At 47.2% G+C, this 144,179-nt stretch overlaps 3 protein-coding genes across 7 annotated transcripts; 2 read left to right on the top strand and 1 right to left on the bottom strand.

Annotated features, from left to right (window-relative positions):
• Positions 1–22,546: 22,546 nt before the first annotated feature.
• LOC142582200 (uncharacterized) lies at positions 22,547–31,916 on the top strand. Its single transcript, XM_075691618.1, has 4 exons — positions 22,547–22,985; positions 27,498–27,777; positions 28,594–28,972; positions 29,530–31,916. Exons 1-4 carry the CDS (start codon positions 22,632–22,634, stop codon positions 29,654–29,656), a joined length of 1,140 nt encoding a protein of 379 aa, XP_075547733.1. The 5' UTR covers positions 22,547–22,631; the 3' UTR covers positions 29,657–31,916.
• A 708-nt stretch (positions 31,917–32,624) lies between these two features.
• On the top strand, positions 32,625–136,821 carry TTLL1B (Tubulin tyrosine ligase-like 1B). 5 transcript variants are annotated; one of them, XM_075691613.1, is made up of 10 exons: positions 116,449–116,695; positions 117,220–117,285; positions 123,388–123,623; positions 124,002–124,062; positions 127,158–127,292; positions 131,310–131,453; positions 132,273–132,354; positions 132,584–132,624; positions 133,733–133,885; positions 136,580–136,795. In XM_075691613.1, exons 1-10 carry the CDS (start codon positions 116,595–116,597, stop codon positions 136,650–136,652), a joined length of 1,092 nt encoding a protein of 363 aa, XP_075547728.1. In that variant the 5' UTR covers positions 116,449–116,594; the 3' UTR covers positions 136,653–136,795. The 5 variants fall into 5 exon arrangements, with proteins under 5 accessions (XP_075547726.1, XP_075547728.1, XP_075547727.1 ...); XM_075691612.1 differs by lacking the exon at positions 132,273–132,354 and adding an exon at positions 130,314–130,416; XM_075691615.1 differs by lacking the exon at positions 136,580–136,795 and adding an exon at positions 130,314–130,416 and having other exon boundaries at positions 133,733–133,870.
• Positions 85,255–106,440, bottom strand: LOC142582199 (uncharacterized). The gene is made up of 3 exons (XM_075691617.1): positions 105,374–106,440; positions 92,401–92,552; positions 85,255–89,687 (listed from the first exon to the last, which is right to left on the bottom strand). The coding sequence occupies exons 1-3, from the start codon at positions 106,039–106,041 to the stop codon at positions 89,542–89,544; spliced, it is 966 nt and encodes a 321-aa protein (XP_075547732.1). The 5' UTR covers positions 106,042–106,440; the 3' UTR covers positions 85,255–89,541.
• Positions 136,822–144,179: the final 7,358 nt, after the last annotated feature.

The following is a 144,179-nucleotide window of genomic DNA, read 5'->3' as shown; positions in this document are numbered from 1 at the left end:
ATCTAGAGCTACGACGAGGCCTGGATTGGGTGATGGCGGTTCGCCAAGCGGGATGCCTGAACGACGGGGCGCAGGTGAACGGCGCGGAGGCTCGGCAATCAAGAATCGCATGGTGAAGGCGTCGCGCATGCCACCGATGCCACAAGAACACATCAAAATAGTCATTAGCCCACGGGGTGGGCTGAATTTGGAGAAAGTTAGCTCTACAGCGGTGGGCAAGGCAATCGTAGAAGCGGCAGGCCTCAGTACTGAGCAGATTAGGGAAGAAGTTATTTGCCCTAACTTTATGCAAAATATCTTGGTGGCTAGTACGCCAGAAAGGAGCAACGCTGAACGATATGTGAGACTCAAGTCAATTAGAGTGGCAGACAAGGATTTTGAAGTCAGTGCGTACGAGACGGCCCCACACACTACGTGTAAAGGGGTCATTCGCAATGTAGACGTTATGGATGGCCCCGCGACACTTCAGCGGAACATTGTTAACGATCGCAACCCGCTGGCTATGGCGGTCAAACGAATAAAAAACACAGGATCAGTCATCATTGTTTTCGACGGGTTAAAAGTGCCCAATTTCGTCAGATATGGGCCAACTCTGGTCCGGTGCTTCCTGTATCGAAAGCAGTTGGATGTGTGTTATGTGTGTGGCAAGCTTGGACATCGGGCGGATGTCTGCCCGGCTGCCGATTGTTTTGAATGCCGAGGATGCGGGGCTCCGAACCCTGAAGAGGATCACAACTGTGTGACTTGTTGCAAGCTTTGTGGCGGACGACACCTGACCGCGGATAAACAATGCAGACAACGATACCAGCTTCCTTATGTCGTGCGTGTTCGACGACAGGAGAGAGCCAGGGCGGAGCTAACGGCGGAACAGGAGGCAGCCGAGATGATGCAGCTGGTGAGCGCCCGCCAACGCTCTAAGGGACGCTCGCGCTCTAGGAGCCGCTCCAGGTCGAGGCAGCGGCCATCGACTGGGACTCCAACGACCAGGAGCCGATCGGTTTCTAGGGAGGCGCGGGTACGCTTTCCTGCAGCTGGTGGAGACGGCGGCGCAGCTGGAAGCCAAACCACCTGGTCTGACAAGGTCAAGGGTGGCATCAGCGCCGGCCAAGCGCGCGAGCAGCGCCAGGAGCATGTGAATGGTAATAGGGATAGGGATAGGATTGCGCAATTGGAGGGAGAGAATCATAGCTTAAAAGCAGCCATTGACGGGCTTATGAAAGAGATAGCTGAACTTAGGAACGGCTTGCCTTCCGGTGACAGCGGTAGCTTAGGACAGGCTAGGAAACATGATGACTCGGTTGAGGTACCAAGGTCTGCGGAGGTCGCAGAAGAGACCATGGCGGACGAGGAGACGCCTGCTCCGAGAAAGAGAGCCCTATCCTCGACCGTGCGGATTCAGGGCAAAGTCGGTTCCGAGCTTAAAGCAATGATGGCGACATTGCAAGAAAGTGTAAATCAGATCATTAGTAGACTGGAGCGGATAGAAGAACGGGAAAATATCACGGATTAGAGATTAGGCAAAATTGAAATATATCTAAACTAGACGGTGGTCCCTGTTATGGAGCGGGAGTGCACTCGGCCGCTAGCCCAGCAGGGTGAGTCGCCGAGTGGACTTGAGCTCAAAACTACTTCACCAAATTTCCGTGGTCAAGATGGCTCTATTAAATAGTTCATTTAGTACTTGGCAGTGGAATTGTAGGGGGCTCAATCATAAGAAAGCGTCTCTGCAGCAGTTTGTTAGAACGCATGGTGTGAAACCTCAAGTTATGTTACAGGAAACACTGACGTCTAACGTGACCTTAACGGATTTCAAAGCGGAGGTTAAGGATAATGAACAGGGCAGAGGACTCGCTACTCTCATTAATAGGAAGTTGGCGTATATTAGACATGATCTTCACATGGCGGATTGCAAGATTGAATATATTATGGTGGAGGTAATTTTAAGTCGGCAAAGGTCATGTCAGAGGAGCGTTTACCTGCTTAACCTGTACAGTAGCCCCCGCGACACGAAGCAGTTTCAAATCTCTCTTGACCAAGGCAACCAATCTGGCTAAGGATGCACCGTTGCTTATTGGAGGGGACTTCAATGCACCATATCATGTGTGGAAGTATGTTTATAGCACTATTAAGGGGGAGAGACTATGGCACCAGGCACTAGACTTGAATTTAACTCTGATTACAGACCCTTCGTATCCCACCAGATGTGGCACGTCGACATGTAGAGATTCGACATCTGATCTCACTTTTGTTCGGGGGGTGGTTGATTCGTCCTGGTCCAATTCTAATATAGATTTGGTAGCGATTATTACATACTTATGATTACTTTGGTAGTGGCTAATAAAAAGGAGCGCACATTCGGGATGGTTGACTGGGATGCATTTAGGAAACGAAGAGCGCAGAGGATCGAAGATGAGGGAAATGAGTTGACCTTGGAACAGTGGACTAGTCAGCTTAAAAGTGACGTTGAGGCTTCCACTAGAGAGGTTCAGACCGATATTGACACGGAACACATGGATAGTCGCTTGGCGCATTTGTTGGAAGCGAAGCAGTCGATTTTAGCGAGATGGAAGGGTCAGAGATTGAATAGAAGGCTTAGAAAGCGTATAGCAGTGGTTAATCAAGAAATTGAAGACCATTGTCGGGTACTGTGCAAGCAGCAATGGGATGAAGTATGCAATTCTATTGATGGTCGCATTAATAGGGGAGGCGCCTGGAGTCTGCTCAGACATTTACTAGATGAGACAAACACTAAATCTAATCAGAGGACTGTGATAGGTAAGCTGGTCCATCAGGCGTGTCGGGACTCCACGGAGCAGGAGTTGCTGAAGGATTTGGCTGAGAGATACCTTCCATTGGAGACCTGGCACAATACGCCTGACGTGATTTTGGAATATAGTGGGGATGAAAATGCAGCTATGAATGAGGAATTTACTGAAAGTGATATCAGGATGGCGCTGCAGAATCTTAATGGTCGATCGGCATCAGGGCCGGATGGCATTACGAATAAAATGTTACGGAATTTAGACGACGGGTCAGTTGAGTTCCTTACGCGGGAGATCAATTACCGATGGAAGGAAGGCTCTTTCCCGGAAGAGTGGAAACTTGCAACTACTGTTCTGATACCCAAACCGGGGAAGGCCATAGGGCTTGAAAATCTCAGGCCCATTTACCTGACATCGTGTTTGGGGAAAGTCGCTGAGCATGTCATTTTAAATCGGCTAACGCGTTATGTTGAGGGCAATGCGGTCTTTCCGCACTCGATGATAGGATTTCGACCCGGCCTCTCGACTCAGGATGCTATGATCAGGATTAAGCATCAGCTCCTTGATCGGCGGACTAGGGATACTAAGGCACTAATTGGACTTGATGTGGCAAAAGCTTTCTATAAAATCCGACATTCTTTCATTCTACAGGCGCTATCGGACTTGAACATGGGGCAGCGGCTTTTCCATTTTGTCAAGGCTTTCCTATGGATAGAAGGACATGTCTCAAGTTTGGGGATATAAAGTCGGAAGTCTTTAAATTGGGTTGCTGTGGTACTCCGCAGGGATCCGTACTCTCGCCTATGTTATTCAATCTGGCGATGTCGAAGTTGGCTAATACACTGGACACTGTCCAGGATATTGGCTATTCTATCTATGCGGATGACATTACTATATGGAGTGTCGGTGGTAGTGATGGAGAGCTTGAGGCTAGGCTGCAGAAGGTGGTAACGCTTGCAGAGGAGTATCAGGGTCTCATGGGGCTCAAGTGTTCCACTAAAACGTCGGAGTTGTTGATCTTAATATCTAAGAAGCTAGGTCGTAGGCCGAAGGGTTGGGTACCAGAAGTTGGGCCTTGCATTAGAATTCATACAAGGGGAGGGTCGGTGATACCCAAAGTTGAAGCAATCAGGGTCCTGGGTTTTGTACTTGAAGCGAACGGATCGAACATTAGAACCATTCAGCGTATCACCAAGAAGACGGAGGAGGCGATAAGACTTATAAGAAGGATTTCTAATAGGCATAGGGGTTTAGGAGAAGAAGGTGCGATGCGCTTAGTTCACGCATTTATTATGTGTCATTTCTTGTATGTGGCAGCTATGCTAAATTGGAATAGGGGGGAGAAAAAGAAATTGTAAGCATTAATAAGAAAGGCCGTCAAGGCTGCGCTTGGTCTGCCTATGACTACGTCAAATGATATGTTGTTACGACTCGGTTTGCATAATACTTTAGATGAAATTGCCGAGGCTCAGCGTACTGCACAGAAGGAGCGGTTGCTAGGTACACCAGCGGGTAGGTATATTTTACAGTCAATTGAAGAATCGGTGGCTGTGTCGCACGATAAGGCGCCCCTACACGAGTTGAATGTGAACCTTAGGGCAAATATCATGGTTCGTCCGTTTCCGCGGAATGTGCACCCCGTGCCCAATGTAGGGAGGCGAGTCGCGAGAGCTAGGGCTCTGTTGCGCGAGGCAAAGGATCAGGAGGAGGAGTCTGCTTTTGTTGACGCCGCATGGATTAATGGTAAAAATGCTTATTCGGTGGTGGTGGTAAATGTCAAAGGGAGCGTTAGAAATGCTGCTTCCATTTATACCAAAGATCTGGGAGTTGCCGAACAGGTGGCTATTGCTCTAGCACTAATTGATTCAAGAAAAGTTTTGTTGTTTAGTGACTCGCGATCTGCGATTAAAGCCTTCTCGAGAGGACTTGTTGCGGAACCGGCTAACAGACTGCTGCAGGGTATGGATATCACTTCACATACAGTTACTTGGTTCCCGGCGCACATGGGGACAGTGGAGGGAGCCCCGCGTAACCTCAACGAGGTGGCGCACAGGGAGGCACGAGGATTAGTGTGCCGTGTACTCCCTGAAGGGGCTGGATCTCCCGCTCCTGAGTACAGGGACCAGCTGTTAACCTACAACGAAATTACCAAGCACTATTACCTAGGGCGCAGGGCATTCCCCCTGCCACATTCTAAATTAATTAGGCCACAGACGGTTACATTAAGGCTTCTGCAGACACGTACGTACCCTAACCCGGTCATCATGAATAAAATTAATCCGGACTGCGGGGTTCCACTCTATTGTAGTAAGTGTGGGGGTTTGCTCGATTTAGAACACATGCTTTGGCGCTGCTTGGCGTTGGCCGGTGATGGTTCTCGAGGTGAACAGTGGTGGCAGCGGATGCTGCACAGTGAAGTGCTGGCGGACCAACTCAGGGCTGTCCAGAGGGCCCGTGTGACGGCAGAGATGCTCGGCTTCTCTGTACCGACGTGGGAGCGGCCCGCATCAGTCCCAGACTGATCCCTCAGGACCTAAATAAAGTTATTCATACCATACCATACGTTTCACTCAGTCTTAAATCAGTATACAACAGTTGGTTGCACAGCAAAGTTACTGTGTATCGGGTGATTTTCGGCATGTTTAGAGGCAACTGAGAGACGCAGCGCAACGCAAGGAGACGCTAGCTGAGGTCGCGGGAGGTTCTCTTTTAGAGTCCACCTAGTGGACGTGTCCATTTCGTCTACTGCTGAAGTGCTGATTAGCTGTGGCGCCTCGCTCCTCCAGACGCGCCAGCCCAGCGCAGCCAATCAGAACTTCAACACCAGACGAAATGGGCACGTCCACTAATTGGACTCTTACAGAATACCTCCGCCTCCCCCCCCCCCTTCTTCGACATTAAAAAGGCAGGAACAAGTAGTACAAATAACTTAGTCATTATTTTTATTTGCGTCTCCTATTTACACCACTGCGGCGTCCCGAGCGCGCAACCCAGCGCTGCTCCTCCGAGCCTTGTCGATCAACTGACGCCACACCGGCTCCAATGTTAAAACGCTCTGTTCGGGCACACACCCAGCGGCACGTATACCCAGCGACCTAAGCTGGCGTGGAAGAGGTTACGGACAGGCACGTAGAGCTAGATCCGGGAAAGCGCATGATGCAGCTTAAGAATGTAATTGCATTGAGACATCGACGACGGATACGGAATACGGCTACTGATACAGCTATCACCGCGCAGTGTCCTCGTCCTGTTCTGTTGTCAGCTGATTTCGCTGCTTTGATAAAGCGTTAGTATTTGCCAATTTCGGGGTGCAACCTCCCGGATAGAAAGAAATGTCCGTGAGGTACCTTTTGCTCCACCGCACAAGTTTCGTTATCGTTGCGAAGCTGCTGCCTAGCAAAGCATGCCTTCCTTAAAGAGAAGGTTCCTTTGCCGACATTTTCTGGTTTTGCGTCTTTCGCTGCCATCTTGCCAAATAATGAGGCTAATATAGCTCTGAAATCTGACCGTCAAAATACTGCTAGTGATCGCTGCTGTGTCTTCGTAATGAAATATTAAATCACGACATAAATCCGTTACACATAATGCAAGACAATGGGAACCTCTAAAGCGCACACCTCTTAACACAGTGGCAAACGGCATTCAACGGTTTCTTTGATTTTTTTAAATTTGCCATTTTGGGGGCAGCCGGTTATGTTGGTTATGTGCCAACGAATTTTCCGGTTTACATGCCTCAAAATATTCACCGCCAAGTTTGTCAGTCAGTCAGTCAATTAGCACTCCTTTGTTCATGTGCCCAAACTACGATCTGATTATGATGCACGCCGTAGTGACAAATTCCGGATTAGTTGTGACCACCTGGGGCACTTAATAACGCGCCTAAATCTAAGCGCACGAGCGTGTCTGACTTGGTCCCCTTAGAAATGCGACCGCCGCAGCCTTCGTCGAACTGGCGACCTCGAGCTCCGCAGAGCAGCGCCTTAACCATTAAGGCCACCGCGGCGGGTCTCTGTAATCAGACAACAAATCAAGACATAAAATCTGTGCTTATATGGTTGGGTTCAAGAGATAGCTCTAAAGCACACAGACTTGGTAATGGAATATAACGCATGATATTCAAGGCTTCGTTGCATTTCTTCAATTTCTTAAATTAACTGCCCGTTCTTGGGCAATGGGGCATACCTGCCACTGAGTATGTTCTCGGCATATCTTTAAGAATGCGTACATCACATTGTCACGCAAGGCTGCAGAAGCCTTAAATCTATTCACATATGTGCTGTACGTCTCTGCGCATGCACCTGTCATCACCACTCTTCTCTCCACAAACAGCATACATCGCGCCTTATAATAGTCCTCATGACATCACTGCGTCGTACACTTCACGCTTAGTTGTATAAAGCATTTCACGAACGGCATTACTAAAGCTTCGCTTCAAATGGATTCCAACATGTACATTTGATCTGCATAATTTTCTGTCATACTTTTGCAATTTCTGCTTCCTGATTCATTTTACTGTTTCTATAAGGTGCAAGTTTAGCCTTTGTCGATGTCACCTACTTTTCGGTGCTGCTATAATTTTGTCATTCTTACTTTATTGCTGTCATTTTAATTTATGTACCACACTCTTGGTCTATCCTTCGAGATTGACATGAGCGTTCATGATTAACAAAGGCTACTACAACAGTGAGGGCGCCTTGGCACAACAGAAGGAGCACTCAACGCTTACGCGGGTACACATTTAGGCGCGCTGATGTGAAGTCAGTCTTAAGCAATGCGGACGCCCGTGGTGACGACAGTGTACGCGCACTACTGGAACGCCCTAGAAGAGACGCACGAATGTGCAGATGTGCAAGAAATGAAGAACGCCAAATCATTCGGGCTAGCCCATCAAAGTTTCGAGTGCGCGTAACCCTGTTTCTGTAGTCACGTTTCCGTCGCAATGTCACGCAAACGAACAAACTACGGCGCTGCCACCTTCATTTAAATGTTGTTTCGAGGCACTTATTGTCGTTGCAAGTGTCACTGGCGCTGCCGTTGCAACCGAATACTGTCCGCCCCTCTCTATTCTCCGGTTCCGTAATTTCCTTCTCCCTGTGACGTAATCGGCGCGAACTCTCTCCTCCTCGACCGATCCAAGCCGTGGCCCAGTGCTAACGAGCACGCTTCGCTGCAGCCGCCAGGCAGCGCGCGCCGACGCGCTCCCAGGAAATGTCTCGCGTAAGTTTCCTTCCCCTGCGCGCTGTTTCGCCACATGTCTGCACAACCGAGCAGAAGTATGGTTTGGGGAACCTTTTCGAATTTTATAATTGCTATGGCCAGACGGAGCTGCGTGCCGCCCTTATTCGAGGCGTAATCATTACGTTTCACAGCGACACACATTCGCGCAGGCCCGCGACAGCGAATGCTGAAAGCAACAAGTCGCTCCCGCAGTTTCATTTCCCGGTTCTCGTTTATGCAGTTTTTATTTTTATTTTCAAAGCATGTGTACGCTTTTAGAACCGAGAGAAGTGGGCAAAAACAAGAAAAAGAAATCAGGCATCATTCGCGTCGTCTCGAACGGCGCCGACTGGTGGTCTGTTGGCGATGGAAGCGGTGCTATAAGCAGCTCGGGCCTGTAAAGTACACTCTGAACGAATTCCTGTACGAAACTAGGAAAAAGAAGATAGAAACAAACGCAAATTGCAACAGCATATGGCAGCAGTTGACTGTTTTCTTTCTTTCTCAACTCTTTTTCATCTTCAGCTCTCTGAACCTCCGTGGTTCAGTCGATTTCAGACAGCCAAGCGAGAAAGACATTGCCGCCGTAAGCGCACTTCCTGGACCGATCGGGGAGCGATTCTCTAGTGCAGTATTTCTTTCCTCTCTCGCGCATGCAGTGTGCAAGCGGCAACCGAACGAGCGTTCATGCGCGGCTGGACCGCTCGACTCGCTCTCTCACGATGGTCGGTCGCGATGCTTTTTGCCGTCGCCTTAAACCGGACGCTGCAAATTTTGCCCTTGTTCGTTGTTTCCTGCTTTGTCAGGGAAGAAAATGCCGTTCCGGAATCTTCGGTCGGACGCCGTCGTGGCGCCCCTTTTATCTGGCCGTATAGGGGCGCCTTCTTCGACACGACGCTGACCGAGGGCAGCCAGCCGAATGAGGTGGACGGTAGCGGCGCGCAGAAGCACCACCGGTGAACCCGGCTACGTTGAGCTTTTCAGGCAATAACTCACATTACGCAGTTATTGAGAGCGCTGAATAATCGATGTAGACCTCTAATGACATATGAAAAAAAATTTAAAAACCGCATGACCCCTGTTGGATTCGAACTCAAGTCGTCCTAGCTTGCAAGCGGCAGTACTACCAAACTATGGATGGGTGGATGTACAAGCTTTATTCAGGTTAATTAGGTCGTGCTAGTTGCCTAGCCCAAGCGGGCCGCTCCCACGTTGGGACCGAAAAGCCTAGCCTTTCGGCCGCTTGCCCATAGCTGTTCTTCTAACGTGAGACTGCGTATAGCTGCGTCCCACCGCTCTTCAATGTTATCTTTGTGGCTGCGTAAAGCGGACCAACGCCAGAGCGCATTACCAAGATCCATGGTATCGCTACCTCTACCGCATACATGTTCTAGGAGTAGAGAACTCCGGATAGACCTTGTGGATTAATAGCGCGGGTTCGGAAAAGTTCTTGTTTGCAAGAGCCTTGGCATAATGGCCTGCGCTCTATTTAGTTTACTGTGCGGAGGGGGAAGACCCTGCGTTCTAGGTAGAAGCGCATGGTTAGCTCGCACGTGAGGAGGTGGTCCCTGCGATCGCGAACCTCAGCATCTTCTTGCCTTGTGGCTGCACGGTCGGCAACTCCTATGCATCATTGCGGGCTGATTCGTTGAGGTTCGCGGGAGCACCGGTGATTTCTCCCACATGAGCAGGAAACCAGGCTATCGTGTGGGGTTTGACGGCCTTTCCGTCGAGAATTGCCAGGGCCTGTCTAGAGATGACTCCTTTGGCAAATGTTCGGACGGCTGCTCTAGAATCACTGTGGGTCCTTGATCTCATTGAGCCTAAAAGTGCCAACCAGATGGCATCCTGTTCTACAATTTCTGCTTGTGCGGTGTATGTAAAAAGCCGAGTTGACGACTTCACCTTTGCCGTTCAGAAGGACCGCTGTGAAAGCCCGTTTATTGGACATGAAAGCCGCGTCGACCAACGAGTATTCTACAGCCTGATTTCTAGCTTTCCCAAGTAAAGCTTCGGCTTTGGCTTGCCTTTTGCCCACATTTGAATGGTGTGAACATTCCTTGCAACAGGCATCTGTTGCAACAGGCAACAGTTATCTTCTTCCCCAGATCTTTGGGAATTTCTCTATGGTCATTATGCATTGCTGTAGTTGTATACCAATCCCCTTGAGGATGTTTCTTCCCCATCGCATGATCTCTTTCTTGTGCCTCGGCGATTTCCTCCAGTGCATTCTGCAGCCCTAGTTGTATAAGTCTTACTGTTTCCGTGTACATAGGTAGGCTGCGTAGAAACTGCATACAAAAATATGCAGGACACATCACAATAGCCTAGTGCATCGCCACGTTTGCGTAGGCAGCCCGTGTACATTTAGCAAGAGCGTGTCTGTCACGGGCCCCTTGTAAGTCGTAGTCGTGGAAGGTAGGCCTGCTCATCTTTTTCAGTCATCGCAAGAAACGTAAATTTCGCTTGTTCTTCTTCGCCGTTGCAGCGTTTCTGCTCTTTATACAGAAGGCAAGTTGATGTGTGCTACGGTTGTGGGGAACTGGGCCACAGAGCCGATGTATGTCCGACCCCGAGTGTGAAGAAGTGCAGAGGACGCGGAGCCGCGTCCCCCACTGAAGGCCACCAATGTGAGGCGAAATGCGGCATATGCGGCGGCCCTCACCCAACGGCTGATCGTAAGTGCGAGCAACGCTTCCAAACGCCGTATGTCGTCAGGCAGAGACGCCGAAGGCGTCGGCGGAAGAAAATTGGCGACGCCAAGAAGGGCGCCAACGCGGCACGTGAGGTGAGCCAGGCACTGACGTCAGTGCTACGGAAGAGGAGCTCTTCGAGGGGACGCTCCCGCTCGCGCAGTCTTTCCCGCTCTAGAACGCGCTCCCGCTCACGTGGGCGCTCCGTGCAACGAGGGCGCTCTCAATCTAGGGGCCGCTCGAAGTCCCAGGTGCGCATCGCAGGAGGTCCCACCTGGGCCGACAGAGTGAAACAGACGAAGCAGACGGGCCGGACGCAACACGCCGCCGCACAGGAGAGCGAGCGGGCGCACGATCCCAGGATCGCGCAGTTGATGAGCGAAAACGCCAGTCTCAAGGAGGAAATTCAGAGAATGAAGGCCGACTTTGAGGCCTTCCGAAACGCTAGCGCCATCCAAGCGGCCGCGGCAAGGCAAACGTCTACGGAAGATGGGGCCACAGCAAGGGCGGTCAAGCGCAGAGCCACCTCCTCCCACGGTACGGTTGAAGATGTGAGCACGGCGGAGGCTGCCATGCAGAGGTCCTTGGACCGCATGCAAAAATCTTTTGCCGAGTTTGTACAGAGTAACCAGACCCTTCTACTCAGAGTGCAACTGCTTGAGAACGAGCTTGCCAAGCGATGTGACTTACACTACGGCGACGCCGCCAGGCCGGAGGCGGTGTCCAGCGAAATGATACAGGACAATCAGCTGTCGCGGGCTGACGAGCAAGATGACACCCCAGCCCACCTCCGGTCCAACATGCCCAACCATGGCCAGACCGGATAGTAAGCTCATCGTGTGGCAGTGGAACTGCGCCAGCTTCCGGAGGCGCAGGCCTCAGCTGGTGCAGTTCATCAAGGCCCGGGAGCCGCAAGAGAGGCACCACGTCATTTTACTACAGGAAACAGGAATGGAAACTATTTCCCTCCAGGGATACCGAGCTGTCTCCTCGTTGGCGGAGAGCGGGCTCGGCATCGCGATACTTATTGCAAAGAAGTGCGCCTTCGAGCAGCACGATCTCCGTCTTGGCAACACCAAACTGGAAGCGTTGCTCGTCGAGATCATACCCAACAGTTGGCTGAAGAACAGCGTCTACGTTACCAATGTGTACTGCTCTCCTAGGGACAACCGGCAGACCTTCTACAGCCTAACAACCAAGGCATCGTCTAAGGCGAGAGAGACGCCGCTTGTTATGGCTGGAGATTTCAACGCGCCGCACGAAGCCTGGGGCTATGTGAGAAGCATCCCCAAAGGCTGCAGACTCCTGCAGGCAGTGACTGACAGCTCCCTGGAACTGATAACCGACCCCCATTACCCCACGCGCATGGGAAACTCGGTCTCGAGAGACACCACCCCAGACCTGGCCTTCGTCAAGAACGCGCCGGGAGCGGAGTGGCACAACTTACAAGAGAACCTGGGCAGTGACCACTACATCGTGGAAATCTCCCTACCGGTCAGCGCAGCCCCGCAGAGGGCTTTCGAAATAGTCGACTGGGACGCCTTCCGAAAGAGAAGGCAGGATGACCATGAAAATTACGAGTCGTTTGCGGACCTCGCAGCGCAGCTCAAGAAGGACGTAGCTGCGGTCACCAGGACCGTTGAAACGGACCTCAAGGTCGACCGCATGGACGCTCGATTGGCGCACCTGCTCGAAGCCAAGAATTCCCTCACGGCCAGATGGAAGACGCAGAAGCTGAATCGCAACATCCGGAGGAGGATCACGGCCCTCAACCGCGAGATCGAATCGCACTGCAAGGAGCTCGGCCAGCAGCAGTGGAACGAAGTTTGCGCGTCGGTCGACGGCCAGATGCGTGCGGGAGGCAAGTGGAACCTCCTCAAGCAGTTATTGGACGACACACAGTCCAAGAGAAACCACACTCTGGCCATCGATAGGCTGGTCCACAAGCTCAATAGCGAAGGCGCATCTAAGAACGAAGTGATGGACGAAGTGGCGCGTCGCTACCTCCCCATCGGGCAGTCCGGACCAGAAGATTACCCGGCCTATGGCGGCAAGGCGGACGAGGAGCTCGACTCCCCCTTCTCCGTCTCGGAGGTCATAGCGGCCCTTCAAGGCCTCAACGGAAGATCGGCGCCCGGGCCGGATGGAATCTCGAACAGACTCCTTCGAAATCTGGACGACGGCTCGATCGAACTACTCACTAAAGAAATCAACGACGTCTGGGAGTCCGGCATCGTACCGGATGCCTGGAAGGAAGCCACGGTGATCCTAATTCCGAAGCCGGGCAAGACACCAGCCATAGACAGTCTGCGACCCCTTTCGCTCACGTCTTGCGTGGGCAAGGTGGCGGAGCATGTCATCCACAACAGAATATCGAGACATGTCGAGGAACGACACCTGCTCCCGCCGAATATGGTCGGGTTCAGACCCTCGCTGTCCACTCAAGAGGTCATGCTGCTGATCAAGAGGCAGATAGTCGACGTGGTCACGAGAGACGTCCGAGGCATCTTGGCGCTGGACATCGCCAAGGCCTTCGACACGGTCAAACACAAGCACCTCCTCGACTCTGTGACGAGACTGAACCTTGGCGAACGCTTCCATGCGTACGTGAGCTCTTTCCTAAGAGATCGCAAGGCCACGATCAAGTTGGGCCAGATCAAGTCGGACGGATACGCGCTGGGAGCCTGCGGCACGCCGCAGGGTGCGGTGTTATCTCCACTGCTCTTCAACATCGCCATGAGAGACCTATCAGTCCGACTCGACCGAATCGGGGCCGCCAATCTTAATCACGCTCTCTACGCGGACGACATCACCGTCTGGTGCGGCGGTGGGTCGGACGCAGCGGTGGAGCGAGCCCTGCAAGAGGCCTTGCACGTCACGGAAGAATTCCTCGAGGGCACGGGACTGGTCCTCTCGCCGACCAAGTCGGAACTCTTGCTGTATCGGCCCGACAGAAAAGGCCGCAAGTTCGACACGACGCTGGACCAAGTACCGATTGAACTCAGAACGAAGACGGGTCAGCGCATCCAGAGGGTGGATTCTCTCAGGGTGCTCGGACTGGTCCTCAATGCAAAGGGCAGCAACGCGCAAACGATCGCGCGCCTGAGCGCGAAGACGGAGAACATGCTCAGACTCGTTTCGCGAGTGACGAGCAGGAAGGGGGGCATCAGCGAAGCCAACCTCATAAGGATCTACCACGCCTTCCTCATGAGCCATATCAACTACGTGGCTTCTGCGCTAAGCTGGTCGCGGTCGGAGGAGAACAAGATCGACGCACTCATGAGGAAGAGCATTAAACGAGTCCTCGGCATCCCCGTGACGACTAGCACGGAGAAGCTGATGCAACTCGGGGTCCACAACACCCTGAGCGAAGTGATCGAAGCACAGAAAACGGCACAGATTGTTCGCCTCTCTACCACCAAGGCCGGCCGTCGAATACTCGAGATGGCGGGTCTGGCAGCCATGGCCGAGGAGTCGTGCGCAGTCCCGCTCTGCGAGGGTGAAAGGGACGCCTTTCGAGTCTCCCCCTTCCCGAGGAACGTTCATCCACAGCACAACGAGGCCCGGCGCGCAGCCAGAGCCCGAGCACTCATCAAGACTGCCCTGCAGAACCCAGAGCTCGCGTCCTTTGTCGACGCGGCGCGGTATCCCGGATCAAACTCCTACGTGGCTGCGGTGGTTGACCCCCAGGGCAAGATCCTGAATGCGGCGTCTATACAACGTTCGACGGCGTCCGTCGCAGAGCAAGTCGCAGTGGCGCTGGCTCTGTGCGAACCCGGGCGCACGCAGATCTTCACGGACTCCAGGTCGGCGGCGATGGCCTTTCTCGCCGGCTCGGTCTCGGCCGAGGCTGCAGCAGTGCTGAGGACCCGCAAGACAGGCACGGCCCGTCACGTCATCACTTGGTTCCCGGCTCACATGGGCCGGGATGTCTCCCCTGGCTCGATCAACCCGAATGAGCTGGCCCACGACCAGGCGCGAGGTCTCATCAACCGCGTCGGTACGAGGGGCCCAGCTTCGCAGGGGATCGACCGAACCACGGACCCGCTGCTAACTTTCCACGAGATAACTGCTCACTACCAACTGGGACGCAGACAGTTTCCGGCTCCTCACCCGAAGCTAGGCAGACCCCAGGCGTCGGTGCTGAGAATGCTGCAGACGGGCTCCTTTCCGTCTCGCTCAAGGCTGAGCCACTACACTCCGGGTGTGGATCCCCGCTGCCCAGACTGCGGCGAGGAACGATCCACTTTGAACCACATGCTGTGGCAATGTTCTGTGTTGCGCCACTCGCCTTTCAACAGGCAAGAAGACTGGGATGAAGCCGTCAAGAGCGACAAGCTTCAAGTCCAACTTCGGGCTGTCCAAAGGGCCTGCGCCAGGGCTGAAGATCACGGTCTTCCGCCCCCGGCGCGGATGCGGCCCGCGACTACGACAACGTAGTCCCTTCGGACCAATTAAAGTTTCTTGTCTGTCTGTCTGTCTGTCTGCTGTCACGGTGTCACGAAATCGTGCGAGCTTAACATAGTCAAGCGGGCCAGTCTGCGAAATGAGTGAGACAGGAATGTAAAACGAGGTGTCGCAAGCGCTACAACGGAGTTACTACAGTTGAGTACACTCCTCTAAAGGCATTACGGGGAGAAGATACGCCTGCTCATCTTTTTCAGTCATCGCAAGAAACGTAAATTTCGCTTGTTATTCTTCGCCGTTGCAGCGGTTCTGCTGTCACGCTATCACGATGTCGTGCGAGCTTAACATAGTCAAGCGGGCCAGTCTGCGAAGTGAGTGAGACAGGAAGGTAAAACGCGGTGTCGCAAGCGCTATAACGGAGTTACTACAGTTGAGTACACACAACAATCAACACGTATCTTCAAGTCGACACTTTAAGGGTGCATATCAGGCACTTCGCCCGCCTTCCATCGCATCATCTCGCCTCCCTTCCTGCCGCTCGACCTCGTTCAGCGTTTAGCAAGATTATTGCCGCCAACCATGGAACTTTACCGTCAAACTTCACGCCTGCAGCACGACCACCTCAACCGCTGTGGTGCCTCCATCCACTCCAGGCTCTTCTTGCTATTCCCGGTATCAAAAGGAAAACGGAGATGTCCACTTTCGCCCTCAAACAAACCGTGCTTTCAGTGCTACATGAACAGCACAGAGGACGCATCCATGTTTACACAGACGGTTCTGTATCCACTCATAGTTCAGCTGAGCAGTGGTGATTCCCGCAGAGTGCATCACCCTCAAGTTCAAGACAATCTCACATTACGTCATCGACGGCTGCAGAACTCGCAGCTATCCGTGCTGCTCTGGAGTTTATAGTTCACAAATCATCACATTCATGGTCCATCTTATGTGACTCAAAGGCAGCTCTTCAGTGTCTGATGTCTCCTTTCAAGCATGGACCAAATGAGCAACTAGTCGCAGACATCCGACTGCTCCACCATCACGCAATCAACAAGGGAAACAACATCATCTACCAGTGGATACCGGGACACTGTGGAATTTCAGGAAATGACAGTGCGGATGACGCTGCCCGGTCGGCTCATGATGGTGCCCAGATTATACCCATACCGCTGTCAAGAACAGATGCAGCCACAAGTCTTCGCTCCCTCGCCCGCGAGCTTATGCAGAATCTGTGGAACACCAGTGATTTCACGAACGCACGTCTCCACAAATTGGATCCACGTCTGCAACTCCGCCTACCACCAGGGTTGCCACGAGCGGAAGCAACACTTCTGTGCCGCCTGTGGCTCGGCGTGGCATTCACGAACTCATATTCATTCCGCATTCGTATGGCCGACAGCCCTACTTGTGACACCTGCGGCTGCGAGGAGACGATTCAACACCTCCTATGTGACTGTCCCCGTTACGCAGTGCGAAGAAAAGTGCTCGTGACCGCTCTCGCAAAACTGGACAATCGCGCCTTTACAGAGGAAAAAGCTCTAGGACATTGGTCCAGACGGCCTTCGGCACTCAAGGCCTTAAGGGCTTTGTTGAAGTTTTTAAGGAACTGCGAATTGTGCGACCGCCTTTGAACGTTGTAGCGCGTAGTTTCGCGTTACTGTGTGAATTTTCTCTGTTTCTTTTTCATTTTTTCCCTCTTCTTCTTTCTCCTTTTATTCCCTTTACCCCTTTCCCCAGCACAGGGTAGCCAGCCGGTACTTACACTGGCTAACCTCGGTACTTACACTGGCTAACCTCCCTGTCTTTCCTCTCCTTTGTCTCCTCCTCCTCCTTGAGTACACTCCTATAAAAGCATTACAGGGAGAAGACAGGCCTGCTCGTCTTTTTAAGTCATCGCAAGAAACGTAAATTTCCATTGTTCTTCTTCGCCGTTGCAGCGTTTCTGCTGTCACAGTATCCCGAAATCGTAGGAGCTTCACGTATTCAAGCGGGCCAGTCAGCGAAGTGAGTGAGACAGGAAGTTAAACGCCGTGTCGCAAGCGTTATAACGGAATTACTACAGTAGAGTACACTCCTCTAAAAGCATCACAGGGAGAAGACAGGCCTGCTCATCTTTTTCAGTAATCGCAAGAAACGTAAATTTCGCTTGTTCTTCTTCGCCGTTGCAGCGTTTCTGCTGTCACAGTATCACGAAATCGTAGGAGCTTCACATATTCAAGCGGGCCAGTCAGCGAAGTGAGTGAGACAGGAAGGTAGAACGCGGTGTCGCAAGCGCTATAACGGAGTTACTACAGTTGAGTACACTCCTCTAAAAGCATCACAGGGAGAAGACAGGCCTGGTCATCCTTTTCAGTCATCGCAAGAAACGTAAATTTCGCTTGTTCTTCTTCGCCGTTGCAGCGTTTCTGCTGTCACGGTATCACGAAATCGTGCGAGCTTCACATAGTAAGCGGGCCAGTCTGCCAAGTGAGTGAGACAGGAAGGTAAAACGCGGTGTCGCAAGCGCTATAACGGAGTTACAATAGTTGAGTACACTCCTCTAAAAGCATCACAGGGAGAAGACAGGCCTGGTCATCTTTTTCACTCATCGCAACAAACGTAAATTTCATTTGTTCTTCGCCGTTGCAGCGTTTCTGCTGTCACGGTATCACGAAATCGTGCGAGCTTCACATAGTAAGCGGGCCATTCTGCGAAGTGAGTGAGACAGGAAGATAAAACGCGGTGTCGCAAGCGTTATAACGGAGTCACTACAGTTGAGTACACTCCTCTAAAAGCATCACAGGGAGAAGACAGGCCTGGTCATCTTTTTCAGTCACCGCAAGAAACGTAAATTTCGCTTGTTCTCCTTCGCTGTCGCAGCGTTTCTGCTGTCACGGTATCACGAAATCGTGCGAGCTTCACATAGTAAGCGGGCCAGTCTGCGAAGTGGGTGAGACAGGAAGGTAAAACGCGGTGTCGGAAGCGTTATAACGGAGTTACTACAGTTGAGTATGCTCCTCTAAAAGCCTCACAGGGAGAAGACAGGCCTGCTCATCTTTTTCAGTCATTGCAAGAAACGTATATTTCGTTTCTTCTTCGCCGTTGCAGCGTTTCTGCTGTCACGGTATCACGAAATCGTGCGAGCTTCACACAGTAAGCGGGCCTGTCTGCGAAGTGAGTGAGACAGGAAGGTAAAACGCGGTGTCGCAAGCGCTATAACGGAGTTACTACAGTTGAGTATACTCCTCTAAAGGCATCACGGGGAGAAGTCAGGCCTGCTTATCTTTTTCAGTCATCGCAAGAAAAGTAAATTTCGCTTGTTATTCTTCGCCGTTGCAGCGTTTCTGCTGTCACGGTATCACGAAATCGTGCGAGCTTCACATAGTAAGCGGGCCAGTCTGCGAAGTGAGTGAGACAGGAAGGTAAAACGCGGTGTCGCAAGCGTTATAACGGAGTTACTACAGTTGAGTACACTCCTCTAAAAGCATCACAGGGAGAAGACAGGCCTGGTCATCCTTTTCAGTAACAGCAAGAAACGTAAATTTCGCTTGTTCTTCTTCGCCGTTGCAGCGTTTCTGCTGTCACAGTATCACGAAATCGTAGGAGCTTCACATATTCAAGCGGGCCAGTCAGCGAAGTGAGTGAGACAGGAAGGTAGAACGCGGTGTCGCAAGCGCTATAACGGAGTTACTACAGTTGAGTACACTCCTCTAAAAGCATCACAGGGAAAAGACAGGCCTGGTCATCCTTTTCAGTAATCGCAAGAAACGTAAATTTCGCTTGTTCTTCTTCGCCGTTGCAGCGTTTCTGCTGTCACGGTATCACGAAATCGTGCGAGCTTCACATAATAAGCGGGCCAGTCTGCCAAGTCAGTGAGACAGGAAGGTAAAACGCGGTGTCGCATGCGCTATAACGGAGTTACAATAGTTGAGTACACTCCTCTAAAAGCATCACAGGGAGAAGACAGGCCTGGTCATCTTTTTCACTCATCGCAAGAAACGTAAATTTCGTTTGTTCTTCGCCGTTGCAGCGTTTCTGCTGTCACGGTATCACGAAATCCTGCGAGCTTCACATAGTAAGCGGGCGAGTCTGCGAAGTGAGTGAGACAGGAAGGTAAAACGCGGTGTCGTAAGCGTTATAACGGAGTTACTACAGTTGAGTACACTCCTATAAAAGCCTCACAGGGAGAAGACAGGCCTGGTCATCTTTTTCAGTCACCGCAAGAAACGTAAATTTCGCTTGTTCTCCTTCGCTGTCGCAGCGTTTCTGCTGTCACGGTATCACGAAATCGTGCGAGCTTCACATAGTAAGCGGGCCAGTCTGCGAAGTTAGTGAGACAGGAAGGTAAAACGCGGTGTTGCAAGCGTTATAACGGAGTTACTACAGTTGAGTACACTCCTATAAAAGCCTCACAGGGAGAAGACAGGCCTGCTCATCTTTTTCAGTCATCGCAAGAAACGTATATATCTTTTGTTCTTCGCCGTTGCAGCGTTTCTGCTGTCACGGTATCACGAAATCGTGCGAGCTTCACATAGTAAGCGGGCCAGTCTGCGAAGTGAGTGAGACAGGAAGGTAAAACGCGGTGTCGCAAGTGTTATAACGGAGTTACTACAGTTGAGTACACTCCTCTAAAAGCATCACAGGGAGAAGACAGGCCTGCTCATCTTTTTGAGTCACCGCAAGAAACGTAAATTTCGATTGTTCTTCTTCGCCGTTGCAGCGTTTCTGCTGTCGCGGTATCACGAAATCATGCCAGCTTGACATAGTCAAGCGGGCCAGTCTGCGAAGTGAGTGAGACAGGAAGGTAAAACGCGGTGTCGCAAGCGCTATAACAGGGTTACTACTGTTGAGTACGCTACTCGTAAAGGCATCACGGGGAGAGCTTTTCTTTTTTTGAACTTCAATATGGTAACCACTCTCCATTTCTGGCTGTGGTGATGTCGAGAAAGAGAGATTTAATGAGAAGCTGGTGTAATTGACTGGCAGCCTCATTACTGGCAGCCTCAATTGACTGGCAGCCTCATGGCAGCCCCGTTTGTGCATACTCTATGTGTACACAAACGGTACAAGACACATATGGCGCTATTCACAAGGACCCGTACACTATAGGAGTTAAGTTGTTATGACCACAATGCTGTTCCACTGTCTTTGTGTAAATATGGACCTTCAAGATCTCCGAAAATCGAGCGGACGCAGAAAAGTGTTAACTGTGCAGGCTAGCCTAGTGTTAAGTGAGTGAAATGAGAAAGTCAAAAGTTTTTTTTGACTGTGGTAATTAAACGAGCAGATATGCACCGGATGTGCAGGGTGGATGATTGATTTAGACAAAAAGTCATTAGCTATAAAAGGTACAGCGTGAACTATGTGAGTAGTGGGGGACACGACCTTACATAGTTCTTGATTCCTCCAGGCGCAACTTAGAGATCCCGTACACTGTCCTGTGTTAGTGATGATCTCGAGTCGCTTTAATATAACTTGTCGCAGCTGGTACTCAGCTACACACGAACGGTGGTGATTGAATCAGTTTCTCTAGCTCGAGAATTATTTCATTGCTCACCTGTCAGGATATACTATAAGCCAGCAAGTACGTGTAGTCTCACACGTGGTTATCCCATAATCAACAAAGCAAGATCACTTGCTGGGCGTATGTGTTTGAGCAGGAAAACGAGAAATCAACTAAGTGCATTCACTTGCTCAATGTATTGCGGTTGCTTTTTGCTGGCGTTAGGCAACGGATCATCGTCTAGTAAATCCTGATTAATATTTTCCCTCTTCCCAACAGTTCCTGGTGATCACTTTTGGTCCTACACATTAATGCAGCCCTGAGCGCCCGGCGAACCACCCAACTGTGATCACATGCTGTTCCTGATAGCTAATGCTTTCTACGAATGGAAAAAGATCCGCGCAGATATAGGACGCAGTGCAGGTGGGTTGCAGTAGCGCGCACTCGTTTCGAATGCACCTGATATGGCTAGTTACACTAAACGATTAGCGATATACAGAAATAATTATATCGCTTTCTTTCTTTTTTTTTGTGCCTAACTACAGCAGAAAGGCGCGGAAACAGATGGCTTTGCCTGTTTTTGACTTCATCCCCCTTCCTTCGTGCGATTGTATCATTTTTAAGCGCCAGTCGCTCGTTTCGTAACTTTTCTTCGTGTATCGCGACCAACAGGCGTGCAAGCGCGTGACTGTTGAACGGTCAGTCATGTTAGGACGCCTCTTCACTCAATGGTTGAAATACCAGTCTAAGCTGCCACATCTCGGCGATCATCAACGGCAGCTTCTTAACTGCGTATTCTCTTTAACAGAGAGCCATGCGGTTCATCTAGAGGGACATGGATCAGGCAGCTCTACGTCAGCGTTTCTATTGTGAAACTCGCAACGGGAAAACAACCACTTTCTGCGAGTTCCCTCCCGCCAGCTGCCCGACGCATGCAGTCGGCGGATGCCGGAGTATCCGCATCTGCTTAGGAACTGGTATCACTACGGCGAAGAAAGCGCTCCTCCGCGAGCAACTCTTCCTTCCTAACGCGCGCACGCGCGCAATCTCGCCTATCCACGACCTCATCTCTTGGCGGGCTCACGTTAAGGTCATTGCTGAGTCCCTCGCGGCGAAATTTCCTTGTCTTTTCGCAGACGCTCGCGCATTCTTTTGCATATCTCGCCTCGGTGAATGGCCGTATGCGCGCAATATATATATAACGCCGCCAGACGGCGCACTCCAAATAGACATCCTCCTTCTACCGGAGCGATAAACCCTAAACCAGGAGAGAGTTATAGGCCGGAAACCACGGTAGCAACGAAGACCAAGCGGGGCGGAAACTCCGGCATCGCCAGCCGGCGTGCGTGCATGGCTGCGGCTCTCGGTGGTGCACGCACGGAGCTAATGGCAAACTCGCAGCTTCCGTGCCCCAGGTGTATTCTCGTCATGCGTTCCACTTAAGGCGTTCCGATACAAGATGAGGCGCCGGCTCGCTTGTCTTTGGCTCGCAGCTGGCCACGAGGCGGTTCCACGCTCTCCTGGCGGCCGCCAAACGGCCCGCAACCCAACCGGCCCGGGCCGGTCAGCTGCGCGTGCGAAGGCGTTATTTGGAGGAAAAATCTGTCAAGGCTTCACAGTGGACCGGTATCCATGCGGCGCTCAGCTTGCCCGGACCACGTGTGGTGTGCACGTAACACAAATATAGCCGGCTTTTCTTCGCCGGGTTCCCGTGGACAAAGCGGGCAGCCGATACTCTCCCCGCTTCCGTTGAGCCGCCTTGCGGAAATAAAAAAAATAAAGGCGAGAGGAAATGCAGCGAGAAGAGAGGGCACCTGGGAAAACTGGAAACGAGCAACGGACAAACAAACTATTGCTCGGGAAAGGGCGGTGATTGCAGAGTCTAGCGCGAGGCGCTCTTAAGGTGGCGGCCGAAGTCAATCTTCGTGGGAGAGTTGAAGGAGAGGAGGGGGAAGTAGCTGGAAACGACAACATGAAAGCGAGAAAGGGCGAGGGGGTGTGAGTACGAAGCATGATCCACGTGGTCTTCTACTGGCACGCCGATGAATTTCCTTACCAGCAGCAGCACGGTGCATGCACGGAGTGAAGTTTCGGAAGGGGCCAACATTCGTGGTAGCCCTCGCCGCTCGAGTGGCCCATTCAATTGTCCGGCCGGCGCCGCCACGAGGCTTCGTTCGTCAGCAGCAGCGACAACTGCTCGCTCGCAGCGGCCCTCGCCCATTGCGCAGACCCCCAGACGACGCGCTCTCCCTCTCCGGGAATGAGGTCAACCTCGCACCACCCCCGCTTATAAGCACAGCGCCGCACTCGGTGGGCCTTGTTCTCCCCGTGCAAACCTCCATTTGGATCTGTTCAGAAACGCCATCGTCGACGACGCCACAGCAGCAGCCTCGCGTCAAAGGAACACTCACAGCCCAAAACATGCACGTGAGTGGCGCCTCTTCCTTGAATTTTGCTTTCTCCGGCGGGGTATATTAGACGGAGCTTTCGCTTCCACCAAAACGTCAAAGCATCAGCTATGTTGATCAGTGGGCACGCAGTAGTACCCATGGTTTGGAAGCGGTTTACCGGAAGTTACACTCAGCAGAAACTACCGCATCAGCTTGCTAAACCCGAAAGCTTTCAAGTAGCTCGTAGACTTTGGTCGTCCTGAAGGTGATCGTGACAACGGGTGTTATTGCTGTAATTTCTGTCTTTTTTTTTAATATGGGCCGGAGCGTCGTCCGAGATCACCGTAGGATACGACTTGCACATTTGAGTCAGCCAGCACAAATCGCTAGTGTGAGGTGCCAGCCTATTGGAGTATCGTCAGAAGAAATACATACATCTGTAAGCCTGAGCCATGAAGTCTGACGCTTTTCATTTTGAATAATTAATTAATTAATTAATTGTTTAATTATGGGGTATTACGTACCAGAACCACGCTCTGATTATGAGGCACGCCATAGTGAGGGACTCCGGAAATTTGGACCACCTGGGGTTCTTTAAAGCGCACCTTAATCTAAGCACGACGGGTGTTTTCGCATTCCGCCGCATTTCGCATGAAATGCGGCCGCCATGGCGGGGTTCAATCCCGCGACCTTGTGCATAGCAGCCCAACTCCGTAGCCACTAAGCAACCACGGTGGGATTTTTTTTTTTTTTTTTTTGACAACTATGTAGTAACCAATGTCGTCTGGACACGGGCCGGGGCGCCGAAATAGCGGGTATTCATAAACGATGCCAGCAATAATCATCAATCCCAGTTAAGAACTTTTACAGCTACATAATGAATTACATGTTACAGCCTGCCGTGACGGTTATTCTGCAGATTCGTGACTGTTGTTTATCGATTGTATTTATTACAACAAATTGACTTTTCATCAAGGGTTGACGAGGCTGGAGTCGTCCTGGCACCTTAGCGTCGGAGGCTTGACGTTCAGTATTGATCATTATTTTTCATTGCCCAAAATTGACTCACGCGTGAACAGTCTTTCTAATGTGTAATGGCTGAAGGATTCTTCAGTTCGCGAAATTAGGCTCTGAATAATGACAGCTTGATAGCGCTTCCTTGGGGACATGGTGCGGCACGTACAAGTGGCAATTTATTAGATGTAACAATCTCTGTTCCATTTTCAGCATAAATATATGCAACGTCGTGTTCTGCTCCCACTGTATCGAGAGGCTGCGTCGTGTACGAGATGAGCGGTAAACTGAAAGTGAGTTAGAAACGACGTGGTGATGACCTGATGACTCTCTCGGGGAAGGCACGTACTGCAGCAGCATTTGCCTAGAGGCGTACCGCATAGATGACAGGACATCACGCTAATCCGCCCTGTTGAACATTGGGCTCGCATGGTAATTACACGAGCCGTAGCTCCGGTTTCTTTCCACGTTTACGCACGCGAGGGCACTGCTAAATGTGCACATGCACAGCAAGGCACAGCTCGGTGCACCGCTTAATGCGCGTACCGGTTCACGCCGCTATTTAAGGCGTAGCGGGCGCAAGCTGAGTAACAGAAATAGTATGAGGTAAACGCGGCCTAACTGGGAAATGGTGCTCGGTAGTAGCGTAGCCACGTTCCAGCCAGCTATAACTGGGTTTCACGCGCCGCGTATGCGTCTGATAGCTGAGCTGTATTTCGCTTATCGGGCGGGGGGGGGGGGGGGGGGGGGGTTAAGAACTTTGCGTGGCGTGAGAACAACGATGTATGTCTGCCATCATATATAAGTTCAGCTTGAGTACGCAAAGCTGCAATATTCCAGGTGCGCGAGTCCTGAGGCCTTACGGAAACACGTAGCTTGTAGCTCGTGTTGGCGACTACATATTCGGAGGTGATGGCCTTAGCAGTCGATTTTAAGAATGCGGCAGTCAGCGAAAGAAATATCAGCCTGGCACAAGACAGTATGCCGGACCATGAAACTCGTTCTGAAGTAGCGAAGCTCAGTTGTCCGGCCTTCGTTTTACTTATACTTCGCCAGTCACGTACACAGTAGTGCATCCGACAAAAATTACTGCGCGCCGCATTAATGTGACGTTTATTCATGGCCCTTTTCCTTTCCCTGTTCGCTTCTTTTTCGACTTGCTGCACCGTCTTCCCGGCATCTTCGAACAGCCCGCATCTGCTTCTGGGGTGCTTCTCCTTTTCTTTTTCTTTTTTGTTCTAAGCTTCTTTCTGCCTTTCTACCTGGGTCAGTCAATGCGAAGGCTGCGGTCATATGCATATACACACACACTTATCCCTGCGCTCCCAGCCACACTTCCGATACTCTTTCATTCATGCTACACATTATTTGGCACAGCTCAGCCGGCTCTGGACACTTTTAGCCCATTTCCTAGCTTATGTGATTGATCGGGGCGGAAGGCGACGTCGGATAGTAGTTAGGGGCCGGCTTGAAGATGCATATTTCATTTTTTTCTTTTTTCGAGAGAATCCTCCGAAATTCTTGCGAACGGATGGGCACGCTCGACAAACTCTTTATGGCTAATAACTTCTGTTCTCAGCAAAATTGTCTCGTGCTGCGTCGTTCCAGAAAAAGAGCGGGAATTAAAAAAAGATAATACTGCGCTCACTGGCTGACACTGCAACCGACTTTCAGCGCCTCAGAGCATGATGCTTGCCCTAAAATACGTAGAGTTGCACTTACATCGTTGCTACATTGCTAACACTAACCGCGCTGGGTGTCGAAGCATGTTGTGAGTATTCTAATCATGTGTTCTTATCCTGGCAGAATTAGAAGGAAGGGAACCAAGGGGCCCGATTTTTATTCATCATATTATAAGAAACCAACAAACAAGTACACCGAGGACAACATAGGGGAAATTATTTGTACTTACTGATTGAATTTAACAAATGATAAATTAATTGAAATGAATATGCATGAAAAAAAGAACTGGCCGCAGGTGGGGAACGATCCCACGTCTTCGCGTTACGCGTGCGATGCTCTTACCTACTGAGCCACCGCGGCGCCGCTTTCCCGTCCACTTTATGGGGTATTTTATGTGTTACTACTGGAACCCTGGGCGTGTCAGCCAGTGCCACCACTCGCAAACCTTTAGCTGGCACGTGATATCAGGAGTGATCCTACCTGTGTGCATGGTGTTTGAATAGCAACCTGCTTGGTTCAACCACTAACTCGGCAAGAATATAAGTAGAAACACATGCCTAATGAGGATAACTACACTATAAAACATTATCGTATAACCTCAGACTCATATGCGTGAGCACGACACAAAATTGCAATAAATAAGGCTCAAAATACGAACGGGACAAGGTCGCTGCGTTCGGGACATAGGACACTAGTGTCCAGTTTTTCGTTACTGGTTGGTCGCGCTGCACAACATGTTGACCGCAGAGCCGATTCGCTACTGTGACCGATGTGTAAAACTTGCGAGGCAGTTTCTACTTGCGAAGCTGATTTCCCAGCATTTAACTTTCTTCCAGCCGCGAGCAGCAGTCGTTCACGCGCTTTCTTCCGGCTTCGTCAGTCGAATGTGGGTGGTTTGTGCGCGCTCTAAACTGCGCCAAGGACGGCAAGGTAAGCGATTACAAGAGACTGTATGCATTTCAATAAAGTTGGCTAGCTCACAGGACCTGTTTCCTAGCGTGTACTCCACTTCAATAACAATGTGAATGGCAATAAAGGTGCGCCTAAATGAGGTGAGTCGAGTAGGATGTCATGAATATATCATGCACAGCGAAGGATCCCGCTGCAAGTTGCGAACTACTCCGAAACAACGACACTCGCCTCCGTGCTTTGATACACAGCGTGACACACGGTAGACATTCAATCAACGATATAAAAATAAAGCATAGCAAACTTGAGGCTGTTACGAATATTTGGGAATGTTTCCTTGCAGATTTCTCTAATTCAAATATTTTACCTTAACCCAAACCTCATATGTATTAGTACCTCCTGAATTACACGTATATATTGCTGCTCATAATGACAGTTATCACTTAACCTAGCTGCTCAGTATTATTTGTTCTACTGATCCATCAGAAACATCACAGACGCATTTGTCACAGTTATTCCGTTCGGGTGATACTGCAACGAAGAAGTTATGAAGGGAAGAAAAATGTCCGCCCGACACTAGCCCTGAGCTCGCCTTTGCACAAACACGTTGATTCACCTAGTAACGATTTGCAGAATCTTACCCATAGGATGTCAGTTAGCCAGCTATATATACCTGCAATATCTTCCACATAACATCGAATCGCCCAGTGGGGGGGATGTGCATTTTTTTTCTTCTTTCAACTGCAAAGATTTTTTTCGAGAAACCAGCCCGGATGGGTTTCCTCAGTCGCTAACGGTACTGTCGGATGGATGACATTTTTTTTTCCTCTTTCGTCGAATCTTTTCTACCCAGTGGACTTCCGCAGAATTGATTTGCCGATGATGAACTCAATTCGCAACATTTCTTCATGCATAAGCACGTGTTGTCCGATTCTCTTCGCAGAGGAATCTATACAGCATAGTGCTGGTCTGCGCTGCCTTCTCGGCGGTGCTTGCCCAGCAAGGATACGGCGGAGCTGGCGGCTACGGCGGAGCTGGCGCCTACGGCGGAGCGGGCGCCGGCGGGGCTTACGGTGGTGGCGCCGGATCTGGAGGCTACGGCGGAGCGGGTGCCTACGGAGGTGGAGCGGGGGCCTACGGAGGTGGAGCGGGGGCCTACGGAGGCGGAGCAGTTGCCTACGGAGGCGGAGCGCCCGGCGGCGGAGCTGCCTACACCGGGTCGAGTTAGTATTTGTTAATTGACGGGGTATCAACACCTCAGAGCTACGCCTAAGCTGTGATCGAGAAACACGTTATCAAAGGAGGGAAGACCCCGGATAAACCTTACCAGGCTGCTCATGAAAGCGAGTTCATGACAGTCGAATGTTAACTGGCTTGTTTGTTGAGAGGAGAGCTCTGAGCCTCTGGTCCTTTCAGTCATATTTATCATCCTGCATAAAGTGAACCCGAGACACCTCAATTGGGCAGAAACGGCGTGAATAAGGTCTGAATCTGCACACCTCCGGAGGCGCGCGGATCGAGGCATCCTAGGCGCGAAGTTCTCAGTTTGCGTGGCTTAAGGAAATCTTGCCGTAATTCCCTTAATTCTTTGTTGGCCAGACCAACAAAGAATTACGGGAATCGAACTTCTAACCTCATGTTCAGTAGGAGAGAAGCATGGTTACCGAGCCTCCGCCACACACTGTTTTTGTAGGTGCTTCAGTGTATGAATAGGGCTCATCACGGCGACCAGTGTTGACAACGGAACAAGCAATATGCGAGCAAAACAGGTACGCGCGGCTTTTTTTCTTCTTACATATGCCGTTTGACTTCTTTTCGAAGCCGAACATTGTGTAAAAGACAGAGATGGCAAGCTTTCAGACACAAAATCACAATGTCTAGGTCAGTTGCTCAGCTGGCCAGGAAACAGGCTGTTGTCCCGTCGTCTGCAGTGTCCGCCATCTAGAACCACTTCCATGTTCGAGCTCTCGAGGATGACGTCATTGTGTATATTTGGACCAAGGTGTGAGGCTTGTACTCTCTTTCTCCTCCCGCGATAGGTGTCGCTCCTGCCGGAGGTTACGGCGGAGGCGACTACGGCGGTGCCGCGACGGGCGGCGCGGCAGCGTATGGAGGAGCTCCCGCAGCCGGTGGAGCGTACGGCGCCGCGAGCCCATACAGCGGCTCCTTCGACTTCACTAACAACGTGAACCATGCCGGTTACGGTGCGGGCGTCGGCGGAGTCCAGGCAACCGGCGGATACGGGGCTGCCCAGGCCACCGCGAGCCAGGGCTACGCCGCCTCCGGAGGACTCGGCGCCCAGGGTGCTAGCTATGGTGGAGCGGCTGGCCTTGGAGCTGGCTATGGCGCCGGAGCCACTGGAGCTGGCGGAGCCGGACTCGGGGTGTCCTACGGAGGCGCCGGTGGCTATGGAGGAGGGTGAGTGAAGAGCTGTCGGGGCTGGAGAGAACTATACGCAGGAACTGCTTTCCTCATCCGTTTGTTGAACTTGGAGAAATATTCATCCGTGGTGTTTAAACCACTTGAAGTGCTCTATAGTATAAGACTCCGCAATCGTGCCGCAGCTGGTATACAGCAAAGCGGTTGAGTTCAGATGGAGGTACGCAGCGTGGCGTAAGACTTAAGCTTTTGTTTCAGCCATCGGCCGATATTCCTTACGTTCATAACGCATTTCATGATTTATAGTTATAGAAGTGCTCTTAATAGATATAATTTGAAAAGCGCTTTTGTTACCGGCTGTTTTTCCTACTAGTGCCGTTGCGCTGTAGTACATGTCAGTAGCGTAATGTCCCGAGTTTGCGTTTCTCATTTCTGATTAGGGTCATTCTTCCGAATGCTAGCGAAAACAATAAACCTCAACAATGTAATATTTTGTTGTTTACGAATAAAGAATTTCATTCCGTAGTACTTCTGATGCTATAATCGCCGCTACTGTTAAGTGTTTCGTCACCGACTCTCTCGCGTCCATTGCGCAGCGCCGGAGGCTACGGCGCAGCGTCTGGTCTGGCTGGAGCTGCCCAGGTGTATGGCGGTGGTTCCTCAGGAGCCGGTGGATACGGAGGCGGATTTCACCAGCAGGGAGGCGCCGGTGGCGGATACTGAGCGACGTCAGTTGACGCCATCGCGAGCGACACAAGACACTAAAGAAAAGACAGAGAGAACATGCCGAGCCGACAGGCAGGGGTCTCGCAACCTTGCCGGCTGCGGTCCTCTGCTAAAAACGAGTCATTCTTTGTCATTCCACCCCTCCCCCACCACAATTGCACACTTTGTTTTCTCGTTCCTTTTCCTCTCCACGTAAAAGCCACGACTCTTGCCGGCCCTTTTTGCTAGGTCTTGCTTCCTTTCTGTCCGACGTTCAGCGGGATATTCGAAACCACAGCGCTTAGCCCAGAGCACCGCGACTCTAAACAGTGTCGGGCAACGCTCACAAAGGCAAGAAACAGCGCCAAGTTAGTTTGTTCTATTTGTAAAGGTGCGTCTAGAGAATAACCGTGACCTTCAGATAATTTCCGCAGCTGATAGGCGTAGGGAGCGTGGTCGACTTTGTCAAGGCAGATGAATTTACCTTTTCAATTCCTCGTTCCACACTTCTAACGTTGAGCACGGATTACCAGCGGCGATGCGTGACTTCGCATGTGAATGTCGGAATTTCCGGCCATTTCAAAGCAGTCATCAAAAGTACAAATCAATTTGGCTTACGTCGCTCAGGCTTTTCGGGGCAGTAGCAAAGACTTCACCTTTGTTTATACATTATTCGCCGATGCACTGCTAGATGACGCATCTTTACTCGAGACGTTTCTACGTGACAGGCTTAGTCTTTCTGTCCCGTTACTTTGTGGGACTTTGGTTTTGGAGGGAGAACGCGGTGATTGTTATGGATAGATCCTGCAGTCAAAATCCCACGCAGACCTACAATTCATCACATCGTAGGATTATCGTTCTCGTGTGCTGGTATTAACAGACTTTCGCTCGTAGGTAGTAAATTTGCGCCTCTTTCCAAAGACCACGCCGTGTTTTTCTTCGTATAACCACATGGAAGTCAGGCATCAGCACAGAGTAGCGCTCGAGGTAACCTAATTATAGAATGCGTGACAGCGAATGAATATGATTCATTGTTTAGATTAGGAAAAGTGCCAAATGTCCAGAAATAGTTCCTGCTTTAAAAAAAATATATGAGACATGCGCGAGGAGGCGCATGGGAAGAACGGAGCCTTGGAGGCACCGTGTGTTTCGGTTGGCACCGTGGGCCCGTTGGATTAACTGAACACAACGCTGGAAGGTGCAGCCACCCGGTGTCGTACACCGTCGTTAACGCAGCTGGCTCTCTTACACCTTCCTACTCACACCTTTGGTGCCATTCGGCTGACTTTTATTAATTACATAGGATGTACTGCTTTCAATTTATTGAACCTTGCAATCAATCTGTTGGTGATTTCGACAGTGGTGAAATAACTAACGTTGACCTTTCCTTTGTGACCGTGCGGTCCTCGACATGTTCTCTCTACCATGTACAAACTTTGTATATAGAAATAGTAGTCCAAAAGATTTATTGTATGCGCTGTGATCAAATTTCCCGATAACTATTCTTTATATGCTTATTTGTTCTAATTTATGAGCTGCCAGGGTTGCGAGCTCACAAAAAGAGCTTCTGCGCTTGCCGCAAGTCGCACATAACGACCGCCGTCGACGTTGTATGTTGTATATGTGACCTCTGTGCTGGAGCGGCAAAAGTTCGTTTGGTTTCAGCTAGCGAAGAAATGATGCTATTCTTTTTTTATTAATTACGCATTCGGTGTTCAAGGTTTCTAAATTTAAGTCAGAGTGTTGGATATGGTGGCACGTATCTTGCCAGCGTGCGTACAACTGCTTAGGGTAGTTTTATAAGTGCGGGTGTCAAGCAAAGAAGAATAGAATAGAATAGGCTTTTATTCAACGTTGAAGTGTACATCATAGACATAGTCAGTGCGTGTGTGCGTGGCTGGGCAGTGTCGGTATAGGAGTGCACTGACCCAGCAAGGAAAATCAGTTTGTTGTGGTTTCGGCGCGTAGCGCTGGAATTGTAATCGTCGAGAGAGCGCCTCGCTTTGTCGCTTCCGTGCCCTGACAAGCCCCGCGAGAAACTCTGCCTATCAAGTGTATTGGTACCTTGCTATCAACGAAATTGCGATTGAAAAGTAATAATGTATTTCCCAGCTTTGTGGGAACACCTGGCCCGCGCTACTTCGATGCCATTTTGTGATCGTTCACCTCTCCGGCAATATTTGAGTGATTGCGTTTTGATTTGAAAGTGGTCTGTGAAATGTTACTTAAGTGTTACACTGAGCCAGTTTTTATTTAATAAAGATCTCGACAAAACATATTTACGTGTACTTTCTTTGAAACGGCAAATTAGTTGTTGCCTTTGGTGCGAAGGTAAACAGAGAAATAGCGAAGGCATGAAAGTTGGTCTGCTACACTACAACAGGCGAAAGGTAAAGGTGCAGCGAAAGAGTTAGGAACTGGTGTGAGCGGCACACACGACCCAGTTGCAACGGTTCTCGCTGCACTTGTTGCGTTTAAGAGGTGATATGGGCACTTCACCATGATAACTGAAGATATTCACGATCCTTCCACACTAGATGAGGCGCGGATGCATCGTCATTGCCACGAATAATATCTAAGAGCAAATGAGTTCGTCGAGAAAGCTTTAGAGTAAAGGTAACCGCGCATTAACGAAGCTGCATGGGTACCGGCACGCTGAAATGTCTCGAGTCGGACTCTCCTATTTCCTATCTCAACGAAAATATGAAGTATTAATAGAGGTTTCAAAGAGCAAATGTTAGTCGTCAACCAGAGGTGTAGCCACCGCCCACTTCCCCCCATAGCAGCACATATACAGACGCTTGGCTCGCGCTATTGTTCCTTCTCAGCCCTGCTGTTTCGTCACTTATCATTGCAGGAGATCACTACGACTGTCTGCAGGCAGTCGGCGACTCATCGCCACAAAGGCGTTCGTCAGCAATGACATTTGCAGCGTGAAATGACATTTTACTCCGCGTCTATGCTCCCTGGGCAAATGCCCTTTAGCAACGTCGCAGTCGACACACAGTTACAGTCCCTTGAAGCCCGACAGAGGACTCGATGTCCCCTAGATGACCGCGACATGCACGTCGTGGGCGAAGGTTGGCTGTAGCCGGAGCTGAAGGCCAGCGTTGCCTGCAACCGCAACCTGCAGTATGACGGCGGCGTATGCGGAAGTTGCCTGCGCCCTTCATGACCATCACTGTAAGCGTCCCGCCCTTTCCACGCTCATGTACAGGTCCATCATGAGTTTACGTGCTCAAAGAAGAACAAATGCGCGCTGGGAAGATAAAACATTACATATCTGACTTGCATCGTCAGAATACGTTTCAGGCGGCAATAACTAAAATTCAACTGATGCATTCCGATATTAGCTGAATATGAAATTACTCGATGATGGCTCTCTAAGGCTTATATTGTGTCAAGGGTTTGGCCAATCATATAAATCCTATGTGTATGTATGTATGTATGTATGTATGTATGTATGTATGTATGTATGTATGTATGTATGTATGTATGTATGTATGTATGTATGTATTTAGCGCCTTCATATAGAATGTCCCCTTAGGTGAACCAACACCTGTAAATTTGTTTCTTTAAGCAAATCTTGAGAAGGCCAAACGGCAGAAGGCCCAGGCCGGTCGATCGGAGCAGCGCTTGCTACTCCACGTCGAAGACGGAGAAAGAGAGACAGGTGAAGCAGAGGTGAAGTTTCAATTGCCGCAGTTTTGGCAGCCAGCCAGAACATATTAGTCCCTAAAGGTTTAGCTTTAGCTGAAGCACGTGTAAAGACGAGAAATCCTTTTCACCGGGACAAGAAGCCCACTTGCGAAAATATACAAACAGTGGGGGCTCAATGCTTGTTAGGGGAACTACTCCGTAAAAGTACCAAGTAAACATTACTAGCGCCTCCTTCCTTGGTAATGAAAAGCGGACACCGACTGCGGCATTGGAACTTTAAAAGGAAACAGACGAGATGTTTCGGCTCCCATACCTTTCTAAAGCTACCGTGAGTACAGTACAACGTAGAATCGTATGTTGCATAAGAGAAAGAGCGGACACCGACTACGGCATTGAAACTTTAAAACAGACGAGATGTTTCGGCTACCATACCTTTGTAAAGCTACCGTGAGTGCAGTACAACGGAGAATTGTATGTTGCATCAAGAACAAAAGCGCACACCGACTACGGCATTGAAACATTAAAACAAACGAGATATTTCGGCTCTCATACCTTTCTAAGCTACCGTGAGTACAGTACAGCGGAGAATTGTATGTTGCATCAAGAACAAAAGCGGACACCGACTACGGCATTGAAATTTTAAAACAAACGAAATGTTTCGGCTCCCATACCTTTCTAAAGCTACCGTGAGTACAGTACAGCGGAGAGAATTGTATGTTGCATCAAGAACAAAAGCGGACACCGACTACGGTATTAAAACTTTAAAACAAACGAGATGTTTCGGCTCCCATACCTTTCTAAAGCTACCGTGAGTACCGTACAGCGGAGAATTGTATGTTGCATCAAGAACAAAAGCGGACACCGACTACGGTATTGAAACATTAAAACAAACGAGATGTTTCGGCTCCCATACCTTCCTAAAGCTATCGTGAGTACAGTACAACGTAGAATCGTATGTTGCATGAGAGAAAGAGCGGACACTGACTATGGCAATGAAACGTTAAAACAGACGAGATGTTTCGGCTCCCATACCTTTCTAAAGCTACCGTGAGTACAGTACAAAGTAGAATCATATGTTGCATAAGAGAAAGAGCGGACACCGACTACGGCATTGAACCTTTAAAACAGACGAGATGTTTCGGCTCCCATACCTTTCTAAAGCTACCATGAGTACAGTACAGCGGAGAATTGTATGTTGCATCAAGAACAAAAGCGGACACCGACTACGGCATTGAAACTTTAAAACAGGCGAGATGTTTCGGCTCCCATACATTTCTAAAGCTACCGTGAGTACATGTACAAAACAACGGCGCAGTAAGAAGCTGACGAATTCGTGTTTGCATCCGCGTTTGATTGCTTCCTGTTTTTCTTAGGCTTTTGCAGGTATACGTATTCCGCATACAGTCCGTCCGGCAGCGCTGACAGTGCGAAGCTTGAATTCGTATTTCATAGTAGTCTGTTTCTTTTTTTTTCAGGCTTTTGCACGCACGTGTAGCACATGCAGCCTGCCCGGCCGCGCTAACAGTAACATAGGAAAGATGAACGTGGCAAGAACCGTCCAGCTCATGCTTCCAAGTGTAACAGCTGACTTGGAACATCTCAAGGATCAAGCTGGACGCACTTGTGTCCTGTCATTTTCAGCCGCAGGCCCAACATTTACGTTCATGAAGAACGTTTATTGGTGGTTCGTGCTTCACGATGTCAGCAACAAGACGCAGCACATACGCCACAGTCTTTCGGGTGGCCGTCAATTTGACGACAGCGCTCCTCCACAGCTTGAATGACCTAAGACGACTTTCCCTATGTGCACTAAGAGACATTAAAGAAAAGATCTGGACATGCCCGTGAATTCCTCACAGCCGAAACCTATGAAGCAATTCTGTCAACCACCTATTCGACATTGGCGTGCGTCAGATATCTGTTGACAGAAGAGAAGTTTCCTTTTGTGCTCACTCTAAAATTGAACAGCGATCCCATTCAATCACTCTTTGGAAATTTGCGAATGTCATCTGGGTGTAACGACATGTTGGACGTTCGGGCTGCACTGTCAGGTCTCGAAAAGCTACTGAAGAACGGGATTGCTGCGCCCAATGTATCCCCCAATATTGCCCACAAAGAATGTGGTGCAATGTAGGAACACACACTGCATGATGCACTTTCCTCTGCACAACCAGTGTCTGCTTCAGCTTCAATGCCTCCCCTGACGTCGGCTGTGCGAGCCCCGCTCTCGAGAGCAAGATTGGCGTTGCAGAGACTTAATACCACAAATTTGCCACAGCAGCTGTCATCGCTACAGATTTCGGCTACCGCTTATGTGGTAGGCTACATTGCAAGGGTTGTAGGCGAGCATATTGACTGCGAGAACTGTGATACTTTGCGTACGAAGCCGGTGAGCAACCAGCCGCTCTTTCAGCTCACTCGGAGCCAAGATCGAGGTGGGCTGCTCTACCCGTCGGACCGACTTCTCTTTGTCCCGGACTGTTTAAGAGATTTTGCTGACCGTGCCCTGCAGGAGCACCAGACCGTGCAGAAGCCACTGACTACTTTGGTGGAGTACGCCGTTCCAGCTCTTTGTTCTTCAAAGTTGCTAAAGTACAAGAGCAATGACAGCAACGAGCACAGGATTAAGCTCATGAACCTCATATAGGTTCGTTTCCTGAGGCCGTTCCTCTGCAACTACGCCTTCAATGTTACTGATAGGCACGACGCAGTCACACATTTTGTAAGAAAGCCCTTTCGCGACAGCACGCGAAACTGTGAGAGTGGCATACGCTACAATGATATATGGTAGTTTCCTTCCGCAATAAATGCTTTTATTTCCACCATTGAAATGGTAAAATCAATGTGAGCCATGGCTCGCAACACATTGATATTGAAAGCATGAACCTCTCTATTTGCGTGCATGGATGGTCTGCGGAGCTTCATGTGTTGCAGAAGCGCGCGGCAGAACGCGCTGTTTTTGTTTGTTTTTTCATCGTCACGATTCAACTGGTTTGAGTTCCTAAATGACACGGCGCCGCTCCTCATTTTCTGACGCCAGCTGTGGCTTCCTTGCGGTGGCAACAAATGTAATTCTCGAAACATTAAGACGGGAACGCGGCATCACGTTTTGCTGTAGAGGCAGTCTAACGACATATTACGTGCCATTTAGCGCATAAACTCCCGGCTTGCGTGCGGTCTGCTGCACGAGTAGACGTTAGGACGCACCGGGGCTCTTTCAGCGCCCAAGCTTTCCCATTATATGGTGGCAAACAGTGCTTTCAAAAATCGACTTTCATATAAGCGACCATAACGATGACAGAACATTTTTCCACGCATTGGATTTCAACTGGCTGGCGCTCTCGTATCGACGCAGCAGACGACGCGCGAGCGCATCGAACAGCAATAGCCGCGAACGACACATGCCTCTAAGATAGGCTGGTTGCCCAGAGCGACAAGTGCTTCAGGGTTCGAGTTTACTAAAGTATTGATTGTACTTGAAACAATGCGAATACAGTCGAAAGCTCATCCATTTAACAGCTGCGAATACAGTCGCGCCCTGCGTTTTGATGAGCGACGATGATCCTACTCCGGCGGCGGCTCGTGGCGGCGAAAAGCCGTACTAGAGCCGACGGCCGGTTCCCTTTGTTCTCCGCTCCATTTCCCAAACACAGAAAAATAGAGGAGGCACTGGCGCAGTACAACGGAGAATTGTACGTTGCATTAAGAACAAAAATCACGGCTCTCATGGCTCTCTCATGGCTGTTCCTCGTGTCTCTTACTATATGAATGACAGAAACAGTTACCCGCCGTGGTTGCTCAGTGGCTATGGTGTTGGGCTGCTGAGCACGAGGTCGCGGGATCGAATCCCGGCCACGGCGGCCGCATTTCGATGGGGGCGAAATGCGAAAACATTCGTGTGCTTAGATTTAGGTGCACGTTAAAGAACCCCAGGTGGTCGAAATTTCCGGAGTCCTCCACTACGGCGTGCCTCATAATCAGAAAGTGGTTTTGGCACGTAAAACCCCAAATATTATTATTATTATTATTGACAGAAACAGTTCCTGAACATACAAAAAAAAATCTAGTTGGCTACCCAGCACATATCGTTGAACGATTAATATGTCTGGGAAAATACGAAGCATTCCTCATAAACAAGTTCATGAGGTTTTCGCCAGTAATTTGCCAAGGTGGCCGCAATTAATTTTTTGTCGACCAATGCAAGACTTTCAAAAGCCACAGTTCGTGACATTTGTTCGTTAACATAGCATGCTCGACATAGTCACCAACGAATGAGATGCATCAGATCCATTGCCCCAGCTGTCAAATCTCGTTTTGAAATAAAAAAATTCGAGGAAACCTAAGCACTTCTTATGAGTTGTGAATGCGACAGCGTTAATGTCCCATTGAACGCCGCTGAACGGTCCTTCGATTTATGAACTTCTCGCGGGCAAGTGAGCGCGTTGAGATACGTGGCATAGCAAAAGGCCGGTGCGCTTCAATCCGTGGCATCACGCTGGTTTGGTCCAGTGAGTAAAACACTCGGCTTCGGAGCGTGCATACGCAGGTTCGAAACTCACTACCGCCGATGTTATCGAATTAGTACTGTTTTTATACTTTAATTCCTTCATAGCAATTGCCGAGGCGAAGTTATAACGCAGGCGAGAGCTTGCGCTGACAAGGAAAGCGCGGACAACACAGGATTTCGAGAGTGGTGGCGACATGGTGTCGCGGCCGTGTCCTCACTCTGGATTCGTCTGGAGCATAGTTCGCCACTTCTCTGCATCACGAGGCAAAAGTGGCGTATACGCTCAGTACAGCGGTTCTCAGCGGCGCATGTCGTCTGGTGCTTGTGGCAGCCGGCGCACAACAAATAAAGTATGCAGAGTGAAAAGTAAATGAAATTGTCAAATGTGCCATTTAAAAAATCACCGCCCGAGCACTCCATACAGATGGCTAGCCAGCGAAGCTGAAAAATGCGGCCCCGGTGTTTATCACTGGGTTAATCCCGACGGCTCCTTCAACGGCGGCTTGGTAGGTTACGGATCCTCGATACGCAGTTGCTGATTGCGCTCGCCTGCACCAGCCTGTTCTTGTGCCCGGGCTGCAGCATCGGCACGGCACAGACGAGCTCGTTCCCGGTTCTGCTCGCGGCGTTGCTGATCGAAAGCTGCCTGCTCCTAAGTAGTACCATATGACGCTTGGCCTACCAATTTCGGAGCCGGAGAGAAGTTGCTGCGCGCGCGCTTGGCTGCGACGGAGAGCGAGAATGTCACTACTTGCATAGCAAATAGCGCGCGTCTCTTCCCCTTTCTTTTCTCGCGCATGCCAATGGGGTGCGCCGGAGGAGTTTTTGGCGTACAGGCGACAGACGGACGAATCGGCTAGCCATATACAGCTTCGCTGTAAAACTGTCACCTGTAGCCGTCATTTTGGGCAATCAGCAGATACAGGTCTCTGTTATTGCATGTTTGCGTGTGCTAAAATATGTTCAAACTTCTACGACGAAGAGGTTAGCGGCATGGTTAGCGAAAGCTCATGTCCAATGGCGATGAAAGGGAGCCCGCACTAAATAGTGGCGGTATTTCTGTTTCAGAGGCGATCAGCAAGCGCACTTATTTCTTCGCTCTGAACAATAAATCACGGGGATCGAATGCAGCTGTGGACACCGCTTGTGGGCGAAGCACGCCTTTAGGAACAGTCTCTCAAGCGCGATTTCACCCATGGTGTTGACTAAGATACGTTTACCGAAGATGCAATAATATGGTGATTCCGCTCATCTATATAATGTGATTCCCGAAAAAATAACTGCGAACGTTATTGAGGCTGTGATCACACAACGCGATTATGAAGGCAAACCCGGATAGATCAGAAAAACAAGCTGCGAATGAACCCTGTGCAAATTACGACATGAAGATTTCAGTAGATCGCGGAGCTGGTCACAGCGTACGTGTTAAACTATGCTGAAACACTGGATCTAGAACTGGAAGGTTCCACGGCTGCCGCACTTTCTCTTTCAGCGAAATTAGTTTTTAACATCATGCTCAATGACGTTCGATTGGAAGCGTGTGAATTTATGTGCAAGGAACCGACGGCCGCACGCCATAACGCTGCAAGAAAGGTAAGTACGCTTGTTTCTCAATATATATACGAAATATTGTCAGCCACGGCGTATGCGGGTGCAAGGATATATTACAAAGCGTTGGGAAAGGCGAACGACGACGAGGCTTTGCCACGGGAACTGTAAACTCAGCAGCAAGTGCAACATCGTTGCTCCAAACGTAGTCCTTACTCGCCGGGATGGCTCGGATGTTACCGTGGTGTTGCTGATTATTGTGTTACTTTCGTTCTCAAAGCCGAGGGTGCGAAGAATGAGACGCCTGGCTGAAACGGTCGGCGTGTGTTTTCACGTTGAATTGTTAAATGCTTAATGTTTATCTAATGTATTTCTGTTGATCTGTTACTTTATTGCTGAGTTACCTATTTGTACGTTTGCCGCATTTTCTATGTGTTACCATTCATGCTAGTATTTCTTAAAATACGTTTTTTGAGACATCTAGTAAGCATGCATTAGTACTTTACCCCGTTTACTCTATTCTTTGTATTCTTAGCCTTTCGTACGACGTATTACGCTATTCTTATTTCTGATGATTTGTTACCTTTAATGCTCTGTTACCCACTCATAGATTCACGGTTTGCCATGGAGACCAAGGTCGGGCACCGCGTGTGCATGTAGTACAGCCCTCCCGTGTATCCAGTTTCTAGGCCTTTGTCAAGCTGCTGACCACAGCTTGACCGAACCATTCCAAACTTGTTTGAAAAAAAAAGAATCTGAATTTGAATTCGCACATTGTTACGAGCCATAAGTTTACGTTCGTTTCAGTGGCAGCGAATCGAGGCATATGTGTTGTTCACAAAGTGAATTGACCTCCGCGCGTGCATCAGCAAGTGGAGCCTGTGGAATGATCTGGCGCTTTCCAGAGAAGTGAGTTGACCTGGCCGCGCTGACATTGTAACGGGTGTTGCGTGTGTCAAGACATGCGTGGTCGGCAGGAGTTGTGGACCCCGCTTCACGCAGAGTCAGAGACGAGGAGAGCTTTCTCGGCGAAGAATTCTTTATACAATGTTTACATGATCTGGTGGTTACAAGGGGAGCTCAACAAAGAAGCTGCAAGCTGCTTGAATAACACGTCTGAGACCTCAGATTCCCCGGACAGTTCCTAAGGACAAAGCAAGGTCGAGGGAGCGAGGGTCCGGGCAGCCACCGTGGTCCTAACGCCACTTTCGGTGGCCGGCGCTTCATGGAACCACGCTGCGGCGTCAGGCCGATCTGGAGGTCGGTAAGAGTAAATCCAAACATCGGAGCAACGCCACACTGCGGTTAACGAAGCAGCACTTCCCTCTGAGATTCGCATCCGCTTCGGGAGCACTTCTAAATTCGATCTTGTTACTCAAAGGAAGTCGTGGCTCCATGGAAGTAGCTTTGACGAGGGCATGTATTTAGACCGCATTTGTTGGCCTTAAAATACCTGGGCAGGCTTTATTATTTTACAGCGAAAGCTGTGTATGACTAACATTCCGTAGCTTTTTCGGCGTCTGGCAATAGAAACGGACTTAGCTATTTCTAACGAACACCTACGGGTGCAGTGCGGCTGCGCAGGTGTCAAAATGCAGCACATATTAGAACACTCGCCGTGAACAATAGGGTGACGTAAAGGTAATCGCAGTATATAAGTAGGAGAGGTATCGGCACTAATAAAAGCTGTGTTATAGATGGGGCGCACACGTATAGTTCGTACACCCGACGAACAACGTGCGTACGAGGAGCGCCGTAGGGAACCGCAACGAGAATGTAAAAGGTGCCTTCGCGAAACGACCACCGACGAAGAACGTTCCCGCGATGCTGAACGAAAACGACAATCGGGAGCCCCTCTGACCGAGCAACGACGCCAGGCTTGCAACGTAACAAATGACAGCCATTACACTCTGTGAACATGGAATGGCAGCGAAAACACTTTGATTTTCGTTTGAAAGCTTTGAATGTCGTCGTCTTTCGCTGGCACCCCATCTTGAAAGAGTGGAATGGTTGTCATTTTTATTGAACATATACAGCGACCTAAGGCCAACCATGAGCTTACTTTAGTTGGCGAACGTGAGCCAATTAGCCTTCCGGCAGCGCAGCTCCCTCTGCTTGCAATGATGGAAGTCCTCGGGATTCGTTGACACCCAACGAGCACAAATCCGTCATCACCGTCCATACGCACGCTTCCTGCGACGCCAAATGTCGTGTTTTAGAGAATATGTGCCGTCGTCTTGAATTGGCGAAAGCGTATTTACTCTTAGCCTCAGGAATAAAGAAGACAGATTGGCGATGGCTGGCGTGCCACAAGAGCTGGAGCCTCAGTTCAACTGCAACAAACAGATACGCCGCGCTGGGTGCATAACTTTCACTACTCAGCCACCTGAGTCATAAATAATTCAATTGTGTGACCGTTCAATATATGATTTTTCCAAGAAAATTATAGTCCCTATTCGTTAATTAATCGCGTAAATCGGCAGCGACACATGCGTCGGGAGTGATGTATGCGAACAACAAGTGATTTCAGGAGAAACAATTCACATGGCTGAAGCGATATTTTCGTGGGCTTACGTTTTTTGAACTTTTTGGATCAAATTATTCCGCGACTATTCGTTTATTTGTCGCTTAAGTCGGCATAAGCCAGTGCATGGGGAGTGATATATGCAAACAACAACTGATTTCAAGAGAAGAAATTTACATGGAAGAAACTATACTTTCGTGGCCTATAGGCTTAGCGTGTTTTTAACTTTGTCGAGAAAATTATTCTTCGACTATTCCTTTATTTGTCGCTTAAATCGGCATCAGCCAGTGCGTGGGGAGTGATGTATGCAAACAACAACTGATTTCAAGATAAAAATTTACATGGAAGAAACGATATTTTCGCTATACGCTTAGCGTTTTTTGTACTTTTCCGAGAAAATTATTCTGCGACTATTCATTTATTTGTCACTTAAACCGGCATCAGCCAGTGCGTGGAGAGTGATGTATGCAAACAACTACTGATTTCAAGTGAAAAAATTTACATGGCAGAAACGATATTTTCGTGGCCTATAGGCTTAGCATTTTTCAACTTTTTCGAAAAAATTATTCTGCGACTATTCATTTATTTGTCACTTAAACCGGCATTAGCCAGTGCGTCGGGAGTGATGCATGCAAATCACAACTGATTTCTAGAGAAAAAATTTAGATGGAAGGAACGATATTTACGTTGCCTATAGGCTCAGCATTTTTGAACTTTTTCGAGAAAAGTATTCAGCGACTATTCGTTTATTTGTCGCTTGAACCGGCATCAGCCAGTGCGTGGAGAGTGATGTATGCAAACAACTACTGATTTCAAGAGAAAAAATTTACATGGAAGAAACGATATTTTCGTGGCCTATAGGCTTAGCGTTTTTTGAACTTTCCCGAGAAAATTATTCTTCGACTATTCCTTTATTTGTCGCTTAAATCGGCATCAGCCAGTGTGTGGGGAGTGATGTATGCAAACAACAAGTGATTCCAAGAGAAAAAATTTACATGGAAGAAATCATGTTTTCGTGGCCTATAGGCTTAGCGTCTCTTGAACTTTTTTGAGAAAATTCTTCTGCGACTATTCCTTTATTTGTCACTTAAACCGGCATCAGCCAGTGCGTGGAGAGTGACGTATGCAAACAACTACTGATTTCAAGTGAAAAAATTTACATGGCAGAAACGATATTTTCGTGGCCTATAGGCTTAGCATTTTTCAACTTTTTCGAAAAAATTATTCTGCGACTATTCATTTATTTGTCACTTAAACCGGCATTAGCCAGTGCGTCGGGAGTGATGCATGCAAATCACAACTGATTTCAAGAGAAAAAATTTAGATGGAAGGAACGATATTTCCGTTGCCTATAGGCTCAGCATTTTTGAACTTTTTCGAGAAAAGTATTCAGCGACTATTCGTTTATTTGTCGCTTGAACCGGCATCAGCCAGTGCGTGGAGAGTGATGTATGCAAACAACTACTGATTTCAAGAGAAAAAATTTACATGGAAGAAACGATATTTTCGTGGCCTATAGGCTTAGCGTTTTTTGAACTTTCCCGAGAAAATTATTCTTCGACTATTCCTTTATTTGTCGCTTAAATCGGCATCAGCCAGTGTGTGGGGAGTGATGTATGCAAACAACAAGTGATTCCAAGAGAAAAAATTTACATGGAAGAAATCATGTTTTCGTGGCCTATAGGCTTAGCGTCTCTTGAACTTTTTTGAGAAAATTCTTCTGCGACTATTCCTTTATTTGTCACTTAAACCGGCATCAGCCAGTGCGTGGAGAGTGATGTATGCAAACAACTACTGATTTCAAGAGAAAAAATTTACATGGAAGAAACGATATTTTCGTGGCCTATAGGCTTAGCGTTTTTTTAACTTTCCCGAGAAAATTATTCTTCGACTATTCCTTTATTTGTCGCTTAAATCGGCATCAGCCAGTGTGTGGGGAGTGATGTATGCAAACAACAAGTGATTCCAAGAGAAAAAATTTACATGGAAGAAATCATGTTTTCGTGGCCTATAGGCTTAGCGTCTCTTGAACTTTTTTGAGAAAATTCTTCTGCGACTATTCCTTTATTTGTCACTTAAACCGGCATCAGCCAGTGCGTGGAGAGTGACGTATGCAAACAACTACTGATTTCAAGTGAAAAAATTTACATGGCAGAAACGATATTTTCGTGGCCTATAGGCTTAGCATTTTTCAACTTTTTCGAAAAAATTATTCTGCGACTATTCATTTATTTGTCACTTAAACCGGCATTAGCCAGTGCGTCGGGAGTGATGCATGCAAATCACAACTGATTTCAAGAGAAAAAATTTAGATGGAAGGAACGATATTTCCGTTGCCTATAGGCTCAGCATTTTTGAACTTTTTCGAGAAAAGTATTCAGCGACTATTCGTTTATTTGTCGCTTGAACCGGCATCAGCCAGTGCGTGGAGAGTGATGTATGCAAACAACTACTGATTTCAAGAGAAAAAATTTACATGGAAGAAACGATATTTTCGTGGCCTATAGGCTTAGCGTTTTTTGAACTTTCCCGAGAAAATTATTCTTCGACTATTCCTTTATTTGTCGCTTAAATCGGCATCAGCCAGTGTGTGGGGAGTGATGTATGCAAACAACAAGTGATTCCAAGAGAAAAAATTTACATGGAAGAAATCATGTTTTCGTGGCCTATAGGCTTAGCGTCTCTTGAACTTTTTTGAGAAAATTCTTCTGCGACTATTCCTTTATTTGTCACTTAAACCGGCATCAGCCAGTGCGTGGAGAGTGACGTATGCAAACAACTACTGATTTCAAGTGAAAAAATTTACATGGCAGAAACGATATTTTCGTGGCCTATAGGCTTAGCATTTTTCAACTTTTTCGAAAAAATTATTCTGCGACTATTCATTTATTTGTCACTTAAACCGGCATTAGCCAGTGCGTCGGGAGTGATGCATGCAAATCACAACTGATTTCAAGAGAAAAAATTTAGATGGAAGGAACGATATTTCCGTTGCCTATAGGCTCAGCATTTTTGAACTTTTTCGAGAAAAGTATTCAGCGACTATTCGTTTATTTGTCGCTTGAACCGGCATCAGCCAGTGCGTGGAGAGTGATGTATGCAAACAACTACTGATTTCAAGAGAAAAAATTTACATGGAAGAAACGATATTTTCGTGGCCTATAGGCTTAGCGTTTTTTGAACTTTCCCGAGAAAATTATTCTTCGACTATTCCTTTATTTGTCGCTTAAATCGGCATCAGCCAGTGTGTGGGGAGTGATGTATGCAAACAACAAGTGATTCCAAGAGAAAAAATTTACATGGAAGAAATCATGTTTTCGTGGCCTATAGGCTTAGCGTCTCTTGAACTTTTTTGAGAAAATTCTTCTGCGACTATTCCTTTATTTGTCACTTAAACCGGCATCAGCCAGTGCGTGGAGAGTGATGTATGCAAACAACTACTGATTTCAAGTGAAAAAATTTACATGGCAGAAACGATATTTTCGTGGCCTATAGGCTTAGCATTTTTCAACTTTTTCGAAAAAATTATTCTGCGACTATTCATTTATTTGTCACTTAAACCGGCATTAGCCAGTGCGTCGGGAGTGATGCATGCAAATCACAACTGATTTCAAGAGAAAAAATTTAGACGGAAGGAACGATATTTCCGTTGCCTATAGGCTCAGCATTTTTGAACTTTTTCGAGAAAAGTATTCAGCGACTATTCGTTTATTTGTCGCTTGAACCGGCATCAGCCAGTGCGTGGAGAGTGATGTATGCAAACAACTACTGATTTCAAGAGAAAAAATTTACATGGAAGAAACGATATTTTCGTGGCCTATAGGCTTAGCGTTTTTTGAACTTTCCCGAGAAAATTATTCTTCGACTATTCCTTTATTTGTCGCTTAAATCGGCATCAGCCAGTGTGTGGGGAGTGATGTATGCAAACAACAAGTGATTCCAAGAGAAAAAATTTACATGGAAGAAATCATGTTTTCGTGGCCTATAGGCTTAGCGTCTCTTGAACTTTTTTGAGAAAATTCTTCTGCGACTATTCCTTTATTTGTCACTTAAACCGGCATCAGCCAGTGCGTGGAGAGTGATGTATGCAAACAACTACTGATTTCAAGTGAAAAAATTTACATGGCAGATACGATATTTTCGTGGCCTATAGGCTTAGCATTTTTCAACTTTTTCGAAAAAATTATTCTGCGACTATTCATTTATTTGTCACTTAAACCGGCATTAGCCAGTGCGTCGGGAGTGATGCATGCAAATCACAACTGATTTCAAGAGAAAAAATTTAGATGGTAGGAACGATATTTCCGTTGCCTATAGGCTCAGCATTTTTGAACTTTTTCGAGAAAAGTATTCAGCGACTATTCGTTTATTTGTCGCTTGAACCGGCATCAGCCAGTGCGTGGAGAGTGATGTATGCAAACAACTACTGATTTCAAGAGAAAAAATTTACATGGAAGAAACGATATTTTCGTGGCCTATAGGCTTAGCGTTTTTTGAACTTTCCCGAGAAAATTATTCTTCGACTATTCCTTTATTTGTCGCTTAAATCGGCATCAGCCAGTGTGTGGGGAGTGATGTATGCAAACAACAAGTGATTCCAAGAGAAAAAATTTACATGGAAGAAATCATGTTTTCGTGGCCTATAGGCTTAGCGTCTCTTGAACTTTTTTGAGAAAATTCTTCTGCGACTATTCATTTATTTGTCACTTAAACCGGCATCAGCCAGTGCGTGGAGAGTGATGTATGCAAACAACTACTGATTTCAAGAGAAAAAATTTACATGGAAGAAACGATATTTTCGTGGCCTATAGGCTTAGCGTTTTTTGAACTTTCCCGAGAAAATTATTCTTCGACTATTCCTTTATTTGTCGCTTAAATCGGCATCAGCCAGTGTGTGGGGAGTGATTTATGCAAACAACAAGTGATTCCAAGAGAAAAAATTTACATGGAAGAAATCATGTTTTCGTGGCCTATAGGCTTAGCGTCTCTTGAACTTTTTTGAGAAAATTCTTCTGCGACTATTCATTTATTTGTCACTTAAACCGGCATCAGCCAGTGCGTGGAGAGTGATGTATGCAAACAACTACTGATTTCAAGTGAAAAAATTTACATGGCAGAAACGATATTTTCGTGGCCTATAGGCTTAGCATTTTTCAACTTTTTCGAAAAAATTATTCTGCGACTATTCATTTATTTGTCACTTAAACCGGCATTAGCCAGTGCGTCGGGAGTGATGCATGCAAATCACAACTGATTTCAAGAGAAAAAATTTAGATGGAAGGAACGATATTTCCGTTGCCTATAGGCTCAGCATTTTTGAACTTTTTCGAGAAAAGTATTCAGCGACTATTCGTTTTTTTGTCGCTTGAACCGGCATCAGCCAGTGCGTGGAGAGTGATGTATGCAAACAACTACTGATTTCAAGAGAAAAAATTTACATGGAAGAAACGATATTTTCGTGGCCTATAGGCTTAGCGTTTTTTGAACTTTCCCGAGAAAATTATTCTTCGACTATTCCTTTATTTGTCGCTTAAATCGGCATCAGCCAGTGTGTGGGGAGTGATGTATGCAAACAACAAGTGATTCCAAGAGAAAAAATTTACATGGAAGAAATCATGTTTTCGTGGCCTATAGGCTTAGCGTCTCTTGAACTTTTTTGAGAAAATTCTTCTGCGACTATTCCTTTATTTGTCACTTAAACCGGCATCAGCCAGTGCGTGGAGAGTGATGTATGCAAACAACTACTGATTTCAAGTGAAAAAATTTACATGGCAGAAACGATATTTTCGTGGCCTATAGGCTTAGCATTTTTCAACTTTTTCGAAAAAATTATTCTGCGACTATTCATTTATTTGTCACTTAAACCGGCATTAGCCAGTGCGTCGGGAGTGATGCATGCAAATCACAACTGATTTCAAGAGAAAAAATTTAGATGGAAGGAACGATATTTCCGTTGCCTATAGGCTCAGCATTTTTGAACTTTTTCGAGAAACGTATTCAGCGACTATTCGTTTATTTGTCGCTTGAACCGGCATCAGCCAGTGCGTGGAGAGTGATGTATGCAAACAACTACTGATTTCAAGAGAAAAAATTTACATGGAAGAAACGATATTTTCGTGGCCTATAGGCTTAGCGTTTTTTGAACTTTCCCGAGAAAATTATTCTTCGACTATTCCTTTATTTGTCGCTTAAATCGGCATCAGCCAGTGTGTGGGGAGTGATGTATGCAAACAACAAGTGATTCCAAGAGAAAAAATTTACATGGAAGAAATCATGTTTTCGTGGCCTATAGGCTTAGCGTCTCTTGAACTTTTTTGAGAAAATTCTTCTGCGACTATTCATTTATTTGTCACTTAAACCGGCATCAGCCAGTGCGTGGAGAGTGATGTATGCAAACAACTACTGATTTCAAGTGAAAAAATTTACATGGCAGAAACGATATTTTCGTGGCCTATAGGCTTAGCATTTTTCAACTTTTTCGAAAAAATTATTCTGCGACTATTCATTTATTTGTCACTTAAACCGGCATTAGCCAGTGCGTCGGGAGTGATGCATGCAAATCACAACTGATTTCAAGAGAAAAAATTTAGATGGAAGGAACGATATTTCCGTTGCCTATAGGCTCAGCATTTTTGAACTTTTTCGAGAAAAGTATTCAGCGACTATTCGTTTATTTGTCGCTTGAACCGGCATCAGCCAGTGCGTGGAGAGTGATGTATGCAAACAACTACTGATTTCAAGAGAAAAAATTTACATGGAAGAAACGATATTTTCGTGGCCTATAGGCTTAGCGTTTTTTGAACTTTCCCGAGAAAATTATTCTTCGACTATTCCTTTATTTGTCGCTTAAATCGGCATCAGCCAGTGTGTGGGGAGTGATGTATGCAAACAACAAGTGATTCCAAGAGAAAAAATTTACATGGAAGAAATCATGTTTTCGTGGCCTATAGGCTTAGCGTCTCTTGAACTTTTTTGAGAAAATTCTTCTGCGACTATTCCTTTATTTGTCACTTAAACCGGCATCAGCCAGTGCGTGGAGAGTGATGTATGCAAACAACTACTGATTTCAAGTGAAAAAATTTACATGGCAGAAACGATATTTTCGTGGCCTATAGGCTTAGCATTTTTCAACTTTTTCGAAAAAATTATTCTGCGACTATTCATTTATTTGTCACTTAAACCGGCATTAGCCAGGGCGTCGGGAGTGATGCATGCAAATCACAACTGATTTCAAGAGAAAAAATTTAGATGGAAGGAACGATATTTCCGTTGCCTATAGGCTCAGCATTTTTGAACTTTTTCGAGAAAAGTATTCAGCGACTATTCGTTTATTTGTCGCTTGAACCGGCATCAGCCAGTGCGTGGAGAGTGATGTATGCAAACAACTACTGATTTCAAGAGAAAAAATTTACATGGAAGAAACGATATTTTCGTGGCCTATAGGCTTAGCGTTTTTTGAACTTTCCCGAGAAAATTATTCTTCGACTATTCCTTTTTTGTCGCTTAAATCGGCATCAGCCAGTGTGTGGGGAGTGATGTATGCAAACAACAAGTGATTCCAGGAGAAAAAATTTACATGGAAGAAATCATGTTTTCGTGGCCTATAGGCTTAGCGTCTCTTGAACTTTTTTGAGAAAATTCTTCTGCGACTATTCCTTTATTTGTCACTTAAACCGGCATCAGCCAGTGCGTGGAGAGTGATGTATGCAAACAACTACTGATTTCAAGTGAAAAAATTTACATGGCAGAAACGATATTTTCGTGGCCTATAGGCTTAGCATTTTTCAACTTTTTCGAAAAAATTATTCTGCGACTATTCATTTATTTGTCACTTAAACCGGCATTAGCCAGTGCGTCGGGAGTGATGCATGCAAATCACAACTGATTTCAAGAGAAACAATTTAGATGGTAGGAACGATATTTCCGTTGCCTATAGGCTCAGCATTTTTGAACTTTTTCGAGAAAAGTATTCAGCGACTATTCGTTTATTTGTCGCTTGAACCGGCATCAGCCAGTGCGTGGAGAGTGATGTATGCAAACAACTACTGATTTCAAGAGAAAAAATTTACATGGAAGAAACGATATTTTCGTGGCCTATAGGCTTAGCGTTTTTTGAACTTTCCCGAGAAAATTATTCTTCGACTATTCCTTTATTTGTCGCTTAAATCGGCATCAGCCAGTGTGTGGGGAGTGATGTATGCAAACAACAAGTGATTCCAAGAGAAAAAATTTACATGGAAGAAATCATGTTTTCGTGCTATAGGCTTAGCGTCTCTTGAACTTTTTTGAGAAAATTCTTCTGCGACTATTCCTTTATTTGTCACTTAAACCGGCATCAGCCAGTGCGTGGAGAGTGATGTATGCAAACAACTACTGATTTCAAGTGAAAAAATTTACATGGCAGAAACGATATTTTCGTGGCCTATAGGCTTAGCATTTTTCAACTTTTTCGAAAAAATTATTCTGCGACTATTCATTTATTTGTCACTTAAACCGGCATTAGCCAGTGCGTCGGGAGTGATGCATGCAAATCACAACTGATTTCAAGAGAAAAAATTTAGATGGAAGGAACGATATTTCCGTTGCCTATAGGCTCAGCATTTTTGAACTTTTTCGAGAAAAGTATTCAGCGACTATTCGTTTATTTGTCGCTTGAACCGGCATCAGCCAGTGCGTGGAGAGTGATGTATGCAAACAACTACTGATTTCAAGAGAAAAAATTTACATGGAAGAAACGATATTTTCGTGGCCTATAGGCTTAGCGTTTTTTGAACTTTCCCGAGAAAATTATTCTTCGACTATTCCTTTTTTGTCGCTTAAATCGGCATCAGCCAGTGCTTGGGGAGTGATGTATGCAAACAACAAGTGATTCCAAGAGAAAAAATTTACATGGAAGAAATCATGTTTTCGTGGCCTATAGGCTTAGCGTCTCTTGAACTTTTTTGAGAAAATTCTTCTGCGACTATTCCTTTATTTGTCACTTAAACCGGCATCAGCCAGTGCGTGGAAAGTGATGTATGCAAACAACTACTGATTTCAAGTGAAAAAATTTACATGGCAGAAACGATATTTTCGTGGCCTATAGGCTTAGCATTTTTCAACTTTTTCGAAAAAATTATTCTGCGACTATTCATTTATTTGTCACTTAAACCGGCATTAGCCAGTGCGTCGGGAGTGATGCATGCAAATCACAACTGATTTCAAGAGAAAAAATTTAGATGGAAGGAACGATATTTCCGTTGCCTATAGGCTCAGCATTTTTGAACTTTTTCGAGAAAAGTATTCAGCGACTATTCGTTTATTTGTCGCTTGAACCGGCATCAGCCAGTGCGTGGAGAGTGATGTATGCAAACAACTACTGATTTCAAGAGAAAAAATTTACATGGAAGAAACGATATTTTCGTGGCCTATAGGCTTAGCGTTTTTTGAACTTTCCCGAGAAAATTATTCTTCGACTATTCCTTTTTTGTCGCTTAAATCGGCATCAGCCAGTGCTTGGGGAGTGATGTATGCAAACAACAAGTGATTCCAAGAGAAAAAATTTACATGGAAGAAATCATGTTTTCGTGGCCTATAGGCTTAGCGTCTCTTGAACTTTTTTGAGAAAATTCTTCTGCGACTATTCCTTTATTTGTCACTTAAACCGGCATCAGCCAGTGCGTGGAGAGTGATGTATGCAAACAACTACTGATTTCAAGTGAAAAAATTTACATGGCAGAAACGATATTTTCGTGGCCTATAGGCTTAGCATTTTTCAACTTTTTCGAAAAAATTATTCTGCGACTATTCATTTATTTGTCACTTAAACCGGCATTAGCCAGTGCGTCGGGAGTGATGCATGCAAATCACAACTGATTTCAAGAGAAAAAATTTAGATGGTAGGAACGATATTTCCGTTGCCTATAGGCTCAGCATTTTTGAACTTTTTCGAGAAAAGTATTCAGCGACTATTCGTTTATTTGTCGCTTGAACCGGCATCAGCCAGTGCGTGGAGAGTGATGTATGCAAACAACTACTGATTTCAAGAGAAAAAATTTACATGGAAGAAACGATATTTTCGTGGCCTATAGGCTTAGCGTTTTTTGAACTTTCCCGAGAAAATTATTCTTCGACTATTCCTTTATTTGTCGCTTAAATCGGCATCAGCCAGTGTGTGGGGAGTGATGTATGCAAACAACAAGTGATTCCAAGAGAAAAAATTTACATGGAAGAAATCATGTTTTCGTGCTATAGGCTTAGCGTCTCTTGAACTTTTTTGAGAAAATTCTTCTGCGACTATTCCTTTATTTGTCACTTAAACCGGCATCAGCCAGTGCGTGGAGAGTGATGTATGCAAACAACTACTGATTTCAAGTGAAAAAATTTACATGGCAGAAACGATATTTTCGTGGCCTATAGGCTTAGCATTTTTCAACTTTTTCGAAAAAATTATTCTGCGACTATTCATTTATTTGTCACTTAAACCGGCATTAGCCAGTGCGTCGGGAGTGATGCATGCAAATCACAACTGATTTCAAGAGAAAAAATTTAGATGGAAGGAACGATATTTCCGTTGCCTATAGGCTCAGCATTTTTGAACTTTTTCGAGAAAAGTATTCAGCGACTATTCGTTTATTTGTCGCTTGAACCGGCATCAGCCAGTGCGTGGAGAGTGATGTATGCAAACAACTACTGATTTCAAGAGAAAAAATTTACATGGAAGAAACGATATTTTCGTGGCCTATAGGCTTAGCGTTTTTTGAACTTTCCCGAGAAAATTATTCTTCGACTATTCCTTTTTTGTCGCTTAAATCGGCATCAGCCAGTGCTTGGGGAGTGATGTATGCAAACAACAAGTGATTCCAAGAGAAAAAATTTACATGGAAGAAATCATGTTTTCGTGGCCTATAGGCTTAGCGTCTCTTGAACTTTTTTGAGAAAATTCTTCTGCGACTATTCCTTTATTTGTCACTTAAACCGGCATCAGCCAGTGCGTGGAGAGTGATGTATGCAAACAACTACTGATTTCAAGTGAAAAAATTTACATGGCAGAAACGATATTTTCGTGGCCTATAGGCTTAGCATTTTTCAACTTTTTCGAAAAAATTATTCTGCGACTATTCATTTATTTGTCACTTAAACCGGCATTAGCCAGTGCGTCGGGAGTGATGCATGCAAATCACAACTGATTTCAAGAGAAAAAATTTAGATGGAAGGAACGATATTTCCGTTGCCTATAGGCTCAGCATTTTTGAACTTTTTCGAGAAAAGTATTCAGCGACTATTCGTTTATTTGTCGCTTGAACCGGCATCAGCCAGTGCGTGGAGAGTGATGTATGCAAACAACTACTGATTTCAAGAGAAAAAATTTACATGGAAGAAACGATATTTTCGTGGCCTATAGGCTTAGCGTTTTTTGAACTTTCCCGAGAAAATTATTCTTCGACTATTCCTTTTTTGTCGCTTAAATCGGCATCAGCCAGTGCTTGGGGAGTGATGTATGCAAACAACAAGTGATTCCAAGAGAAAAAATTTACATGGAAGAAATCATGTTTTCGTCGCCTATAGGCTTAGCGTCTCTTGAACTTTTTTGAGAAAATTCTTCTGCGACTATTCCTTTATTTGTCACTTAAACCGGCATCAGCCAGTGCGTGGAGAGTGATGTATGCAAACAACTACTGATTTCAAGTGAAAAAATTTACATGGCAGAAACGATATTTTCGTGGCCTATAGGCTTAGCATTTTTCAACTTTTTCGAAAAAATTATTCTGCGACTATTCATTTATTTGTCACTTAAACCGGCATTAGCCAGTGCGTCGGGAGTGATGCATGCAAATCACAACTGATTTCAAGAGAAAAAATTTAGATGGAAGGAACGATATTTCCGTTGCCTATAGGCTCAGCATTTTTGAACTTTTTCGAGAAAAGTATTCAGCGACTATTCGTTTATTTGTCGCTTGAACCGGCATCAGCCAGTGCGTGGAGAGTGATGTATGCAAACAACTACTGATTTCAAGAGAAAAAATTTACATGGAAGAAACGATATTTTCGTGGCCTATAGGCTTAGCGTTTTTTGAACTTTCCCGAGAAAATTATTCTTCGACTATTCCTTTATTTGTCGCTTAAATCGGCATCAGCCAGTGTGTGGGGAGTGATGTATGCAAACAACAAGTGATTCCAAGAGAAAAAATTTACATGGAAGAAATCATGTTTTCGTGGCCTATAGGCTTAGCGTCTCTTGAACTTTTTTGAGAAAATTCTTCTGCGACTATTCCTTTATTTGTCACTTAAACCGGCATCAGCCAGTGCGTGGAGAGTGATGTATGCAAACAACTACTGATTTCAAGTGAAAAAATTTACATGGCAGAAACGATATTTTCGTGGCCTATAGGCTTAGCATTTTTCAACTTTTTCGAAAAAATTATTCTGCGACTATTCATTTATTTGTCACTTAAACCGGCATTAGCCAGGGCGTCGGGAGTGATGCATGCAAATCACAACTGATTTCAAGAGAAAAAATTTAGATGGAAGGAACGATATTTCCGTTGCCTATAGGCTCAGCATTTTTGAACTTTTTCGAGAAAAGTATTCAGCGACTATTCGTTTATTTGTCGCTTGAACCGGCATCAGCCAGTGCGTGGAGAGTGATGTATGCAAACAACTACTGATTTCAAGAGAAAAAATTTACATGGAAGAAACGATATTTTCGTGGCCTATAGGCTTAGCGTTTTTTGAACTTTCCCGAGAAAATTATTCTTCGACTATTCCTTTTTTGTCGCTTAAATCGGCATCAGCCAGTGTGTGGGGAGTGATGTATGCAAACAACAAGTGATTCCAAGAGAAAAAATTTACATGGAAGAAATCATGTTTTCGTGGCCTATAGGCTTAGCGTCTCTTGAACTTTTTTGAGAAAATTCTTCTGCGACTATTCCTTTATTTGTCACTTAAACCGGCATCAGCCAGTGCGTGGAGAGTGATGTATGCAAACAACTACTGATTTCAAGTGAAAAAATTTACATGGCAGAAACGATATTTTCGTGGCCTATAGGCTTAGCATTTTTCAACTTTTTCGAAAAAATTATTCTGCGACTATTCATTTATTTGTCACTTAAACCGGCATTAGCCAGTGCGTCGGGAGTGATGCATGCAAATCACAACTGATTTCAAGAGAAAAAATTTAGATGGTAGGAACGATATTTCCGTTGCCTATAGGCTCAGCATTTTTGAACTTTTTCGAGAAAAGTATTCAGCGACTATTCGTTTATTTGTCGCTTGAACCGGCATCAGCCAGTGCGTGGAGAGTGATGTATGCAAACAACTACTGATTTCAAGAGAAAAAATTTACATGGAAGAAACGATATTTTCGTGGCCTATAGGCTTAGCGTTTTTTGAACTTTCCCGAGAAAATTATTCTTCGACTATTCCTTTACTTGTCGCTTAAATCGGCATCAGCCAGTGTGTGGGGAGTGATGTATGCAAACAACAAGTGATTCCAAGAGAAAAAATTTACATGGAAGAAATCATGTTTTCGTGGCCTATAGGCTTAGCGTCTCTTGAACTTTTTTGAGAAAATTCTTCTGCGACTATTCCTTTATTTGTCACTTAAACCGGCATCAGCCAGTGCGTGGAGAGTGATGTATGCAAACAACTACTGATTTCAAGTGAAAAAATTTACATGGCAGAAACGATATTTTCGTGGCCTATAGGCTTAGCATTTTTCAACTTTTTCGAAAAAATTATTCTGCGACTATTCATTTATTTGTCACTTAAACCGGCATTAGCCAGTGCGTCGGGAGTGATGCATGCAAATCACAACTGATTTCAAGAGAAAAAATTTAGATGGAAGGAACGATATTTCCGTTGCCTATAGGCTCAGCATTTTTGAACTTTTTCGAGAAAAGTATTCAGCGACTATTCGTTTATTTGTCGCTTGAACCGGCATCAGCCAGTGCGTGGAGAGTGATGTATGCAAACAACTACTGATTTCAAGAGAAAAAATTTACATGGAAGAAACGATATTTTCGTGGCCTATAGGCTTAGCGTTTTTTGAACTTTCCCGAGAAAATTATTCTTCGACTATTCCTTTTTTGTCGCTTAAATCGGCATCAGCCAGTGCTTGGGGAGTGATGTATGCAAACAACAAGTGATTCCAAGAGAAAAAATTTACATGGAAGAAATCATGTTTTCGTGGCCTATAGGCTTAGCGTCTCTTGAACTTTTTTGAGAAAATTCTTCTGCGACTATTCCTTTATTTGTCACTTAAACCGGCATCAGCCAGTGCGTGGAGAGTGATGTATGCAAACAACTACTGATTTCAAGTGAAAAAATTTACATGGCAGAAACGATATTTTCGTGGCCTATAGGCTTAGCATTTTTCAACTTTTTCGAAAAAATTATTCTGCGACTATTCATTTATTTGTCACTTAAACCGGCATTAGCCAGTGCGTCGGGAGTGATGCATGCAAATCACAACTGATTTCAAGAGAAAAAATTTAGATGGAAGGAACGATATTTCCGTTGCCTATAGGCTCAGCATTTTTGAACTTTTTCGAGAAAAGTATTCAGCGACTATTCGTTTATTTGTCGCTTGAACCGGCATCAGCCAGTGCGTGGAGAGTGATGTATGCAAACAACTACTGATTTCAAGAGAAAAAATTTACATGGAAGAAACGATATTTTCGTGGCCTATAGGCTTAGCGTTTTTTTAACTTTCCCGAGAAAATTATTCTTCGACTATTCCTTTTTTGTCGCTTAAATCGGCATCAGCCAGTGCTTGGGGAGTGATGTATGCAAACAACAAGTGATTCCAAGAGAAATATTTACATGGAAGAAATCATGTTTTCGTGGCCTATAGGCTTAGCGTCTCTTGAACTTTTTTGAGAAAATTCTTCTGCGACTATTCCTTTATTTGTCACTTAAACCGGCATCAGCCAGTGCGTGGAGAGTGATGTATGCAAACAACTACTGATTTCAAGTGAAAAAATTTACATGGCAGAAACGATATTTTCGTGGCCTATAGGCTTAGCATTTTTCAACTTTTTCAAAAAAATTATTCTGCGACTATTCATTTATTTGTCACTTAAACCGGCATTAGCCAGTGCGTCGGGAGTGATGCATGCAAATCACAACTGATTTCAAGAGAAAAATTTAGATGGTAGGAACGATATTTCCGTTGCCTATAGGCTCAGCATTTTTGAACTTTTTCGAGAAAAGTATTCAGCGACTATTCGTTTATTTGTCGCTTGAACCGGCATCAGCCAGTGCGTGGAGAGTGATGTATGCAAACAACTACTGATTTCAAGAGAAAAAATTTACATGGAAGAAACGATATTTTCGTGGCCTATATATAGGCTTAGCGTTTTTTGAACTTTCCCGAGAAAATTATTCTTCGACTATTCCTTTATTTGTCGCTTAAATCGGCATCAGCCAGTGTGTGGGGAGTGATGTATGCAAACAACAAGTGATTCCAAGAGAAAAAATTTACATGGAAGAAATCATGTTTTCGTGGCCTATAGGCTTAGCGTCTCTTGAACTTTTTTGAGAAAATTCTTCTGCGACTATTCCTTTATTTGTCACTTAAACCGGCATCAGCCAGTGCGTGGAGAGTGATGTATGCAAACAACTACTGATTTCAAGTGAAAAATTTACATGGCAGAAACGATATTTTCGTGGCCTATAGGCTTAGCATTCTTCAACTTTTTCGAAAAAATTATTCTGCGACTATTCATTTATTTGTCACTTAAACCGGCATTAGCCAGTGCGTCGGGAGTGATGCATGCAAATCACAACTGATTTCAAGAGAAAAAATTTAGATGGAAGGAACGATATTTCCATTGCCTATAGGCTCAGCATTTTTGAACTTTTTCGAGAAAAGTATTCAGCGACTATTCGTTTATTTGTGGCTTGAACCGGCATCAGCCAGTGCGTGGAGAGTGATGTATGCAAACAACTACTGATTTCAAGAGAAAAAATTTACATGGAAGAAACGATATTTTCGTGGCCTATAGGCTTAGCGTTTTTTGAACTTTCCCGAGAAAATTATTCTTCGACTATTCCTTTATTTGTCGCTTAAATCGGCATCAGCCAGTGTGTGGGGAGTGATGTATGCAAACAACAAGTGATTCCAAGAGAAAAAATTTACATGGAAGAAATCATGTTTTCGTGGCCTATAGGCTTAGCGTCTCTTGAACTTTTTTGAGAAAATTCTTCTGCGACTATTCATTTATTTGTCACTTAAACCGGCATCAGCCAGTGCGTGGAGAGTGATGTATGCAAACAACTACTGATTTCAAGAGAAAAAATTTACATGGAAGAAACGATATTTTCGTGGCCTATGGGCTTAGCGTTTTTTGAACTTTCCCGAGAAAATTATTCTTCGACTATTCCTTTATTTGTCGCTTAAATCGGCATCAGCCAGTGTGTGGGGAGTGATGTATGCAAACAACAAGTGATTCCAAGAGAAAAAATTTACATGGAAGAAATCATGTTTTCGTGGCCTATAGGCTTATCGTCTCTTGAACTTTTTTGAGAAAATTCTTCTGCGACTATTCGTTTATTTGTCGCTTGAACCGGCATCAGCCAGTGCGTGGAGAGTGATGTATGCAAACAACTACTGATTTCAAGAGAAAAAATTTACATGGAAGAAACGATATTTTCGTGGCCTATAGGCTTAGCGTTTTTTGAACTTTCCCGAGAAAATTATTCTTCGACTATTCCTGTATTTGTCGCTTAAATCGGCATCAGCCAGTGTGTGGGGAGTGATGTATGCAAACAAGTGATTCCAAGAGAAAAAATTTACATGGAAGAAATCATGTTTTCGTGGCCTATAGGCTTAGCGTCTCTTGAACTTTTTTGAGAAAATTCTTCTGCGACTATTCATTTATTTGTCACTTAAACCGGCATCAGCCAGTGCGTGGAGAGTGATGTATGCAAACAACTACTGATTTCAAGAGAAAAAATTTACATTGAAGAAACGATATTTTCGTGGCCTATAGGCTTAGCGTTTTTTGAACTTTCCCGAGAAAATTATTCTTCGACTATTCCTTTATTTGTCGCTTAAATCGGCATCAGCCAGTGTGTGGGGAGTGATGTATGCAAACAACAAGTGATTCCAAGAGAAAAAATTTACCTGGAAGAAATCATGTTTTCGTGGCCTATAGGCTTAGCGTCTCTTGAACTTTTTTGAGAAAATTCTTCTGCGACTATTCCTTTATTTGTCACTTAAACCGGCATCAGCCAGTGCGTGGAGAGTGATGTATGCAAACAACTACTGATTTCAAGTGAAAAAATTTACATGGCAGAAACGATATTTTCGTGGCCATTAGGCTTAGCATTTTTCAACTTTTTCGAAAAAATTATTCTGCGACTATTCATTTATTTGTCACTTAAACCGGCATTAGCCAGTGCGTCGGGAGTGATGCATGCAAATCACAACTGATTTCAAGAGAAAAAATTTAGATGGTAGGAACGATATTTCCGTTGCCTATAGGCTCAGCATTTTTGAACTTTTTCGAGAAAAGTATTCAGCGACTATTCGTTTATTTGTCGCTTGAACCGGCATCAGCCAGTGCGTGGAGAGTGATGTATGCAAACAACTACTGATTTCAAGAGAAAAAATTTACATGGAAGAAACGATATTTTCGTGGCCTATAGGCTTAGCGTTTTTTGAACTTTCCCGAGAAAATTATTCTTCGACTATTCCTTTATTTGTCGCTTAAATCGGCATCAGCCAGTGTGTGGGGAGTGATGTATGCAAACAACAAGTGATTCCAAGAGAAAAAATTTACATGGAAGAAATCATGTTTTCGTGGCCTATAGGCTTAGCGTCTCTTGAACCTTTTTGAGAAAATTCTTCTGCGACTATTCCTTTATTTGTCACTTAAACCGGCATCAGCCAGTGCGTGGAGAGTGATGTATGCAAACAACTACTGATTTCAAGTGAAAAAATTTACATGGCAGAAACGATATTTTCGTGGCCTATAGGCTTAGCATTTTTCAACTTTTTCGAAAAAATTATTCTGCGACTATTCATTTATTTGTCACTTAAACCGGCATTAGCCAGTGCGTCGGGAGTGATGCATGCAAATCACAACTGATTTCAAGAGAAAAAATTTAGATGGTAGGAACGATATTTCCGTTGCCTATAGGCTCAGCATTTTTGAACTTTTTCGAGAAAAGTATTCAGCGACTATTCGTTTATTTGTCGCTTGAACCGGCATCAGCCAGTGCGTGGAGAGTGATGTATGCAAACAACTACTGATTTCAAGAGAAAAATTTACATGGAAGAAACGATATTTTCGTGGCCTATAGGCTTAGCGTTTTTTGAACTTTCCCGAGAAAATTATTCTTCGACTATTCCTTTATTTGTCGCTTAAATCGGCATCAGCCAGTGTGTGGGGAGTGATGTATGCAAACAACAAGTGATTCCAAGAGAAAAAATTTACATGGAAGAAATCATGTTTTCGTGGCCTATAGGCTTAGCGTCTCTTGAACTTTTTTGAGAAAATTCTTCTGCGACTATTCCTTTATTTGTCACTTAAACCGGCATCAGCCAGTGCGTGGAGAGTGATGTATGCAAACAACTACTGATTTCAAGTGAAAAAATTTACATGGCAGAAACGATATTTTCGTGGCCTATAGGCTTAGCATTTTTCAACTTTTTCGAAAAAATTATTCTGCGACTATTCATTTATTTGTCACTTAAACCGGCATTAGCCAGTGCGTCGGGAGTGATGCATGCAAATCACAACTGATTTCAAGAGAAAAAATTTAGATGGAAGGAACGATATTTCCGTTGCCTATAGGCTCAGCATTTTTGAACTTTTTCGAGAAAAGTATTCAGCGACTATTCGTTTATTTGTCGCTTGAACCGGCATCAGCCAGTGCGTGGAGAGTGATGTATGCAAACAACTACTGATTTCAAGAGAAAAAATTTACATGGAAGAAACGATATTTTCGTGGCCTATAGGCTTAGCGTTTTTTGAACTTTCCCGAGAAAATTATTCTTCGACTATTCCTTTATTTGTCGCTTAAATCGGCATCAGCCAGTGTGTGGGGAGTGATGTATGCAAACAAGTGATTCCAAGAGAAAAAATTTACATGGAAGAAATCATGTTTTCGTGGCCTATAGGCTTAGCGTCTCTTGAACTTTTTTGAGAAAATTCTTCTGCGACTATTCATTTATTTGTCACTTAAACCGGCATCAGCCAGTGCGTGGAGAGTGATGTATGCAAACAACTACTGATTTCAAGAGAAAAAATTTACATGGAAGAAACGATATTTTCGTGGCCTATAGGCTTAGCGTTTTTTGAACTTTCCCGAGAAAATTATTCTTCGACTATTCCTTTATTTGTCGCTTAAATTGGCATCAGCCAGTGTGTGGGGAGTGATGTATGCAAACAACAAGTGATTCCAAGAGAAAAAATTTACATGGAAGAAATCATGTTTTCGTGGCCTATAGGCTTAGCGTCTCTTGAACTTTTTTGAGAAAATTCTTCTGCGACTATTCCTTTATTTGTCACTTAAACCGGCATCAGCCAGTGCGTGGAGAGTGATGTATGCAAACAACTACTGATTTCAAGTGAAAAAATTTACATGGCAGAAACGATATTTTCGTGGCCTATAGGCTTAGCATTTTTCAACTTTTTCGAAAAAATTATTCTGCGACTATTCATTTATTTGTCACTTAAACCGGCATTAGCCAGTGCGTCGGGAGTGATGCATGCAAATCACAACTGATTTCAAGAGAAAAAATTTAGATGGTAGGAACGATATTTCCGTTGCCTATAGGCTCAGCATTTTTGAACTTTTTCGAGAAAAGTATTCAGCGACTATTCGTTTATTTGTCGCTTGAACCGGCATCAGCCAGTGCGTGGAGAGTGATGTATGCAAACAACTACTGATTTCAAGAGAAAAATTTACATGGAAGAAACGATATTTTCGTGGCCTATAGGCTTAGCGTTTTTTGAACTTTCCCGAGAAAATTATTCTTCGACTATTCCTTTATTTGTCGCTTAAATCGGCATCAGCCAGTGTGTGGGGAGTGATGTATGCAAACAACAAGTGATTCCAAGAGAAAAAATTTACATGGAAGAAATCATGTTTTCGTGGCCTATAGGCTTAGCGTCTCTTGAACTTTTTTGAGAAAATTCTTCTGCGACTATTCCTTTATTTGTCACTTAAACCGGCATCGGCCAGTGCGTGGAGAGTGATGTATGCAAACAACTACTGATTTCAAGTGAAAAAATTTACATGGCAGAAACGATATTTTCGTGGCCTATAGGCTTAGCATTTTTCAACTTTTTCGAAAAAATTATTCTGCGACTATTCATTTATTTGTCACTTAAACCGGCATTAGCCAGTGCGTCGGGAGTGATGCATGCAAATCAAAACTGATTTCAAGAGAAAAAATTTAGATGGAAGGAACGATATTTCCGTTGCCTATAGGCTCAGCATTTTTGAACTTTTTCGAGAAAAGTATTCAGCGACTATTCGTTTATTTGTCGCTTGAACCGGCATCAGCCAGTGCGTGGAGAGTGATGTATGCAAACAACTACTGATTTCAAGAGAAAAAATTTACATGGAAGAAACGATATTTTCGTGGCCTATAGGCTTAGCGTTTTTTGAACTTTCCCGAGAAAATTATTCTTAGACTATTCCTTTATTTGTCGCTTAAATCGGCATCAGCCAGTGTGTGGGGAGTGATGTATGCAAACAACAAGTGATTCCAAGAGAAAAAATTTACATGGAAGAAATCATGTTTTCGTGGCCTATAGGCTTAGCGTCTCTTGAACTTTTTTGAGAAAATTCTTCTGCGACTATTCATTTATTTGTCACTTAAACCGGCATCAGCCAGTGCGTGGAGAGTGATGTATGCAAACAACTACTGATTTCAAGAGAAAAAATTTACATGGAAGAAACGATATTTTCGTGGCCTATGGGCTTAGCGTTTTTTGAACTTTCCCGAGAAAATTATTCTTCGACTATTCCTTTATTTGTCGCTTAAATCGGCATCAGCCAGTGTGTGGGGAGTGATGTATGCAAACAACAAGTGATTCCAAGAGAAAAAATTTACATGGAAGAAATCATGTTTTCGTGGCCTATAGGCTTATCGTCTCTTGAACTTTTTTGAGAAAATTCTTCTGCGACTATTCGTTTATTTGTCGCTTGAACCGGCATCAGCCAGTGCGTGGAGAGTGATGTATGCAAACAACTACTGATTTCAAGAGAAAAAATTTACATGGAAGAAACCATATTTTCGTGGCCTATAGGCTTAGCGTTTTTTGAACTTTCCCGAGAAAATTATTCTTCGACTATTCCTTTATTTGTCGCTTAAACCGGCATCAGCCAGTGCGTGGAGAGTGATGTATGCAAACAACTACTGATTTCAAGAGAAAAAATTTACATGGAAGAAACGATATTTTCGTGGCCTATAGGCTTAGCGTTTTTTGAACTTTCCCGAGAAGATTATTCTTCGACTATTCCTTTATTTGTCGCTTAAATCGGCAGCAGCCAGTGTGTGGGGAGTGATGTATGCAAACAACAAGTGATTCCAAGAGAAAAATTTACCTGGAAGAAATCATGTTTTCGTGGCCTATAGGTTTAGCGTCTCTTGAACTTTTTTGAGAAAATTCTTCTGCGACTATTCATTTATTTGTCACTTAAACCGGCATCAGCCAGTGCGTGGAGAGTGATGTATGCAAACAACTACTGATTTCAAGTGAAAAAATTTACATGGCAGAAACGATATTTTCGTGGCCTATAGGCTTAGCATTTTTCAACTTTTTCGAAAAAATTATTCTGCGACTATTCATTTATTTGTCACTTAAACCGGCATTAGCCAGTGCGTCGGGAGTGATGCATGCAAATCACAACTGATTTCAAGAGAAAAAATTTAGATGGAAGGAACGATATTTCCGTTGCCTATAGGCTCAGCATTTTTGAACTTTTTCGAGAAAAGTATTCAGCGACTATTCGTTTATTTGTCGCTTGAACCGGCATCAGCCAGTGCGTGGAGATGATGTATGCAAACAACTACTGATTTCAAGAGAAAAAATTTACATGGAAGAAACGATATTTTCGTGGCCTATAGGCTTAGCGTTTTTTGAACTTTCACGAGAAAATTATTCTTCGACTATTCCTTTATTTGTCGCTTAAATCGGCATCAGCCAGTGTGTGGGGAGTGATGTATGCAAACAACAAGTGATTCCAAGAGAAAAAATTTACATGGAAGAAATCATGTTTTCGTGGCCTATAGGCTTAGCGTCTCTTGAACTTTTTTGAGAAAATTCTTCTGCGACTATTCCTTTATTTGTCACTTAAACCGGCATCAGCCAGTGCGTGGAGAGTGATGTATGCAAATAACTACTGATTTCAAGTGAAAAAATTTACATGGCAGAAACGATATTTTCGTGGCCTATAGGCTTAGCGTTTTTCAACTTTTTCGAAAAAATTATTCTGCGACTATTCATTTATTTGTCACTTAAACCGGCATTAGCCAGCGCGTCGGGAGTGATGCATGCAAATCACAACTGATTTCAAGAGAAAAAATTTAGATGGAAGGAACGATATTTCCGTTGCCTATAGGCTCAGCATTTTTGAACTTTTTCGAGAAAAGTATTCAGCGACTATTCGTTTATTTGTCGCTTGAACCGGCATCAGCCAGTGCGTGGAGAGTGATGTATGCAAACAACTACTGATTTCAAGAGAAAAAATTTACATGGAAGAAACGATATTTTCGTGGCCTATAGGCTTAGCGTTTTTTGAACTTTCCCGAGAAAATTATTCTTCGACTATTCCTTTATTTGTCGCTTAAATCGGCATCAGCCAGTGTGTGGGGAGTGATGTATGCAAACAACAAGTGATTCCAAGAGAAAAAATTTACATGGAAGAAATCATGTTTTCGTGGCCTATAGGCTTAGCGTCTCTTGAACTTTTTTGAGAAAATTCTTCTGCGACTATTCATTTATTTGTCACTTAAACCGGCATCAGCCAGTGCGTGGAGAGTGATGTATGCAAACAACTACTGATTTCAAGAGAAAAAATTTACATGGAAGAAACGATATTTTCGTGGCCTATAGGCTTAGCGTTTTTTGAACTTTCCCGAGAAAATTATTCTTCGACTATTCCTTTATTTGTCGCTTAAATCGGCATCAGCCAGTGTGTGGGGAGTGATGTATGCAAACAACAAGTGATTCCAAGAGAAAAAATTTACATGGAAGAAATCATGTTTTCGTGGCCTATAGGCTTAGCGTCTCTTGAACTTTTTTGAGAAAATTCTTCTGCGACTATTCATTTATTTGTCACTTAAACCGGCATCAGCCAGTGCGTGGAGAGTGATGTATGCAAACAACTACTGATTTCAAGTGAAAAAATTTGCATGGCAGAAACGATATTTTCGTGGCCTATAGGCTTAGCATTTTTCAACTTTTTCGAAAAAATTATTCTGCGACTATTCATTTATTTGTCACTTAAACCGGCATTAGCCAGTGCGTCGGGAGTGATGCATGCAAATCACAACTGATTTCAAGAGAAAAAATTTACATGGAAGGAACGATATTTCCGTTGCCTATAGGCTCAGCATTTTCGAACTTTTTCGAGAAAAGTATTCAGCGACTATTCGTTTATTTGTCGCTTGAACCGGCATCAGCCAGTGCGTGGAGAGTGATGTATGCAAACAACTACTGATTTCAAGAGAAAAAATTTACATGGAAGAAACGATATTTTCGTGGCCTATAGGCTTAGCGTTTTTTGAACTTTCCCGAGAAAATTATTCTTCGACTATTCCTTTATTTGTCGCTTAAATCGGCATCAGCCAGTGTGTGGGGAGTGATGTATGCAAACAACAAGTGATTCCAAGAGAAAAAATTTACATGGAAGAAATCATGTTTTCGTGGCCTATAGGCTTAGCGTCTCTTGAACTTTTTTGAGAAAATTCTTCTGCGACTATTCCTTTATTTGTCGCTTAAATCGGCATCAGCCAGTGAGTGGGGAGAGATGTATGCAAACAACAGCTGATTTCAAGAAAAACATATACATGGAAGAAACGATATTTTTGTGGCCTATTGTTGAACTTTTTCGAGCAAATTCTTCTGCGACTATTCGTTTATTTGTCGCTTAAATCGGCATCAGCCAGTGCGTGGGGAGTGATGTATGCAAACAACAACTGAATTCAAGAGAAAAAATTTACAAGAAAGAAACGATATTGACACGTGCACTTATCTTTATCGGGCAACCACGTTTCGCCGCCTAACAAATGCAATCGCACAGCGTGGGACGCGCCTGTATGTATCCGGAGTTTCTGGAAAGTTATCGATGCTTCTATCCGCTGTCTGTTGTCGCTGAACCTTATGTTATCTGATTTCATCACCTGACGCGAATGGTGTAGAACTTTGTGGAAGGCACGCGGGTCCGAACGATTCGTCTGGAACATTCGACGACTGTTCTTTAAAAGCCGACGCGCTTGACCCGCTCATCAGATTTCCGACGATCGCCGACCGTGTTCGGCGCTGTCGTTGTGCTATAAGTGTGGCCTGTTTTGTGGGCACAGGTTCGCCCAATAAAAGCTAGTTTTGTATTCCACCGTATTGCTGCTTTCTTCACCGTCACTACCACGTGACAATATTTTCGTGGACTATAGGTTTAGTGTTTTTTTTAACTTTTTCGGGAAAATTCTTCTGCGACTATTCGTTTATTTGTCGCTTAAATCGGCTTCAGCCAGTGCATGGGGAGTGATGTATGCGAACAACAACTGAATTCAAGAGAAAAAATTTACATGGGAGAAACGATATTTTCGTGGCCTATATGCTTAGTGTTTACGAACTTTATCGAGAAAATTATTCTGAGACTATTCGTTTATTTGTCGCTTAAATCGGCATCAGCCAGTGCGTGGGGAGTGATGTATGCAAACAGCAAATGGTTTCAAGAGAAAAAAATTACATGGATGAAACGATGTTAACATGGGGAGGGCACCGCTCCAGCGCTTTGCAGAGAAGTGAGCTGACCTGGAAGCTCTGACGTTATAACAGAGACTTACCTTTGATCCGAAAACGGCAATCGGTCCATGTGTTTTATTCATAGCGTGATTTGACGTCCGCCCGTGTATTAACATAGGGAAGGCATCGATCAAGCGTTTTCCCGAGAAATTAGCGGATCTGACCGCTCTGACGTTATAAGGGAGACCTAACTTTGATCCGAAACCGGCAATCGGCTCCTGTGTTTTATTCATAGCGTGATTCGACGTGCGCACGTGTATTAACATGGGGAGGGAAAGGATCCAGCGCTTTCCAGAGCAGTGAGCTGACCTGACCGCCCTGACGTTACAACAAAGCCTCACGCTTTGTTCCGCAACCGGCAATCGGCTCACGTGTTTTGTTCGTAGCGTATTTTTAACGTAATCGCGTGTATTAACATGGGGAAGGCGTTGATCCAGCTCTTTGCAGAGAAGTGAGCTGACCTGGACGCTCTGACGTTATAAGGGAGACTTACCTTTGATCCGAAACCGGCAATCGGCTCCTGTGTTTTATTCATAGCGTGATTCGACGTGCGCACGTGTATTAACATGGGGAGGGAAAGGATCCAGCGCTTTCCAGAGCAGTGAGCGGACCTGACCGCCCTGACGTTACAACAAAGCCTCACGCTTTGTTCCGCAACCGGCAATCGGCTCACGTGTTTTGTTCGTAGCGTATTTTTAACGTAATCGCGTGTATTAACATGGGGAAGGCGTTGATCCAGCTCTTTGCAGAGAAGTGAGCTGACCTGGACGCTCTGACGTTATAAGGGAGACTTACCTTTGATCCGAAACCGGCAATCGGCTCCTGTGTTTTATTCATAGCGTGATTCGACGTGCGCACGTGTATTAACATGGGGAGGGAAAGGATCCAGCGCTTTCCAGAGCAGTGAGCGGACCTGACCGCTCTGACGTTACAACAAAGCTTCACGCTTTGTTCCGCAACCGGCAATCGGCTCACGTGTTTTGTTCATAGCGTATTTTTAACGTGATCGCGTGTATTAACATGGGGAAGGCGTTGATCCAGCTCTTTGCAGAGAAGTGAGCTGACCTGGACGCTCTGACGTTATAAGGGAGACTTACCTTTGATCCGAAACCGGCAATCGGCTCCTGTGTTTTATTCATAGCGTGATTCGACGTGCGCACGTGTATTAACATGGGGAGGGAAAGGATCCAGCGCTTTCCAGAGCAGTGAGCGGACCTGACCGCCCTGACGTTACAACAAAGCCTCACGCTTTGTTCCGCAACCGGCAATCGGCTCACGTGTTTTGTTCATAGCGTATTTTTAACGTGATCGCGTGTATTAACATGGGGAAGGCGTTGATCCAGCTCTTTGCAGAGAAGTGAGCTGACCTGGACGCTCTGACGTTATAAGGGAGACTTACCTTTGATCCGAAACCGGCAATCGGCTCCTGTGTTTTATTCATAGCGTGATTCGACGTGCGCACGTGTATTAACATGGGGAGGGAAAGGATCCAGCGCTTTCCAGAGCAGTGAGCGGACCTGACCGCCCTGACGTTACAACAAAGCCTCACGCTTTGTTCCGCAACCGGCAATCGGCTCACGTGTTTTGTTCATAGCGTATTTTTAACGTGATCGCGTGTATTAACATGGGGAAGGCGTTGATCCAGCTCTTTGCAGAGAAGTGAGCTGACCTGGACGCTCTGACGTTATAAGGGAGACTTACCTTTGATCCGAAACCGGCAATCGGCTCCTGTGTTTTATTCATAGCGTGATTCGACGTGCGCACGTGTATTAACATGGGGAGGGAAAGGATCCAGCGCTTTCCAGAGCAGTGAGCGGACCTGACCGCCCTGACGTTACAACAAAGCCTCACGCTTTGTTCCGCAACCGGCAATCGGCTCACGTGTTTTGTTCGTAGCGTATTTTTAACGTAATCGCGTGTATTAACATGGGGAAGGCGTTGATCCAGCTCTTTGCAGAGAAGTGAGCTGACCTGGACGCTCTGACGTTATAAGGGAGACTTACCTTTGATCCGAAACCGGCAATCGGCTCCTGTGTTTTATTCATAGCGTGATTCGACGTGCGCACGTGTATTAACATGGGGAGGGAAAGGATCCAGCGCTTTCCAGAGCAGTGAGCGGACCTGACCGCTCTGACGTTACAACAAAGCTTCACGCTTTGTTCCGCAACCGGCAATCGGCTCACGTGTTTTGTTCATAGCGTATTTTTAACGTGATCGCGTGTATTAACATGGGGAAGGCGTTGATCCAGCTCTTTGCAGAGAAGTGAGCTGACCTGGACGCTCTGACGTTATAAGGGAGACTTACCTTTGATCCGAAACCGGCAATCGGCTCCTGTGTTTTATTCATAGCGTGATTCGACGTGCGCACGTGTATTAACATGGGGAGGGAAAGGATCCAGCGCTTTCCAGAGCAGTGAGCGGACCTGACCGCTCTGACGTTACAACAAAGCCTCACGCTTTGTTCCGCAACCGGCAATCGGCTCACGTGTTTTGTTCATAGCGTATTTTTAACGTGATCGCGTGTATTAACATGGGGAAGGCGTTGATCCAGCTCTTTGCAGAGAAGTGAGCTGACCTGGACGCTCTGACGTTATAAGGGAGACTTACCTTTGATCCGAAACCGGCAATCGGCTCCTGTGTTTTATTCATAGCGTGATTCGACGTGCGCACGTGTATTAACATGGGGAGGGAAAGGATCCAGCGCTTTCCAGAGCAGTGAGCGGACCTGACCGCCCTGACGTTACAACAAAGCCTCACGCTTTGTTCCGCAACCGGCAATCGGCTCACGTGTTTTGTTCGTAGCGTATTTTTAACGTAATCGCGTGTATTAACATGGGGAAGGCGTTGATCCAGCTCTTTGCAGAGAAGTGAGCTGACCTGGACGCTCTGACGTTATAAGGGAGACTTACCTTTGATCCGAAACCGGCAATCGGCTCCTGTGTTTTATTCATAGCGTGATTCGACGTGCGCACGTGTATTAACATGGGGAGGGAAAGGATCCAGCGCTTTCCAGAGCAGTGAGCGGACCTGACCGCCCTGACGTTACAACAAAGCCTCACGCTTTGTTCCGCAACCGGCAATCGGCTCACGTGTTTTGTTCATAGCGTATTTTTAACGTGATCGCGTGTATTAACATGGGGAAGGCGTTGATCCAGCTCTTTGCAGAGAAGTGAGCTGACCTGGACGCTCTGACGTTATAAGGGAGACTTACCTTTGATCCGAAACCGGCAATCGGCTCCTGTGTTTTATTCATAGCGTGATTCGACGTGCGCACGTGTATTAACATGGGGAGGGAAAGGATCCAGCGCTTTCCAGAGCAGTGAGCGGACCTGACCGCCCTGACGTTACAACAAAGCCTCACGCTTTGTTCCGCAACCGGCAATCGGCTCACGTGTTTTGTTCATAGCGTATTTTTAACGTGATCGCGTGTATTAACATGGGGAAGGCGTTGATCCAGCTCTTTGCAGAGAAGTGAGCTGACCTGGACGCTCTGACGTTATAAGGGAGACTTACCTTTGATCCGAAACCGGCAATCGGCTCCTGTGTTTTATTCATAGCGTGATTCGACGTGCGCACGTGTATTAACATGGGGAGGGAAAGGATCCAGCGCTTTCCAGAGCAGTGAGCGGACCTGACCGCCCTGACGTTACAACAAAGCCTCACGCTTTGTTCCGCAACCGGCAATCGGCTCACGTGTTTTGTTCGTAGCGTATTTTTAACGTAATCGCGTGTATTAACATGGGGAAGGCGTTGATCCAGCTCTTTGCAGAGAAGTGAGCTGACCTGGACGCTCTGACGTTATAAGGGAGACTTACCTTTGATCCGAAACCGGCAATCGGCTCCTGTGTTTTATTCATAGCGTGATTCGACGTGCGCACGTGTATTAACATGGGGAGGGAAAGGATCCAGCGCTTTCCAGAGCAGTGAGCGGACCTGACCGCTCTGACGTTACAACAAAGCTTCACGCTTTGTTCCGCAACCGGCAATCGGCTCACGTGTTTTGTTCATAGCGTATTTTTAACGTGATCGCGTGTATTAACATGGGGAAGGCGTTGATCCAGCTCTTTGCAGAGAAGTGAGCTGACCTGGACGCTCTGACGTTATAAGGGAGACTTACCTTTGATCCGAAACCGGCAATCGGCTCCTGTGTTTTATTCATAGCGTGATTTGACGTCATCACGTGTATTAACGTGGGGAAGTTTTAAAACTCGGTGCCGTTGCGCGGAACCGCCACCCGCCCGCGCCTTCATGGCGCTGCAGTCGCGCCCGGCTTCATGTCCTCACTAGCCGGGTACGCGGGCAGGCCGGACTAAGCACGCGGTGCAGAGCTGGTGTATTCTGTGGTTCGTTGTTGACGGCGAATTTCAGCAAGCATGTCATCCGTGGAACTGTAGCCTTCGCCGAGTTTCTTAATATCAGCAGACGATGCCGACGTGCTGCATAACTGGCTGCTAGGCGGCTATCGGAACGATGTCGACAGTTCGGCCCACCACTTTTTTTGTGCTCCCAGCAATGCGACGCTTTGCTCGGCGTTAAACAGAGCTATTCCTCGTGCCGACCGGGAACTCTGCGAAATCAGCGGCACGCGCTCCTGCCACTGCTCCCGCGTTCGTCCTCGTCTTCCACAGCTGGCTGCGTGTCCGTTCATCTTTCCAGCGTAGAATTTCGCTTCACTTCTGTCGTCGTAATGGGGAGGCCGCGTTTACGGGGGTATGAGCCATTGTTTAAGGGAGTATGAGCCACTCATGATCTTACGTAACGGAAATATTTAATTTTTAAGAAATTTATATCGAAGAATGTACAAGCGGCAAATCGCAGGCGAAGGCTGCTAACCATGCCGCCGAGCAAACTCGAGACATCGAACGCAAGCGACAACTGCGGACTGCGGGCATACGGTCAAGTGACATCGTTGTCTCCGTTGCAGCCGACTGTGCGTGTAACCATATGAATGAGAAATACTTTAATGAACCCTTGGGATTAACCCAGCGATAAACACAGGGGCCGCACGTTTCAGCTTCGCTGATTTACCATCTTCACGAAACGAAAAATCCGACTTCTTTCTTTTTTTTGTGGCTTGTGTGTAAAAAGACCGACCTCATCTTTCTTTTTGTAGCGCTTCTTTGGCGTTGTGAGAAGCTTCGATGGGGATGAAGTTCATCCTACAACCACGCACTTTGGCCAGATATTCAGGCTCGTGAGCCTAAACAGCGCGAAACGTTAAGACGACAGGAAGAAACACACGGCATCTAGAAACGCAGCTTCTGCGCTTCGCTGTGTGCATTTCTTCCTTTCCTGCAGTTTACCCTTCTCTCGGTATTAACGAACTCGCGCGATAAATCTTATTGCAGTAGGTGGATACCGCCTTCTCGTGGTCGTGGTATCACTAATTCGGACAAGGGAGAACGCCAGCGAGCGTGAAACACGCGCAAACTGGCCGCCCGCACGAGCTCAAGGCTGTGACGAGGCGTCTGCAGTGGAGCCCGATGGAACAGCGCTGCCATCTGGCGGCTGTCACAGAAGTGGCGACAGCGGCTGTAAGCGCGCGCGGGGGGAGTTTAACAACTGAAGCTAGTCCAGTAACGTTGGGGAAGGCGTTGATCCAGCGCTTTGTAGAGAAGTGAGCTGACGTGACCGCTCTGACGTTATAATGGAGACTTGCCTTTGATCCGAAACCGGCAATCGGCTCACGTGCCTTGTTCATAGCGTGATTTGACGTCATCACATGTATTAACATGGGGAAGGCGTTGATCCAGCGCTTTCCAGAGAAGTGAGCGAGCCTGGCCGCTCTGACCTTTATAGCGGTGACTTGCCCTTTGTTCGGCAACCGGCAATCGGCTCACGTGCCTTGTTCATAGTGTGATTTGACGTCAGCACGTGTATTAACATGGGGAGGGAAAGGATCCAGCGCTTTCCAGCGAAGTGAGTGGACCCGGCAGCTCTGACGTTATAACAAAGACCCTTTGTTCCGCAACCGGCAATCGTCCCATTTGTTTTAATCACAGCGTGATTAGACGTCAGCACGTGTATGAGCATAGGGAGGGCGCCCATTCAGTGATTTCCTTGGAAAGAAGTGAGGACCTGGCAGCTCTGACATCATAACCTTTTTTTTCCCGCGGCAGCCATTCCCTGCATATGCATTTTTCTTTCACCCCGCGAATGGACGTGAGCTCGTGCATTAATATGGGGAGGACGTCGATCCAACGCTTTCCAGAGAAGTGAATGGACCTGGCCACTCTGACATGATGGCGAGCTCTGAATTTACCTCTTTTCCCGCGGCAGCCATCACCTGCATGTACATCTATTCCTCCCGCGAATGGACGTTGTTGCGTTTCGCCTGCGACACGTGGTTTTGCCGGCGCTACTGCGGCGGGGCGGCAGACATTTTGGCCCGATCATCGTCGCCGCAACGCTCATCGGCAGGTGTTTCCAGGCGCGACTGCGGCGATGCGACCGCAAAGGATCACCCTCTCATTCCAGTCATTGTGCCCGAACCAGGCGAAGCGAAAGCAGGGATCATCCTCTCATTACAGTCATTGTGCCCGACCGGCAGCGCTACGACAGGGTGCTACGAGATCGTGCTCGACATGGTGCTACGGCAGCGCTACGACAGGGTGCTACGAGATCGTGCTCGACATGGTGCTACGGCAGCGCTACGACAGTGTGCGTCACCATTAGCCCATTGTACATTCACGTGCTCGTCTTTTGAGGGGTTCCTTCTTGCCCTCAACTGCGAGAGTATAAAAACAGCTGCCCCCGGACGCCAAAAAGAGGGCTCCGATTTCTTCTGCTGAGTAAAGTGCTCTCCCGTCTCTCTACTTCGGTCAACCTGACCGCCAACTCTTTGCGATGTTAAAATAAACAAGTTGTTTTGTTGTTACCAGTCGACTCATGCTTTGCCGGGACCTTCGGATGCTTCCAGTTGTACCCCAGGCCGCCAGGCCAACGCTACCCTTGGGGCTTGCGACCCAGGTACAACCACGGGCGTCAGCGCCGAGTTCCCGACAGATCGTGCCAGCGGTGCGATCCAAACATCTGGTTGGCAGCGGTGAGATCGCCTCCGACTTCAAACAACTGTCTGCCAGCGGTGAGATCGCGACAACGGAGGCCAGCAGCGAAGAGATGCAGTTGACTGTATGCTGAGCAGCTCAACGACTATCCGGGAGCAGTGCAACGAGCCCTGTGTGATGACTGGTTGCCTGCAGCGGAAGGACTGTGCTGGACTCTTGGCTGCGAGGTTTGGTGAGTGCGGGACTTTCTTCTTCTGAGATTTGCCAGGCTTTTGTTAGTGTCAGAAACAGAGCTGGTAATTGTGGTTGTCGTTGCTGCCGGGTTAGTTGCGGCAAGACAATAGTAAGCAGTAGAGAAAGCAGCATTCAGAGCAGCCATGGATTTGAAGTCGTTGCGCAAACCGAAATTGCTGGAGCTTGCAAGAGAGTTGGGTCTGGATGTCTCAGACAAACTCAGAAAACCTGAACTGCTAAGGGCTATTCTTGAGTTAGAAGCTGAGGATGACGAGCTGTCGGAATGCCTTGAGACCATTGAGGAGAGGGAGACTGCAAAAAAACAGGAGCGAGAACGTAAAGAACAAAAAGAGAAAGAAAAAGAAGAGCGCGACCACGCTTTGGAAATGAAGCGTCTCGAGGTAGAGATGGAACGCGCTCGTAATGGAAGTCAGGCACACGGTGCAGGAGAACGCGTATTGTTCAAAATGACTGACCTGATGCGGCCGTTTAAGCTTGGAGAGGACATCGGTTTGTTCCTGGTTAACTTTGAGCGAACGTGCGAGAAGCAGGGGTTCTCTCGGGAAACGTGGCCACAGCGCTTGCTCACTTTGTTACCCGGCGAGGCGGCCGACGTAGTCGCTCGCTTGGATAGAGAGGAGGCAGAGGATTTCGACACAGTGAAATCGAGTCTTCTAAAAAAGTACCGGCTGTCTGCGGAGGCGTTCCGTCGGAAGTTTCGGGAAAATGAGAAAGGCAAAAGTGAGTCATATACAGAGTTTGCGTATAGGCTTATGTCAAACATGCAGGAGTGGCTCAAAGAAGAGAAAGCGTTTGGTGACCACGATAAAGTTCTGCAGTATTTCGGGCTAGAACAGTTTTATAGTCGGTTACCGGAGAACGTGCGATACTGGGTCTTGGATAGGCCAGACGTTTGTACGGTGGCTAAAGCCGCTGAGCTAGCCGAGGAGTTTGTGACGCGTCGGGCTCGCGGAGCTAAGGACGGTCAAAAGGGTGAATTTGGCTCGAAGTTTGAGAGGCCGAAGTTCACGCCCATGAGATTAAAGGGGGACACGCGTAGTGCGGATGCGAGTGAAAGCAGTCCGACCAGACGTAAAGAGACGGCGGCAGCCAAACGCAGAAAGCGGTTCGAGATGAGGCGAGCGGGCGTTTGTTATACGTGCCAGAAGCCGGGTCACTTTTCGGCGCAGTTTCCGGAAACAACACCAAAGGTTGTGTTTTTTTCAATAGGCAGCACTGACGAGAACATGAAGCTTCTCGAGCCTTACATGCGAGACCTCCTCGTGAACGGGAAAGAGTGCCGAGTGCTTCGCGATTCCGCAGCTACGATGGATGTAGTTCACCCGTCTTACGTAGAACCCCATATGTTCACGGGCGAGTGCGCATGGATCAAGCAAGCCGTGGAAGCTCATAGCATGTGTCTGCCGGTAGCAAAAGTGCTTATTGAAGGACCTTTCGGAGCGCTTGAGACGGAGGCGGCAGTGTCATCTATGCTGCCACCCCAGTACCCGTACCTATTTTCAAACAGGTCCGATCACCTCCTGCGCGAGAAGGGCCTTTTGTTTGGTGAAGCTAGTGTTCAGGCCTTAACCAGATCGAAGGTTCGGGAGCTCGCTGCAAAGGCGGTAGTTGCGGGACCGACGTTATCAAACAACGAAAAAGGGTCAGAGGCGCAGCAAGCTGATATTCAGAGCACGCCCGAACTGAATAAACTTGAGTCTGTAACGTTAAAGGCGCCAGATACTGGAGAGGAAACGCCCGACACGGGAAAGTTAGAAGAGCTATCTACTGATTTGCTCATCGCGCCTACGTCAGACGGACTTGATAGGTTGCTAAAAGTCAGCCGGTCGGCTTTGATAGCCGAGCAAAAAAAGGATGGCAGCCTGGAAAACGTGCGCTGCAATGTCAAAGAAGGTATCGCCAGGAAAACTGCGCGTTTTGTGGAAAGAGGTGGAGTCCTGTACCGGAAGTATCTAGACCGCCGAGGAGTGGAGTTCGATCAGCTGATCGTGCCTCAATGCTATCGTCAGGATCTGTTGCGCTTGTCACACGGGGGTTCGTGGTCCGGACACCTAGGAGTTAAGAAAACTAAGGACCGTCTCTTGCAAGAGTACTATTGGCCAGGGTGTTTTCGGGACGCAGACCATTTCGTGAGGACATGTGACACTTGTCAGCGGGTGGGCAAACCAGGGGACAAATCAAGGGCGCCGTTGAAATTGGTACCTATCATAACGGAGCCTTTTAGACGGCTCGTTATTGATACAGTGGGACCTCTGCCGGTAACAGCCACGGGGTACAGACACATTTTGACTGTGATCTGCCCAGCGACAAAGTTCCCTGAAGCAGTGCCGCTTAAAGAACTCAGCTCAGTTGAGATAGTTAATGCACTACTGTCCATATTTGCGCGAGTTGGTTTTCCTGCAGAAATTCAATCTGATCAGGGCACAGTGTTTACTAGCGCTTTGACGACAACTTTTCTCGAAAGGTGTGGGGTAAAGCTGCTACACAGCTCAGTGTACCACCCACAGTCGAATTCCGTTGAGAAGCTCCACTCCGTCATGAAGCGCGTGTTGAGAGCCTTGTGTTTTGAACATCAAACTGACTGGGAGCTGTGTCTGCCTGGGGTGATGTTTGCGTTAAGAACCGCGCCGCATGCGGCTACGGGGTTTTCGCCAGCTGAACTGGTGTACGGTCGCTCGCTTCGATCTCCGCTTCGCATGCTTCGAGAATCGTGGGAAGGTAGGGGCGACGACCCAGTCGTGGTGGAGTACGTGCTTAAGCTCCTCGAACGCTTAAGAAGGGCACAGGAGTTGTCAGGTGAAGCAATGACAAAGGCCCAGCAGAGGGCCAAGGTTTATTATGATCGGACAGCCAGGGCCCGTCGTTTTGAGGTTGTCGATGAGGTCATGATATTGCGCACATCGCTAAACAACAAACTAGACGTGCAGTGGGAGGGCCCAGCACGAATTGTTCAGAAACTGTCGGACGTTAACTACGTGGTAAGTCTGCCAGGAAAGCGGAAAGCACAGCAAGTTTACCACTGTAATCTGCTCAAACCTTATAGACAAAGGGAAGCAGTGGTGTGCATGATGGTAAACGTTCCTGAAGAGCTTCCGGTCGAGCTTCCGTGACTAGGCTCAGTGACGAACAGGGAAGACACCGGTCAAGTCATTAGTGACCTTATCAGTAAAGCACCGCTGTCGCCCGAGCAGAAAACCGAACTACACCAGCTATTACAAGAGTTTCAAGGTCTGTTCTCTGAGAGGCCTGGTAGGACTTCTGTACTTACTCATGATATAGAACTTACCTCCACAGAGCCAGTACGATCCAAGGCGTATCGGGTGTCACCCCGCCAGAGCGATATTATGGAGGCTGAGGTAAAGAAAATGCTACAGCTCAGTGTTATTGAGGCAGATGAGAGTGATTATACCTCCCCTTTGATTTTAGTTGAGGTACCGGGCAAGGAACCTCGTCCTTGCGTCGACTACCGCAGGCTTAATTCCATCACTAAGGATCAAATTTATCCGATCCCTAACATCGAGGAGCGCCTTGAGAAAGTTAGTAGCGCTCAGTTTATTTCCACCCTAGATCTTGTCAGGGGTTATTGGCAGGTTCCACTTACAGAAGAGGCTAGTAGGTATGCGGCGTTCATTTCACCAATGGGAACATTCCGTCCTAAAATGTTGCGGGGACAGCAAGAATTCGCTTTACCGTATCTAGACGACGTAGCGATATTCTCCGCATCCTGGTCTGAGCATATGGCACACTTGCGGGCAGTGCTAACCCGCCTGCGCGAAGCGGGCTTGACAGTAAAGGCTCCTAAGTGCCAGTTAGCACAGGCCGAGGTTGTCTACCTCGGTCACGTGATTGGTCAGGGTCGTCGCCGCCCCTCTGAGATAAAAGTGGCCGCTGTGCGAGACTTTCCGCAACCGCGCACAAAGACCGATATTCGGTCGTTCTTGGGTGTCGCCGGCTACTATCAGAGGTACATCCCTAGGTACTCTGATATCGCGGCTCCCCTGACGGATGCTCTAAGAAAAACAGAGCCCCAAACAGTCGTCTGGGACGAGACAAATGAAAGAGCTTTTAGCGCCCTAAAGAGTGCCCTAACAAGCCAGCCTGTGCTACGATCGCCAGACTATACAAAAGGGTTCATTGTTCAGTGCGATGCTAGTGAGCGAGGCATGGGCGTTGTACTGTGCCAACGGGAAAAGGGAGAAGTAGAACACCCCGTCCTGTATGCTAGTCGTAAGCTGACCAGTCGTGAGCAGGCGTATAGCGCCACCGAGAAAGAGTGTGCATGTCTCGTGTGGGCCGTTCAGAAATTGTCATGCTATCTAGCCGGCTCGAGGTTTATCATTGAGACGGATCACTGCCCTCTCCAATGGCTGCAGACCATCTCTCCCAAAAATGGCCGCCTCCTGCGCTGGAGCCTCGCTTTACAACAATATTCCTTTGAGGTGCGTTACAAAAAGGGGAGTCTCAACGGTAACGCCGATGGCTTAAGTCGAAGCCCCTAACGTAAGAATCAGCCTCAAAATTGTTTGTTACTGATGTTTTTCTTCCTGAGGCAGGATTTTTTTTTTAACATATTGCTTTTGTTTAGTGTTTCAAAGTGATGATATGCTTTCTAGTGCAATTTTTCAATTTGTGGACGCGTTCTGAGTGATGCTAGACTACTGTAGGGAACTAGGCAGTGGTATAAAAAGGGGAAAGAGCCTGGCAGGGCTTAGTGAGGGTTGTGCCGTGCTTGCTGACTGAGCGGTTGAGTTTCAGCGTAGTTCTAACGCTTGCCGGGAACGAGAACAAAAATGTGAACTCTCCCGAAGTCACTTTGCAGTGTCCCGTGCGAACCTGAACGAGAGAACGAGGCCTTCTCTGTGCGCTGCGCTCAAGAAACGTCGAGGGACGCCCGACTTCGGTTATGAGCATCATCGAGCGACATCCCTCCGGACAGCGGATGCAGTCCCCTGTCCATCGGGATCTCCTTCCCCCGGCGGGGCGGTCTGTTGCGTTTCGCCTGCGACACGTGGTTTTGCCGGCGCGACTGCGGCGGGGCGGCAGACATTTTGGCCCGATCATCGTCGCCGCAACGCTCATCGGCAGGTGTTTCCAGGCGCGACTGCGGCGATGCGACCGCAAAGGATCACCCTCTCATTCCAGTCATTGTGCCCGAACCAGGCGAAGCGAAAGCAGGGATCATCCTCTCATTACAGTCATTGTGCCCGACCGGCAGCGCTACGACAGGGTGCTACGAGATCGTGCTCGACATGGTGCTACGGCAGCGCTACGACAGGGTGCTACGAGATCGTGCTCGACATGGTGCTACGGCAGCGCTACGACAGTGTGCGTCACCATTAGCCCATTGTACATTCACGTGCTCGTCTTTTGAGGGGTTCCTTCTTGCCCTCAACTGCGAGAGTATAAAAACAGCTGCCCCCGGACGCCAAAAAGAGGGCTCCGATTTCTTCTGCTGAGTAAAGTGCTCTCCCGTCTCTCTACTTCGGTCAACCTGACCGCCAACTCTTTGCGATGTTAAAATAAACAAGTTGTTTTGTTGTTACCAGTCGACTCATGCTTTGCCGGGACCTTCGGATGCTTCCAGTTGTACCCCAGGCCGCCAGGCCAACGCTACCCTTGGGGCTTGCGACCCAGGTACAACCACGGGCGTCAGCGCCGAGTTCCCAACAGATCGTGCCAGCGGTGCGATCCAAACAACGTCAGCACGTGCATTAACATGGGGAGGACGCCGATCGAACGCTTTCCACAGAAGTTAATGGACCTGGCCATTCTGACGTTATGGCGGGCTATAAATATACCTCTTTTCCCGCGGCAGCCATCACCTGCATGTACATCTATTCCTCCCGCGAATGGACGTCAGCACGTGCATTAACATGGGAAGGACGCCGATCGAACGCTTTCCACAGAAGTTAATGGACCTAGCCATTCTGACGTTATGGCGGGCTATAAATATACCTCTTTTCCCGCGGCAGCCATCACCTGCATGTACATCTATTCCTCCCGCGAATGGACGTCAGCACGTGCATTAACATGGGAAGGACGCCGATCGAACGCTTTCCACAGAAGTTAATGGACCTAGCCATTCTGACGTTATGGCGGGCTATAAATATACCTCTTTTCCCGCGGCAGCCATCACCTGCATGTACATCTATTCCTCCCGCGAATGGACGTCAGCACGTGCATTAACATGGGAAGGACGCCGATCGAACGCTTTCCACAGAAGTTAATGGACCTAGCCATTCTGACGTTATGGCGGGCTATAAATATACCTCTTTTCCCGCGGCAGCCATCACCTGCATGTACATCTATTCCTCCCGCGAATGGACGTCAGCACGTGCATTAACATGGGAAGGACGCCGATCGAACGCTTTCCACAGAAGTTAATGGACCTGGCCATTCTGACGTTATGGCGGGCTATAAATATACCTCTTTTCCCGCGGCAGCCATCACCTGCATGTACATCTATTCCTCCCGCGAATGGACGTCAGCACGTGCATTAACATGGGAAGGACGCCGATCGAACGCTTTCCACAGAAGTTAATGGACCTAGCCATTCTGACGTTATGGCGGGCTATAAATATACCTCTTTTCCCGCGGCAGCCATCACCTGCATGTACATCTATTCCTCCCGCGAATGGACGTCAGCACGTGCATTAACATGGGAAGGACGCCGATCGAACGCTTTCCACAGAAGTTAATGGACCTGGCCATTCTGACGTTATGGCGGGCTATAAATATACCTCTTTTCCCGCGGCAGCCATCACCTGCATGTACATCTATTCCTCCCGCGAATGGACGTCAGCACGTGCATTAACATGGGAAGGACGCCGATCCAACGCTTTCCACAGAAGTTAATGGACCTGGCCATTCTGACGTTATGGCGGGCTATAAATATACCTCTTTTCCCGCGGCAGCCATCACCTGCATGTACATCTATTCCTCCCGCGAATGGACGTCAGCACGTGCATTAACATGGGAAGGACGCCGATCCAACGCTTTCCACAGAAGTTAATGGACCTGGCCATTCTGACGTTATGGCGGGCTATAAATATACCTCTTTTCCCGCGGCAGCCATCACCTGCATGTACATCTATTCCTCCCGCGAATGGACGTCAGCACGTGCATTAACATGGGAAGGACGCCGATCCAACGCTTTCCACAGAAGTTAATGGACCTGGCCATTCTGACGTTATGGCGGGCTATAAATATACCTCTTTTCCCGCGGCAGCCATCACCTGCATGTACATCTATTCCTCCCGCGAATGGACGTCAGCACGTGCATTAACATGGGGAGGACGCCGATCGAACGCTTTCCACAGAAGTTAATGGACCTGGCCATTCTGACGTTATGGCGGGCTATAAATATACCTCTTTTCCCGCGGCAGCCATCACCTGCATGTACATCTATTCCTCCCGCGAATGGACGTCAGCACGTGCATTAACATGGGGAGGACGCCGATCGAACGCTTTCCACAGAAGTTAATGGACCTGGCCATTCTGACGTTATGGCGGGCTATAAATATACCTCTTTTCCCGCGGCAGCCATCACCTGCATGTACATCTATTCCTCCCGCGAATGGACGTCAGCACGTGCATTAACATGGGAAGGACGCCGATCCAACGCTTTCCACAGAAGTTAATGGACCTGGCCATTCTGACGTTATGGCGGGCTATAAATATACCTCTTTTCCCGCGGCAGCCATCACCTGCATGTACATCTATTCCTCCCGCGAATGGACGTCAGCACGTGCATTAACATGGGGAGGACGCCGATCGAACGCTTTCCACAGAAGTTAATGGACCTGGCCATTCTGACGTTATGGCGGGCTATAAATATACCTCTTTTCCCGCGGCAGCCATCACCTGCATGTACATCTATTCCTCCCGCGAATGGACGTCAGCACGTGCATTAACATGGGGAGGACGCCGATCGAACGCTTTCCACAGAAGTTAATGGACCTGGCCATTCTGACGTTATGGCGGGCTATAAATATACCTCTTTTCCCGCGGCAGCCATCACCTGCATGTACATCTATTCCTCCCGCGAATGGACGTCAGCACGTGCATTAACATGGGAAGGACGCCGATCGAACGCTTTCCACAGAAGTTAATGGACCTGGCCACTCTGACATCATAAGGGGCTATAGATTTACCTTTCTTCCCGCGGCAGCCATTTCCCACATGTGCATCTAGTCTTTCCGCTAACGGACGTCAATACATGTGTTAACATGGGGAGGGAGCCGATCCAACGTTTTCCAAAGAAATGAGTGAACCTCGCCGCTCTGGCATCATATGGGCTACAGGTTTACCCTTTTTTTTACCGCGACAACCATTCGGCACTTGTGCGTTAATAGCGTGAGTTGACTTCAGCACGTGCATTAACATTAGGAGTGCGCCCATTCAAAGCTTTCCAGAGAAGTGAGTAGACCTGGCCGCTCTGGCAGCAGGGTATGCGCTATATGCGCCGAACCAGCGCTTTCCAGAAAAGTTATTGGAACACGCGTCCTGGTGGCTTAGCTGCTATGGTGTGTCTATGGTGCACGGGAGGTCTAGGGATTAACTCCAGCAGCCGTGGCGGCCGCATTTCGTTGGGCGAGAAATACAAAGACGTCCGTGTGCCGTGTATTGTAGGCACGTTAAATATCCCCTGGTGGTCAAAATTAATCCGGTGACCCCCACCACGGTGTGCCTCATAATCAAAGCGTGGTTTCGGCACCTAAAGCCCCGCAATACAAGTTATTAGAAAGGGCAGCACTGATATTGTAACGGGCTGTATCATCACATTTTCTTGCGCAAAAGACAATGTGCGCATGTGGGTTTATTCAGTGCGGGAATATACGTCAGCACATGCGTTAACATGGTTTATGCCGTATGCGCCGAACAAGCGCGTTGCATAGAAGTGATTGGACCTGACTGCGCTGAAATTGTAATCATTGATTCACGCAGCTATTATTCAGGAAGTAAATAAATATTTCACACTGCGTGACGCACATGAACATGTGCGTCACGATATTTAATTCTTACAGCTAGGGCCGCACTTTTAGCCAAAGAAGAGCCATAAATCGCCACAGCAACGTCAGAAACAGTCTCGAATGACTGCAAGTTATTAGACGTTTTGGTGCTCGTACTGTGACCGCAGACGGTGCGTAAGCGCCTGTATAATTAATTAACGCGTGCGAGACCCCGATACGTTCCAATATGCAGGGACGGTAGGTGGACGAAACAAAGATTGAAAGCGTCAAACGTCAATTTCGTTTTTATGCTGGTCGGTGAATAGATTTATAACCGCGGTACTATCGCCACAACCACCTCAAAAATGTATCTGAAGGTCTGTCAGTATACTTATTAGGTGGATCGGTGGTCGTACTGTGACGGAAGATGGCAGGTGCGTGCACGTGTAATTAATGAGCACATATTATGTCGTGTCCCCTTCTCACTCTTGGTGTGCTTCGCCGCAATACACTGCGTGTGTCCTGCATAACAGCGCTGTATTGTCATGAAGCTAACTTTAATGAAGCGAAATGCAAAATAAGCAATAATTCTTAAGCCCATGGCCGTAATTGTACTGCTTTCAGCCTTGACATGCGTCGATGCTTCCTCTTGAATTGGGCACGTTGATCCTAACAAGTTCTCGCTCAAATAACTGAGGGTGTCTCATTTTCTAGGTGTATTGTACCTACTGCCCATTTCCTTTGCTTCCTTTAAATATGTCAGCGCAATCTCATTTCCCTCACGATGCTCGTCCACTGAAACGAATCATGGTCCATGCGCACGACTGGATATGTCGTTTACGCGGTTTCAACTGACCGTTGTTTCATCGGTAGTTGGCACGCCTAATGTGTGGAAGAGCGCGCATTGAGATGAATGCGCGAAGTCTGAACAGCCTAAGGAGGCATCGTCTCTTACCGATCGCGTATCTGCGAGTACCATGTGCTACAGTAGGGCGGAAACTCTCCCGACCCCTCTCTCATCTCATTATAACCTGTCCTGAACGCATCCTTACCAGCGTCCGACACGGTCGCTTTACACGATCGCGATAACACGTAAGAACAGTTCATAAATCAGTCCATGAATTCACGGTACATTTAAGAAACAGATGGAAATAAAGGGATTTGCTTTGAAAAGTTATATGTGCCGTTGTATTACACCCCTGTCAAGCGGGAAAGTGCACTTACGGAGAGTGCACTCGGTTTTAAGTGCACTTTCCCAAATCTAAACGTCGCAAACAGAGTGTACTCGCAGAAGAGTCCAAGAAAATTAAATTATGGGGTTTTACGTGCCAAAACCACTTTCTGATTATGAGGCACGCCGTAGTGGAGGACTCCCGAAATTTCGACCACCTGGGGTTCTTTAACATGCATTTAAATCTAAGCACACGGGTGTTTTCGCATTTCGCCCCCATCGAAATGCGGCCGCCGTGGCCGGGATTCGATCCCGCAACCTCGTGCTCAGCAACCCAACACCATAGCCACTGAGCAACTACGGCGGGTGCAGAAGAGTACTCTGGTCGGAGTGTGTTCACGGAACGCGCTTTGCTGGTCGAGTGCGTAGCCTCGCCGCCAGCGGTTTCACCGATACAAAATATAATGCATAGAAAAAGGACACAGAACTTCATTCTAGCTGTTGAACAGCTTTTAACAAAATAATCAGAACAGAACTCGCTAGTATTCTGTTCTAGCAAGATCAAATGATGCCTGGTCGCATGCCACCATATTGTTCTGGATTAGATATAGGCATTCGTCTTGGCCGGCCTTGACTTGTAACACTCTTATTATAAAAATATTTTCGTTTTTTGTTGAGTAAACATAGATTAAGATTGTTTTATTTATAATACAACTAATGCAATCGCTATTTAGAAGTTTTTTTTTATATTAGCCTACATCTTCAAAAAAACATGATTTTAGTCTGTCGCCATTTTTCTTTTTTTTTTGTGCAAGCGCGCTCTGTTTTCTCGTTTAGGACCGCGTAGCCTAAGGTGTCACTCAAGGTCCCGAAGTGCACTCCCCGTAAGTGCACCTAACGTGCCCGCTTGAGAGGGGGATTAGTTTCCTTACTACAACTCTAAATAAAAATCTCTTGCTCAGTTGAAACTAAAAAAGTTCTAAAGTGGAAGTAACGAACTCGCTGCTGGCGGACCTTTATTTTCAATATTTCTTTATTTTTCAATAAATCTACAATCACGCTGCATGTAACCATAAGCCACTGTAGCTACAGTAACTTCTGCTTTCGCCAATAAATTCTGTTGCTTCACCATGCTCATGACAATCCGTTCGGAGCGCAGAGCTGGAGAAGATCTGGTAAAGATGGCGGGCACCAAGAAGGGAAAACTCGTCATCTGGTAGTGGAATTACCGCGGCTTCTTAAACAAAAAAAGCAATAATGGCACCACATTAAAATGACCGAGAAAAGAAAAAAATCCCTACGTAACAATTCTCCAGAAAACATTCGACCACGCCAAAATTGCCGCGTACGCCACCCACAAACAACACCCAAAAAGGACGGGGAGGGACATACTCATAATCACATTAGTCAAGAAAGCACTGGACGCGATCCTGTGCATTATGAGAAAAAATGAGCGACATTGGCCTCATCCTTATAGAAGTGCTACGAAGCAAGAGGGAGAGGGGAGAGCAGTACTCTCGTCCTGTGCATCTACAGCAGCTCATCCAAAAAGGTCCTAACACAATTTCGAAGATTTAATTAACGAGAGGATGACCATCGCGCGCGACAACAGGCTCGTCATCGGAGGTGACTTGAATGCTCCACACACGCATGGGGATATGCGTACTCGTCAAAGAAGGTAAAAGACCAGGCCGACCTCATTGAAAAAGCTGGCCTAACCCTTCTCAACAAGCCGGCCTCGCACACCAGAGTCGGTGCGGGCACCCATAGCGACACCACACCGGACCTAACGCTGTGTAGGGGCGCCGGAAGAATCACCTGGGAAAACACTTTCGAGGATCTGGGGAGCGATCACAGGATCCTCAGTATCACCGTAGGAGATGCCCGCGTCACGAAGAGAATAATAAGGTCAGGCTATAGTAGACTGGGACAAAATTCTTCAATATCAGAGACGAAAAGGAGCAGGGACCCATAAGAAACAGAGAAAAATGGAGCAGGGAGCTGCTGCGAGACGCAGAAAAGGCCACCACCGACATGGAGTAGGACGACTGGGGGCCTCGACGAGAAGATGCAGAAGACGACGTCGACGGTGGCGGTCACCCTCTGCGGATGGACAGCAGGCTCGCGCACCTCGTACAAGCCAAAAAATCGATCCCGAAACGTCTGCAAGAGCAAAAACAAAATAGAAATCGAAGGCGCAAAATCGCGAAACAAGACCATCGAAACACACTGCGCCCAGTTATGCAATCAGGATTGGGACGAGGTATGTGACGCCACGGACGGCAACATCAACGCGGGCAAGAGGTGGAAGATCGTCAAGCACCTGCTCGACCCGTCGGGCACCAAGACAGCGGCGAAAGCAGAAATTACCAAGATCAGAAACAAGTACAAAGGAAACATCCGTGAGATGGGTTTGTCCCAGGCTCGCGATTATGGTGATGACGCCACAAAGAAGCCAACTGTACAAAACTTACGCCACCAAAAGCGTACGCATCCGACATTGTCGAGCATGGCATCCCATATCCTCGTTAATTTTGATTTAATGGTGTGATTGAACGTAAGCAACACTTTGGCTATCGGACAAGCCGCAGCGGAAGGCCCCAGATAAACCTTGGCCATCGGGGGGTCTAAACACACGCCTGATCATACCTAAGCATACGCGTGTTTTTGCATTTCGCCCCCCATCAAAATGCCGCCGCGGCCGATAGTCGGACCCGCCACCGCGACTGCCTTAGTTTGAGGACCCTGCGAGCCGCTTCAAGCTGGCTAAACCACAGAACGTTCAAAGATGAGGGAATACCGGGACCGTGGCCTCTACCGACAGCCGTGCAGCGAGGACTGTGACCGAGCTCTGCCTCTGACTGCGCTTTGAACGCCGATATGCGTGCGCGCGCAGCATTCGTTTTTCAACCTCCTTGCCTCTCTCACGCTCTCTGCGACGCTCTCTCTACGAGATAAGCGGTGAACTGGCTGGCGCGAAGTCGCAGCATGTGCTGCTCACAACTGTGCTCTCCGATCGCTAGGCGGCGTGTTACGGCGCTGTTGCGGGCACTGTTGGTTCTGGAGGAGAATACCAATTGCTGTCCCCCAGATGTTGGACCTTGCCGTTGGGTGCCGAAGTTGGTCGAGGTTGAGGAGGACTTTGAGATGAAAAACTGGAGGTTTATTTACATTATTTACAGTGAGAGTACACAGAAATTAACAGTCATAATGTCATTACGGGCCGGCAGCAACTCGGACGCTGCGGCCCATGGCAAGAAGCTCGAAAGAGATCAATGAAAGAATCCTCTCTTGCTGCTCCCGGTCTCTGGCTTTTAACCCCTTCGGTGTCTCGAAATCATGTCACGTTCGGCCAATCAGTGAGCCCGCTCAGGTGGCGTCATTTTCGGCCAATCAGCGAGCCCGCTCAGGTGTCGTCATTTTCGGCCAATGGTAGGCGCCCGTGCGAGTGTACGTCACATTCGGCTCAGAGGGTCACTCCTTAGGCTCCAATTGTCCGAGGGATTATTTGTCTGCGGTATTGCCTTCCTGGTCTGCAACTGCCTTCACAAAGGTGGATGGGGGGATTGCTGCCAGAGCTTCACGGTGCATTACAGCCGTCTTGCCTCGGGACCCACGTTACCTGGAACAGGGTCAGGCTCTCGCTACACTTTCGGGAAGCGTCAAGCAGTGAATAGCTCCACCTGCGGCGCACGAGGTAGGGGACGCCAACTCGTTTGCACGTGCCGCGCCTCGGGAACGGGGTAGATGTGCTTCTGCGCTCTTTAATTAGCTGCAACGCGATTCGATGTGGTCTGGTGAACTCGAAGGAGGCTCAGGAAAAGGTCCCGTATCCTACAGCACGCAGAGCTTCAGCGCTGGTTGCCCGCAACGTCTTCGTGCCGCTTCGCCATTGCGACGGCGTCTGTCGGCTGCGCGGCATAGCAGCGCCGAAACACTCGTAGCCAAACAGGCCGCACCCGCTGCACGGCCTCCCCAGGAGCCTACCCCGCATCGGCCTCATAACGGCGTCGCCCTCTGCATCGGTCACTCTCTTCTCGGGATTCCGGCGCCTTTGTTTTGCAGAGCGTCGGCGACAGTGCCCTTCCACACGGGTAGCTGAAGCCAGACGAAGTACGAAGACATGAACTCGCTATCCCAGCAGGAACAACGTTTATTACGAAGAATTTCTTGATGGAAAAGTTTCTTAATTATATTTACGGTGACATCAGGCGCCATTTAAAAGACATGGACAAAAGAAAAATGGCTATGACGAGCGCGCGTGTCGTCTGTCCCTGTGCGCATGTGTTCGAGCCTAACGCATTTGTGGTGATGATTCAACTGATAATTCGGCCAAGAAGATGAAGCGGTGTTCGATTACGTCATACTTGATTGTACCCACTTCCATCCTAATGAGGATTCTCACTTGGCTAGTTGGCGTGCAATTGAGGAGGTAAGTAGTGGTGCAAAAAATTCACCATCAAATAACGCGAGAAGCGAGGCGACCAAGAACGTCGACTATTTCGCGGAGAGGCTGCGTACATGCAGACAAAAAGCGCGCGCGCGCCGAGCGCCAGACTGCATACTTGCGGAGCGTAATCAATCCACTCAAGATCGTATAACGTATTCTTTTAGATGTGCCATCGCAATGGGCACTTTTAGTGCCGTCACTTTAGTGACTCATCGCAAACGTCTCGCGAACTTGATTTCCGTCGTCGAAAAAAAAGTAGTTGGTTTCGTACGGCCTTGGCGCACGATACATGGGCTGTGTTCCAATAGCCGCCACAGACGGCAAAGTAGACGGCTAAGCGGACAGCGGCCATCTTAAGCCTCGTTCCAATTCTCACAATGACGTCAAAGTAGACAGCTTCGCGAAGAAAGCATCGAAGTCAAAAACGATGCAGGCTACTTTCCTGTCCAAACAAGACGGCGGCTGAGCAAGACGCTTGGAAAGCCGACAGGAAGGAGGTTGTCTGCGCAGAAGAAAACATAGACACGTTATCCTATGCCCTTAATGTAAGCTACATCGTTTTCTTTTTGTAGTTTTGCAGGCGCAAGGACTTAAAATACAGAAATAACACGCGCTTTTCTCAACTTTTTCTTGTGGCCATGAGGTGGCGTCACGTCGGAGAAGCGTCTTTCATGCGTTTTCCAGACAGCTCGAAATGTGTTCCGTTACGTAGCCTCGAAGCTGTCTCGGCTGTCTGCCCCTATGCTGGCCAGAACTGGAACACACCCATGGCATTTGCAACCTGTCTGCGGCTGCCACGAGCCAAGCACACGAACGGCTCGCTAATGCAGCGCAAGCGCAAGACAAGCGCACACGAGCCTCAAGCGGCGCACCGGAGGTCTTCGTCGGTGAGATCGTGTACGTTCCTCCGCCTGAGTGCCTCGGGCGCCCGGCAATCCGCACTCAGCAACCCGGCCGGGAAGGCACGCAGGTGCTCCACCGAACAGTCGCACACCAGGGGATTGCCTGCGTTCAACCACGGATGGATTAAACGAACGCGCCGGGCTTGAGGCCACGAGCTCGGCCACAAACCTAGTCGTTACAGAGGCGGCCGGCTACCAAGCTATACCTCGCTGTCTCCTCTTATTTCTTCCGGTAATTTTAATGTTGTGCCACACATTCTCGATGCGCGTCGCCTCAATAAAGACAGCTGACACCATTACTCGGCGAGGTCAGAATTTGTGCTTTCTGGCTGGTCATCTGTAATTCTGAACAGCGCAGCAAAGGACAAGGAGAGAAGAACAGGATACAGGATTCAAGAGGTGTGACACGCACAATTGAACTTTGGTACCGAGGTAGTGCTGACAACCTCCAAAGTCAGTTTTCCCGCAAATCGGATAAGAAATTCCTTATATTTTCCTAGATATTTTATGGGCACGCTTGTACACTTTGCCAATATTATTTTCGTAAAGATATACTTCTTTGTTATGCAGATGGGCTACAAATATACAATTTAATCTTATTTCCAAGCTCGGTTTTTATATATTTTAATAAATAAGTCACTGCACTCAAGCTGAAATAATGTTCAAGCACAAGTTCTTGCATATAAGACTAGTTTTCTGCATCCGCAACTTTTCTGTAGATTTGGGAAATTTTTCTTATAGAAGGCCTAAAATCTCTGGATCTAGGAAAATTTCTCTGGGGCTGGCAGCACTGTATGGACGGCAGCACTTAATCGACATTCAAGCAATACGACTATTGCGGAGCTATGGCTCGGAAACCGACTCCTTGATGCCCTCCCCCCCCCCCCCAATTGCTGTTCGTGCACACCTTATTTCAATGCAAATCGGACGTGTTTGCCCACCATCTGCACTAGTCGGCCAAACACGTAGCCCTGCCGCTGAGGAAACACGCTGTTTACTGGCATTACTTAATTCCCCTTCCATAAGTGCGGTCTGCCACTCCACTAAAAATTTTTTTCCTCCATTGTTTTCTTAAACGGACAACAACGGCTTTGAACGCGTTATGATATTTTGGTGAAAATTATACATCGCGATTTATAGCGATTTAATGGAACATTCTCTTCGCGGCTTAAGCAGGAATTATTTATAATTTTAAATCGGCAAAAAATGTCGCGAAATATAGGATGTCGGGCCGCTTTGCGGCGAAAATGTGCTACTGGACTGGATTATTAACACGAGGCCGCATATTACTCTACGTAAGCCAGCTGTTATTAAGTGCACCATGCGCATTGTCTAACCCCGCATTCTTTACATACTCAGAGGCTTTCGCGCTGTATTCGATGCGTTTTACGATCTGCCTGCGCGGAACCGCCGAGTGGAATGGCAGAGCCGTCGCGCTGCGTCCATGCAATTGCACGACGGCGCCCCTAGCGCTTTTTCGGGCAAGCAAGCTTGCATAAGTTTTTATCCCGCATTCGGCCTAAAATTTCCAGCTCCAGCTCCCTTAAGCTTCCAAGTGACGAAATGCTTCAGAATGGCAACGCGCTGAATTAACTTTGCATCTCGTGTGAATATGCGTGCAAAATTACAGTTGACTGTAGTGAAGGCATCGTTTCGAGTTCGAAAAGCTGGCTTGGCTACAAGGAACCTGGCTTGACCTGCGTGCGACATAATCAGTTGGACATTAAACCACGAAAGGCACACAGCTATTGTTACAGAAATAATTCAACACTTCAGGAAGCATGAACCGCAAGAACACCGGCTTGGTTACAAAAGATTAATTTCTTGGGGCTAGAGCTGTTTGCTTTCACCAAAGCCGGCTTACAATCGCCATCGCGCTCATCTCACACTGTTCACAACATAGCAATGTATAAACATAATCGGAACACTGATTTAAAATGTTCAATGGCGCTTCCCACTTTACCACTGCAGTATTGGACACGCTGACTGGTAATCTTTTCGTTGCACTGGACATTAACAAACTCCGCCATATTGTTGAAGTCGCCATCTTGTCAGCTCTGATTGGCCCAGGGGGCCGCTACGGCCCCTCCGATTGGCTCAAGATGTCTCCATTACAGAAATCGACAATATCTTACGAACATTGGTTGTCGATTCCTTCGAACATATTTGCTGTGTTTGAGTATAGTGCGGGAGCTTTCAGACGATGAGAGTCGCAGCTATTCATAACATGGAGAGACTGAGTTCTGCTCTATTTTACTCCAAATATAAGCGTTTATTCGTGAAGCATGTTTTCCTTCACTCAGCGCGCAGTGTCTCGAAAGGCATAACGATGGAGAAGACTGCCGAACGTCGTGATGAAGAATATGGCCATGAGCCCAGCATTTTTATAGACTTTTTTCAGTAATCACATACTGGAACAATTTCCAAAACATTCACGACGTGCTTCATAAAGAACGTCTTTCTTTATACTAGGCGGAGTGATATAAATGTAGAGCGTCATGTCTTGCAAATGCAATTACCACGAAGTGCAAGTGCAATACTGTCAAATTAAAACAACGATGTTTTTAGTTCCCTCAATGCACCATTTCTCAGACGGCTATTGTGAAAAGGTTGGCAATTAGCCGAGATGCAGGAACTGCACACAGATTGATCGTATTTTTATCAAGATGAGCCATGCTTCGAACCACCTTGCCCGTCACTGACCTCTCCCTATTCTGTTCTATTACCGTCACTTCGTTTTACTGTAATGTAACGGATGTTTTAAGCCCCAACCATTACAGAAAATATTTAAGCTGCTCCAAAGGTCGGCTACTCACCGCCGAGCTCGACGGCTTCGAGGGACGCGTCCAGAAGTGGCGCCAGGCTGGCCCTGCTAACAGTCGTCAGATAATTGCTGCCCAAATCCAAGAACTTCAGGGCCGGGTAGTCTTCGCCAAAGTCGTCGGGCAGTGACGTCAAGTTGTTCCCACTGTGACGAGGGAGAGAGATACGAAGAGGGAAAGGCACGGAGGTGAACTGAGGTCGTGTCTGGTAAGCTTGGGGAGGGGGAAAGGGGAATATCACAAAAGAATGAAACATTTAAAGAATAATTTAGAACCAGTTTTCTGAACATTCGCAAAGTAATGTTCGCAAGCTGTCACCAGCATTCGACCAGCCCTGTCGCCTTGAAGAAGCGCTATAGTGCTTTTTGTGGTCATGTGTATGTAAGAGTGCTTAGTGAAAAGTCTCAAGATCTCTACGTACCCACAAAGCCGCTCTGGGACTTCCTTCAGGCATGCCGACTGAAAAACGCTTGGCGCACGGCATACACAGCACCTATGCTCAGCTGAGACAAGCCGTATGGATATCACAGCGTCTGAGCCCCTCCGGGAGCGCGATACTCGAAGGTATCCGCAACAGGACGACTCGTGTAAATCTCCAAGAAAAACAACACAGCGGAATCTTGGTAGCGCCAATACCAAAGAATATTTATTTATTTATTTATTTATTTATATTTTTTTATTTATTCATTTATTTATTTATTTATTTATTTTTTATTTATTCATTTATTTATTTATACTGTCTACACCATCAGGGATCGGTACAGGAAGGGCATGTACATAGTTGTCTTACAACATAACAATAGCAATTATCAGAATATTTATATCACACACAATACAAAAGGTATTGGTACAAAAGACAAAAAGGTAGATAATACATGGCCCTAAAGAGAAGAGATGTAATGAAATAGGCTGAGAATTAGCAATGACGTCAGGCAATAACAACGAAATACTATAAGGCAATAGACTTAAGAATAAACAAGAGGAAAAGAGGTAACCAATTAGCATAAATAAACAATGGTACTGAATAATGAAAAAGTAATAAAAGGTATTAAAGTTAAGTTAGCACACGAGGTAATAACGTATAAGATACGTTTCAGATGTCGGTGAATAAAACAATATTATGTATACGATATAAGGAGATAATTAAATGGCACAGAAATAAATGGTAACACAGGTAGGTCATAACTGAAGCACATAATTCGTTTTCGACTAATGTTAAAAAAGTAGATAAGGTTGGGCTGTTTGTAACAGTAGGATCCAGCTTGTTCCATTCACGCGTCATTAAACGAAAAATCGAATAATTATGGCTTTCCCTATGAACTGGGTGTTCGTTCAATGATAGTAATTGTTTATGTCGCGTGAGTCGTGTTTGTGTTATAGCTAAGTATTTGGAACTTTCTATATTTGATTCATTATGAATAAGTTGGCAGATCACTTTTAATGGCGCAAGCTTGGCTCGGTTTTGTAAGGTGAGGATAATGGCATGTTTTAGCAATTCTGTGGGTAAATCTGTTAACCTATATTGATTGTAAGTGCACTTTAATGCCTTCCTTTTAACTGCTTCAAGGTTGTTAATAAGTTCTTTTGTGAACGGAAACCAAACAACTTTACCATATTCTAATAATAATCTAACATGTGTGTTATATGCTAGTAGCTTTGTGTTTGGGGGCGCTAGTCTAAGACATCTGTTTAGAAAAAACAAATTTTTTTGTGTGATCGAGGTAACGTTCTTCACATGGAGCTCTCATCTAAAGTCGTGTGTTATTGTTAGGCCGAGGCACTTGTACTCTTTCACTGTGTTAAGTGTAGTGTTATTTATAGTGTAGTGGAATTCGGACCTGTGCTTTTTTCTCGCAATTGACAAAGTAGGCGGTTTTTTCATGTTCAAAGGCATTTACCATTAATTACACCATTTGTATACTAATGATAAAGCGTCGTTGAAAGCTAGATAGTCATAATAAGAATTGATTACCTGATATAGAACACAATCGTCAGCAAAAAGGATAACACTGACAGGAATATTAGAAGGGAGGTCATTAATGTATATGAGAAATAAAACTGGAGACAGAACACTTCTTTGTGGAAATCCGGATCTTTCGTTTCATTTAATGGAATATTGCTAGTTAACTTCTGCAAGTTGAGTGCAGTTAGTAATATAGTCTTTGATCCACTGGAGAGCAAGTCCTTTTTCCAAGGTAAGTTCGAGTTTATAAATTAATTTCTTACGTGTTACGCGATCGAAAGCTTTCGAAAAGTCGAGAAAGATTAGGTCAATTTGTTTCTGTAGGTCAATAATTAATGATACGTTGTGAGGCTCATTTGTGAGGTCCAAGCTCAATTAGTTTGGCCGCGGAAACTTCTTTGCGAAAACCATGCTGACAAGCTGTTAGTATTTCTTGCTGTTCTATGTGTTTGGCTATGCGCTTTAGGATAATGTGTACTAGCAGGTTACAGACTGTGCCTGTTCGTGAGAGTGGCCTGTAGTTAAAGGGTTTTGTTTTACTTCCCGATTTGTGAATTGGTTGTACTTTAGCTGTTTTACAATCCTTAGGTGGGGTGCCTGAGGACAGTCATTTGTTGAGAATTATCAATAAGTACTTGGCCGTCCACCCAGCGTATCTGCGAAGGAACGCATGTTGTATACTATCAGGTGCTGGTGATTTCGTTGGATCTAAGTTCAGCAGTAGGTTAAGTATGCCTGTAGTGTAAGCGGCTCTAGTGGCTTGTTTCTAGAGAAGTCTGTTTGTGGTAGTGTGCCGTCGCCTGCTGTGAAAACGGAGCAGAAGCAGGTTAGCAGAATTTCTATTATCTTCATTTGAGGCTTCATTGTCGCTACGATTCTTTTGGTTAATATGGATACGGAGGTACACGGAGAACGACGCACGGCCAGAATAATCCACCTCGAAAAGCAATGCGAGAAAAAAGGCAACCTAAATACCATATGTGTTGATGCGGAGCGCTATGCGAATGCGGAGCCCAGAGCGAAAATGACCCCCAATCCGCTAGTGTGAAAGTGGTTGGTCAACGAAGCTGCAGATATGTTGCGCCTAATATGGGGCAACTTGTCAAACACATATCCCATGATGTGCGGCCATTACGCACATTGCTCTTCAAAGTAATACATGACACGAACACACGTTTCAATGCAATTTACAATACGTCTATTTCATTTATTACTTTGAAATTACTGCTCTAACCGCTTTGCGGTCGCTGTGATACGTACAGATGTTACCGGTTCTTATTTGATAAATGTTTCTCGCCAAAGTTAAATCGATGCATGACCCGTGTGCGGTTGTTGGTTGAATCGGATTGTTGAAGTAACCGAGGCCAAAATCTTCCATGAAGTGGGTGAACCATTCTTTTGTTTTGGGTTTGAAAATGCGTACGTTAAAGTCTTCGACAACGGCCACCAGCGAGGGATCGGCGGCAACGTACGTTGATCAACGCGGATGTGCGCGCGCCTCGTCATCGAACATGTGGTTTGACGGCTTCTTTTTATTTGTGCGTTTCGTATTCAAACGAAAGCTGTACGTGCTGTTCGCTTCGCGCGTCTGCCTCGCGTGCGCATGAGCCATTGCCCCGCACTGCCGCCAGTATCGGCCCACAGGGTTTTCTGTCGACATGACGGGCGGGAGAAGGTCCCGGATCCTAGCGATGGACAGCTTCGCCGTAAAATGACACAAACGAGACTCGCGAGCGCGTTTTGTGGTGGTGTCCACTGACAGCCGCACGGACAGTCGTACAGACATCCCTACGCTCTACAACTCCCACCGCGGCGGAGACCTTCGCGTTGGCGATCTGCAAGGGAGCCGAAGAACCTCCCAAACTCGTGAGTGGCATGGAGCCTTAAAAGCTCATCGGGAGTCGAATCACCCGCCTCCACCAGATCGTGTGGTGCGCAGGTAACGAGGACCTGGGTAGGTGACGAGAGATCCGTCGCCCGAGCTAGCTGGGCGATGGGGCGGGCTCTCACAGCGCCTTGTTCTCACAGTGCCACGTCACAGGACAACCGCATGAGATCGTCACTCATGAACGAATCACTCGAAAAACTTGTGCGCCCCTTCACACAGGTCTACATGGGAGAGACGCACACGATTGGAGAAAGACTCAGACCAGAGTGTTTCCACACTTCATCAAAATGAACGCCATGTTCCGAGCGAGATAGCCACAGTCGGGATAACCCTGGTGTGGCGAGAGCCTTACACTCATCCACACCACAGTCGGATGCACTAAACTCCGACCACCTTAGCGCCCCATACGGGAACTCACAACACGCACCACACCAACGGACCAGTGGGAGGCACTCCTGTCTAGCCAGGACCTGGAGGGCCGATTGGCCCTAATACACCAGGTGAGGCGGACAGCGGAGGCAAGCGATGCCCTAGAATGAGGGCCGAACAGTTTCTTCTGGACTACCTCAAGCTAACAATAAAGCTTTTACTACTACTTTCATCCGAGCGTGGTCGGTCATAACGGCTTATAAAGCAGCCTTTGTAAAATATCTGCGACCCTTCCGAAACTCTGCTCGTCTCTACGGTAACAATACGTGAATTTCCCCTAAGGCAGCACAAAATCTGAATTTAGCGATTGCTTCAATGCATGATGGACCTGTCATAAGAAATGACCGGTCTGACAGCTTATTTTTTACCAGTATACAAAATAGAATCACTTTATAACAATACAAAGTAGACAAAAAATAAAAGACGAGATGCTGTAGCCAAAATAGTTTCACCTTTGCCCTTTAATATGTATTGCATGTGGATTTTCCTTTTCACTATTTTTGCTTGACAGGACCGCCGCTGATCAGTGGCGTAGCAACAGGGGGGGCCGGGGGGCCGTGGGCCCCGGGTGCAAGGGGCCTTTGGGGGGGGGGTGTCATATACGTCTGAAGACACCCCTCTTTCCGCCGGCTACACCCAGGGGGGGGGGGGGGGTTACAGAAGACCTATGGGCCCCGGGTGCCAGACGACCTAGCTACGCCACTGCCGCTGATACTTGCAACATTGCATTAAACTTGATAGGTGCTATGGGCTGGCATCGGAACATCCTATCGTAGATTCTGCAGCAACGCTCCCTCCCGATGTATTCAACAATTTTCTAATCGCCTTTGACAACATTCATATTTTACACGCCTTGATTTATTGTTTATTGACAACGCCCCTTACATTTGGTAGAGTTCCCAGTTGACCACTCTCACGAAACACTGCGCCCAGAAATAAAGCTTCACCCCATAAGGATGTTTATTGTGGAGAAGTCGGCGTTAGACGTACGGTCCCATTAGAGGTTGCTAAAAAAAGGGGGGAATTCTGGAGCTTTACAAGCCAAAATATTTACATAGTTATAAGGAACGTTGTAGTGGTGGACTCCTGAATAATTCCGACTACATTTGGGTTTCTTAACGTGCACCTAAATACCACCAGTGTTTTTGCATTCCACCCCCATCGAACGGCCACCCCTTGCTTAGCTGCGCAGACACCGTAGGCACTAAGCCGCGACGGCTGGTCATCCGAGGTTTTACGTTGTCTGTGCGTGTGCGTGTGCGCGCGTGTGTGCGTGTGCGCGCGTGTGTGCGTGTGCGCGTGTGCGCGTGTGTGCGTGCGTGCGTGTGTGCGTGCGCGTGTGTGCGTGCGCGTGTGTGCTTGCGTGCGCGTGTGTGCGCGTGTGTGCGTGCGTGCGTGTGTGCGTGTGTGCGTGTGTGCGTGTGTGCGTGTGTGCGCGCGTGCGCGCGTGCGTGTGTGCGCGTGCGTGCGCGTGTGTGTGCGCGTGTGTGTGCGCGTGTGTGTGCGCGTGTGTGTGCGCGTGTGTGTGCGCGTGTGTGTGCGCGTGCGTGCGCTCGTGCGTGCGCGTGCGTGCGCGTGCGCGTGCGTGCGTGCGCACTATACTATACTAAGCCGGAGTTTGATGGTCTCTCATCGACGAACAGAAGCCGTCTTCAGATTTATTTTGCATTCGCATTGGCTTTCAATCATGTAAATTAAGGAGAGAAAATTGTAATATGTTAAGCTAAGTGGAAAATTAAAAATTACTTTTTACTGTTTATTGTACATGGTGTTACTAATGTTGCAGCATTTTGCATTTTCAAGTACCCCTTCTTGCTGTAGTATGTAGTTGTGTATGCTTGTCTACTTCGCAGTATGATGTGATTTGCCGTTTCCGTAATCTATCTTTAGAGCGCTGCTCTTAGTCGCCAGTTCCTGCGGCCAGCGTCGGTGTCGGCGTAACCGAGCGAACGAGCGCAGCGGGGGAGGAAAGACGCGAGGAGGAAAACGGAGGAGGAGGGCATGGCGAAAGCGTGAGAACAAAAGCGTAGTTTGGCGACAATGGGTGAGAGATGAAGCCGGAGTAGTGAGCGTCGTCTGGGAGATTGTCTGCGGTGGCTGCTACGAATCGCACCCACGCGTCGTCCACGCGCTGCCTATCGCGATTGGCGAGGCAATCGCGTTTGCAACGTGCCGCTCGAGACCGATTGTCCGCGCCAGCCAATACATCGCTAAATGAAAACACGTATAGAACTGCACTCAAATTTCGCAATAATGAGTATAGCAATAGTCGTGAAATTTTTCAGGCTGTTTTCTTTTGTGTAGGATGTTATTCTGGATACTTTTCGCACTAGTGCGTTCCTGCTGAAGATGAACAGTGGTGCACTGTGTGATGCACATCCTTGGCGCGACGCGGATCCTTCTTTCGTTACATTTGCTATTGTTTTAAGCGCTAAAAAATGAGAGGGAGAGAGAAAGCTTGATTACTCACAGCTCTCGAGCAATGTAGGGCGCAGGGACTCTAGTCAGGGCAGAGTTAATCTACCTTTAGTCCCTTCCTTTCAAACAATGTATGTATAAATAAATCGGGGAAATGTCATTTTCATCAAATATTATTGTGATATTAGAGTTCCTTCTCCCAGTGATGAGTACCTTTCATACACGGCATTCAAGATCTCACAGCCGTTCTCTATTCCTCCACTGCATATTAAAATCAGAAGTGGCGCTGGCTCAAGGAACAATATCTGGGTTTAGCTTACATGCGATCACATATTTCTCTTGCGACTGCGGTCTGGAAACCGGCGCTCAAACGACATCATTCGTGAATGTGCAATCGTGAATGTTCGGGAGCGCAAGTGCCGTGTAAGAATTAAGATTCTTTTAGATGCAGATGCTCGCGAAGTTCGCACCATGATAAATCATATTCTCAAATTTTCCGTAGCAAAGAACCATTCGCGGGAGGTTCCTCGTAGGTTACGAGCGACGAGACAAAGAATAAAAAGGCAGAGAGGTTAACCAGAAAAAAAAATACGGTTTCCAACCCTCCTCGGGGGACGGGGGGAGTGGGCACAGACAGGTAAGAAGGAAATATGGAGAAAGGGATAAATTCTGTACTTTGACTTGACAGAACCGTGATAAGAGTATGAGGCACGCTATTGTGGTGTACTATACTGATGGTACTGAGCGACAGCCTTCATTTCCTCAAAGCAGCGCATGTCTGAAGAATCCTGGACTTACATTTTTTTTTCTCCCGAGCGGATCACCTAATGGCATATTGAAGGCATGCGTGATGGCGCGCTCTGTGCAGCACCTGTATGTTCGTAGCTTACTCACATCACGGGAAAGCTTATATCAGGTAGTACGCCCCGAGATCCGAACGAGCTATCGGTGGCCCAGTGGTTCCGACTATGGCAGCTGTCGTTTTGCGATAAGGCGGTTTTGAGTGAGCGCGGTATACTTTCGTATAATTTTCTGTAGCAACCGAAGGATAGCTACGGGCGCGGAGCTTCTGCAGATGTGTTGCCGCGCCAAGTAGTCCGGCAGCATCTGGCAGCGCTTTCGGTTTCTAGGATGAAATACTCGGCGTAGCTTCCCCAGGCCATGGTTTCGCATTGTCCCAGACGCGGAAGAAGTGAAATTGAACATTCTGTGGTGCGTGTTGTCTTATTTTGCTGTTGTAAATAAGGTGTTTGTGCTTTCCCTTCCACAGCTTAAACTACGTGGGGACGAAAATGTGGGACAATTATCAGGAGCGCTCTCGCTTGTGTGCGCTTTGCCTCTATAGCTTTCCCAATTCGTAGCCACAGAAGGTTGTCCGCGAGTAGTTCCATTTCAACGCAAGTCTGTTCTATATTTTTCAGCGCCGTTGGTTGCGTCATTTTATTGGTTGGACAGAGTGACTTATGCCCCTGTGTCCTATAACGAATCCCAATGGCAGATTCGGAGTGGCCGACGAGCGATGTAAGCACAGGCACTGCAGCTGCAGAGCACAATTGGCAGGAGGTGCTAGCTCACATCCGCTTCCGAAAGCGCCTAGAATTCTTCGCGTTGTTCGTCGTTTTCGGCTGGTACTTGTGTACGTGTTGTGTTTAGAAGTATCGTGTTTCTTTTCAGCCTCCAGCGCTCTAATGGAAGTCACAGCGCATGTAAGTCTGCTTCACTTGTCCACCATGATTTTCTGTCGGAAACATTGGAGACGCAGCGAAGCCCGCCATCAGTTCGGTACAAAAGTAAAGGCTTATGAAATTCGAACATCACAAAAGAAGCTGTTGTTGCCTCCTCATCCGAGTACTGGCGAACGATGTCATCGACGAAACGCGCAGCTTTCGGTCTCTTGGCCGACGGTCGAAACATGATGTCGAAAGCTTGCTTGAATGCACTAGCTTCCGAAGCGTCTTCCTTGATTCCTGATCTATTCGGAACTCGAGTTAGAGACATCGCTCTCCGCAGGCAGCAAAGGCGCCGGTTGACGATTCGAAGCACCGCCCATTGCTTCCTGGAGACCGCGTTCACGGGTGCGCTGCGCCATAGCAGTACGTTGGCCGTAGGTGGCCTGATGGCATCAAGCTACTTCCGGTTGACTCCGTCAATGGTAGAGGAGTAGAGAGCGTTGGCTCCGTGGAGTGGATCTATCGGCGGAGCTGCTGCCAATAGGTCAATGAAAGATACGGGAGCCACTCTCAATCTCCAAATGGAACAGACTTGCTCCGCAGGGAGCAGAAGGGCTGCTACCGGAGGTGCTCCGCGTCTGCCATTGTCATTCACCATTAGTGAGCATTTCCGAACTTTTAGGCCTGAGAATGAGCACTGCGTTGGGGCGGGGCAGGCAAATTCTACGTGAGTTATTTGACCTGCGTCTGACCATAACTAATTTTGCGATGACTGAGATCGAGGAGTTCGGTAGCACACAGCTTCGTACAATAGTTGCTAGAGGGAGCTGCAGTGGGAGGGGTTGAGCCAGCATGGGAATTATGGGAAGTACACAGATTTGCCTAAGCTTCGTCTTTCTGGCTTCAAACTGCTTTGTGACTTTGTCAATTTGTAATTTTCAACAATGGTGCTGCGTAATAAATAATTGAACAAACATTATTAAAGTTGTCCAACGGGAGGATTCGAACACAGCACCTCTATCAAAGACGTCAGATATTGAAACCATTACGCCAGGGACGCATGCGTCGACAAGCGACATATAACGCCTTTATGAGTTTATCGCGGGTAAGCCAGTGCCTTGAGACGCTTGCCGCGTTTCGATTTGGCCACCTCGACAAGCTGAACCGTGGCAACTAGTAGCGATTGTGCGTGTTCGCAGCGTCTTCTGCACTTAGAAAAGTACAGATTGCTCTGAAATTTACGACAATAAAGGCATACATTTAGGCGCGCAAAAAACGAATCCAAAAGCACGAAGGTCACACAAATTCATGTAATTTCCACCATTCCCATGGTGGCTCAACGATTGCAGCGCCAGAGTTCCCTCTAGTAATTATTCTAGGAAACTCTGTGGCTTGTAGGGTTTCATAGTGCAGAAAGGCAGGCGTACATGCACAATTGCAAACATCACTTACAGCGCGTACATAGACAGGGACCAAAAGAACGACGAAGACAAGCGCTGTACTTCCGACTGATCTTTATTTTGATTAACACGCATATATACCGAGACACCAAGACAAAAGCCCCCCCGAAAGCGTAAAAGCCGACATGAGTAGGCGTTCAAAATTCAAAGAAATCATGACCGCCGCCTTAAGATGAACGAGAGCGCATGTGCGACCTCAAAAAAAAGAAAAAAAAACTTCTTTATCTGTTTTGTCTCTTAATTCAATTGACGGCTCACTAACCGAGTCACCTTCAGCGATCGTTGCTGCTTCAATGATAAGTCTCATGCATTCATCGGGATGCCTAACTAAGATAATGGTTTTAAGGCCCGGAAACGACGAGAGCTGAATGTGCTTATTGACAGCACCCTCTTAACAGAGGTGGCAACAGGAATTGTTTCGTCTTCGCGACCTGGTCCGTGTCTATGCACGCATTGTAAATGATGTTTGCAACGGAATACCAACTATCCCGTACCCAAACCCTGCTTCAGTACATATATAGTTTAGCTCGGGGCCAACTCCGACGCCACCCATTCAAATGCATATAAAACGCCGAAATTCTTTTTTGAGACAAACCCTGAACCAATATGAATAAGATTATTTGCATTTGAAAGAAAAAATTTAACTCTAGTGACCATAGGAAATAGAATCTTTACTTAAGGGCTGATTTTTTTTTCAAAAATTATCCAAAATTGGTAAGCTTCAAAGCTAATTGAAGCACGAAGTGGACAAATCCATAACTCCGCCTCAAAAACAGACATCGTAGTTCTTTAAATGGCACCTGTTAGAGCATCTCGAGCGGACAAATTTGCTATATAAATTTGCACCTTACGTTAATTTGTTACAATGTTTACGAGAGTTTCACAAAAGTCTCCTACTCATATATTGGTGGTTTATTACAGAGCGGTGCATAATACATCAGTTTTGTGCGCTTTAGTTGCATTATTAGGCACAGTTTACACAAGTGGGATGTCTTTTTCTATTACTGAATGACAAGGTTGTAAACTTGATAGACTTGGTTTTTATATTTATTTCTCTATTTAACACATTATATTTTTATTAACAAATTCACAACCTAATTAAAGAATGTGCTTCCTACAGTCATCATATTTTAACCCTTTCTTTTAGATTTAACAAACCATCACATTCAGCGCACTGGTTGCCGAGAAAAACAATTTCCCCGTGTTTTCATGCAACACAAACGCCGACAGCCGACTGAAATGTAGTGCAGTGGCGGAAAACAAGGAAGCCACAAAATCGCACCAAACTTATCGGCTCAAAGACAGACAGTGCCAGCCCGTCAATCGTGGAGACATGTGGGCGCTCGGGAAACTGCTCTTCAGCATTATACTTTATTTTTATGCAAAAGGATTGAGGGCTGGCTTACACACATGGCACCACTATTAATGATATGCTACATTTCCATCATAAGACGCACTTCGTTCTTACGTTTAAACAGAACTGTACTGTTTGAACATTTTGGTATACACTTGCCATCGCGACAGTGAAGGGAAAAGTTAGGCGGTATTTCGCCAATCAAGGATATCGTTTATGCTCAATTATTCTCTGCACGGCCTGTGCCTACAGGAAAACGACCGCAAGTAAAAGGAATATGGTAAACTTATACACGTGCGATATTCTACAAGCTTGTTAGTATGCTTTCCTTAACACCTGTCTTTTTTTTTTCGTTCAACTGCATTTCTTTCCCTGCACGACAGCGCCTATCCTTCATAATTTATTGCCAGCCGTAAACACAGTGCGGCGATTCCGCATCGGCTCCCTGTTTAATTCAGTCTATGTAACAAAACAAAAAATAAGCACTACTTACGAAGGTTATAGGATTCGGCTTGTTGGTAAAACATGCTTTAAAGTTTGAGTAGCAGCGCAATGACAGCAGAGGGGACAGAAGACAGAACAGAGAGGTAACTTCCAACAGCTTATTTTGTTTTCAGAAAGCATAGCAAGTTATATAGCCACACACTAGCACACCAACCATGCGCAGATCGCCGCGACCAAGCCACACAAAATTCAACGTAGCATCCGCAGCCCGAAGTATCTGACCTCCTTTATCTACGGGCTATCGATGCCACGTTGAATTTTGTATGACTTTGTTGCGGCGTTCTGTGCACGGTTGGTGTGCTAGTGATTGGCTATATAACTTGCTATGCTTTCTGAAAACAAAATAAACTGTTGGAAGTTACCGCTCTGTTTTCTCTTCTGTCCGCTCTGCTGTCCTTGCGCTGTTACTCAAACTTTAAAGCAATAATTACGACCATATTCTTTTTCTTACGTATAAACTCTTGTTGATTTCATTCACGCTCGGGAACAAAGAGGCTACTTATTTTCGTATTCATTTGGGGAGGGATGATTAGCTTGGAAATGTGCTTAGAACAATAAAATAAGGCAAGCGCTTTAACCAACAATTAGTAACACAGTACCTACTTCCTTTTAATGCTACCTTGCTCCTGACGGATAGAGCTAACCCATGAAATCTCCTGAAGTAATTCTACGGTTTTCTGTTCCACAAGCACGTTATTACGAGGCGCGCCGTAGTGGGGGACTCCGGGTGTGGGGTTCTCGAACGCCCAATGCACGCTTCGGCATTGCGTCCTCATCGGGATGCGGCCGGCACTTATCCCGCCCCCTCGCGCTTAGCAGGGCAACGCCAAAGCCACTACGTCACAAATGCAGGCACCTAATCCCTGGAATCTTGACCATAACCCCTGCGGTGTCTCTACATTATCGCTTACATAGTCGCTGTCCGTTCTCACAAATACGTGTGGCCTCATTTGTCCGCACACGTGGAACGTATTGTCTCGTGTGCAGAAATTTCACTTTCTGCTGGCCGCTTCAGGGCGTTCCGGTAGCTCTACAAAAGCCGTCTAAAACAGCAAGCAGCTTCACTGCCAGCACACAAAGACCCCAAGTGGCGACAATAAAGCCATGCAATTACTACTAGACTCGCCCATTCAGTTTTGAGGCTGTCTTGCGCAACTTTCGTAACAGCGCTGGAGCGCCCGAAGCGACCGGCCGAATGCACCGGCAGACAATACGAAAGACCTGCTTTGGTTTAATCACGACTGAACGGAATGAATTACGATGTTCAACTGTTTAGCTTACATTAGGTCCAAGTTCCAGAGGTTTGGCGCTGGCCTGGGCAACATGGACCGCTGAAACTGCTTGAGGTCGCAATCTCGAATCACTAGTGACTCCAGGCCGGTTACCCGCGCGAGCCAGTCTTCGTCGATTCGCGCTATGCTAGACTGAACGACTTCCACAACGGTCAAACTGCCGGCGAGTGCATTGTAATCTGACGTCAACTGCAGCGCGGCCATGTTGAAGAACCTCAGTACCTTCAGCCTCTTCAAGTTCTTGAGCGACGACCAGGACGCGGGAAGGCTACTGCGGTCGCGGAAGACGAGCTTTTCCAGCGTTTCTTCGACGGCTCCCACAAGAAGGCCGTCGGCAGAGGATCTGAAGGACTTCACCGTGACGTTGCTAAGTTCCAGTACGTGGACGGGAATGTCGGCGAAGGCATTGGCCGGAAGCTCTGGGAGCTCGCAGTCGGAAAGAACGAAGGAAAGCGGACTCTCGGTGAGCAAGGAGCCCTCGAGGTGCTCTGCAAAGTGCCGCGTTGAGGTGAAGCCGACACACGTGTAGACAGCCTGCATGGGACGGCTGGTGTTCTCACAGCGCGGGGCTACCGATGCCGCCGTCACGTCCAGCTGGAAGGACGAAGCGGCGGCGACGGCAAACAAAACGCCGCGGACAAGTCCGTTCACTGGCATTCTGGTGCCACAAGGGTTGACGCCACAAGCTTGGCCACGTGAAGTGAAAAAGGCCCGAGTGAATGGCGCACCGCAAGCCGCGCGAGACAGTTACAACTCTCTCAGCGGTGACGCAGAAAAAAGGTCTCTCGCGAGAACCATATGCTAATGACTCAAAAAGCATACGTTACGCTGTCGTGACGGCGAAATGTTGGAGAGGCAGGCACTGCTACCATTTGCTGTCTCACTCTAACGCCACTCAGAAGAAAAAAATCCGTTTGCGCGCACCTGATCAACAGACTCGCGAAACAGGTTAACGGAGTGCACCAGGTCCCAGACTGCGAGGCAAGCTCCAAAGCGTACTTGTCCATAAGGCGTGGAGTCTTGAGATGCGTCGCCACTGTTGCCGAAATGGGACACCCAGCGTGCTATGTCTCAAGGAAGCGGCCCCGGAAGATGGACAGCGAAAAAGAAATAACACACCCGCGCGTCACGCATCCGCGCCTTGCCGACGCTCGAGAGACTTCAAAAGACAAACAAAGTAAAGCGTAAGACGCGTTGATAAAACGAGGGGGCGGTCTCGGGATCGGGAGAAACGCGGCCGCGCAATCTATAGACGCTAGCGACAGAGAGCATCGCATCACGTGGTTGCGGTGTCGATTTCCCGCTGCCGCCTTTGGCACGTCACGCGAGTAAGAGAAAAAAAAAATAGACCGAAAGGCCATGGAGCGAGAATATCAAAACGGGGGCGAGTGTTGTGACGCACACCCGATAGTCGCCAAGCCACTAAAGACGTGCCTCGCACATGTTTTTTGGACCACTAGGTAAATGTCGGCTCACGTTAGTTCCTTGAAACAAACTAGAGCACGCGGACCTGGCACGGGAAATGACTATAGCAGCAAACAGGGAGCCTAACACGGAAAATAAGCCGGCTTGAGAGAGCTCTATCACATAAGCTAAGCCGTTCTGCCCAAGACACACAAGAAGGCTGAGATGTCCATTTTGATAAGTTATGGCAAGGCAGCCTTGCTAAAAATATTCCGTCTTACTGATGCTGCCAGGATGCGCCCATGTCTCTAAGTCAGATTACATAGAAGGCAAGGGGAAATTTTCGTCGGTATGATTAATGATGGTCGGCGTTCGTGTTGTGCACTTCTCGACTCTTGTGTCCTGTCTGCACGCCTCACCTTTTTTTTGCATAATGAATCCTTACCAACTAGCTCAGCTTTCTGTCGGTCTGATTAATGTTTTGCAGAAACAGCCCCAGTTGAGGTAACGTTGTGGAAGACAAGATGACATTCATTGTACAGCAGCGCAATATAGCAGGCGTCGGAAAGCGATAACACGACATATCTTCTCTGATGCGTACTATAGTCACGTGTAACTTCAACATCCCATGTATGCGGTGTTTCACTGCTACATAGCAAGCGCACCTGCGTAAGTAGGTAATAATAATAGTAATAATAACATAGACAGCGGCTGCTGACATCACAGACGAAATTATATATATATATATATATATATATATATATATATATATATATATATATATATATATATATATTACTCAATAGCTACAACAGCGCTGCCAACGATAAGTGTTGGTTGATTAATTAATTAATTTAGAAGTACTGTTCTCCCCTCCACAAAAACTAAAAGGTATATGCAAAAGGGTGAACGCATGTTCCAAAGCGAAAATAAGCGCTACATTCTGTCAGACTAAGCACGTGAACAAGTACCAGTTGTTGCATGGTTTACCACATACCACTAACTTGCGGGAAAGTGTACATTGAGTAATCAGTGCGCTGCTTAAACGACAGATCACGGGAGCACAATACACGTGCAACTTTCTGACAGCGCCTAGCAACTGCAGTGCGCACTTCAAACGGTGCAAACGCTCTGCGCAAATAGATAACACCAAAGTCAGTGGCACAGCAAAAACTAAGACAGAGCGAGAAATACGGGAAGCACTTGCGATAGCAAAGAAGTCTGTAAGCACTCCGCCCATCGCGCTCATCGACGCTGAGCTCGAGTGAAATGGCTGCACGTGAGTGCCGGCCCAGCGCGTCATATCACGCCATCACCTTGTCATATATTATATTTCACCCTTTCTCAGCCCCCTCCAAATCACCGGGTGTAAAAGCGGGCTCTCTAACAGCATTAAACTAACTGACAGTTGGCGCCACGTACGTCTGCGTTTTTTCTTTCATGTTCGTTGTTTAGGTCTCCCGTCAGTGCAATACTTATCATTAAATTATGGGGTTTTACGTGCCAAAACCACTTTCTGATTATGAGGCACGCCGTAGTGGAGGACTCCGGAAATTTCGACCACCTGGGGTTCTTTAACGTGCACCTAAATCGAACTAATCGGCCCCAATCGTATGCGGCCACCGTGGCCGGGATTAGATCCCGCGACCTTGTGCTCAGCAGCCTAACACCATAGCCACTCAGCAACCACGGCGGGTCCGTCAGTGTAATACTAAGCGCAATACAATCATGAATAAGCATGAGCTGTTGCGTGAGAAGTGTTTTTGGAAACTATGCTTATATTCACGGATGCTTGATTCTAGAAATACTACGAAATTAGAATAAATAAAGTACACTAGTAGCTTGCAGGGGATTCTGATGAGCGTAATAGGTCTGTAGTTGACAGGACACGCAGGATTACCTCGTTTTAGAATAGGCACCACCTTCCTGACCTTTCAGTAGCTGGGCAGCACGCACACTCTAAATACTGCTCGAAAAGTTGACCAAATGATAGATGAGTAATTTGCAGTGCATTTCAAAAACTCGGTAGTTATCCCATCAATACCAGGTGTTCCAAGTTCTTCATGAGCTCTGTTATTCCAACCCAGCCAACGATGATGGAACCGATAGGCCGCATCAAGGGGTTGTAAATTACAGGCGATGCAGAAGACGTATCCAAAAATGATCGTTTAAGTACATTCTGCAGAGCAACAGAGCAGATATCAGATGGTATGACGTTTTCTAGTTCGTCAAAAAGTTGAAATCTTCACCATTTTGACCGTTGACCACTTCCCAAAACTTTTTCGGCTTCTTTCGGAGCACGAAAGGATGCGTGCTAGGAGTAAAAATGTGCTTGGCCGCATTCAGCTCAAGCATGTACTCTGCGACGCAGTTGTGATAAGATGCCGCCATTGGGCTTTATCACTTGGCAATGCACTCCTGTAAACTAGTTTTCTTTCGTTTTGGGGACAGCTGAGCGAGGCTGTAAATCACGGAGAGCGAAGCATAGAACGGACGTTGCGCAGAGGCACACATATTTCGATGAGCGTGAATATTTTATTGCAATTATATTCACAATCATATTCACCGCGCGATTCAGGGTATCCCTGTTGAGAAAGTATCCACATTTAGATATCTCCGAGTTCATTTATCCTCTGATTTATCTTGGAACGAGCACATTAATACCATAACCAGTAAGGCATCCAAAACACTCGGCTTCATTAAACGTCACTTATACTTGGCGAACTCTGCTACTAAGTTATTAGCATACACTACGCTTGTTCGTTCAGAGGTAGAGTACGCATCCATTAATTGGAATCCGCATCAAGCCTATCTGAACGATCAACTCGAAGGAGGAGGAAAGAACTTTATGGTGTGCCCTGCGAGTTGGTGGGGAGGGCCAAAGGCCCCGCCTAGGCGACGGCCACGAGTTCTCGGGTCCCGGCGGCATCCTCGGCCCGCTGGACGGCCCGTAGTTGATCCTCGAGGGCGGGGCTGAGCAGCGCGGCTTCCAGGCGCGTGCGAAGGCTGCTGCTAGAGGCCTCGTTTTCTTTATTGTTATTTATCCCTCGGCATTCCCATAATATATGCTCCAGAGTGGCTCTGGATTCACATGTTTTGCATTTGTCCGTAGGATATACATCCGGATATATGATGTGCGAGAGCGCAGGATTCGGATACGTCCTAGTTTGTAACTGCCACCATGCGACAGACTGTTTTTTTTGTCAATTTTGCGTGAGGTCGCGGGAACATGCGCCTCTCTAACCTATAATGTTTCGTGATGTCATTATATGTGGTCCTTCTGTCCTCCCACTCCCACTCACTTACTGCACCGTCACGTCCGGAGGGTGTCGGGGTGTCACTTGCGACTGCGGCTCGGTCCGTAAGCCCTCGAGCCTCGTTGTTGCCGCCCTCCGCGAGGGTGTGAGCGGGTGTCCAGGTGATGTATATCTTTCTTTTGTAATTTTGGCCTCCTGCAAGAAGAACTCGTAGTGCCTCCGGGGAGATTCGGCCGTTGGCAAAGTTTCTTATTGCCGTCTAAGAGTCGCTGACTATCACGGTTGCGTTAGTCTGAACTGCTGCGAGCGCTATGGCTACTTCTTCAGCTATCTCGCAACTCGAAGCAATACAAAATAAAGCAGCAAGATATATCACAAAGAAATACTCGCGAAACTACAGTGTTACGGGAAAGAGGAAAGAACTGAGAAATGGAATGACACAGAAAAACTAATTACAGAGTTTATAACAAATACCTTCGACATTCAGCCTAGTGGTTCAAAGGGCTCACAGACTGGGACAGCAAAAGCCGGGATATAATCGCCCTATAATAGTGAACTTTTAGAACTTTAAGGATAAAAACAATATCCTGAGGAATGCATTCAAGCTTAAAGACGTTGCATCTGCTCGAGTATGGGTAGAAGAAGACTTTTAACCGCGCTTGCGGCAGATCAGAAAAAAACTCCGCAATTTTGCACGTACTAGTTTTTTTTTTAAATAATTCTTGCCCATAAGCACTATACGTTTGATTCCTCGGCCAATAAGGTGGTAGTTCTCCCAGACCCCCAGACACGTAGAACAAACGAATGAACCTGAAAGGACCCATCCGTATAACACCTTGTCAATCATAGCATCAAATTTCCAAAGTCTGTTAAACAAACAAGATCATCTGCAAGCCTTTATTGAATGTTGTTCCGCGGACGTAGTCCTTGGTGCCGAAACTTGGCTGTGCTCTGATGTAGCTGACAGCGAACTATGGTTTTCGAAAAGTTTTTCCTTATTTAGAAAAGACAGAACCACATCTCGAGGCGCGCTGGCGTCATAACTGCTGTAAATAAGAAGTTCAGTGCGCATCTTGCTGACACTTTTCCCGTCCTGGAAACATCGTGGATCGCACTCCATTTATCGCCGTCTGTAACTTGCGTTATCGGGGTTTGCTATCGACCACCCAGTTCTTCCGCTGACTTTGTTGAATGTCTTCATAATTCTTTAAGCCTTATTCAAAGCAGGTATCCGTCATCGGAAATAATACTTGCAGGCGACTTTAACTATCCCGGAATTGACTGGCCGACATGCAAACTCGTCGAGGGCGCAAGAAGGCATGAATCCAGGCAGCTTCTTGACGTTCTTTCTTTGTTTAGTTTGAGCCAAATGGCATCATGTCCCACGCGTGGAGTTTCAGTTTTAGATCTTGTACTGACTACAGATCCACAAAGTATGTATGTACGCGTCCTTGATTGCATGAGTGACCACAATGTTATCCACGGCGATTATACCGTAATATATGAAAAACCTTGCAATGCAAAGGAAACCATGTACGATTACAACAAAGGGGATGTACGCGCACTAAATAATGACCTACTAACATTTTCTACGCAGTTTTTAATGACCTTTTCCGAGCGCGATACAAACCAAAATTGGCAGATCTTTCAAAGGACGCTCGCTGAACTAAGGGAAAGATATATTCCAAGAATTACCATCACATCTTCAAATAAAAACACGTGGTTTACAACACATGTTAAGCGGTGCATTAATAAGAAGAAAAGAATGCACTCAAAGGCAAAGTATTCGACCTCTGCCGACGACTGGGAATGCTATCTCGAACAGGCAAGACTTTTCAAAGCAGTAATTGAAGCAGCGAAGGAAGTTTTACAACTACAACTTATCCCAAATGTTAAGGAATAACTGTCAAAAATTTTGGGAAGTAGTAAATCCGAAATCATCATCATCATCCCTTGTGTCGATAACGAAAAACGATGAGCCTCTCCTGCAGTCCGGTGTTGCGGAAGAATTAAACACTTTTTTCTGTTAGGTTTTCACCTCAGAAGAACCAGTGCCACCACATCTGAACTTTTTCAGCATAAATACTTCAATGAATCACCTCATAGTCACTCGCGAAGGCGTAGAAACCGCTATTGATCGTCTACCAGTTAATTCGGCACCCAGGACCAGATGACATCTGCGCAAAATTGATAAAGCTGACGAAACCAGCTATATCACGTATCTTGGCTGCTATTTTTCAGCAGTCAGTTGATACAGGATGCGTGCCTGACGCCTGTAGGATACAGGATGCGTGCCTGACGCACGCGTGATTCCCGTTTTTAAATTTGGTGATCCCTCCTTATTCTCAAACTACAGGCCCATTTCATTAACAAGCATATGTCGTAAATTACTAGAGCATATCATATCATCCACCGTCATGAAATTTCTAACAGATCACAATTTCTTCCATAGCAATAAGCATTGTTTCCTTCGTGGTCGTTCCTGTAAAACTCAACAACTCGAATTGGTAACTGACCTCCACGAAGCCGTTCATGGTGGACTAAAAATAGATGCTATATTTATTGATTTTGCAAAAGCATTTCACAAAGTTCCGCACATCCGTTTACTAATGAAGCTAACGAATCTTAACATAAACAGTAGGATTACAAATTCGATAGCTAATTTTTTAACCACCCGAAGTCAATCAGTCTACGTAAACGGGTACTCATCTTCACTTTCGCATGTAAAATCCGGTGTACCACAGGGTTCGGTCCTAGGTCCAATATTATTTCTGATCTATATTAACGACATAGGAAACACCTTATCTTCTACTATAAGGTTATTCGCAGACGACTGTATCATCTACAGACGAATTAGTAACACCGAACACGAGAACTCTTCACAGGTATACCTCGACAAACTCGCATTGTGGTGTTGCCAGTGGCAAATGGAAATTAACATTTCTAAAACTAAGGTCATGACGTTCACGAGAGCATGTAATCCGGAATTGAGCTACCACACGATTCAGGGTATCCCTGTTGAGAAAGTATCCACATTTAAATATCTCGGAGTTCATTTATCTTCCGATTTATCTTGCAACGAGCACATTAATATCATAATCAGTAAGGCATCCAGAACACTCGGTTTCATTAAACGTCACTTATACTTGGCGAACTCTGCTACTAAGTTATTAGCATACACTACGCTTGTTCGTTCAAAGGTGGAGTACGCATCCATTATTTGGAATTCGCATCAAACCTATCTGATCAATCAACTCGAAGCAATACAAAATAAAGCAGCAAGATATATCCCCAAGAAATACTCGCCAAACTACAGTGCTACGGATATCAATGAATCACTTTAACAACAATTAACAATTGGTGAGGTTTTACGTGCCAAAACCACTGCTTGATTATGAGGCACGCCGTAGTGGAGGACTCCGGAAATTTCGACCACCTGGGTTCTGTAACGTGCTCCTAAATCTAAGCACACGGGTGTTTTCGCATTTCGCCCCCATCGAAATGCGGCCGCCGCGGCCGCGATTCGATCCCACGACCTCGTGCTCAGCAGCCCAACACCATAGCCACTGAGCAACCGCGGCGGGTAGGAATCACTTTCTTTGCCATCTCTTCAAAACCGCCGACTAATAACATTGTTATCACATTTTCACGCGCTTTATCATAGTAGATCCCCGTTCCGCGTATCTTACATCAATGCAGCTCATAGTATTTTTCAGCGTTTTTGATCACCCATTTAATGTGCAACCCATTTTTGCTCGCACTAATCTGTATCGTCATTCACCATTAATTTTGGCAATATACCATTGGCATAAACTACCGAGGGACATTGTATCTGCCATTAACCATGATGTTTTTGTTAACAACTTTAAGGTTTTTCTAAATGTATGATTATTTCTGTGTTGAGTGCTTACTTGCGTATGTTATTCTTTCTGCATATAATTATGTCACTTTATCTTACCAATGTTCTTTTTTACACATTTGTAATTGTAATTGGCTCCGCCCCTCCCCCTCCCCCCTATGTAACGCCCGAATGGGCCTTTAGGGTATATGCATAACTAAATAAAATATGAATAAATAAAGGACACTCCAGGCGGATTTCCGCCGCCGCTGCCGTGATGTTCCATGTGAAGTGCGATAACATACTCCAGCGGCGGCTGCTGCGTGTGGCGCGATCCCCGTCTTGAAAGCGATCTGTGACTGACACAGAGAGCGCCGAGTGCTGATAGCTTCGTGTGCGCTGTGTTCTCGCCGCTTAGTTCGCGCTGAAGCGAGAGGCTACACGAATGTCAATTCGCATCGAGTGAAATGCGTTCATGTTTGCTTGTGCGCGCGTGACACCATGCTTGTTGATTTAGTTAGTAAGCGAATATGTAGAAACTTCTACAGCCAATAAAGCTACTATCCTTAATTCGCAAAGCTGTCCACTAGAGAGAGAAAATAATGCAGAGGAAAGCAGGGAGCTGGTTAACCAGAGGTAGTTCCGGTTGGCTACCCTGCGCAGGGGGAAGTGTTAAGGGGGATAAAAAGAGAAACAGAGTGGAAGGGGGAGATAGAAAAAAAGGGATACAAGCACGAACAAAGCGCGTACACTACAGAGCGGTAGGGGGCGGCATTCTTAGAGTCTGTCGTGAAGCCCCGTACACCGCAAGAACCTTAATAGCGCGAGGCCTTCAACGCGGATGTTCTTTCGGAGCATTGGCCTAAAGCTTTTAGTTCTGAAAGTGGACGATTGTCCAACTGGTCCAGTACTCTGCACATCACTTGTCTCTCAGCACTGTATCGCGGGCAGACACAGAAAATGTGTGCGAGCGTCTCGTCGATGTTACATGTGTCGCACGTGGGGCTGTTGGCCATTCCTATGAGGAAAGCATATGAGTTTGTAAAGGCAACGCCTAGCCACAGACGGTAGAGCATGGTCTGTTCACGTCGTGGTAATGTCCACTAATTTGCTATCGCAATCGATGATTCGCCTTTCGGGCATAAGCGACTTTCTGCTTCGAGATGCGCATGCGCGATTCGCGAAATGAATCGTGCAGAATAAACCGCAATATAATTCGCTAAATGAAACATTAATAGTGGCTTGGTTTGCTTTAGCATAATCTCTTCTAATTTTACTGTGCTGTGGTGGTCGCTCAAGTGGGAAGTTGAACAGAATATGAGGAATACAGGGATCGCTTAGTCCTGGGCAAAGCTCGATGAAAATGGTGAAAACACATCTGGGATTGATGTAGGGACAAAATCTAGCAGGTTTGATGCAGGAACAGTAGTTCGCTCTTCAACTGATTGAGTCAAGTTCAAAGCATCACAAAGATTAACAAAATCCGAGCTTTCAAATGTACGCGAAAAGACGGTGCCGCAGCTGCTGTTCCATTAAATGTACTGGAATTTAACGTCGCCCAAAACTAGAAGGTTCTTGCGCCAATGCTTTTGAAAGCGTCATGTAACGACTTACTACAGAGAACAAAATTGCTCTGGGAGTCGTTTAACCACCGTGGGTATATGATGGGATGTATGATGACATTTTCAAATAATGACTAGCGTTATGTATTCAGTTCGGCGCTTCAGTTAGTTTTTGGTTCTGCTTTACCCATTTTCTTGTAAATTGATAGTTTCCTGTACTCCCACGAACCTGCACAGGACTTGAGATATTTCGATTTTGTGTAGTAAGTGCAACAGTTCCATAATTATTTGAGAGGCGCTGTACTTGATAGTGGCCACTAGAAAGAGCATGCAGAATGTCAGAATTCACGGTCAATAACTCACCCAGCAATTGTCGGGGCAATTTACCACGTTCTCAGTAACTAACTTTAAACAGAAGCTACAAACAGCACTTTTTAATCATGTGCAGCCGAAATACATTATACATGCAAGAACAGGGTGGTATGCGCGCATATATCTATAATCGCAGAGTTAGGCGTCGCCAGCTCTTCTCCAAGAGCATTTAGGATTGGCAGATATGCCAACAGCTGTGAACAGGCGCCTCCAAGTAACACGCCAAAGATATTTATTCGGCATCCTTTCATCAAGATCTACTCGCGAGACATTCGCAAGCATCTGACACTTCAATCGGCGATGATGTTAAAATAGAACTATAGTCGTCCCAGGTAATTATCAAATTAGGTTAAATTAAACTGTTTCGAACTTTGCGGCAGGTAGAGGTTTCAGCGTGAAGCTTCGAACTCGCTAAATGAACGTTTCGCCTTCACACGCCCTTGCGTTTTCACGTCACGCAGCGAGAAACAAATAAGAAAATAAATATGCCGCGGCGTGACGTGACCGTTTCGATGGCTGGCGAGCGTCGTGCCGTAGCGTATCGACCTGCTCAGCGAAAAAGTGGGCCTGCCCTAGCAACCACTACTGCTGCTCTGCATCGTTCATTCCTTCCTGCTCCACCCCGCGTGAAACTACGTGCTCCTCTGGCCAGCTTCGGGTGGCAGCCGATAGCAGTGCACGATCAAGAGCTCTGCCAGCCGGACCTAAGTTGAAGACGCTGCGGTTTAAAAAAAAAAACAGGAAAGCACATCGCTTCTCGCCCATTCATCAGGAGAAATGAAGTGTTGCTGCGACGTCGACCTGCCCATAGTGCGGACGGCGTTCGCCAAGCGGAATTGGACCCAGGTCGAACCGCATCAAGACTGGAACATCTACTGGTGAGCGCGCTATTGTGAAAAGTGGGCAGCAATGCGGAGACAGCCAGGACGCGCAGTTCAGGAAACAAAGCCACGTTCCTGCCGAATCCAGAGGCATTTGGACCGAGTATATCATTCATTTTTTTTTTCATTATATTACCTTAAAGACCCACGAGGGGTATTACATAAGGGGTGAGTACATATATCTTGGTGAGCAAGTGTTAACACAACGAAACATGACTGGTAACATTATTGGCTAATGGTAATGGTAATAATGGTAATTCCGCAGTAAATAATACGAGTTATAAACTTTTCCATGCTCGGTGTCCGCAGAATTGGGGATTATTCCATGTCCCGCCTGCCTAGCCCGTGTTTTCCCTTGATGTTCCTATAGCAGCATCCAGGCCGCTCTATTCAGCTTCGACTCAGAGTCGCCTGTCGGGTGGATTCGGCTAAGGAGCGCGCTCTCCTCGATAGCCTCGTGCTGATGTCACGCCTCTGATTTTAATCCGCACTTTGCAATGATCTGTGACCGTTCTGCGCAGGACATCCGTCGCCAACGCTCGCTGTCTCATGGCTCCTGACTCGAACACCAGGCTCTCAGAGAACCAGTGGGTGACCCTTTTTGACGCAGCGTATCACGTGTGCGTTGAAAAACGCGCACCTGAATAACAGTCGTGTCTTCATAGAAATTTGTAGATTGGATATTTCTTAGCTATTTCTTAATTTCATACCTCTTTTCCGTCATCTGTCCGGTGGCCGCTGTTCGTGTGTCAGCCAGCCTCAAACAATTAGGAATGCCTTTCTTGATCCTCTTTTTTTTCCCGTAAAAGCACAACGTTTGGTTTTTGTTACATTTTTAATGCGAGAGCATTATATGCCCAGTTTTGTGAAAATCCAGCGTTGTAGTCGGCGGCGTGACCGAATTACGCTACCCAAAATGGCCTATGGCATAGCGAAAAGCCACGCGAAAAAATACTCGGATCGACGGCAAATTTCTCAAGGAGGTCTCTGTAAACAAATTAATGCCTTTTGAAAAAAATATTAGATAAATTTCGGTCTGGGCGAGAATCGTACCGGGGCCACCGAGGTGCGAGACGCGCACGCTTCTCCGAGGCCACGGTGGCTTTGCAGGCCGACGAAAGGCGCGGCGCAGAAAATGGGTACACGAGGTCACGAGGTTACAAATGAGTGTATAAAATAAGAAAGCATTAGTGTCCGATTGAATACCACTGAGCAACCCTTCGAGTTAACTAGCGGGCAAGACCCTTGGCACGTTTTCATTCGGCCGTATACCGAGGAGCAGCTACAACGCAGGCGAGAGTATGCGCGCACAAGGAACGCGCAGAAAAAAAAAAACATTTCAGCAAAGCGACTACAATGCTTTCGCATTCCCACACGTAAAGCAGTCTTAAATGTCTAAGCCGAACTTTTTTTTCCCAGCGCCTTGCATTACTTCTATAGCTGCATGAGAGTGACTGCCTGTTTCAGGTTGATGCGCTGCTTGCCGATCGCAAAGAACAGTGTCACACGACTTGCTCTGAATCGTCTACTTCTTTTCTCGGGTCACCATTTGTCGTCCCGTGACAAATGTTAAACGCTATCGCTCAGCGCAGCACGCGACTGCATGTATCGCAAGTTTCTTGACTTATATCGATGGTTCTATTCGTTTTCTGTTGTCACCGAACCATGTGTAATCCGATTGTACACGCGACAGGAATTGTATAGTACTTTCTGGAAGACAAGCGGGCACCAGCGATTACGCTGGAACCATAGCCGTAACCTTCGATGAATCATGCATAAAAGCCGACGCGCTTGACCTGCAGATCAGATTATCGACGATCGCCGACTTTGCTGGCCACTATCGTTGTGCTCGAGTGGTGCTTGTTTTGCTGGGCACAAGTTTGCCCAATAAAGAGTTCAATTTGTAACACAGTTTTGACAGTACTTCGTTTTTCTCCGTCACTATAACGTGACAATACAAAAAGAAATAAATTGTAATGATCTAGGCGCACGTTATTTCAATTCCAGTATACTGAGCCCGTGCATGCGCATTATTTAGGCGCTGGTCAAGGTATGAACTAAAATTGTTCATAATACGCGGAAGGACAACCTTGTCGCTAGCTGTCGTGGTTACTGCTTGGCGCCGTTTGACGAAACCAATCGAAGTTTTTAATGCGAAGCTGTTTTTACGGACCCTGTGCGGTTGGCGATGTCTTTAGCGAAGCCCGACAACGTCAGCAACGGCTCGAGCGTCGCCGTCTTCACCCACAGCGGGCTCCGTTGCCGTTCGTCGCGATGGTCGTGCCGCGTTTACGGAGGTATGAGCCACTGCTTAAGGGGTGTGAGCAATTCATTGTGTTACGTGACGGACAGATTTAATTCTGAAGCAATTTAATTTTGAAGAATCGCAGGCGTCAATACCGGGCAGATGCCACTAACCAGGCCACCGAGCAAACTCGAGGCATCGAACGCAAGCGCAAACGGCGGACTGCGGGCATACCGTCCCTGACGTCGTTCTCTCCGTCGCAGCCGAATGTGTGTGTAACCTCATTAAGAAACCACGGCGGCCGCATTTCGATGGCGGCGAAATACGAAAGCACCCATGTACTTAGATTTAGGTGCACGTTAAAGAACCCCAGGTGGTCAAAGTTTCCGGAGTCCTCCACTACGGCGTGCCTCATAATCAGAAAGTGGTTTCTGGCACGTAAAACCCCATAATTAAAAAAAAACTCATTAAGAAACGCAAAGACGTCAATCGTCAGAACGATTGCAGCGCCCGCATCTCCGGCGGTGGGCCTTGCGCCCAATATACGTAGCTTTGTATTAGTGGTTTCGCACATTCAATCCCAGCTACAACTATGGGAAGACCACGAGTCGCGCGTACTGCCGAGGAAGAAGCTGCCTGCCGCAAACGTCAGCCAGAGTTGGCTCGTGAACGGGCTCGTCGTCGTCGGGCCGAGTTGAGCGCCAGGGATGCCGGGTTTAAACGGCCGCGCCGGGAGGCCGGTCCTGAAGTGCGCGCCCGAGACGCGGAAACACATCGGCGGCGTCGGAATGAAGAACCCGCGCTCCGGGAACGAAAAGCTCCAGAACGGCGTCAACGTAGAGAAGCAATTATCCTCAACGGCGGAGCTACTGCTCGCTTCAAGCGGGAATTCATAGATCGAGACTTTGGCCACAGTTTCAAAGTCCGCGACAGTCTGAGCAGCAAGAAAGAAAGAAGCGCTACCAAAGCATGCTCACCACGTGAAGAACGCACAAGCGAAAATGAAGTAAAAGAACGGTGAAACAAAAGATATAAAGCATAGACTGCTTGCGAAGTTTGACTTCATTGGTGTAACACTCTGTAACTAACACAGCCTCGGTGTTCGACTATCTTCACGGAGTGAAAGGGCGAGGGGGAGGGTTTGCTTATAATTTAACGCACAATCATGAGGATGTATGTGTCGCGGCAGCTGCAGAATTACTTCGTAACGGCATGGTATGGGCGCACAGTACACCTTGCTTGAAGTCACTGACGATGTAACGAGTTCTTGAGGCTTGCTGAGGCCATGTGCCGTGGCAACCGCCCCGCACCGAACGCTATACAGAAAACGGGTCACTGATCACACCATGCGAACTGAATACACCAATTTGTCCATTCTAAGGACACGCTTTATTTTAAGCTCATGACGACCAAAGAGTGCATTGAAAGAATCGTACTGTCCGGGTAAAATACCACAGACCTTTCCTTGGCAGGAACGTATTTGCTCAGAATGCAAGTACGGCCCAACCGAGAAACTGCGGTACTCAATGAGGGCCATGATGTTAAGGCATTAAACTTGGCGCATATTATGAACACAGATGCAGTCGTTCTAGAATTATTTCCGCCTGCAAAGCCCACGCACTCGCCGCCGTCAAGAGTTCACAGACCAACTGCTCCCGCCTGAAAGTCCTATTCTCCGCGGCACACGACTGCAACGTGGCGTAAGTGTACGAGTGCGGCAAGAGAGTGATATATCGGGTGTTCAAAATTAAGCTGTATGTTTTTTTTTTTAATTGGCAACTGGGAGCCACGCGAAGACCACCTATGCGAATAAGTTATGTGGCCAGGAGGACACAAAGTGAGCTGATAATTATTGATGTCAGCAGCCGAATTAACCATAATTGAATGATTAAGTTGTTTTTTACTGCAGTATAAGTGGGTATTTTTGTATTGAAAAGTTAGAGGCAGTGGTATTTCTACATAGTATCAGTTGGAAGAAGTCTTCTAGCATGTCTGTGCTCCGATATATGCAACTCCAAATTTTAATTGTCGTTCACATGATTACGAAAGCAAGAGAGTGAGGATCGGCGCAAAGCTCCTCCCTGATGTGACGCAGCTGTTGCTTGCGGCGTTTAGTCTGACAACCCCACGAGGCGTAGGCAGATATAACTATTCGCCTTCCCCTCTCGGCTCGCGAAATCACGATATTACAGCTTGATTTCAATAAAACAATACTATGGAACTTTATTTCCGTAGCGCAGGCGAGGACATTGCCCGCTCGTCTAGTCACCACTACGCACGCGCACTGCCCTCCGGCTTCTCTCGCGCCACTCTCTCGGCATGGCAGCTGCCGCCATCGTTACAGTCTGCGCGTTTGGGTGTTACGACAGCGGATTCGGGGTCGAATTCTTATTTTGCCAGCCGAGAGGGAAAGGGGGACAGACATCTTTGGCAATGCCTTGTCCGACTAAACACCGCTCGCAACAGCCGCGTCACATTAGGGAAGAGCTTTGCGCCCATCCTAACTCGCATGATACGACAATTAAAATTTGCAGTCGGATATCTCGGGGCACAGACACGCTAGAAGAATTCTTCCAATTGATATTGTGTAGAAACATGACTGCCTCTAACTTTTCAATACAAACATACACACTTGCTTCAGTCAGCAATAAGGTAATTATTCAATGTTAGTTCATTGGGCTGCTGACAGCGATAATTATCTCACTTTGGGTCCTGCTGGCCCCATAACTTATCTGCACAGGTGGTCTTCGCGTGCTTACAAGTGCCTAATTTTAAGAAAACCATAAAGCTTAATTTTGAACACCCTGTAGGTTCTTGCACTGGGTACTATGCAGGCAAATAAACAATCACCCACTGAATAAAAGAGCACGCGAGAGGGTGCTTTACCCGTACACCACCCGACAAAAAGCTATAAAACACAGGTGGTCTACCAAGGCCTCAGGTGGTTTTATCGTATTTAGTTCATGATCACTCAAAAAAGAGACAGTACGCAGAAGTACAAACACATGCCAGGCTTGTATCAGACACACTTAAGACTTAACGCATAGAAAATGCACACATACGCCACGGTTGCTAAAGTACCTTCCAGAGGCCGCGCGGATATTTGCGAATTAGTCAAAGGGAAATATGCAGCCTACAGTTGGTTAGAAGCAGGTGTCGCCGAACTGGTATCGGACAGCAGGGTCGTGCGGCAAGCGTAGTTTGGCCGCGTAGAGCTCAGGTGGCGCTGCGCCACGATCGACAAATGGGAGCTTCCCGGGTGCCCGACGGCAGGGTCGTGTTCGGTGTGGCACACCGCAGCAGCCCACCGCGTCACGTCCACGGCCGGCGAGGTAGCGCTAGTCGTGTTCTCCCGGACGGTCACTCAGGGAGGCTCGGGGAACGCAGCCTTCCAGCGGCGGGCGAAATGGCCCAGCCGGTCCCTCAGCTAGTGACAGCGTCGATTCTGGTGCAGTATAACCCCTTAAACTTCGTAAAGTAGTGCCACGCTTTGAAGAATGCCGCCTCCTCCTCGCGCGCTCTGGCCGAGTCTGACGCCGCGTCGCTATTGGCCTAATAGCATCTCGTGGGCCCTCGCGCCCTGCATCAGCGCCATTTTTGCTCGAGAAGCGTCTACGGAGTAGCGAGGAGCGCATGTTGGCGCCGTTGCTACGCTCGAGCAGTGTAGGCGGCGCCACGGTCGAGGAGGGAACGTGAAAGAGGAGAAACGAGGAGGTGTGATGGCGGAGGAGGAGAGACGTTACTTTACGAAGTTCAAGGGGCTTTATGGTGCAGGCGACGTGGGCGGCTCCTACGGGCCGGACGTCGAGCGAACCAACCTTCGAACACCTTTCTGTGTCTCTCTCATTCTGCCTGTGCTACAATGAAGTAGAAGGCTCGATATTACGTGCCCATGTAGCTACCCCTGTACATTAAAGTGTTAAAAGAAAAAAAAATCATTCAAAGAGCCTAGGTGTGTGTCTTAATGGTCTTCATATATTTGCCGCGACCGTTCAACGTGCCATTAAATGAAGCATAACTGCGAGTCGGCATAGTTGGAACAGATTCATTTCTTTAAGAAACTTTTTCTGCGCAAGAAAAAAACAGGGACAAAGCAAGGGAACAACACAAGGACGAGCGTTTTCTAAGAACTGTTAGAAAGAGTTAGAAAGCGCTCGTCGTTGTGTTGCTCCTTTTCTTTGTCCCTGTTTGTCTTGCGCACAAAAGGCTTTTTTTTTACACTAGTGCCATTAACGACGCAAAACCATTGGCGATGTCAAGGCGACGGAAAGAAAAAGAGCAATAAAAAACAAGTAATAGGAAGCAACGACGCATTCGAATGAGGATGTCAAAGCAATCTAATGAGTGTCTCGTTAGCACGCAGGCTTTCGCCTTCATTCTGTTCAATGTATGTTAAAGTGACTGTCGAACTTTTTCGCTCCTTGTCTCCACATGTGGACTCGAGGCGTGTGAACCACTTCCCGACGCACTACGAATTGACGCGCAAGGACCTGCTGGCCAGGCACATGCAGCGTTACCAGCGCCAGCGCAGTAAAGCCCTGCAGCGCGACGAGCCTCCGCCGCCGGCGATCGTGCCCTCGACGTACGTCCTGCCCCGGGACTACAGCATGTTCGTCGACGAGTACAAGAAGCGAGCCGGGGGAGGCTCCAGCCTCTGGATTGTCAAGCCCTGCGGGAAAGGCACGTACTAGCACAAAAATTGTGACAAAATCGAATAGTTATGAACCAGCAGCTGAAGAAGTCGTCGAGATTAAATTGCAGAAATACCTCGTCCTCGCTTCCGTAAGGCGTTACGCAGTCGGTGAAAATAATTGACATTCGTGGCCAGCGGACATTCTGCTGGTCACGGCTGCCGGCCTCGGCGTGACATGGCGTCGTACCCGACCGGCTGATCATGGCATGCGAATTGAAGGCGCCGGTTGACCGAAGCGGGTTTCCGGGTAGAGAGCAGGGGCGGCTTCGGCCGCGGAACGGTCAGTGTGTTCCAGGCTGGGCGCCCTCCTCACGCGAGGCTTGCCGAGTGCACAAGGGCCGCATTTAATGCTCTTCCCTCATCAGCGCAGGGCATCGGAATCAAGCTGGTCGACAGGCCATCGCAAGTGAAATCGCTAATCAACAGGTACGTAAGCACGCGGCTGCGAACTCTGCGCCAGAATCGTTAGTGTTGCCGCTTCCGACTCAGTCGAGACGATCACAATGCGACCAAAGACCACAATGTCGCGAGTCAGTCAGCATATACCTGCTTCCCAGAAAACCAAGTCGGTAACGCAGTGCAAAGGTAGTGCGTATTCGTCACTGCGATATTGACAAATGAATAAACAGAAATAAATAAATACAACACTGACACGAGGCGATAGCGGCGCATTTAAAACTTCGCTATCTACGCCACGGGGGCCACGCGACTCGTGCCAAAACTTTGAAACAGACAAGTGCCCCCTAACGGACGGAACCGAAGTGACGCTCTACGCCGTCGCTCGAAGCAAGTCAGACAACTCGTTTTGCATTTGCGCTAATTACATAAGTAGTTGTCATTAATTAATAAACTTCTCAAATATTGTGTGACGAGCGAATTGGTTAATCAGAAAATCGCAAACCAAAAGTGCTGCTGCGACTAGTCGCGCGGCACTTTTTCTTGTTTCACAGGCTTTCGTTCAAGCTTGGGAGAAAAATTTATGCAGCCCGTATTGAGCAATCGAAAGCTGCATAGGAAACTTTTCAGGATGATCTGTAATTTTCCAATCGACACGTTTGCTCTGAATATAATATTTAACGAAGTTGAATAATTATTAATAACTAATTATTTAACTCGGCGAAATACAAAGTAAAATAGTCTGACTTGCTCCAAGCGCCTATAAATATTACCTGAACTGGCTTGTCCAGCTACGTGGCACTACGCATACTTTTAACTTTCACCGCTGTGTGCGCGTCGCTCTCATTCTTGCGCTGTGTCCCCTTTTCCGCCGACTACGAGGCACGCCGTAGTGGGGGTCTCTCGAAATTTTGACCACCTATAGGGTTCTTTAGCGTGCGCCTAAATCTAAGTACACGGGGTTTTTTTTTTCGCATTTACTAGCCGGACACCGATAGCCACTAAGCAACCAGGGCGGGCATACGGTATGAATTGAGGACTACTGCGCTAAGGGTTAAACAAGCGAAAACTAGGCGAAGGTGATCTGAAGTTTCATTAACGAAGTAAAAAAATGGCTGTGGCTTAGCTAAGGTTTTAAGCCCAGGATGCGAAGCATACTTTATTTTAGTTGTTGAACCACTGTTTAGCCTGGTGAACTGCTGTTGCTTGGCTATATTTGGTTCGGCTAGACGAAGAAACAACTCATGCGTTACTCTGCTTCGCCTTCAAGAGTGGAACGCGACAGCGTTCCCGTCGACCCGCCATGGGGTGTAAGACAATGGGCTACGGCGCAGCGACTACGCGCCCCGCATTGGACGCGGTGAGCGTCGAGCAACGCAGCGTTCGGCGCGGCAACGAAATGTGCGCCTGAGCAAGCGACGCACGCCTGAGCCTTAGAAACAGCTCGTTTCTAAGGCAACACCGCATTCACTAGAGGCGCTTTTGTACCGCTTTGAAGCATCGTACTCGTGGCTCAGTGGTAGCGTCTCCGTCTCACACTCCGGAGACCCTGGTTCGATTCCCACCCAGCCCATCTTGCAAGAGTTGAACCAAAGCCACCTAGAAACAAGCGCAGCTGCTTATATACCGCCGCGACGCCGCGAGCGACGGCGCGAGTTGGAGCCCCGTTTCTCCTCTGTCGTGACGTCACGGTGTCACGTGGTATTGAAGGCGACACCGCCGCGCCTGAGGAGCTGGGTTGAGCTCTAGTAATATGCTTCGCATAAAAATATCTTAGAAGCGACGTGGTTCTACTGGATTTCAGAATACGGAAAATGGTCACACTGGAACCGCGTGGCTACTCGGAGAGATACAGCAGAAAATTGCTAGAACAAATTTAGTGGCACGAAATGATCAGCTGCTTCACATTGCGCACAAGCCGTGTAACAAAAACAACACCGAAAACACGAGGTATCACACGAAACGTAGCGAAAGCGTGACTCAAGGCTTCCATGAAGCACGTGCGCCATAGAACAAACAGAATTGACATCGACCCCCCCGCCCCCCCCCCAAAAAAAAAAAGAAATCCGGTTCTACTCTAATTTTATTTGTAGCGACATTTGTCTACATAAAAAAAAGATACGTTCTCGAGCGCCCAAATGCGTAATAGTATAATGTATTAAAATGTAATTCGTCTCGTTCCCCCAGCACGCGTAAAAGTTTCAAGCATATTGCAGTGGCATTGGTCTAAAAAACTGATAAACATTGGACAGCAAGATCGCTGGCCCTCGATACGTCATTGACGCGCGGTCTTCCAAGCCTGCCACCCCTCTTCGTCGCCCGTTAATTTCGTCGCGGACCAAACCTGCACTCTCGCCGGGACGACTATTTACGAACAGTGGAATTGTCTACGTACAGCTAACTTTAGCGAAGCTGTTCGACAAAATAAAAGATTTTGGGAAACACGGTACCAGATAGAATCACATGACCTACGGTGTTCGGTTGTCAGCCATCAAATTCGCCGTAAAAATGAACTGTTCGTCCGCTGACATTTTTTTTACTAAAACACGCTTTCATGCGGATAACTTCTTGGACGAGTTTGTGTTTGCTTAACATGATGCTTTCTGAGCGGAAAAAAGAACTCTAAGGAAAGAAACACAGTCAGAGGCGAAAGGAAAGGAGAAAGAAAAGTAGTGCCCGTCTTTCCTTTCGCCTCTCACTGGTTTCTGTCTTTTTTCGAGTTTCTTGCGCTAAAAAAGCATCATGTTAACTCTTTCATGCATTGCAGCACAAAAGTAACTGAAACGGTCATGTATTTCATCCCATATTTCGGAAAATAATGTCTCGAAACTGGTGTCATCCTGGAAATTCATTTTAAGTGGATACGTCTTGCATGCTCAACGGCTACAATTTGTAAACTGCAATATACGACGTCAAGTAATTACTTAAGAATATGTAATCAGTCATATTTGTTAATTCACGGGAATGTGCTCTGATTTTTCGTGCTAGTAGTGCCCGCCTGTTCGAACAATCCAGCCGAACGATTACAGCTGTACGCTAGCTGCCACTGGCGATTTTTATAGGTTCCGTAAAACCTTTAAAAAATGATTCCCCTGCGTGACGGCAATGCATGTTCCCTCCGTCAGCTGGGAGAGCCAAGGGAACCGGGAGTCGCACGTGCTATGCCGCTACGTGGACCCTCCCCTGCTGGTCGGAGGCCGGAAGTTTGACCTGCGCCTCTACGTGCTTGTCACCTCCTTCCAGCCTGTGCACGCATTCCTGTAAGACTTGCGACCTTTCGTACCGCACTCTCTTGCCCATATTGATTAATTTATTAATTGCGCTAACATCGCAGAGACACGCGTTATTTGCGAAGGACGCCACAGCAGAAGTCCTCCGCTATGGCGTCCTTGCTACGATGTCTGTTTGTGGTTCGTAAACAAGCGCGGAATGCATCTGATCATCTGATCGAGGGGGGCTTGTGGAGCCCCCCTCGCGTTAGCGCAGACCATAAGCTGAATTATTATTTCTGCAGATATCTGGAGTGAGGCAAACATAAAGTAACAGTCGAGGCTCAGTGCAATCTACTTCTCCTTTGATGTAAGGCAGATTCGCGATAGCCTTCAAGCATGAAAAGGAGCGATAGTTTGCAATTTCGACCCTCGCAGGTAATCCTTACCTCATCTTCGTAAGCGCTCTTGGCACGGTTTGATGCACATCTTATCGTTGTGCACGTGCGTGTCGTTTAAGATCATCGTTGAATGGCTGCATTGTCGTAGAAACGATCTGATTGGACAAGGATAGCCTGCGTGACCTTGATGTGCCATGTCTTATGGCGTGTGTTTCTACGAATTCTTTAGGTAATATTTAAATATAGCCGTTTCTAATTAAAAGGACGGTTCCTTCAGAGACACGTCGTCAGTGGTGGCGACCACGGGGCGTTTCACGTGGTAATCGGATTCAAATTAACAAAGATTGCTTAATCAACTTTTAATCATTTAGTTTGAGTGGGCTCATCGCAACTGGTCTCCGTGCAAGCCATATCAGCTGTTGGACCTGGCGAGCTACAGCGAGGAGAAACAGCGCTGCCCCGCTGGGTGACGCAAACAGAACGTCTCGCCTCTATACAGAGTGCGGCGCCCCCTGCAGGCTCCCAGCTTCGTTCTTAGCCGAAACTCGTCGTGCCACCGTTCCGTGCACGGTAATCGCATCCCAGATCCAAAAGTTGATATGGTTTGTACGGAAAGAGCGCTTCAATTTCCGAATTACGATGAGCCCGCTGAAACTAATTTGTCTATTTTATTTATTTTGTGATACTGTCATTCCCAACAGGGACTTTTGCAGGAGTGGGTTAGAAGGGCCTGTAGACATTGTATTACAGGCATTTACATAAGTATACAGAAGGGCGCTTGGTAAGTGTAAAGGATAGTGGACCTATGCTAACAACAATTAACATGGCAGAAACATAAGGCACGATCAACTTATTTCAATTACATATGATGTTTTGCAAGAAGAGAAAGAAAGGAAGAAGGATAAGCATATGAGATATACAATTGATAGCATCATCCATAATTTCACATCACAGATTTCCAAAACACTTGGTAATTAAAACAATGATAAACACGATGATGATAACATCACTCAGTCGTTGCCGACAGTACTGTTTGGCCAGCAAGGTCAACAAATTTGTCAACAGTGGGCTGTGCGACTACCATCTGGGCTAAAGCATTCCAGTCGCGAACAGCTCGTGGGAAGAGCGAAAAACTAAATGTACGGTTAGCGCAAGAATATTCTTGTAGTGTAAGGTGATGCTTATGACGGGTTTCTCTGGATGTTACTTTGTTTAGCGCAAAACAACGGACACAAGAAAGGCGACAGGACAAGCGCCTTGTCCTCGCGTCTGTCTTGTGTCCGTTGTTTTGCGCTAAACAACGTAATCGTGGATTCGCACCAACTAGCCCGCCAACGCATTCTCTGGATGCGTTATAGGAAATATAAGTGCTAGAATCCACAAGGACCTTCTTATGCAGCATGAGATACAAAAATTTTTAGTGTATGAAGGCCGATCTCGGATAGCATGTGAGTAGGCAAGTCGGTGCGCCTGTATCTGTTACAGATAAAACGCGCGGCTTTTCGCTGGACAGCCCAAAGAGTAGCTATTTGGTTTTGGGCAAAGGGAAACCACGCCACGTTCGCATATCCTAAGACAGGACGTACGATTGTCACATAGGCCAAGAGCTTGGCTTCCTTCGTAAAGTGTCGCAGGGCCCGGTTGAAGAACACAAGCTTTCGCATCGCTTTGCTTGCTACGTGCTCTACATGAGCCGACCATCCTAAGTCTGATGATATGATAACGCCCAAGTACTTATACTTAGTGACAGTGTTAAACACAGTATTATCACAGCCGCATGTGAAGGTAAGCTTGGATTTCTTTTTTGTTACTGACATTGAAACTGTTTTATCAAAGTTGATGGCCATTTGCCAGTTTTCACACCAGTGGCCTATCAAAGAAAAATTCTTATTAAGATTAATTTGATCTTGTCGGTTTAGTACTTCTCTATACAGGACGTAGTCGTCTGCAAATAACCTAATCTTGGATTCAAACTGATTAGTTATGTCCTTTATGAACAAACTGAACAGTATAGGGGCCATACGGAACCCTGGGGTACACCAGAAAGTACTGGCACAGTTTCAGAGGTATGGGAGCCTAACTGAACAAACTGGCGGCGGTCACTGCTAATCCAACGAAAAATTGGCCCATTTCCCAGTATATGTTTAAGCTTTACAAGTAGTTTAGCAGTTTAAAAGTTAAGTTATCTGTGTTAATCAGCGACTAATTACCAGATATCGCCCGTCACACCGTGGTCCCCACCACTGACGGCGTGTCTCTGAGGGAACCGTCCTCCTATTTCAAAAAAGCAATTTCTAATTATTTCCTAAGGTCCTTGTAGAAACACCCTGTACAATATATCGCCTTTCTTGCATACCAATATATATATATATATATATATATATATAACCGCAGGCTTAAGTACTTCTTGAAGGGAACACCATTAATTTCATTCAGCGCTCATATCAGGAGAACACTGATTTTCAGCGAGCCAATTCCAGATTTGCCACACATAAGGCAAACGCCTTATGTGTGGCAAAGGCACACGCGTTTTTGCTGGTTAGGCTCACGACTCGACCAGCAGCAGCGCCTAAATGGCGTGCAGGAACATCGTCTGTCCTTGCCTCACGTGCTGTTCCTTTGCGCTGTCTCTGGCCTTATGTGTGTTGCCCGCACGGACACGTCCGCGCAGGTACCGGAAGGGTTTCTGCCGCTTCTGCCAGCTGCACTACCGAACTAAGGGGCTCGACAACCCGTTCGCGCACCTCACGAACGTCTCCGTCCAGAGACACGGGGTACGTCATGGCTTGGTATGGCCCGTATAGTGTGCCCTGAACGCTACGCCATGCGCCCCAGGTACGGCATGGCGGCGAACGTCCAAGTCGTCACGGAGTTCAATCGCTTTTATCGACACTTACTGCGCGTAGCCTGTAACCCATAAAGAAATAATATAACGGCCTTGCATGTGCCAATTAATACGCAGGAAGCCTGCCGTCTTTCTATACATTTTGAAGACGAGGCTGCTTGATGGTTCGATTTAGCATTAAAAAGAATTTCAACCAACAAATCCGAACGAGTGTCGCTCTTCGCATTCGCGGGTTAATCGTCAACAATTTAGGTTAGAAGTCACAGTTGTGCAATCGCGAATCATAAGGCAGTAAGGCGAACGAGAACAGCAGAGCATAGACAAGAAGGTCGCCATGAGACAGCAATCTATTTTGGGCTAGCTATAACGCCTTCTTTTTACGCTATATAGTGAGAAACTTTGCATACTGTCCCTTCATGGCTACTAGAATAACTTGATCGATCGGCAGCATTACTTCAAGAGACACCCGGAATCACAGTGCGCCCGCCGTGGTTGCTTAGCGGTTAGTGAGTTGGGCTTTTAGGCACGAGGTCGCGGGATCAACTCACAACCGCGGCGGCCGCACATCGATGGAGGCGAAATGCTAAAACACCCGCGGTACTTAGATTTAGGTGCACGTTAAAGAACCCTTGGTGGTTCAAATTATTCCGGAGTTCTTACAGTCGGCGTGCCTTATTATCAGATGGAGGTTTTGACACGTAAAACCGCATCACATTTTTGATCGCCAGTGCCCTCGCCACAGTAATTCTGCAAACCGATCAACTACTACACACTCGGGCCGATGTCGAACCGTGGCGCTGGCGCGCTCGCTTTGTTCGGCAGGGCCGCTACAACCAGTCCCACGGTGGCAAGTGGAGCCTCTCCAGCCTGGAGACGTTCGTGCGGGGGACACGGGGCTCCGCGTCCGCTGCTCGGCTGCGCCAAGACCTCAGGGAGCTGGTGGCGCACTCGCTCACAGCCGTCGCGGTGAGCTTCTGATTTAGGTTGTCGCCTCACTTGGTAACCGCGTTGAAACGCTTCAAGTGCTCTAAGCGTTACAAGCTGGCGTTAGGACAGGCGCTGCGCTGACAACTGGCCAAATCCCTCTCCATGCTAACGTTCAAGCTGAGCCCATTCAGGATAACCTGTTTCTTACCGCAGGCACGATGTTCCCGTGAGTTTGCTACAAGCGCACACGGTCGCAACAAAATGAACAGAGTTCATCTACCTTCTCTTTCTTACTGGTCCATCTTAGGTGTACGCACTCGAATGAAAGTTTGATTGCCGCTGGTTGATTGTCCGTGCACATTTCGCGGTGCAAAATCAAGGTTGCACTAATGTCATTTGCCAAACTTCTTCACGTGCGTAGTACATAATCATAACGTTATTCTTTTGATTACCACGATGTTGTTGTCGCGTGCCTTTGTTAAACAGACTTGTACCGCGACCTTCACGCACACAGCGAGTGACGCACCCGCTGCGGTGGACATATATGGCGTGGTGCTACCGAGCACGACGTCGCGCGTTCGCATTTCGATGGGGCTGAAATGCAAGAAAACGCTCGTGCACTGATTCATTTAAGTTCACGTTGAAAAATTCCAAGTGGTCGAGATTAGTCTCTACACTGCACAGTTCCGGGGCGTTAAGCCCCCAAATTTAATGTGTATACTACAAACCCCGTGAGGAACTTCTGAAAGTTTCATTGTGGTTTTAGGCGCCTCGTCTAATGGGTTTAGAAGCCCCCTGTGACAGAATCACTACGGTGTCTATCATATCAGATCGACCGAAATGCTTTTCTTTCAACAGGCTCTACGGTTCCGGCAGGTGTCTTGTATTCGCTGCACCATGCTGTGCCTCTTTCTTGGAGTGTCCATCGTGCGACGAACCGGTGTGTAATCGAACCAACCCCGGAGCCGATTTAGTGAGCCATGCTGAGCGAAAATGCACAGAATAAATGCATAGCGGTCGCTGTATGCCCACCTAGTGTCGAGTCGGCTGGGCACCACTATTCGATACAAGGAAACATTCACTGTCGTTCACGTGACTCACATGCAACGTAGATTATTCAATTTGCTGCACTGTCGTTGGTGACGGCTGCGCTTTCTTTTTACCTGCAGCCTTCCATGTTGTCTGACTGGCACTGCTTCGAGTGTTACGGGTAAGCATTCTTGAGCACCGGTCCTGTATGGGATATAGGGTGGTGAAAGCGCATCTAATCCTTCGAGAATGTGACGGGCAAGATGTTTTGGTCTCATCGCTCCGCAGCTCTCGCACAATGCGTCTGCCTTCCACGAGGCTCGAGCGCCAAACATGTAGCACTTCCTCCGGGTAGACGATGCAAGCTGACAGGGAGACACATTCCCACTGAAATTTCCTGCTTAAGAAGCCAATGCAAAATACAAGAGCACGTCTATTTTCCCGGAACGTGGAAACATATCAGCTGTGGCGATCGCGAGGTTACGACAACGGCGCTATAGCGGGTCTATATGCCTTCGAATTTTTTACTTCATAAGTTAGGACCCTGCGAGCGCTGGTCAATGTCACACGTGTAACCGATCGGTGACCGTGTCGCGACGATTTTATGTGGAGATCAAAGGGCCTGCGAACGTTTTTGTTTCCATGAGCGCTGCATGTTGTAGACTAACTGTAAAGATCGCCATTTGGCAGCACGATTAGAAATTCGTGTAGTGACAACAGAAGATGCGTGGGAGACAGTGTCATCATCATAACGTTGAACTTCTATGTAGTGATGCATTGAGAAACGAAAATAATGGCGCAGAGGGGGTGACGGCGCAAATTGTCGAACAATTTCATCCTTTTACGTAAAGAAACCAAACAGAACTTTTCTGTATAATGACAACAAATCGAACGTATGCTGTTAACGTATTAATTTACAGGTGAGCTGTTGAAAGTACCGTGAAAATATACAAAAACGCAAAAATGAACGTGAACCGTTTCTCTGCACTGAACAGAACCTATTCGCTTCGCTCAACAGCGGGAGCTGCACCACCGGAACTTTAACGTGCGCGCTGCTTTAGCAGAGATGTTTCTCTCTAACCGAAGGCACCACAAAGCATGCATTCTGTAATGAAACGGTCGACCGCGTTATGCGGAACCAGAGCGCCGATATCTGAGTCGCTGTTCTGTGCATGTGCTTAAGGGGAGATTCTTAGGCAGAGCCCCCGACAACTTCCAATTCAAAGCAGTTTGACCTGGATCGTGTTATGACGACAAGGTTAGCACGCCAACGTGATGAACCTGCGCAGCTACGACGTTCTCCTGGACGAAGACTTGCGTCCCTGGCTCCTGGAGGTGAACGCCTCGCCGTCGCTGACCTCGAGCACGCGCGCCGACGCCCGGCTCAAGCAGGCGCTGGTCGACGACGTACTCCGGCTCGCCGCGCCTTCCGGGAGGCCACGGTCAGGCAGCCCGGCGAGTTGACCGCATTATCCCGTTTGCTACCCTGCGCTGGTGTATTTATAAGCACGATGGCGTTTTTATGGACCAGATATGGGCTACTGAGTTTTCAAAGAGTACTTTATGAAATGTAGGAATTACCTGCAAATGGTGCATGTAGCACGGCTGTGAAGAGGCCTATAAGAGATGTAAGAGAAAAATGTCAAATGTAAGAGATTAGGCAGCTAGTCGAACTTCGGTCGAAAGTGGGTCTGAAGTCCACCGCGTGTCCTTGCGTGAATGAAAACTCCCACGCGATGGCAAGGATTGATCGTAATAGTTCGTACATATGCTGTAGAAGCGCTGTTTGATAAAGGCAACCCAAGGTGGGTAAAATAATATTGCACTTGATATCATTTGAACAGAATTATCAAAACAACACGCACCCATGGGCATATGCCGTTGTTTGAGGCGTCGTTAAAACAGCCTATAGACGTCGGATCGTAAAAATTAGACAACCCGAAAGGAGCTTCTGTATCTTAACTTGGATGGATGGATGCAATTCCTTAATCGCGACTCAGCGCGCTGCGGGCCGCTCCCACGTTGGGACAGTCAGGCCATGCCCGACAGCCGCATCGTGGGCCCTCTGGACAGCCCATAGTTGCACCCCGGCATCGGGGCTCTTGATAGCGGAGAACCACTTGTCCTCATTGATTTGTTCTGTGCCTCGTAACGAGGGGCAACGCCAGAGCATATGGTCTAGGCTAGCGATGTCATTGCAGTGCCTGCAATAACTAGTGGCATAGGTGTCGGGATAAATTTTGTGGAATAAAGCCGGGCTGGGATACGAGCCTGTTTGCAATAATCTGAGGGTCAATGCCTGCGCTCTATTTGACTTCTTTTGTGGAAAGGGAAAGTCTCTCCTGCAGAGATAAAAGTGCTGCGCAATATCATTGTATGTGGTCGGTTGATCTCTGTTCTCCACCACTGCGGGCCGGCGTTGGAGTTCTCCATGGTAGCGGAAAGCGAGACCTCGCGCCTTGGAGTAGGCCAGCTCGTTGAGGTTTGTGGGGCCTCCGATGATAGATCCCATGTGAGCGGGGAACCACGTGAGAGTGTGTGTGGCGATGCTTTTGCCGTCGAGGATGCGACAGGCTTCCTTACACACGGCGCCAACGCCGAAGGCGCGGATGGCTGCCCTGGAGTCGCTAAAGAGCGACATAGATGAAATAAAAAGCTTGAGTGTGGAATCAAGGCGGGGCTAGTTGTGGTATGAGGGGGGGGGGGGGGTGGAGTTGGATGTTATTGGGGGCGGTCCCCTCCCATGCCCAAAACATTGCGGTCCCACTCATGGCGCATTAAACAAGCCAAGAACGAAGTTGGCGGATAGTTATGGACACAGGGAGACGTCTCGTCATTGCCCGATCGCTCCACACCAGACAGCCGTAACCAGTCGGCTAGCTGAGGTTCACCCACCATGTCGTAACACGTGCTGCTTGCTATGGAGAGCCCAGCCTAACTAAAGGTCTCGGCAGTTTTCGGTATAGACAGGTGTAAGGAGACACGACACTGTCAAATCTTTCGGAGCTACTGGCCCTTTCTTTACTGCAATCTACGGATGCCGTAATAGTCAAGAAGGCTTCTAAAAAGTAAGCAACCCTGCTTCGGACTGTCTGCCTCATCAGTTCCCGAGTGCGATCAAATAACGATATGTGTCGCGTGATGACTACAATACCATGACCGCAAACTACTTCCAAACATCTCATCAAACATGTCGGACAGCGGGCCAGCGAAAGTGAGTGAAACTTGCATCATATGATCCTCTCCAAGTTCTAACGCAAAGCTTCGTTCCTGTATTTCTAAATCTAGAATAATATAGCATGCCCACAACGCCGAAAGCGCGATTGAACGATGGGTGACTTGCAAAATAGTGCCTGCCCTCTTCCGCACGTTGCCGTAGCATTCGCCAGAAGATCTGGTTGGAAAACAACGGTTACCTCCACTCTTACCTGGGCTGCAACAAGCGTGGCCTGCAAACGAGAAGACGCACAGCAGTGCGGTGTGTTGTTTCTGCATCGCCCCGTTTTTAGCGTTGTTCGTTTTTTCAAGTCGGGTACCTGGCTAGGTCACCGACATACATTATATAACTGCATCACTTCGTAAACGAAACGTTAGTCAGTTTTATTTTTCGTCCTGTTTAAAAATTCCATAAGGATGATATCATAAGTTGATTCGAAGTGGCTGCACACCTTAGCAATGAAAAACTTTTGTCGAAAGTTAGTCAAAATTTCGCCAATGCAACAGTGTGGTTAAAACCCGTTGGCGGGCTAGTCGGCTTGAATCGATGATAGAGTGTGTAAGCGCAACTTAACGAGGACGTAGAAAGAAAGAGATACACAAAGTATCTTTCTAACCTACTAACTTCTACCTAACTTTCAACTATAGATTTTATTTTCGCAAGCATCGATAAATATATATTGTACGAGCGGAAACAAACGAGACAGCAGAAAAGAACATTCAGTGGTGCATGTCGATAAACTATACCTGGCGTGCAACATCTCTAGCACGACAGAAGAAGCCTCGCGGTGGTCACTCTTGTGCCGGCTGAGGTGGTTGGAGGCGCGCTGCGTTGGTGGCCTCACACGGCTGGCGCGCCAGCGGCAAGTGCGCCGCACTCGTGAGGTTTCTCAAGGCTGCCTTTCGGCTCTCACGCGCAGTCCCAGCGCCTGTTCAGAAGCCGACCTGGGCGACTTCGAGCAGATCCTTCCCGCTGCTCAGACGCCACCGTGAGTCACACTTCCCGGTGCGATTCTTCCGGCCACGTGACCCCCCTCCCGAGAGGAAGAAGAACACGAGCTGGCCGAGGACTCGCAGAATACGAAGTGATCAATGACGACGATGCAAGCCAATTGGCTGATGGGAATTCAGTCTAATGCAATGTATGTAATAAACAATCCTGTCCGTGTTGGCGTTTTTTGGATGTGTGCTCGTTGTGACTAAGCTGTGTGTGTGCGTGCGTGCGTGCGCGTGTGCGTGTGCGTGTGTGTGCGTGTGCGTGTGTGCGTGTGCGTGTGCGTGCGTGTGCGTGTGTGTGTGTGTGTGTGTGTGTGTGTGTGTGTGTGTGTGTGTGTGTGTGTGTGGGAATCGATTTTTATTAATCATATCATAAGAAACCAACCTAGGACTACATAGTGGAGATTACTTGTACTTACTAATTGCTTGTTGGCTTCTTATGATATGGACATTAACGCAACAAGCTGGGCGCGTTGGAGACTGAACATATTCCTAGCGGTGGGCAGCGCAACGCGGGCGAAGGACAAGAGGAAGTAGACGATACGAGTGCTCGCATCGTCCACTTCCTTTTGTCCTATTGGAATATGATATATATATATATATATATATGTCTGCTCCGCACCATTGTTAGTCAATTGCACTTCCCTCCTCGAAATGACAGGCGATGTCTCGAGTGAGTGAGTGTGTCGTCGCCTCTTCGATCACCATTTGAGACCGTGAAGTTCCTATGTTCGTCGTTCACGCTCATCGAGCGTTTGCGCCGCTATCGAAAGGAATCGGCATTCTTGTTTCAAAGGATGATGTGTTTTAAAGGTGGTGTTTATCTGATATTACAATGGTTGGCACCACACTTTTCTTGCGACCTTTTACATTTTTGATCACTACCTTTGTATTTTATTCAAGATAAACGACTTCTCGCAAGATCAATTAGAAACTGTGAAAACGGCGTCCTTTTAATTTATAAAGGAAGAGACGTACGCCTTGAAGCTTCTATATGTGGCACGACTAAGCGGCTATCTGAACGAAAGGCGGCAGTGCAAGCAGATGCGTCGCCCAGGGCCCATCGCCATCGGTGATATTTGGCAGCTTCCAGACAATCCCACAGCGATAACGCGACCGCAGAACGCGCTCTATTCACTACTGCTGGGCTGTCCTGCTAGATTTGTTGTATAGAAGTAGAAAACAAGCCGACGACCCGTGGGTGGCCTGATGCGCCCGAAAAGCTCACTTATATGAACGGAGATGATGCCTAATGAGACTCTTATTAGGTTGTCTTGTAACGTTATTTACGTTCTAATACTCCTCTTTGCAACACTGCCTCTTTGCAATCAGGTGGTTAAATTATTCGGGTATACACTTGGCAAAATTTCTCCACACAAGCAATGAAAAATTCCTTTGATCACTCCTCTCCCCTCAGAAAAGGTGCATATTCACTTTAAATATCATTTTTCTACCACAGTAAATAGTAATGCCAGTGGCGTAGCTAGGTCATCTGGCACCCGGGGCCCATAGGTCTTCTGTCCCCCTCCCCCCTTCCCCAGGGTGTAGTCGAGGAAGGCGAGGATATCGACAATTTCCGGGTGTCTTCAGACGTATATGACAGCCCCGCCCCTCCCCACTGGCCCCGTGCACCCAGGGCCCACGCCTCCCCCTCCCCCTTTGTTACGCCCCTGAGTAATGCGCAATTAACTGACAGCCCTCCTTTCTCCGGAATTGTTCATTGATCCCGGACTTGGCAGTAATCTTTCCCGCGGCGCAACGGCAGCAATTACTAGTTCCTGCGAGCCATCGTTCGCTCCCGCCTTCGTCCAGCCCCGCTGACCGGTGCGAGAACCACCACTGCGATGCTGCAGGCGTTGTCGCCCGTTTGCAAGGCAAGTGGCCGCGCAAGCAGCTCGCGCAAACCCCCGAGCGGCGAACGCCTTTCCCGCGGCGAGGCACCGAGCACGGCACAGGAACGGTGCGTTGCGAGTTGTTTGGCTGTTGTGCAAGACGAGCCACCGACTCTTGTTATAAACGAGGCAACCTAAAGACAACCACCAGCGCCGAGTGCTTCCCTAGCGGACCGATGGAAGTTTCGAAGGTCGTCGCTGCGCTAGCGCGCGCCCGTGTTCTGTTCGGCGGGTGCGCTCGCGCTGGCTCGTGCGCGTTGTTTTTGCGATGGCGAGTGCGACCTCATCAGCCAGGAAAGGTGGCACGCAATGCTGCTGTGTTGTTGATTGCCACAACAGCCTCGAATACATGAAAGATCGAACGCCGCCCGTGAAATTCTACAGATTTCCGGGGAAGTGGTACAAATATTCTACTTTAGGGGTTACTGTCACTGCTGGCAGCATTGTACTGCTGCACAAATTAGCTTGGGCATGCAATGGTCTTCCACCAAGAATAAAAGACAACTGATATGATAGACACGAATGGTTACTGCATGTAGTGGCTGCAACACTGCATGTCTAGAAGTTGTGTGTTTGCCGTGTTGCTGCTTCTAAAGGGGGTTCATATTGAGAATTCGCATTTGGTTATTCAGCACCAATCGCACCACAAGAACACTTTGCACTTATGCTCGACCAAAACATGCACCTACTAGGTAAGTTGAACTAGGCTAAAACATTACTCCTGACAGTCCATAACTGCATAAAATAAATCTGCGCACGTTACGCGGATATGCAATTTTAGCTTTGTTACCATGCATACCAAGGGCAGACAAGCGCAACTTGCTGGTGTAACTTACGCTTGTAACTGCAAAAAATTACATGTGAATCCTGAAAACACCCTTTGCTGCACTATTTGCTCTCGTGACCAAGCAGAGCTGATTAACCTGTACAATAAAGGTGGAATCGCAAGATATGCGCCGTTGCCCGTAATTACACAACTTTGGATGAATTATGGGGTTTTACGTGCCAAAACCACTTTCTGATTATGAGGCATGCCGTAGTGGGGGACTCCGGAAATTTCGACCACCTGGGGTTCTTTAACGTGCACCTAAATCTAAGTACACGGGTGTTTTCGCATTTCGCCCCCATCGAAATACACAATTTTCGATTTGTTATACGTAGGGCAGACAAGCATAAGCGTAGCCATGGGGGCATTTAATCCGCCTCTCTAAATAGGTTATATATAAACACACGCTCGCGAATATTGGCGCGCCGGAACACCACCTCTCGCTCGTCGTAAATGAGCTGTGCCCCAGCAAACAAGCGTAAAAGGTATAGCTGATGTAACACAGCTGCAAAGAAAATATTTTTATAATTATTTATTGGGCAAGTGAGTAGGCGATGATGATCTTTTAATCAGAGAGCAGCGTCGGAAGATGCAGGCAACGGATCGCATTTTAAGCATTGAACTCTTTCAACACGTGATATGTCAAATGAAACCTCGCAGTGACACTGGTTCAACGCAACAACAAGCAGGCTTCGCGAAGACATCGATAACGCTTGCCGTTGTTCGCTGACAGCACCGCGCAAATCAGAACGAACACAAACGTGTAATTTACTAATGCTCCAGCCACGAAATTTAGCAGCAAAAGGTGGAAGCACAAAATGAGAGCAGCCATGTGCAGGAACGACTGCAGCAATACAAGTAGCGCCATCTTGTGACGCTTTGTCCAACATGCAGAATGTTTTTTTTTCTTTTTCTTGTTACGAGGGTGTTCTCGCCGGAGCAATATGTGGGGTGATAAAGAATTTTTAAATGTCAACTGTGTCCGATAGAATAATTCTTGTCCTTGAGCTGGATTGTTCGACGAGGCGGACATTACTAGCACGAGAAAGCGACATGCATAATCGAATATTTACAAAGATTACTCATTAAATTTTAAAATAATTGCTTTACGGCACATATTGCCATTTCGAAATTAGAGCCGATGGTGTGTTCGAAGGGGCTGGTTGACTCATCATTCGAATAGAACAGAAACAGCGCGACACAGGACGAGCGAGTAAAGCCAGTCAGCGCTCTCTCCTGTGCTCTTTACTCGCTCGTCCCGTGTAGCGCAGTTTCTGTTTCGTTCCAATAGCCGGTGAGTTCGCAAGGAGTTTCCACTTGGAATTAATTTTCAGGATGACATTAGCTTCCAGATATTCCTTCCCAACGTGTGCGAATAAATACGCGAGTGTGCCAGTAACTTTTGTGCTTCAGTGCGTAAAAGAGAGTTTTGATAAAAAAAGTAAGTGGAACAACAGTGCATTTTTATTGCGAGTTTGATGGCGCAAATCGAAAGACTATGTCGTTTCACCGACCATAATTCACAAATTGCAATATCCACCAGGAAGACTTTTACGACAACAGCATTGGTAGCAGTCTGATGTTTGAGGCGCCGGCCAGGGCACTCCGAACGCTGGCATGTCGCCACCACAAGCCCCCACCACCATGCATGCGGCAAGGAGGACGAGAGCATTAATAATAATATTTGGGGTTTTACGTGCCAAAACCACTTTCTGATTATGAGGCACGCCGTAGTGGAGGACTCCGGAAATTTTGACCACCTGGGGTTCTTTAACGTGCACCTAAATCTAAGCACACGGGTGTTTTCGCATTTCGCCCCCATCGAAATGCGGCCGCCGTGGCCGGGATTCGATCCCGCGACCTCGTGCTCAGCAGCCCAACACCATAGCCACTGAGCAACCACGGCGGGTAACGGGAGCATTGAACACGCTGTGCTACGATCCACAAACCTACCCACTTTTTACGCCAGGAGACGTCACCGCATCACGCGCGCTGGGATTCCGCTCAGCCGACGAAGAGACGGCTCGCCATGCGGTGGACTCCAGCGAACCGCTACTCAAACGCCGCTTGTGAACCGACGAGTTCTCCGTTCAACAACGATAGCGTTGACGAGTCCGTGTTGCAGGAAATCCGGCGTCGGCGTCCGACGCCCCTCCACGGCTGTTTCGCCAAAAACATTTTCCAACTATCCACACCCTGGCCATACATATGACACAAGTAACTTGGCGAACAAATTGAATTTCTGAGGATAAAGTGCTAGGAAAACACGCAAACTACGACATACACGCAACCTACAGGCAAGATAGCTCTCTGATTGTAATGTGATTACACGAGAAAACATAATTCTGTTACGTGAAAACTCCAAGAAACCCCTTGTGCAGAGGTTCTAAATTCACACACCGGCGGCTGCGTCCGCCATTAGCGCGCCCCGGCGCGCGGGTGTCTCGGGCGCTACGGAGCGGCGCGCCCGGTTCTTTGCAATAGCTCCAGCTGGCGCTCGCCTCCACTGCATCGCGGCCCACGCAAGAGGCCGCGTTTCTACCAGGAAGCCCGCCTTCGTGCATAGCGTTCGCGGCCAGCGTTTCCCGGCAAACATTACGGTTACATACGCTCCAGTTGCCGGGAAGCGTGAGAAGCAGTCAGGGTTCTTTGAATGCTATCGCGTTCCACTCTTAAAGGCGAAGCTTGAGCGTCCTCCAAATTTTTCTTTTACAAACTTGTTCTTTTTCTTTTCCTTTCTCATTTCCTTTTCATTATTTCTTATTTTTCTTATTCATTGCCCTGAGTACGTTGGAATACTCATAATCATCATTAGCCTATTTTATGTCCACTGCAGGACGGAGGACGCTCCTTGCGATTTCCAATTACCCCTGTCCTGCGCCAACCGATTCCAACTAGCACCCACGTATTTCCTAATTTCATCGCACCACCTAGTGTTCTGCCTTCCTCTACTGCGCTTCCCTTCTCTTGGTACCCATTATGTAACCCTAATGGTCCAACGGTTACCTAACCTGCGCGTTACATGACCTGCCCAGTGCCATATTTTTCTTAATGTCAATTTGAATATCAGCTATACCCGTTTTCTCTCTGATACAAGCCACTCTCTTTCTGTCTCTCAAGGTTATGCTTAGCATTCTTCGTTCCATCGCTCTTGGTGCGGTCCTCAGCTTGTTCTCAAGCTTATTTGTCAGTCTCCAAGTCTCTGTCCCATATGTCAGCACCGGTAAAATGCACCGATTATACACCTTCCTTTTCAATGGTAATGGCAAGCTTCAATTCAGGAGCTGAAAATGTCTTCCGTATGCGATCCAACCTATTTTTACTCATCTATGAATTTCCTTCTCATGATCAGGGTTCCCTGTGATTAATTGATCTAGGTAAACGTACTCCTTCCCAGACTTTAGAGGCTGACTGGCAATCCTGAACTCTTGTTCCCTTGCCCGGTTACTCATCATTATCTTTGTCTTCCGCATATTAATCTTCAACTCCACTATTACATTCTCTCTGCTAAGGTCCTCAATCATTTGTTGTACCTCGTCTGCAGTGTTGCTGACGTCATCGGCAAACCGAAGGTTGCTGCGATAGTCACCGTCGATCCTTATTCCTAAGCCTTCCCAGTTTAATAGTTTGAATATTTCTTCCAAGCACGCAGTGAATAGCGTTGGAGAGATTGTGTCTCCTTGTCTGACCCCTTTCTTTATAGGTATATTCCTACTTTTGATGTGGAGAACTAAGGCAGCTGTGAAATCTTTGTAGATAGTTTCCATCATATTTGCGTAAGTGATCAGCTACTTGATTACGTAATGCCTCTATGACTGCTGGTATCTCTGCTGAATCAAATGTCTTTTCGTAATCTATCAAAGCCATATATAGTGGTTGATTGTACTCTGCGGATTTCTTCATTACCTGATTGGTGACGTGGATTTTATCCATTGTGAGTATCCCTTCCTGAAGCCAGCCTTGGTTAACTAAAGTCCAGTGTTGCCCTTATTCTATTGGAAATTACCTTGGTGGATATTTTATATAATAGTGAGAGTAAGCTAATGGGCCTATAATTTTTAAGTTCCTTAACGTCTCCCTTTTTGTTGATTAGTATAATGTTTGCATTCTTCCAGTTTTCTGGGACCCTTGCAGTCGATAGACACTTTGCATAGGGAGCCGCCGGTTTTCCAAGCAGCATGTCTCCTCCATCTATGATTAAATCGACTGTTATTCCATCTTCTCCTGTCGCTCTTCCCCGTTTCATGTCTTGCAAGGCCCTTCTCACCTCATCGCTAGTTATAGGAGGAGTTTCTGTATCCTGTTTGTTCATTACTGTTTCGAATGGAGTTCTCCTGAGTCCTGTGGGTACTGTACAGGTCAGTATAGAATTCTTCCGCTGCTTTTACTATAACTTCGAGGTTGTTGATGATATTACCCTGCTTATGTTTCAGTTCATACATCTTGGTTTGTACTATGCCAAGTTTCTTTCTCACTGATTTTCAGGCTGCGTCCATTTCTTACGGCTCCTTCAGTCGTTATCACGTTATAATTTCGAATATCCCTTATTTTGGCCTTGTTGATTAGTTTTGACCGCTCCACGAATTCTACCTGATCTCTTGAGTTGAATACTTTTACTCTTTGTCGTTTCTTAATTAGATCCTTTGTTACTTGGGAGAGCTTGCCTACTGGTTGCCTTGATACCTTGCCTCCCACTTCAAATGCTGCCTCTGAAGCCAGCCTAGATACGGTTTCATTCATTACCTCTATGTCACTTTCATCTCTCTGTTCTAAGGCTGCATATCTGTTTGCAAGCACCAGCCTGAA

The sequence above is a fragment of the Dermacentor variabilis genome, chromosome 5 (assembly GCF_050947875.1).
Source record: "Dermacentor variabilis isolate Ectoservices chromosome 5, ASM5094787v1, whole genome shotgun sequence".
NCBI classification, from domain to species: Eukaryota; Metazoa; Arthropoda; class Arachnida; order Ixodida; family Ixodidae; genus Dermacentor; species Dermacentor variabilis.
The sequence above is the reverse complement of the archived record's forward strand: the minus strand, read 5'-3'. Positions and strand labels throughout refer to the sequence as shown.

Excerpts from the sequence above, each read along its gene's own strand:
- LOC142582199 (XM_075691617.1), bottom strand. The coding sequence starts at position 106,041 with ATGCCAGTGAACGGACTTGTCCGCGGCGTTTTGTTTGCCGTCGCCGCC. Across the intron at positions 92,553-105,373 it reads CTCTGGAACTTGGACCTAAT|TGGGAACAACTTGACGTCAC; the intron begins GTAAGCTAAACA and ends CCCTCGTCACAG. Across the intron at positions 89,688-92,400 it reads CGAAGCCGTCGAGCTCGGCG|GCAATCCCCTGGTGTGCGAC; the intron begins GTGAGTAGCCGA and ends GGTTGAACGCAG.
- TTLL1B (XM_075691611.1), top strand. The coding sequence starts at position 39,325 with ATGACGTTCGATTGGAAGCGTGTGAATTTATGTGCAAGGAACCGACGG. Across the intron at positions 127,293-130,313 it reads CAGCCTGTGCACGCATTCCT|GTACCGGAAGGGTTTCTGCC; the intron begins GTAAGACTTGCG and ends ACGTCCGCGCAG. Across the intron at positions 131,454-133,732 it reads ACTCGCTCACAGCCGTCGCG|CTACGACGTTCTCCTGGACG; the intron begins GTGAGCTTCTGA and ends GAACCTGCGCAG.
- LOC142582200 (XM_075691618.1), top strand. The coding sequence starts at position 22,632 with ATGCACGGAGTGAAGTTTCGGAAGGGGCCAACATTCGTGGTAGCCCTC. Across the intron at positions 22,986-27,497 it reads TCACAGCCCAAAACATGCAC|AGGAATCTATACAGCATAGT; the intron begins GTGAGTGGCGCC and ends TTCTCTTCGCAG. Across the intron at positions 27,778-28,593 it reads AGCTGCCTACACCGGGTCGA|GTGTCGCTCCTGCCGGAGGT; the intron begins GTTAGTATTTGT and ends CTCCCGCGATAG.